This window comes from Dasypus novemcinctus, chromosome 1 (genome assembly GCF_030445035.2).
Source record: "Dasypus novemcinctus isolate mDasNov1 chromosome 1, mDasNov1.1.hap2, whole genome shotgun sequence".
Taxonomy (NCBI): domain Eukaryota; kingdom Metazoa; phylum Chordata; class Mammalia; order Cingulata; family Dasypodidae; genus Dasypus; species Dasypus novemcinctus.
In genome coordinates, this window is record NC_080673.1 from 209,380,560 (window position 1) to 209,524,738 (window position 144,179).

Genomic DNA, 144,179 nt, shown 5'->3' on the forward strand with positions numbered 1-144,179 from the left:
CTTTTTTCATGTGGGGCGGCTCTCCTTGCAGGGTGCACTCCTTGCATGTGGGCACTCCTATGCGGGGGACCCCCCTGTGTGGCACGGCACTCCTTGCACATGGCAGCACTACGCATGAGCCAGCTCACCACATGGGTCAGGAGGCCCTGGGGATTGAACCCTGGACCCTCCATACAGTAGACAGACGCTCTATCGTTTGAGCCACATCTGCTTCCCTATTTGATTCTTATCATACTAATTTTCTTGAAGACTGTGTACCATTAATACAACCACCCTAGCTTTCTTATGCTTCTATTTGCATATACTTTTCCATCCTTAAAATTTAATTTCCACCTATTTGCGTCTTTGTATTAAGTGTATCTATTATAAAAAAGAAAAAACAAACAAAAAGTATATCCATTGTAGACAACATATAGTTGGTTCTTTCTTTTTTATACAGTCTAATAATCTTTACCTTTTGATTGGAGTATTTAATCTATTTTATTTTTTATTTTTTTATTTAACACTTTCTTTAAGTTAATAGATCAAAAGGACTGTTACTTTAAAAAACATATGAGGTTCCCACATAACCCATTCCCTACACCCCCACCCCCATTATTTTTGTAAATTGTATTTTTTTTGAAGATATATACATCTCAGAAAATGTTACATTAAAAACATAAGAGGTTCCCATATATCCCCACCTCCCCACCCCACTCTTCCCACACCAACAACCTCCCCCATCATTGTGGCACATTCATCGCACTCAGTGAACACATTTTGGAGCACTGCTGCACCACATGGATAATAGTTTACCCTGTAGTTCACACTCTCCCCCAGCACATTCAATGGGTTATGGCAGGGTATATAAAATCCAGCATCTGACCCTGCAATATCATTTAGGACAACTCCAAGTCCCCAAAATGCCCCCATATCACATCTTTTCGTCCCTCTCCCTGCCCTCAGCAACTACTGTGGCCACTTTCTTCACCTCAATGCTACAATTTCTTCTATTACTAGTCACAATATTTTTATAGTAGAATATCAATAAGTCAACCTTAATCAATATTTTATTCATCCATTCTCTGGAGTCTGGGATGGTGATGTCCACTCCATCTCTAGATCAAGAGGGGGCTTAGATTCCACACGTGTAGCAGTGTGATATAATTGATGAATTCCAAAAGAAAATATTGGATTATGCTTGTAATCTGATCTGTTTCTGGGCATGATTGAGTTATGATTAGGGCTTTGATTGGGCCATGTCATTAGGGGACTCACAGATAAAAGGCATGGCAAAGGACAGGGTTAGAGATTTTGATGCAAGGATTCTGATGTTGGAGTTCTGATGTTGGAGTCTGTTGCTGAAGACTTAAGCTGGAACCTCGGGTAGTAAGCACACAGAGGAAAGAGAAGCCAGCCCCAGGAAGAAAGGAAACTTGAACCCAGAGAAAAGCAAGCCCCAGGAACATAGGAACTCAGGAAGCCTGAACCCTCGCAGATGGTCAGCAGCCATCTTGCTCAAACACAAGAAAATAGACTTTGGTAAGGAAGTAACTTATGCTTTATGGCCTGGTATCTGTAAGCTCCTACCCCAAATAAAAACCAACCAATTTCTGGTATTTTGCATCAGCACTCCTTTGACTGACTAATACTGCATGGATGATGGATGCAATTCTGCTTGCAGTTGTAGGCACTCTTGGTTCCCTGGTGTGGTGGTTGACCATTCTCACCTCCCTGTTAGCTGACCTGGGTAAGCCCAACAAACCAGAGTGTAGGAAGGTTAGGGTTAGGGTTAGGGTTTAGAATCATTTCTACCCACATTTTTATAGTCAACTGATTTTCAATAAAGCTGAGATAATTCAGTTATAAAGTAAGGACTTTCCACAAATGGTGCTAGAACAATTGGACATCCATATGGAAAAGTTAAAAGTGTGACCATTATCTCATACCACACACAAACACTAATTTGAAATGGATCATAGATATATGTATAAAAGAGCAAAAACTACAAAACTTCTGGAAGACATAAGAGAAAATATTTGTGACCTTGGTTTAGGCAAGTATTTCCTAGATGGAATACAAAAACTTAAAAGAAAAAAGTAATAAATTGGACTTCATCAAAATAAACATTTTTTTTTTTTCCTTTTTAAAAGATACTGTTAAGGTAAGCCACAGACTGGGAGAAAATATTTGCAAAACAATTATCTGATAAAGAGCTTATTATATCCAGAATATATAAAGAACACTCAGGGATCAATCACAGGAAGACAAATAATCCAATTGTCTTTTTTAAATGGCAAAAAAACTGAGCAGGATTTCACAAAAGAAAATATATGAAAGGAAAATAACTTTATGAGAAGTGGTTCAATGTCATTAATCATCAGGCTAATGGAAATCAAAACCATAATGAGCTACAATCCCAGCATAGCATGGCTGACGCTGTCAAGGAGGAGGCGACGCCTAGGGCTGTGAGGACAGGGAGCTACTGGGGCTTTCACACCTTGCTGGAGGGAAGGCAAAACGGTGCTACCCTGGGAAAGGGGGTGGCAGTTTCTTATACAGTTAAACATACTGATATAACCCAGCAATACCATGCAAATTATATCTCATAATGGCATAAAAACTGAAGAAATACATTGCTTGTGCCCCAATGGTTTCACTCTCAAGCATATACCCAATAAAATGAACACCCAAGTGTGTCAGGCACACACACAAGAAGGCTCATAACTGCTTTTATGCACCTAAACCCCAAACTGGAAACAGCTAAATGTTCATCAGTAAAATGGATAGACACATTGTAGCAATGAAAGTGAATGAGTACAGATACCTACACAACATTGGTAAATTTCACAAAGTTGAATAAAAGAAGCCAGACATAGAAGAATCAGACTCTGATTCCTTTTATGTATGTTCTTTAACAGGCAAAACCGGGAGACAGATGTGGCTCAACCAATTGGGCTCTGGTCTACCATATAGGAGGTCCAAGGTTCAATGCCCAGGGCCTCCTGGTGAAGGTGAGCTGGCCCATGTGGAGTGCTGGCCCATGTGGGAATGTGGCCCCATGCAGGAGAGCCACCCTGCATGGGAATGTCACCTTGTGTGGGAAAAGCCGCCCCACTCAGTTGTGCTGGCCGATGCGGAGAGCTGGCACAGCAAGATGACTCAACAAGAGACACAGAGGAGAGAAAATAAAAAGACATAGGAGAACAGGGAATTGAGGTGGCGCAAGAGAGTATTAATCGCCTCTCTCCCTCTCCAGAAGGTCCCAGGATTGGTTCCCAGAGCCGCCTAATGAGAATACAAACAGACACAGAAGAACACAGAGCGAAGGGACAAAGAGAGCAGACAACAGGGAGACTTGTGTGTGTGTGTGGGGGGGCGATTAAACCTTAGAAAAAAACAGGCAAAAGCAAACTTTGGTGTCTGAGGATGCACATCGGCAGGATCAAAGTATAAATACATGCAGGAAAGTGACTTCAAATAAATCCAGCAGGATGGTTTTCTCTGACGGGGGTGGGAGGGGCACTGCGTTTTTTGATGTGCATTTATAAACATTGAGCTGTTACATGCATATTTTATGAACTTGTTTGTATACCTGTTATATTGCACAATAAAAATCTTCTTAAAATAGTAATTTAGCTATTTTGGTATGTCTCTGAGAACTTACTAGTTGTGGTTTCATGAGAATAATTTCTTTAGATCAATCCCCAGGTCTGCACACCCCATAAGTGAAGGAATATTGATCATTCTTGGACAGAAGGGGTAAGACTAAATAATAAAAGATTATTTAGCCCATTGAAAAGAGAAAGGATAAACATTCTGAGAAGTAAAGTGTTAAGTGAATTTGGAAAAAAGTTACTTAAATCAGCAAAAATGTTTTAAAAAATCAACAAAATTAACTGAAGTCAATATGCTAAGAGACTGAGTTTTGAATGTTAACAGGTAAATATCAAAATAAGATTTAAAGGTGCTAGAGAAAGCTTTCTTTAATTAACACACAATTACTGTTGTAATCTGTATTAGTCGGCCTAAGAGGTGCTAATGCAAAGTACCAGAAATCTGTTGGTTTTATAAAATGTATTTATTTTGGGTAAAAAGCTTAGAGTTACAAGGCCTTAAAGAGTCCAGCTCAAGGTTGCTTCCTCACCAAAGTCAGTTGCCACGTGTTGAAGCCCGATGGCTGCTCTCCCTGGCGTCTCCTTCTGGGGCTCCCTCTCTCCAGGCACAGGGCCCGGGCCATTCAGGGCTTTCTATATCAGTCTCAGCTGCAAACTGTCAGGCAAAAAAAGGCTCATCTCTCCTGGGGCTTTAGCTGTTTGAGCTTCTCCTTTCTGATACATGGCAAAACCCTCTCCTCTTCATGTCTTCTTGAGGGAGTGTCTCTTTATATTAGCCCACCAAGGGGGCGGGGACCGAACCTGAGTCATGCCTTCCTGACACTGTTGAATCAAAAGCCCTAAGTTGATTTTTTCAAGTAAATTTAAGTCCTTTGAATTTAATACAATCAAAGGGCATCACACCAGAGGAACAGATTACTTTACAAACATAATTCTCTTTTTTGGGATTCATAAATAATCTCAAACTGCCACATTCCACCCTCTGAATCCCAAAAGACATTACAATATTTTAAGAAAACACATTAAATCGTTCCAGTAGCAATACTAAGTGCAAAATTGCCTCATGAGCAGTTATAGGAAAAGTTTGTTTTGGGGCAAATTCCCCTCTGGCAGTAGACCTGTGAAACTTACAAACAAGTTATCTGCTTGCAATATACAGGACAGAAAGAGGACGAACATTTGCATTACCATAAGGAGAATTTTGGAAGGAAACCTGGGGGGCATCCTCCATTAGACTGTAAAGTCTGGGGTCTTTCTCAAGATGACGGTTTCCTCTCCCTGGGCCCCGTGGGGACCGCCCCTCCCACAGGCCTGCCCAAAGGCCATTTTCATGGTCCACCCTCAACAAGCCTCTGGTGGCAACCAGATCTCACCCTCCAAGAACGTGGGGTGATGGCCACACTTTACCCAATCTCTGGGTACAGTCTCAGTCTCCTCAGAACAGTGAGGAGGCGGCCTGGCCTTCCCTAACCTACGGGGCCTGGCCCACCCCTCGCAGGGCAATGGGGTGTCGACCTCCCGCTCCCCAACCCTTGGGGAACATCCTCTCTGTATCCTGGAGCGGGTGGACACAATCGGCTCCACATTCTCTTCCCCGGCCTTAGGCGGACACATGTGCCCCACACGGAGGAGGTTGGAGGGTTAGAGCAAGCCCTCGGCATGGAGTGAGTTTCATGGTTTTTTAAATAACTTTCCTTTACAGCCTGCAGAGAAGTAACTTTCATCACTGTTACAGAGATTATGCGGTGCTTCTTTCCAGAATGGGTGCCCCCTTAATCCCTGAGAACCCCCAATCACCAGACTGGGCTGCAGCAGTTCCTGGGGGACCCACTGTGGCCTGCTAGGGAAGCCATGGACAAATGTGACAGGGCGGCTGGGAGGGACCAGGCGTCACCGGGCGCTCCCAAGGGTAAACCGAGAGGCGATCTAGGCGGCTCCCAGAACGTGTCCATTTAGCCAGTTCACACTGTTTTAGGAGTCAGAAAGCAACTCAAAAGCAGAGGCTGTTGCCCCCAGGTAGGACCAGTTAAGGGGTCCTCGTGAGCTCCCTGTTTCAGTTTCCTCTTTGCTAAAGCAAGCGACATGCAGTGGGTTGGCTTAAACAATAGAAATTTACGGGCTCATGGTTTGGAGGCCAGGGGAAATTCCTCTCAGGCCTCACAAAGCCATGCTTCCTTCCTAAAGCCCGGCGCCCTGGGCTGGCTGCCCGCCATCCCTGGGCCGGGCTCCTCCGCCACGGGGCAGGGCACATGGTGGCTTCTGCGGGCATCTCCCGTCTCTCCGGGGTCCTCTGATGCTCAGCTTCTAGCTGCTCCCCTGGCTTCTCTGTATGGGAGCTGGAGGATTAAGCCCCATCCTGATTCAGCTGGGCCCCACCGGAACTGAGGCAGCCTCATCAGCAGGTCCCACGCACAGTGGGTCGACACCCACAGGAACGGGTAAGTTCAAGATCCTGTTTTTCTAGGGCACATAGCTCCAAACCTGGGCAGGCTGAGGCCTGATGGGGAGAGAGGAGTGGCCAGTCCACACAGACGCTGCCTGCACCGAGCTCCCAGTCTGGAGGGGGTTGACGAGGTTTGTCAGGGGCTGGGGTGAGTGCGGGGCAGGCTTAACAGATTACTCCACGAGGGCAGCAGTTTCCAAGGATTGAATAAGAAAGCCCAGACCAAGCACTCAGAACAGCAGCCTGAAGACAGGCACTAGCAGAAGCCAGGTGAGGAGGTGGAGAGATGTGCAGAGGCCCTGCGGCAGGGGTGGGCACTGGGAGCTGAAGGAACCGGGAGGTGGTCAGTGGGGTGGACATGGCCTCTGAAGGGCGAGGAACTGTGCAGCCCGGGCTGGAGGAGGGATTCCCACACCATGGAGCTCGCCCCTGTGTTACCAGATTTTGTCTAGGTTCTTGGCTGTGCTACAGAAATGAATTTCAAGAGCACATCAGGTGAGTTAGGCCAGTAATTTATTCAGGTAGGGAGGGAAGAGAATTGGGAGACAATAACAGAGCAGGGGTCCCAGGTAGAGAGGAAGGAGCTGAAAAGAGATAAAGGGGGCTGATTTACAAGCGACAATTCCCCATTACAGATGATAAATCCCCAGGTTTACTTGCGTGGCCACGTGGCAGAGGGAAAATGGCGAAGGAGGTGCGCAGAGGGCAGGAACGGCTCCAGAGGCAGGAGAGCAGGACCACAGTGTGCTCAGGCCTTGCGTCTGCTTTATGAACTGTTAATTATTCCACCCCTTTGCTCAGGGCAGAGGAGGGGTTCCAGCCATTTGCTGTTTTGATTGATCACCCCACCCATCAGTCCCCCAGTGAGACCCAATGATAAAGTCCTTGGTGATTATCTGGGGTTCTCCTTGCTCCCAGAAGTCTTCATTCTGGATGGCACAATCCTGGGGGCGGGGGTCTTCCAGCAGCCATCTTGGGGGTTGCTGAAGTCCACGTGGACTCTGCCAGGTCCCAGGTCCGTCTATTAATTCCGTATCTTGCTAGCCGCTTCACTTGGCTGCACCTGGCAGACTTGGACCACAGCCCCCGCCAGTTCCTTCTCTGGACTGCTGACCACCCCCTCCTGCCCTCCCACTCACAGCCTCAGGGAAAGGATGGTGAGCCAAGGTCAGCTCGCCCCCGCCCCCCCCCCCAAGACTTCGCCTCCAGTTTCCTTCCAGCAGCTTTTTCTGAGCCCCAGCATCACACCTCCCCAACAGAGCCGCCCTTCCCAGCGCAGCACCGGCAGCCCCTGGCCTCCCTCCTGTTCCCCCAAATCGATCTGGCGGCAGCGTCACCGCATTGGGAAGGGGAGGCCACTCAATCCTTCTCTGCCGAGGTTGCTGAAAACCCCGTTTCCCTGGAAACCGAAATAATCATTGGAAGCCAGGTTGTGGCAACTCAGCTCGCGCCCGCGAGCGTGGGTGTCACGACTATTATACAAGCTGGTTTACACACGTCCTTTAAAAATTTATACATCACAAATGTGAAGGAAGTCTCGCTATTTCTACTTTTCTGGCACGGCATCGTGCACGAGGAGGCTGCGATGTTCTAAAAGCTGCATTCCCTGCTAAAAATACAGCGAAGCTGCCGGTTCTCCTCGTAGCTATCGCCTTTGAAGTAAATCCCACGCAAATGTCCAGAGCGCGAACGAAGAGCCGTCACATTCATTCCCTCTGGGCAGATGGTTTTGGTGAGACGTGGGCGACCGGCCCCTGCAACCGGCTGCCTCGCGCATGCGGGCGCGGCTTCTCTAGACCCGGGCGAGCGGGCCTCCTGGCTTGAGCCCGTGCGCGCCAGCCCCCGGCACCACCCGTGCCCTTCAGAGGCGTGCGCGTGAGGCTAAGGAACTGCCACGGTGGGGGAAGGAATGGAGGTGGGCTCTCCAAGCACCCCTGCCCCTTCTCACTTCCCCCTCCCCCAGAGAGCCTTCCACTGCTGCAGCCACCGCCTGCCTCTGCTGGATCCAGCGCAGAGTTACTTAAGCCGCAATTAGCCGGCAGGGTGAGTCACCAGCTCTCTGGGCCTCGCTGCCGCAGCAGAAAGGGCTGGGGAAGAGGCCGCGGCGCCCGGCCCAGCCTCTGAGGCCCTCGGGGCTCGTCGTGCCCCTCCAGTGCGGAGCAGGGAGGGCCCCAGAGGCCTCGGGGGAGCGACCCACCCCACACGCCTCCCTCTCGCCCACCTTGAGCTCTGCCCAGAGCGAGGGGGCCCCCGCCCCCATTCCACTCAGGCCGTGACCTGCCTTCCGATGATCCACTTCTGGGCGCACCCCAATGATACCTATCTCGGGTCCCTTAAGGCTTCGCCTCCAATTTGTCCCAACAGCTTTTTCTGAGAGGCAGCATCAAATCCACCCCCACCCCCCCAAAACGAACACCCTTCCCAGGCTGGGCCGGAGGGTCCGGGCACCCAGCCTCCCCACCCCCATGCGCCGCCCCTCCCCCCGCACCCTTCACGAGCTCCCGCCCTCCCGGGCACCTGGGCTCCCTCCCCCACACCCCTCCCCTCCCTCACATCCGGACCCCTCCCCCACCTTTCCCCAGCTCCCCGGTTTCCCCTTCCCCTCCCCAGGCCAACTCCTTCTGGAGACCTGGCCGCCTGCAGGCCGGGTGGGCGTGGAGCGCGGTCGCGGCCCCGTCGCCCAGGAAGCGGAGGGAAGGGGCGCCGAAAGTGGAAACTGCGGGGGGCTGGAGCCCGGAAAGTCCCCCTGGGATGGGGGTTAATCCCAAAGAGGCCAGCAGCGGGTGACGGCGACGGGCGGGGGAGGAAGGCAGAGGGACCTGGCGAGGGGGCACCGCTCCTTGGGGAGGCGCCGGAGGGGCGTCCACGGGGCGGTGGGGGGCGGAGGAGGGCGGCGTCAGGGCGAGGCGCGCGAGGCCGCGGGCTGCGGGGGGAGCAGAGCGCCCTGGGAGGGGCGCCGCCGGCTGGGGAGGGGGCGCGCGCGCCCTGCAGTCCTCGCCGCCGCATCGGTTCCCGGCGCGGGGCCGCGGCGGCGGCGGGAGGCGGAGGATGCGGGCTCCGGCGGCGGCGCGGGCCCGGGAGGACGCGGGAGGATGAGGAGGAGGCCGGCGGTCCGGCCGCACGGCGCCGGGAGGAGGCGCAGGCGGCGGGGGCGGCGGCGGGCGGCGGCGGCGGGCGCGCGGGGTGCGGGCCGGCTCGGGCGCGGAGGATGAAGTGGAGCATCCGCGGAGCCTGCGCCGCGCTCTCCTCCTGCCTGCTGCTCGCCTGCGCGCTCAGCGCCGCCGCCGTCGGCCTCAAGTGCTTCTCGCTGGGCTCGGAGCTGCGCGGGGAGCCGTTCCGGCTGGGGGCGGCCGCCGGCGCCTTCTACTCGGGGCTTCTGCTGGCCGCGGGCCTCTCGCTGCTCGGCGCCGCCCTGCTCTGCTGCGGGCCCCGGGACGCGCCCCTCGCAGGGCCGGGCCCGGGGCTCGGGGTCCCCGCGGCCGCGACTGGGGCTCCGGAGGCCGCGCCGGGCGAGCCCGGGGCCGGAGCCGGGCCCCCGGGGCCGGGCACCAGCCAGAACCTGCTGCTGCTGGGCGTGCTCGTCTTCATGCTCGGCGTGCTCAGCGCCTTCGCGGGCGCCGTGATCGACGGCGACACCGTGTCCCTGGTGGAGCGCAAGTACTCCCACTACTGCCTGCCCGCGCGCGCGCCGGCCGCCGCCCCCGGCCCGGCCCCGGGCCGCAGCGCGCTGGACAGCGCCACGGCCGCCAAGTGCCGCCAGCTCAAGGACTACCAGCGCGGCCTGGTCCTCTCCACCGTCTTCAACTCGCTGGAGTGCCTCCTGGGCCTGCTCAGCCTCCTGCTGGTCAAGAACTACAAGTCGTCGCAGGCCCGGCGCGGCCGGCGCGGCCGGCGGAGGGGAGGCCGGTCCCTGGCGCGGCCCCGCGGAGGCCCGGGGCTCCGCGCGCAGCCGCCCGCCTCGCGGGGGAGACGAGGCCGGCGGGCCCGGCGGGGGCGGCGGCTGCAGCCGCGACCGAGCGAGGCCTCCATCCTCTCCCCGGAGGAATCCGACTTGGCGTCCCCTGGGGACTGCGCGGGCTTCGCGGTGCGCCACGCCGTGTCCTACATCAACGTGGGCGTCTTCCACGCGCTCGACGAGGCGGGCGTGGAGGTGTGCTGCGGGGGGCACCCCTCCGTGGAGCTGCCGGGATACGCACCCTCGGACCCCGACCTCAACGCCTCCTACCCTTACTGCTGCCGGCCGCCCTGCGAGGGGGCGCGCGCCCGGGAGCCGAGCCGGGCCTGCTGAGCGCCCCCGCCCACCACGGACGAACCCCGCCCGCCTCGCCTCCCCGACCCGGGGCAGCCCGAGGAGGGCGGGAGGCTGGGGTGGGGCCACGGCGCGGTCTCGTCGCGGCCCCGCATCTTCAGCGGCGGCCTGGCCGGCGGGCCAGGGTCTCCGGGCCCGGGGCACAGGGCCCGGTCCCCTGTGGTGGTTTCTGTCCGGGGATTTTCTCCTCTTGTCTGTATCTGTTCGCATCCGGATTCCTTTTTAAAGTTTACAATAAATGTTTTGGGGTTGGCTCGCCCCCGCCACACCTACCTTTGGCAAGTCCGTTCCCCGGGCGAGGCGCGGGCTGCGCGGGCCCCGCGTGGAGCCTGAGTCTGCGGCGCTGGCAGGACCAAGGTGAGGGGGGCAGAGCGAGGAGCAGCCGTGAGGGCCGTTTCCGGGGAGACTTCCCGGTGCTCTCCCGGCCAAGAGCCTTCCAATGAGAGGAGGAAGCGGCCTCGTTCGGAGCGCAAGGAGTGAGAAACACCCGACAGCCACACTGTCCACTGATGTGCCTGCTTTTGTTGACACTTTCTTACTGTAAAGCTTTCCATGAACAGTGAAAATGTTTGGTAAATTTATTGCAATTTAAAATTGGTGAGTTCCTTTATTAAATTACTTGATATGTTATTGAAGAACATTCATCACGTTGGAGCTGGAGGAGGACCACGCAGCAGTCAGCGTGGGCAGCAGTGCACGGTGGGCAGGTGCTGGTTTTGAACAGTTGTATTCTGCTGGCTGACTGACTAAATCTGTCCTCTTTCTGAAGCAAACTTTTCTCTGTGTGTTCAGACAGGTCGGGTACAACTTCTTTTCCCTCCCTCTCTCCCTCTCTTTCTCCTTTTTTTTTTTTTTTTTTTTACTGTCTACTGAGATTTTATTGCAAAGCCAGGCTTATTTTTGGTTGATACATATGAGCAATTCCATCCTATTTTGGAAAACTGCAGTCATAGTTTTTCTGGCAAAAATCATTTTCCTGTTGGTTAGCTCCTTAATCTGATTTTTTAAAAATATAGCATTTCACTTAAAATATAACCTTTACATAGCCTTACTTGATGTGAAGGTCATATCTCTAAATGAAAAGGATAGACACGTGTGTGTATTTATACACTATGAAACGAGCCCCACAGGATGGTGCTGTGTGTTCACATCTTACCTGTGGGGCTGGCCGGGGCTCGGGCAGGCACAGTTTTGGGGAACACAGACCTGGCTACCATGTGCCTGGAATTGTGCTGTGCCTCTGCCCTGCCCCCAAATGGGGTACACCTCCTGCAGGAGGAGGTGTGGACATGCCCAGTGTGCATGGGAGGGGGCACCAGATGAGAACAACTAAGGATTCAATGTGTAATGTCTTCAGAGTGTATAGTCCAGGTGAAAAACTAGCTAAATTTGAGGATGAGGTGCAGCTCCCAGGGGCAGACTCCAGGGCAAGGCCCTTTCCTCAGCCCCCAGGATCCCTGTCCAGAGCCCGTGGCCCTGGTGGCTGAGGTCCCACTGCCCCGAGCTGGGGCCTGGGCAGGCTGCCCGCTGCCTGGGGAGCTGGGCCAGAGGCCGCAGAGAGGGAGACCTGTGGCCGCTGAGCCTGACCTGCAGAGGTGGCTGCACCTGCTCTGCTTCAAGAAGCAACCACCAACGGCCTCTCCTTGCTGATGCAGCCTGAGGAAAAAGAACCTTTCGAGGCCAGTTGACCAGGCACCTCATCTTCAGGCTCCTTCAGATTGTACCTTTGCTCACCCATTGTGCTGAAGAGAGAAGCGGGATTCAGCAGGCCCTGCCTCTTGCCCCCAGGACAACTAGCCCACTTAGGATCACTTAAGCAGTAGATGTGATATGTTGTTTCCCCTATCTACATAAATTGAATCAAATTGGCATTGCTGAGTGTGTCCCGCTTCCTGGAGTGTAGCTGCAAGGCCCACCTTCCCAGAGGACCAGGCCCAGGCCCATCTGTGGCAGGGTGGTGGGATGCTTGGCCGGCTGCCTGCAGGGCTGCCGAGCAGGGAGGCGCTGCCCACCGGTGGTGCAGACACCTGTAGCAAGGATGAAAGAAGCCAAACCTCCCAATATTCTTTTGTTTGCTGAGGTATTTAGTCTCACACAATTTGTACAGCTTCAAATGTTAGATGCCTTAAGTCTTTAAAATCTGCGATCAAAACCAGTGCCCTCTCAAAAATGTTCAGACTTTCCTTGGGGTAAAACCGACAGCAGAATATAGTGCAGGAGGGTGGGGCAGCTGTGAGCATCTGTCCTGGCCTGGGCTAGCCTTGACCCAGGGGAACTGGGAATCTGGGGGCACACATGAAAGCTGCCTCTTCTATGCGGCCACCTAGAAATTTTTTTAAAAAGACGCAAGCGTTCCTATTTCCATGAATACCATTAGTTCCCCTTTTATAGAGGTTGATACAATGATGTAGGAAACCAAGGTTTTATTTTTTAAAGGTTACTAGAGAAAACAGAATTGCAAGTATCCCTAAGCTCAAATTGTTCCAAAGATCAGTACTCAGGGAAATGAGTGGGGAATCATGTTGCTACCTTCCTTCAATTAGTGTTCCAGCTCTAAATTTCTTGAAGGTCTTTAAACTCATGGCAGCCTTTTTATTCTACTTTTTTGAAATTTCTAGTTGTTTAGAATTGGTTACTAGGCTACTTGGAAAATAATGCCAGTTCTTGTACCTTTCTTAAAATGGGCCTTATTCTCTCCTACAAAAAGTTTATGATGATGGTGAGATACCAAAATTAAACTAAACACATTTTAGCACTGTATGTGGCTTACTGCTTAGTCTGTAAGTTATTCTTTTAAACATAAAAGAATGTAATTTGGTCATCAGAGGGTCACTGCTGGAGTAGCTAGTTGTTCATTTAAGGGGACAGCTTCTAAAGACCACCACGCTGTGCACAGAAACAGCAGTGCGCCGGCCAACGAGGGGCCCAGCCTCGGGGCAGCTGGGTTCCACATCCTTCCTGAGTCAGAGAGGGTGGTCTGCCCTTGGCAACGTGAATCTGAACTGTGTAACTGAGATGTTTTACTGAAAATTCAATCATTTAATTTTAGACATCAGTTAGATGGTTGATTATCATGAAGATCAAATTGCTGGTGGCTGAGGTTTACAGCCCTGGCTGGTGTCCTGATGCAGTGCAGACATGCACACGCACTTGCACATGTGTGCCCACGCCCATGTGTGTGCACACTTACTTGCATGCATATGCACATACACCCGTGCACATGCGCTCAGCCTCTCATGCTGTCTGAGGCTCTGGGGAAGGCTGTGCTGGGCCGAGTGGCCTGGCCCTGGCCCGAGCCCTGGGCATCACCCTCAGCGGGCCAGGCTGGACTTGATGCTTTGCCCGGCTGTTCCCCTGCCCGGCCCCCCCCCCCCCCCCCCGCTGCGTTCCACTGGGGTAGGGGGCCGAGCCCTGGGGCTGCTTGGTCTTTGCTGAGCAGGAGGAGGTTTGCTCACTGAGATGAGAAAATTAGTGATAGAGATCCTTAGAAAAATGAATTATGACAAAAATAGGTACACATTGTTTCCATATCCATGTACCTATTTTTTATGAGAAAAAGGCAGCAGCTTAATGCCAGTTAATTTCCAAATGATCCAACATCTTTGCTTAATTTGTTGCCTGTAGTACTGTAACTTAACAGAAAAAAACACCAAAAAAATTGAGAAAGAAAATGATTTAATTTAGGAAAATAAGATGCAAATATCATGATCTCCCCAAGCTTAAATTGTCCTAAGAACTTTCGGGGTGGGGTGGGGGAGGGGGACGCAGGAGGAAAGCCTCGTGGTTTCTGTCACAAAGTGGTGTTTATAACACCATTTAAATTGTCTAGAAAGAGTTCTTAAAATCTCCATGCTCAGAGGGAAACCTGCTGGTTCACGCACTTTCATGCTGAGAAGGCCTGGTTTATGTGTTGCCTTTGAATCTGCCTTTGAATTTTGTAGAATGTAATAAAAACCTTGCCACTGTAGGATCAATAAAACCTATTTTAAAGCACAACACAGCCACACCCATCCTTCACTCCTGTCGGCCTGCTGCCTCTGGTGGACTGCCCCGTGGAAAGTGGCCAGTTCGACCAGACGCACAGAGGTGAGGAATGGCTGAGCAGACAAACGGACTCTGCCCACAGGTTTCTCTCCGAGCAGGCACCTGCAGAGGTGCCTTCCCCTCGCCTCTTCTTCCTTCCCCTCCTCCAGGGCCCAATTCCTCCCCTTGCCTGTGTCCTGCCTAAACCAGGGCTCTTAACAAGGGGTCTGTGAGCTTGAACTGAAAAAACAAACAAGCATTATTCTTGGGGACGCGCTGGTGCAGGTATGATCTATTTATTAAATAATACACAGTACAGTGTGGGCTTAGGAAGGGGTCTGTGGTTTCCACCTGACTGGCAGAGGGGTCCGTGGAACAGAAAAGGTGAAAATCCTGCTCCAGATGTCAGTCTGGCCCTTCTCTCTTTATTTTTTTATTCATTACCACCCCCCCCTTGTCTGCTCTCTTTGCCCATTTGCTGTGTGTTCTTCTGTGTCCTCTTGTATTCTTGTCAGCTGGCCCTTCTCTTAATCTCCACTCTTGCTGGACCTTTTCCTGAAATGTGTCAGATCACATAATCCCACTGCACGAGCTTCCGGGAGCCGACCTTCTGAAGGCGATTCCGGGGCGCGGGCACCTAGCGGACGACTGGGGGCCGGGCAGTGCCCTCCCTGGGTGGCTCGGGGGCATGGGCACTGAAGGGACTGTTGGTCTGCAGGGGAGGAGGAAGGGCGAGGTGAGGCAAGCGGCGGCAGGGCTGGGCACCCTCCGAGGCCCAGGCCAGGAAGCCGAGCCCGAGGGACCCGCCCAGAGCCGGCCTCTCGGTGTTCAGCCCCGGCCCACCCGCCCCTCGGCCTGCGCCCGCGGCTCTCCACGTGCTCCTGCGCTGCTGTAAACTGCGAGACCAGACACCCCTGCCCTTCTCCAAGGGCCACGGGACTGAGGGAACGCTGCTCCCCCAGCGGAGACTCCCTCCGTGGGTGGCCTGTGGCCTCGCCCTGCCAGGAGGTGGACAGAAGGGGGCTGCCGCCGGCCGGGCCCCACAGGCCTCTCGGCCCAGAGCATCCCTACCTGCGGCCTGACCTTCCGGAAGGGGCCAGAGGGGCTGCCCGACAGGGGTCCTCTCTGAGGGCCCAGGAGACCCTCCCTGGCTCATTCTCTCAGCAGGCACCGCTGCCGGGACTGCGGGTGGACAGACCACGAGGTCCACACAGCCCAGTCTGGGGGAGCCACTCAGATCCCGGCTCTGCTATACACCTGCTAAATGCTGTGACTGACTCACCTGACGGCGCCTCAGATGGGAGGGGGGAGGGGGCCAGGAGGGGGAGGGGCCGGGAGGGGAGGGGCCAGGAGGGGGTCAGTGGGGCGGGGAGGGTCCAGGAAGGGGAGGGACCAGGGAGGGGTCGGGGTCGGGGCTGGGGGGACAGGCCAGGGTGGGGGAGGGCGGCGGCCGGGAGTTGCGCCGGAAGCAGTGGTGGGCGCAGCCGTTTAGGAGGCAGAATCGCCGGGCTGGATGGGGGCCCGTGGAGGGGGCCGAGCTACCTCCCTGGTGCCTCCCCTCCCGAGGGACGCAGGGGAGCCGCTGAGTGCTTGGCGCCGGGAACGCACCCGCCAGCCGAGCGTTTAACTTGAACCCTGGAACTGGGCCCGATGCGGGAGACTTTCTGAAAACAAGTTACCTGGCCTGTTTTCAAGTATTTTCAGATGGCCACAAATAACTGGGTTCTGTTCATGAATCGGGCAGTCGGCTCCCGCGGTCCTCTCCCGGAGCCTCCTCGCCGCGGGCACCACCTCCCGGGGCCGGCCGGGGCCCCAGAGCAGGCCTGTCCTGCAAGGAGCTTCTCCACCTGCTCAGGGCCGCGGCCTCGGCCGACCTACCCCACACCCAGAGCCTGTCCTGCTGTCCTACACGCACTGATCACCGAGGCTGTCCGTCCAGCAGTCTGCTCCTCAGTGCCATGCACTTCTTCACTCTCCTCCAACATATGCTGACGAGGTCAGGCACGACGTGGGGACACGCGGTTGCACGACCCGCGCCTCCTCCAGGGCCCAGCACGCACCCTCAGGCACCACCCAAATGGGGGGAGATCACTGGCCCTTCTCAAACTGGAGTTTGGGAGAAGTCTTCAGACCTCCAGAACTAACAGATTATTCTATTCTGCTCTTTAATATGGGCAAAAACTCCACTTGTGCTTACAGTTCTTGTAGAACTATGAAACCCAAACAAAACGTAAAGGCCAGAAAACTAGAAAAGCAGTACGTTAATGCAGTAGGAGAGACGCAGCTGTTTTTCTGAAGCAGGATCACTGCTGCTGCAGCGCGAGGGAGGCCTGCGCACCAGGCTTGGTGGCTCCTTGGACTTTCCCTGTTGCAGAGACAACTCGGTTCTCCGCTCTTCTCTGCGGGAGGCTGTAAAAGCGGTGACAGTCGGCCTTGCCTTGCCAGCTGCTAAGTAATTGCATGCAGTGGCTGTGAGGATGACCTGCATTTGCAGAAGTACTGAAGAACAGCCTCACAGAAGGGCACTCAGTCAGGACCAGCGGCTTACGACTTGTTTAGATTCTGTCTCGGATGTTTTCCGTCAGTAGAGACGCTGCCGTCGGGACTGTGAACAAACGCCGTGTGGGGGCTGGGGCAGGTCAAGGAGGCCCGAGGGTCAGCTGCGCTGACAGGGTCTGCACGTGCCGCCGGCCGTGAGTGCGCCTCGGCCCCTGGTGCCCGCCCTCTGCACTGCCCCTCCGCCCCCTTCAGCTGTGCTCGCTCAAGGGCGACTTGAGCCCCGTGGCTCTCTGCCCATTCGCTCACCGCCTTGGGTAGGTATTAAGTGCCTGCTGCATGCCTGGTGTTGGGCACAGCTCCTGCCTGTGGAGAGAGCTTGTGTGTCTGGGTGCTCGTCCATGATGCAGTGTCTCTCAGCCTCAGCAAGGACACCTGGAGCCAGGCCCCTTTCAATGAATGGAGATGCCAGAAATGCCTTGGCAGTGTTGAGAAAGGAATCAAAAGGCAAATGAGGTGGAGTATTAAAATGGATAGCTGTTTTCCATTTGGGGATTCTCATGCTGGTAGACTATGCTAGCAGGTGACTGTCCTTGCCTGTCATGAGGAGGCTGGGGTGTTGCTTCATAACAGGGGTAGGGATGAGTCTGTCTGGGACCTCAGGAGTCTACTGGGTTGTCTCCAAGCTTTCGGGTCTGGTTGAAAATCACAGCAACCATGGCCTGAAAAGAGTTGAAAGCCAGCATTGCAGGCCCTACAGGGATGAGGGCCTGGGCTGCCCATCAGGCAAGCCCCTTAGACCAGCAGAAGTGCTAGTTGAGATGGGAAAATCCAGAATTGGTGGCAGAGGAGGGAAATAATGAATCTCAATCAAGACCTTGGGACCAACTGCAGTCTCTAATCCTCTTCTTGTAAGTATTTTTCCTGGAACATTTAGACAGCCACCATCTGGAAAAAATCAGTGGAGTGAACTTAAAGTGAGGTATGAGTAGAAGTGAGCAGTGCAAGTGGTGTGAACCTTTGACGATTCTGCCTGTACTCTACTGGTATATCATTTCTGAGCTGAGGACTCTGGGTGTGCTTTCACTTCCCTTGGCCATTATCTGCACCTCTATTGGACAGCTGTCCTCAGGCTACTGGAACCCACGTTGCCTTTGGCAAGCCCAGAGGGTTGGAAGTGCTTAGTAATTTATGTCCATCTGGGGGCAGTGGTTGATGAATGTGGGGTTGATACCCCAGCCCCCATGCCCCCTCTTTGAAATAACTCTAAAGTGAAACACACAGTCTCAAGAGCTCCTTGTGCGATTAAGCCCAAGTTGTCCTCCATTGGGCTTTATTTGATATCACACCTTCACTTGGCTTTCTTCATTTCCTGGGTTCAAGTCCCTACTTCCCTACCAGTTTCTCCCATGAACACTTCCTAAAAACTCACTTTTACATAAATGTTCATCTCAGGATCTGCTTCTAGGGAGTTCAAACTGAGACACTCCACAGTCCTTTACATATGAGGCTGTATATATTTAATATGTCTGAAATATCATGGTGAAAATGTGGGGAAAATGCATGCCTCTCATGTAGTGGTAGAAGGACACACACGGCCTTGTGTTTGTGGTAATCACTTGTTAATTCTGTCATTTTATAAGAGGAATCTGATTGAAGGAAGGCAGCCAGAAGAGAAAGAAGAAAAGTATGAAAGAATAAATACTGGAAAGAGTTCTGGCTTCGGCTAAAGATCAGACTTCACTAATAACAATTATGAAATCTGAACAGAAACTTCTATTTGAGGCACTGTAGAATGACTAAAGCAGATAGAAATTGGAGTAAAATCTACTATTGAGGAATAAACTGAACAGATGAGATTTGTAAATTTCAAGTCTTTTGCTTGAAGGTACTTCTTGAGATGTCAGAGGATAGAGTCTAGGGCTGGCAGAACAACCAGAAAGTTAGTGGGAAATCCCTGGAATGAAGGGAGATACAAATGTGATGAGCCTGAAAATATACATTTAAAATCTGACCAAATCCTTGGCTAAACTATACGTGTTCAGGGGATATGTCAAGGTGTCCAGCAAAAGTGCAGTAGCTGGAAGCTGAAAGAACTCAGCAGAGGTTTCAGCAGAGGAGACAGAGTTTGAAGTTAGACTGTAGCCTATTAACTGCCTTGTAGAACAAAAATTGTGCTTCAGAGGTACTTAGGATCTGGAGTCACTATAACATACCATTCATACCCACTTAAAAATAACTAGGGAAATGTGACCCATACAGAGAAAAAAGCCAATAGTCAAAAGAAATTGACCCTGAGATGACCAAATTATTGCAATAAACAGATCAGTAATTTAAATCAGTATTTATAAATATGTTTAGGAACTTAGACATACACATAATGAATAAAGAGATAGTGTATCTCAACAGAACAGGAACTACAAAAAAAAAAAAAAAAAAAGAGAAATGCTGAAAGGAAAATTCACTGGAAGGGCTTTTCAGCATATTGGAGAAGGCAGGAAATAATCTGTGAACTTGAAAATACATCAATGGAAAATTTATAATCTGAAGGATAGGAAAAAAAGATTGAAGAAAAGTAAATGGAGGCTCAGATATCTGTGGGTCAATATCAAGTAGTCTAACAAATATGTAATTGGATTCCAGGAGGACAGTAGAGAGAAAATAGGACAAAAAAACAAACACACACAAAAAAACCCAAAACTGAATACTTGCCCCAAACTTCTCAAATGTGGAAATAAATCAACTTATAGATTCAAGAAAAAATATATATGTGTGATTTCCTGGTTAATTTATTTGAAAAATATAACCTTTAGAGCAAAATTTATAATACTCTATGGGAGGGTATGTATGTAAGTAAAATACACATGAAACAAAGAAAACTCCAGGCCCAGATGGTTTCACAGGTAAGTTCTGGCAAATAAGGAAAAAACAGTATCAAATTTATATAAACCCTTTCAGAAAATAAGAAAGGCGATATTTCTTAATCAATTTTTTGAGCCCAGAATAACCCTCACGCCAAACCTTTTAGGAATATAGATATGAAAATTCGTAACAATATTTGTGAATCAAATCCACCAATATATAAAAAAGATAATAGATCACAATCAAATGAGAGTCAAAGTCATTTAAAACTCAAAAATATCAATGTAATCCACCATATGAACAGAGTAAAGGAGAAAAACCATATGCTCAACTTAATACATGGTGAAACACATTTGACAAAATCTGATACCTGTTCATGATAGAAAGCAAAATAAACCACACAAAAACTAAACTCTCAGCAAACTAGGAATAGAAGAGAACTTCTTCATTCTGATAAAGAACATTTATGGGAAGAGCTAGCATCATACTTAATGATGAAATACTGAACACGTTCACTCCAGGATTGGGAACATGGGCAAAAATGTTCATTCTCACTACTTCTATTTAACATTGAACTAGATGTTTTAGCTTTTTCAATAAGGCAAGAGAAAGAAACAGAAGGCATACAGATTGGAAAGGAAGAAACTAAACTCCCTATTCACAGATGACATGATTATTTATATAGGAAATCCTAAAAAGTCATTAAAACATTTAACAAAATAAATGAGTTTAGCAGGGCCCCAAAATACAAGGTCAACATACAAACAAACCTTATTTTATTTTGATATTCCTTAATTAACAAAAAACTGGAAAATAACATTAAAAAGACAACTGTGTATATAATAGCATTAAAAAATACCAGCAAAATACAGGAATAAATTTAATAAAGAACTTGTAAATATCTGCATTGAAAACTATAAGACATTGTTGAAATTTAAAAATGCCTACATAACTGGAGAAATGTACCATGTTCATGACTGAAAGACTTCATGTTGTTACGATTCAGTTCTCTCCAAAGTAATCTATAGATTTAATGCAATCCCAGTCTTAATACCTGCCCATTTGTAAAAACAGAAATTTATACAGGTTCTAAATTTATAAGAAAATTCTAAGGACTTAGAACAGCCAAACAATCTTGAAAAAAAAATTGAAGAACTTGCTCCATCTGACTTCAATACTTACAATAAAGCTACAGTAATCAAGACTCTATGGTGTTGCAAAATAGACAAGTGGATCTATGGAACAAAGAGTACAGAAATCAAACCCCACACTCATACCATCAACTGATTCTTGACAAAGAAACCAAAATTATTCAAATGGAGGAAAAGAAAGTCTTTTCAATAAATAATGCTAAAATAGATAAGTATATAGAAAAAAGAAAGAAAAAAGAACCTTTATTATTAATCATAGCATCTACTACTATTTGAGATGGTTCATAAGCCTAATGTAAAAGCTAAAAATATAAAGATTTTAGAAGTAAAATAGAGGAATATCTGTAACCTGAACAAAGAAGAAATAATTGATAAGAATTCACCTAAATAAAAAAACTTTTGTTCATTAGAAGAGTCACCATCAAGAAATTGAATAAACAAGCCATAAACTGGGAGAAAATATCTAATAAACACATCTAATAAAGAATTTGTATCCAGAATATACAAAGAACTCATAACTCAGTAACAAAAAAATAATTCAATTTAAGAAATGGTCAAAAGACTTGAACAGGTAATTCACAGAAAAAGATTTACAAATGATCAATAAATACATACACACAAATTCTAAACATCATTAGTCATCAGGGAATGCATACTAAAACCACAATGATATACTACTACATATCCTTCCTAATGGCTAACTTTAGAGACTGGCCAGTGATTTCTTTCTCCCACAATCCCTCACACTCTTCCTTTCTGACCTGATCTGGGCAGAATGGCTCCCACAAAGAAGGGTGGCGAGAAGGGCCGTTCTGCCATCAACTAAGTGGCGGCCAAGGAGCACCCCATCAACATTCACAGGCACATCCATGGAATGCACTTCAAGAAACATATCCCTCAAGCCTTCAAAGAGATCCAGAAATTTGCCATGAAAGAAATGAGAACAAGAGATGTGCGCATTGACAGGTGGCACAACAAGGCTGTCTGGGCCAGAGGGATAGGGAATGTTCCACACCGTATCAGTGCACAGTGGTTGTCCAGAAAACTAACAAGAATGAAGATTCTTCAAATAAGCTCCATATAAGTGGTTACCTATGTACATATCATCACTTTCAAAAACCTACGATCAATGTGGCTGGAAAGTAACAATTATCAAATAAAATTATAAAACAACTGCAAAAAAGAAAAGAGTGACAACACTAAATGTTGGCTATGATGTGCAGCAACTGGAACACTCATACACTGGTAGTGCACATATAAAATGGTATAACTATTTTGGGAAATTATTTTGACAGTTTCTTAAAATTTAAACATACATTTACTCTATGACCCAGCAATTCCAGACCTAGGTACTTCTCTAAGAGATATGAAAGCATATATCCACAAAAAGACTTGTACAAGAACATTCACAGCCACTTTATTCCTACTTATCAAAAACTGGAAAAAATCCAAATGCCCATAGCAGAAGAATGCATAGACAAAATGTAAAATGGCCATACAATGAAACCCTACTCAGCTATAGAATGCAACAGAGTTTGATACATGCAACTACGCGGATGAATCTCACAGATTCATCTGAGAAAAAGAAGCTAGGGGAAAAAACCCCACTATAAACTGTCTCTATTCAATTGAGGTTCTAGAACAGGCAAAACTAATCTAATTAAATAGTGATTGTCTCTGGGAAGGACGCTGATGGAACTTTCTGGAAAGGGAAGCATTCTATATCTCGACAGAAGTGCGGGTTGCATGATGTATCCATTTGTAAAAACTGTATAGCCATGATGTGTGAATTTTGATGTATGTGAAAATTACCTTGAAAAGTTACAACTGTAAAATAAATAATAATTGAGTGGAAGGGACCAGAGGTGGAATGTATGGACAACTTAACAATGGCCAAATGTAGTTAATTGTTGATGCTGGGTGATGGGTTGATTACACTACTCTGTTACTTTTTACATGCTTAAAGTTTTCCAAAATAAAATTTATTTTTGAGAACAAAGACAGGTCTACCCTAAGAATGTCTCCTGGATAATGCTTTCCTTGTACAATGCCTGTATTTTTAATTCTGAAGCTTTACAGACTCTCTCAATATAGTATTTTCCAGACTTTCTTTATATAAGAAAAATTTTATTTTTATTTTTAAAACTCAGCAAATGCAAATCTTAACAAAACATGTGGGAAAAGTTCCTGTTGCACTCCGGATACAATTAGTAAGACATTTGAATCTCACGCTGACACCGTGGGGTGCTGGTGCCAAGGGCCTTGGGCACGGAGCAGGGGCCCTTCTACCACATTAACTATTTAATGATCAGGAAGGAAGGGGTGTTTGAAGCATTTTGCTTTCAACATGATAGTGTGCTACTTTGATATAGACATTTTCACTATTTTTAATTACATTTTAGGAGACTGGTATGGAGCTTGATTGTGCCTTGTAACGCATTAGTATATTTTTCCATTTAAAACAATGGTAAGTAGACCCCAGTTAGTGTTTTAGCAAAAAGCATCAACTTTTCAGAATGGATTGCTGATGTTAAGTAGGAGATGCCTTGTAACTAGAAAGAAATAATTTTAGAAATAAAAATTTACATATTTGTAAATTTAGAAACACTGTCTTAGAAAATCTTTGGGAAAAAGGGAAAACTGCTAACTACCATAGATGCCAATGAAAAAGGGAAAAATCCAGAAAGGCAGAGTCAGAAAAACAGAAGAAAGAAAGAAACAAGAGAAGGAGAGAAGGATGGGAGGGAGGGAAGGAAAAGAAAAGAAGGTGCCAGGCAAAGTGAGCTGTCTGCAAGGGGAGATGATTACCACAACCACATGCAATGTGAGAGCACAGAGAGGTAGGACCTCGGGGTCAAGGGACACGAGTTGCTCTTCAAGCACAACACCAGATTTAAGATTCAGGAATTCAACATCCAAAAATCCTCTGAAAAAATTACTGGACAATAAAATCCATCCTGCAAGTAGATGAAAGAAAATGTAGAATTCAGCAGCAAAAAGCTATGCCGAAGGTCTGGAGGTGAGATGGGCCTGCAGAATCATGAGAATCAACTGAGTACATTATAGAATAAAATATAAATGCCGTAAATGATAATTCTTTAAGATTTGTTAAGTGGGAGAGGAAGGAAGAACCTGACAATTTCTTCCTCCTTATAGTAGGGGGCCAATAGATAGGGATTAAAATAGGGAAGCAGTTAATTAAAAAAAAATCGTGACTCCAGTCTCCTAACATTCTTCATACTTCAATCTTATAGGAATATTTTAATATTTTTGTAATGCAAAAAAATTTAACCAAAGTTCAGCAATTTCTACAGTTTCACTTATATTTCTTTTTCTACTAAATTCAGAAAGTTAAACATTTTTTACTGAAAATAGCAATAGAGTATGACCTTACGTATGCATCCATCTATACCTCTTCTCATCCTTCCATCTACCACCCACCCCCGCCCCCCTTCCTGCCTTCCCTCCATCCATCTGTCCATCCACCTGTCCACACACAGGGACTTCTGCCTGTACGGCCTCCATCTTCCATCTGTCTATGCTTCCATTCATCCAGAGATGTCTTGGATTATGTTCACCAAATGTTAAAGATTGTTGTTTCTGAGTGGTGAGATTTTAAAAAGTTTTCTCCTTTACATTTGATTTTGCTTGAGGTATTTATAACTTTTTAAAATTACAAAATACACAGTCATTATTCCTTAAAAAGAGGGGGAGGGAAATCCTGGGGAGATGTAAGCGGGAATGGGAGTCTAGGTAAAGAAAACAGCACCTTGGAAGGTATGGCTGCGTCAGCCCACCTCAAACACCCAGGTAAGGGAAGGGGCAGCGCGGGAAGCTGCCCTGGTGGGCACTTGGTGTGTGGACAGCTGGCGCTGGAGCCGGGCCCCTCTGGGTTTATGTCTGTTACTAACACAGGCCATGGTGGGCTCAGGAGGGAGGAATGGGAGGCCATCGTCCTCACAGTTGGTCTGAGGTGCCCCGTCAGCAGTCCCCCGGGAACCACGGCGCTTTAGGGAAGGGTACCTTGGCACAAACTCCTCGAGCCAAACGGTCCCAGGCAGTGCGTGGACGTCACTCTTCACCGTCACGTGCCCACAGCAGAGAAGGCCCTTGCTGAGTCTGACAGTGACCGCTGAGCACAGGCCTTGACTACTCTGATGAAATGGGAAGCAGGCGAGAGCCACGCAGCAAGATGGGGGGATCTGGGAGCTGACCCAGCACCTCCCTTGGAAAAGTGACCAACAAACCGATTTTTTACATTTACGGGTTTGCAGACATCCTGAGAACGGACAAGGTGAGACTTGTCACTTCAAGGAAAACACTCGGTGTTTGCCGTCAATGGAAAATTTGAGTTTTTCATGTATGCGTTAAAGGGTTTTGGAAAATGTGTATCTGCCACTGTGAGCTTCCCAGTTCCTAAAGATTCTTCTCTGAGACTGATGATTATATCAACAAAATTTAAAAAGTGACTATTTGGTACTGAATGATGAACATTCAACATTTGGGAGAGTCCCATAAAACCCAGTGGATGTCCCAGTCCCACTCCTGGTAAAGACCTGTGCCCAGTGCAGGGCAGACCTGTGGATTTTAAGGAACAGATCACAGAAATTCAACAATGTGATTTCAGATTCCACACTGCAACCAAGCTTTTTTAAAATTTTTATTTTGAAATGTTTAAGGCTCAGAGATCCTCGTGTCCCTCACCCAGCTGTGCCCATGACAGCATGGCACAAGAGCACGACGTGCCAAAGCCAGGAAACCACATCCGTCCACTCTGCTGATGCAACGCAGACCATGCTTAGTCCCACCTGCGTCCTCTCCTTCCTGCACGCCGGCCAGAAACAAGTGCCACAACAGACGGAGTGCAGCTGCAGGTGCAGCCGCGGCAGCGGGCAGGGGCACCCCGCTGCCCTCAACTGAGCCAGATGTTAAAGAGACTTGAAAACGTGAAACAGCTGCTCTTCCCAAAAAATCCATTTGCTCTGGAAGTTATTTTTCTTAAGCATATGCCATGTTAATACACAATAGGTTTATTATTTTTAAACGAATAGCTTTCAAACGTCTTAATTTCCAACACCATCGGCATTTGGTAGATAGAACTGAATAAACAAGTGCTCTTCAGTGTCCGTGGTGTTTAGAGTGAAGGCCCACACGCTGAGCACCCCTCCCTCACAGAGCAGCCCCTCTTCCAAAACTCAGATACCCAGACAAAGGCTTTACTCATGGATGTAAACACACTTGGACTTGGGTTTTATCACAGCTTATCAGAGGAAATTAAAAGTTCAGAACTTTCTGGAGTGCCTGTCAAGGGGAAATACTCACAATATAAAACTCAAACAATTATTTTAAAGTAACCTTTTTTAGAAGGAGAAAATATAAATCACTTGGTATTTAACTTAAATTCAACTGCAGTAGTCCAAGAAATTGAAGCTATTCATCAACTTTGTAGAATTCACATCTTTGTTATAATGATCTTGCATTTAAACAGATTTTTTGTTTCTCAGATCCATGAAGTAAACAGCAGATTTTAAAAATACAGTATTTTTCCAGTGTCTTTAATAGCTTAGTCTAAGATTTTGTCAGCTTGGTTTGATCCATGACTATGAAAAATATACAAACAGCAGCTGTAATGAAAAGACGCATTCCCTCATAGAGAAGTTTTGGAGAAAATACACTCCATATAAATAAATGATAACGCAGGGATGTCACCAAAATGATATATGCACAAACTGGAATAGAACCTATCAGTGCGTAGCAGAAGCAAGCATGGCTCAGGGCTGAACTGCTGTTAATAAAACAAAAAGAAAATCTGCGTTAGTGGTGGTCCACAGCAGGTAAGTCAAGATTATATATGCAATCACATTTTTATTTTGAAGACAATGGGCAATTTCTGCTCATGGCCTGGAAGGAGGCTTCTTCCACTCACTCACCCAGACACGATAATTACTCTGTTCACTAAGTGCCAGACTTTCCTCCAGATCCTTCAGAAAAAGAAGAAAAAGAAGGGAAAACCCAGGGGGCTACAGTCTAGTGAAGGTGACAGAAACTAACAGGAAGGATAAATGCATGAAGACAGCACGATGGGGAGGATCCTGCCCCACAGCACACCCCTGAGCTCCCCTGCAGCGACCCGGGGCTGTCGCCTCTGCAGCGCCTCCCACAGACTCCTGGACCCTAAGTCCAGAAGGGGCCGGGAGGAACATCTCTGACTCACTCCTGGTTATGGGGGAGGCTGCCCACAGCCACACGGAGATACCCCGAGAGGGTCCCTGCCGAGGCCAGGGAGATCCCTGAAAACACACCTCCAAGTGCTGCAGTTATTTATTTACAAAACCAGTAGGTCACACGTTATAAGATGTAAACAACAAATAGAAAATCATGGGGCACAAACATAAGCAATCAGGCCTACGCAGCTTGCAGACAGCTACAGCTGTGCGAGAAATGAAGTCCAAATGGTCCGGTGCTTGGGCTTACCTGCTTTGAGTCATACGCTGGAGCACCAGAAGTGGGAGAAAGTCTGTTTCATAGGGACTAAAGGGGACACTTGAATTCCTATACATAGGGGAATTCCTAAAGTAACGAGCAAGCACAAGGCCAGGATAAGAAGCAGGCTCAGAAGAGACGGAGGGGACCCTGCACTTCCATTTGCCTCAGGCTGATCTTTTTGAGAGGAGGGCAAAACTCTGAAGGAGAGCACCAGCCAATGCAAAGCCAATTTGCAGAGACTATGAAACGTGTTTTTTTGTGTTGGGTTGTTTTTGTTAGCTGCTGGAACACAAAGAAATCTGTCATATCACTAGCTGGATACAAACCTAAGGAACAGCCATGTCAGGAACTAGATCCCAAAGATAGTACTTCAAAATATTAAAATGTATAATGATTACAAGATGTACAAAAGATTATAAGACAAACAAAAAAATAATAAGTGATGGCCCATGCAAAGTAACAGGACAAAAATCCAAAAACCAGCAATGCTGACTACAAGACATTGGACACAAAGGAGAAAGACTTAAAAAAAATGATCTCTGTGGTCAAGCACCCGCTTTCCATGTACTAGGTCCTGGCTTCAACCCCCAGTACCTCCTAGAAAAAAAAAATCCTCAATATGCTCAAGGAGATAAAGGAAAACATGGAGAACTAAAGGATCTCAGGAAAACAATGAAGAACAATATGAAAATCTCAAAAAAGAAATAGACATTTAAAAAATAAACCAAATAGAAATACTCAAGTTGATGACTCCAACTTCACCAGAGAGTTTCAACAGCAGATTGGAGCTGGCAGAAGAAAGAAATCAGTGAACTTTAAGACAAGACAACTGAAATGATTCAGACTGAGGAGCAGAAAGAAAAAAGACCCCAAAAGCGAGCAGAGTCTGAGACCTTGGTGTCAGATACCATCAAGCACACCAATATACACATTATGGGGATCCCAGAAGGAGAAGAAAGACAAAAGAGGGTAGAAGGAATATTCAAAGAAATAATGGCAGAAAACTTCCCAAATAGAAAGACAAATACGCACATTCAGAATCCCAACAAACCCCAGTATAAACTCAAAGAGAACCATGCAGAACATGCAGAACAAAGAGAACATTGCTAGTAGACTGTCAAATGCCAAGGACAAGAGGAGGGTTCTGAAAGCTGCAAGAGAAAAACAAATTATGTACAAGGGGAGACCATATAAGATTAAGTGCTGATTTCTCATCAGAAACCAAGGAAGAAGGCAGTGGAATGAAATATTTAAAGTGCTGAAAGAAAACCATTGCCAGTTAAGAATTTATATGTGGCCAGACTGTATTTCAACAATGAGGGAGTGATTGAAACATTCACAGATGAAGAAGAGCTGAGGGAGTTTGTGGCCACGAGTCCTGCTCTACAAGTGATGCTGAAGGGAGTTCTACCAAACAAAAGGAAGACCACTAGACAGTGGAGCAGAGCAGCATAAAGAAATAAAGACCTTCTGTAACTATCAAAACTATTTTATTTTTTGGTATGTAACTCCACTTTTTACTTCTAAACGGTTCTAAAATCCAAATACATAAAAAATAATGATAAATCTATGATTCTAGACATGCACTATATAAAGATATAATTTGTATCAAGTACAACACAAAGGTGGAAGGATGGGGATGTATAGAAACATGTATATGTATACTATTGAAGTTAAGTTGGTATCAAATCAAATATGACTGTTACAGATATAGAATGTTATCTTTTGTTCCCTAGTTAAGAATAACAAAAAAAAAAAAATAGGAAAAGTATATACAGAAAGAAATGAGAAGGGGCTCAAAATGGTACAATTATAAAAAACAAATACGGAAGCAAGCATTAGTGGAAGAAATGAGGGACAAAAAGAAGGTATAAGAATTAAAATACCAAAATGGCAGAAGAAAGGCCTACATTATTGTAGTTACTTGAAATGTAAATGGATTAAACTCTTCAGCCAAATGGCAAAGACTGGCAGAATAAATAAAAACCATGATCCAACTATATACTGTTTACAAGAGACACACCTTAAATTCAAAGACACAAGTAGGCTGAAAAGGAAAGGAAGGAAAAAATGAACCATGTAAATTATAACCAAAAGAGAATACAAATTTCAAAAAGAGAAATACAAATTTCAGACAAAATAGGTTTTAAGTAAAAACATGTTATGAGGGACAAAACGTCACTATATTATATACAGATAACGGGATGAAGTCAACAAGAAGACATAACAATTATAAATATATATGCACCTAGTGGAGAGCCACACAATACATGAAACAAATACAGATTTGAAGGGAGAATTAGATGGCTCTACATTAATAGAAGGAGACTTTAACACTCCACCTTCAATAACGATCAATAATCTAGGCAGAAGAGCAATAAGGAAATAGAAGATTTGAATGACAGTATAAATCAACTAGACCTAATAGACATATATAGAACATTTTACCCAACAGAGCAGAAATAACATTCTTCTCTAGTGCCCATGGGTCATTCTCCAGGAAAGACCATGTGTTAGGACAAAACAAGTTTAAATAAAATTTAAAATACTGAAATCATACAGTATAGCTTCTCCAGCCACAAGGAATGAAGTTAGAAATCAAAAATAGAAGGAGAAACTGGAAAACTCACAAATATGTGGAAACTAAACAGAGCACTCAAACAACTAAAGGGTCAAAGAAGAAATCACAATGGAAATTTGGAAATATCTTGAGGTAAATGAAAACACAACATAGTAAAACTTATGAGATGCAGCAAAGGTAGTACTGAGAGGGAGATTTATAGCTCTAAATGCTTATATTAAAAAAAAAAAGAAAGATCAAATCAGAGACCCAACCTCACAACTAAAGGAACTAGGGGGAAAAAAAAAAAAAAAAAAGAGCAAACTAAATCCAAAGGGAGCAGAAGGAAGGAAATAACAAAGTTTAGAGCAGAGAAAAATGAAATAGAGGGAAAAAATCCACTAAACCAAAGAGGATCAACCAACCCAAAAGTTGATTCTTTGAAAAAGATCAATAAAATTGACAAATCTTTAGCTCGACTAATTTAGAAAAGAGAGAATGCAAACAACTAAAGTCAGAAATTAAAAGGGGGACATTATTACTGACCCCACAGAAATAAAAAGAAATATAAGACAAACTCTGAACAACTGTATGCAAGACAAATCAGACAGCCTTGATGAAATGGGCAAATTCCTAGAAACACTGACTCAGGAAGAAACAGAACATCACATCAAATAAATAACAAGTAGAGAGACTGAATCAGTGAAAACACGATAAAAGGTATATATGAATAACCCTCTGCTAATATCATACTCAATGGTAAAAGATGGTAAGCTTTCCCCCTAAGATCAGGAACAAGATAAGATACCCACTGCCACCACTAATATTCAAACATTGTACTGGTAGTTCTAGCCAGAGCAATAAGTCAAGGAAAAGAAATAAAAGGCATCCAAAATGGAAAGGAAGAAGTAAAACTTTCACTATTTGCAGATGACATGATCCTATATAAAGAAAATCATGAACAATCAGCAACAAAGCTAGTAGAGCTAATAAATGAATTTAGCCAAGTGGCAGGGTACAAGATCAACAAGCAAAAATCAGTAGTATTTCTAAACTACTAGTAATGACTTGAGGAGGATATAATGAAAAAATTCCATTTACAATAGCAACTAAAGAATAAATATCTAATGTTAAATTTAACCAAGGATGTAACAGACTGATATATGGAAAATTACAAAACTTTGCTAAAAGAAATCAAAGATCTAAATAAATGGAAGGACATTCCATGCTCATTGATTGGTAGACTAAATACTGCTAAGATGTCAATTTTACCCAAAGGATTTAGAGATTCAACACAATTCCAATCAAAATTCCAAAAGCGTTCTTTGCATAAATGGAAATGCAAATCATCAGATTTATTTGGAAGGATAAGGGCCCCAAATAGCCAAAATCATCTTGATAAAGAAGAACAAAGTTGGAGGACTCACAATTCCTAACTTTGAAACTTATCACAGGGTACCGGATAAGGCTCAACCACTTGGGCTCCCTTCTACCATACAGGAGGTCTATGGTTCAATGCCCAGGGCCTCCTGGTGAGGGCAAGCTGGCCCACGTGGAGTGCTGGCCCATGCGGGAACGTGGCCCTGCGCAGGAGAGCTGCCCTGCTTGGGAATGCCGCCCCACACGGGAAAACTGCCCCACATGAGTGTTGGCTGATGCAGAGTGCTGGTGCAGTGAGATGATACAACAAGAGACACAGAGGAGAGAAAGTAAGAAGATGTAGCAGAACAGGGGAGCTGAGGTGGCACAAGAGAGTAATCCCCTCTCCCCCACTCTGGAAGGTCCCAGGATCAGTTCCTGGAGCTGCCTAATGAGAATACAAGCAGACAAAGAAGAACACACAGTGAATGGACAAAGAGAGCAGACAACTGGGTGAGTGGGGGGGGGGGGGAGAAGAAATAAAAATAAAAAAAATAAAACTTATTACAAAACAACAGTGGTCCAAACAGCATGGAATTGGCATGTGAACAGAAATATAGAACAAAGAAATCCAACTGAGATCTCAGAAACAGACCCCCCCCCCACATCTATGGCCAATTGGTTTTGGTATGGCTGCCAAGACCACTCAATTGGGACAGAAAATTCTCTTCAACAAATGGTGCTGGGAGAATTGGATATTCGTATATGAAAGAATGAAGGAGGGACCCCTCTCTTACACCATATATAAAAATTGACTCAAATGGATTAAAGGCCTCAATAGAAGAGCCAGGACTACAAAATCCCTAGAAAAAAACATGGGGAAGCATCTTCAGGGACTTATGCTAGGCAATGGTTTGTTAGATTCTATACCAAAGCACAAGCAACAAGCAGAAAAAGAAAAAAACAGACAAATGGTACCTCATCAAAAAGACAAAACAAAACAAAACAAAGCAACTTTTGTGCATCAAAGGACTTTATTTTAAACATGAAAAGACAACCTACTCAGTGGGAGAAAATATTTGGAAACCACTTATCTGATAAAGGTTTAATATCCAGAATATATTTTAAAAAACCTACAACTCAACAATATAAAGACAATACAACTTAAAAAAGGACGAAAGACATTTCTCCAAATAGGATACACGAATGGCCAAAAAACATATGAAAAAATGTCCAACACCATTAGCTATTAGGGAAATGCAAATCAAACCACAAGACACCATTTCATACCCATGAGAATGACTATTAAAAAACTAAACCAACGTGTTGGTGAGGATGTGTAAAACGGTGCATCTGCTGTGGAAAACAGTTTGGTGGTTCCTCAGAGAGTTAAACAGAATTACCACATGACTTGGCAATCCATTTACAGGGACTCAGACTGATATTTGTACCTTATTGTTAACACCAACATTATTCATCATAATGAAAAGGTGGAAGCAACCTATGTGTCTATCTATAGGTGAAGAGTAAACAAAATGTGGTATATCATACAATGGAATATTATTTAGTCAGAAAAGGGAAGTAACTATGGTACATGCTACAATATGGACGAACCATGTTCAGTGATGGTACAAAAGGACAAATATTTTATGGTTTCTTCTATGAAATATTTAGAAAAAGCAAATTCACAGAGACAGAAAGCAGAACAAAGGTTACCTGGGGTGGGAGAGAGGAGGTGTCATTGCTAAATGACTACGAATTTTAGTTTGGGATGATGAAAATACTCAAGAAACAATGGTGAAAGTTACAAAATATTGCCAATATACTTAATATCAGAGAACTGTCCACTTGAAATGGTTAAAATGATACTTATTTTATGTGTATTTTACCACAATTACCAAAAAAAAAAGGAGAAGAAATACTTTTAAAAATCAAGAGAAATGTTCCTTAGTTACAGAAATCTTCACCGACACTCCCTGATATGACACCTTTGGTTCATGCATATCTTTATTTTCTCTTTTCTTCCCCAAAAGCTACATGCCTGGCTGTGAAATAGCTCATTATAAGGTCAAAACCCAGGCTGGCCGAAGGCCCCTGGAAAACCCACGGGGGAAGTGTCCACTGCTCAGTGTGTGGCCCTTGCCTGCCGGCTCACCTGGAGGACAGAGCTGGCTCCACACCAGGCTCCCCACAGCACAGCTCTGCAGCAGCCCCTGCTGGCCAGGTCTGCTTGGGCCTGTCACACTCCAACTCCAAACCAAACAACCCTTATTCCAGAAAGATGTCAGAGCTGAGTGCTGCCAGCCTGGAGCTAGACGCTGAGTAAAGACGTCTGGAAGGGTACAACGGAGGATCCTTGCTGCTGGTGCTGAGTGACCGTCACTGCCCTTGGCCCTGCTGAGGCTTCTACCCACAGCCAGTCTGGGCAGGTGGGTGGCAATGGAAACGGGGAGCGCTGGGTGTGGGGTGGCCACAAGGAGCCTGGGGCCTCCCTGCGCCCTCAGGAAGCTCGCGGTCGGTGGTAACAGGCTGTCACGCGAGGAAAGTGTGGAAGGAGAGGAGCTCCAAGGCAGAGAGGTGGCCCCTGGGGAGGGGCGTGCCTGGGGCCAGGAACCCCCCAGCATCAGAGCCCAGTGTGCTCCCCGTAGAGGCCCCACAGCAAAGCCCAGTGCCGGGGCCTGTGGGGTTTTCCAGCCTGTTGGACATCCGAGCGAGGGCGTCCCACAGGGAGCCCGAGCCACGCTGAGTGTGCCCAGCAGTCAGCAGCTGACTGAGGCGGGGAGCAGAGTGCAGCAAAGGAGGGGAGGGGGACAGGAAGAGGGGGGCTGGGCTCCAGGCCGGCTTCGGGAAAGGTGAGGGCAGCAGTGAGACACCAGACTTCCACGTGCCTGCCCCCGTTTCTCTGACTCAAAGTTGCCTCTGTGGACGGTACAGCCGCTCCTCCAGAGGTGGGCCGGGCTCCACCCGGCTTCCCAGGGTCCTCCCACTTCCTAGGGCTTCTGAGGGCCAGAGCCCCAAAGGCAAACAACCATTTCCTCACCTGCCTGGCCACAAATAGCAGAAAAATCTCAGCTGGCAAGAGAAAGAACCTCCCTTCCTTTGCCTCAGAAGTTGTGCTGCCAGGACACAAGAGCAGGCCTGGCCCTGCGGGCACCCAGCACTGCCCTCTGCGCTGCAGACTGCTCCTTCTTACTCAATGGAAGGAGACCCTCTGCACCCCTGGAATTCAGACAAATTGCATCTGGAAAAGGAGATGTTGGTTACCTGCTTGTTTCTGAACTGAGGTAATTCACCAAGTGACCAGCCCAGAGGATGGGGCCCGCGTACGCTGCAAACGCCGTCAGGAGAATGGCCGGGACTTCCACGTAGCTGTCCAGGCCGATGAAACCGGCCGAGATGTCCACGGTGGCGATGTTGTTCGAGTTACCCTGCAACACAGGAAGTTCCGTCTAACTCCTCACGCAGCCCAAGGTCAGGGCACATGGTGCGCGCCGGGCTCTGCCCCATTCACCTAGAGCTCCCTGGGCTGACCGGGACCTCTACCCGCTGGCCTCGCTCCCAGGTCAGGGGCAGGAGAGACTACAACAGGGAGCACGCCCATCCCTTATGTGCTCCTCAGTGAGCCTGGGCGCGATGCCAGGGCAGAGGCGGCCGTCCTGCTCCTGAACGGGCCTCCTTGCGCCCGCCCACCGCCTCGCTGGCAAGGTTAGTAAGCAGAACTAGTGCAAGTGCCCAGCTCCTCCCAGCCCTAACTGCCTTCCTCAAGGCAAGCACACCGGCGGCCCGGCCGTCAAGCTGCGGCTGCGCTCGGCCCTGGGGGCAGCTGCCCAGCCCAGCGGGGTTGGGGACGCTGGGCAGGTGGCGCAGGAGCTGGAGACCAGGCCGGGTCTGCATGAGCCTGGCAGGCGCCTGGCTCTCAGCAGTGAGCAGAGGACCGATGGCTCGCTGGCGAGCGCGGCAGCCTGTTGATTCCGCTCCTCACGTTCAGCGTTCCGGCATCGTCCAGGCCCGCTGAGGCCCCGCTCCAGAACCCAGGTCCCATAGGCACCTCGAGCTCAGAGCGACCCAGCCTGAGAACCAGGCCTCAGCCCCGAGTCCTCCTTGGGTCGGGGCGTCATCCACAGAGCCCGTGAGCGGCCCCTCAGGCCGCATGTCCAGGCGGTCACTGAGCCACACGCACCTGCCTCCTAAGCATTTCAGGGAAGTAACCTGATCCCTGTCTCAGTCATCCCCTCTCCAGCAGCCTCCAAGGCATGCCCTCCGCCTTCAGCCAGCGCGGCTGCGGAGACAAGGGAATCGCTGAGATGGGGGGGGTGGGGTGCCAGCTCCAAATGCTACCACGCCCCTGGGGCGCCACTGTGGCCTTGCCGACACGGGCCACCCCGGCTATCACCACAGCTGCCGAGTCATGCCAGTGCCACACTCTGAGGCTTTGCTTGCACTGATTTAATCCTCTCCACAGTCCTCATTCTACAGATGGGGAAACTGAGGTAGAGAGCGCCAGAGAGCTGCTTGTAGCCACTGGACAGCGGGGCCCAGAGGGTCAGCTGGGGTGCGAGCCCGGACCCCCATATCCCAGCCCCCAGCTCGGCCCTGCCCTGGTGAGGGCTGCTGGGCGGAGGGGGACGTGCAGACTGAGAATGAGGGCAGGGGAGACAGGCAGGGGCAGCTGGGTGAGGGATGGACGGTGGCCCTGCCCTGCTTGTCCTGCTAGCATTTGCTTTCGCCGTCTACCTGCTGTAGGATCTCCCCCCTGGACGGTACCTGCTGTGGGCACGAGGGCTGCTTACTCTTGGGCTTGCTGTCCTCAACCAGGCACTCTGGCCATGCTGGGCCCCATCCCTGGATTTCACCCCCATGGGGCCCTGGAGCAGGAGCTGGCTGGAGAGAGGGCGGCCCGCAGGGTGGCTGCAGCTCAGTCTGACTCTCCCAGCACTGAAGCCCAAGCCCTGGCCAGGCTGCCCACAAGCCACAGCTCCGTGTCTCGGTCTAATTCCTCTTTTCTACCTGCCTGGGGATCCCTGGCAGGCGGACGTCTTGGTGACAGGGCCACACCCGGCTGTTGCCCCTGTGCTGTGAACATGGGTGTGCATGCCCGGGAAGGGCACGGTGGCTCCTGCCCATCTCCTTTCTGGCAGGACCTGCTGTGCACTCATGAGGGAGACACAGCACTTTTCTCTGGCCTCAGCCTTCCCATGGCAGTCAGCCAGTGCTACTTGGGAGTGCATAGACAGTGTTCTCGGCAGACTTTCTGAGCAGGTAGGTGGTGGCTGGTGGGGACAGGCTGCACAATGGCTTCCAGATAAAGAGAACAGAAACTGAGGCTGGCACAAACCACCTGGAGACTTCTGAAATGAGTATATCTATACCCAATAAATAAGTAAGCAGTGAAGGGTTCAATATCCCAGTCTCCACACAGTTCTTCTGACAGCTCCCCATCTGAACAAGCACAGCTGGCACAGGCAGGGGCCAGGCCTGAGCCTCTTACTCTTTCGTGTACTCGCTGCCCTGAGCACGGGCCTGGCACTTCCCGGGGACTTTGTGGCTCCTGTGTTACCCTCTGCATTTCCCCATATCTGCAAAGCTTCCAACCTTCTCAATAATTTCTACTGACAGGTGTGTGCCATGACATTTAAAAAGGGAAGCTGAGCCCATGGGGACCATGGGGACCCCAGGTCAGCTGGCTGCTCTCTGCGCCTGGATGTTCCAAGAGCAGGAGCTGGAGGCAGGGGCTGGGAGCAAGCCCTGGGGCTCCTGGCTAGACCCCACCATGGCCAGTGCAGGATGTCGACTGGCATGCAGTTCGCTCCCTCAGCCATTTGCTGTGGGCTCACTGAGCACCTCTGGGCACTGCTCATGATCCTGCAGAAAAGGGGACATACAGCATTAGGTTGGTGCAAAAGTAATTGCAGTTTTGTGATGTTGAAATGTGCCGTTTGATACTGACATACATCTTAAATAAATGTGGTTATGTTATACATCATTTTAATGTGCATTTCTCACTTTAAGTCTTTTTTACTAATGACTCATTACTTGTTGTTTATTTTATATTTATTTTAGACTACGGATATGATGTTAGACAAAAAGCAAATTCTAGTCATTTTCTTAATTTGAGTTCGTTCAAAATGGGTTGTAAAGCAATGGAGACAACTTGCAACATCCACAATGGATTTAGTCAGGAACTGCTAATGAACGTACAGTGCAGTGATGGTTCAAGAAGTTTTGCAAAGGAGACGAGAGCCTTGAAGATGAGAAGCATAGTGGCTGGCCATCAGAAGTTGACAATGACCAATTGAGAGCAATCATCGAAACTGATCCTCTTAAACTACACAAGAAATTGACAAAGAACTCAACGTCAACCATTCTACGGTTGTGTGGCACTTGAAGCAAACTGGAAAAGCTTGATAAGTGTGTGCCTCATGAACGGACTGAAAATAGAAAAAAAAGTCATTTTGAAGTGTCGTCTTCTCTTATTCTATGCAACAACTAACCACTTCTCCATTGCATTGTGACATGCGACGAAAAGTGGATTTTACATGACAACCGGCGCAACCAGCTTAGTGGTTGAACTGAGAAGCAGCTCCAAAGTGCTTGCCAAAGTCAAACTTGCACCCAAAGAACGTTCTGGTCACTGTTTGGTGGTCTGCGCTGGTCTGATCCACTACAGCTTTCTGAATCCCAGCGAAACCATTACGTCTGAGAGAAGTATGCTCAGCAAATCGATGAGAGGCACTGAAAACTGCAACGCCTGCAGCCAGCATTGGTCAACAGAAAGGGCCCAGTTCTTCTCAACGACAACACCCAACTGCACGTCGCACGACTAATGCTTCAAAGGTTGAACGAATTAGGCTATGAAGTTTTGCATCATCCTCCATATTCACCTGACCTCTCGCCAACCGACTACCATTTCTTCAAGCATCTCGACAACTTTTTGCAGGGAAAACGCTTCCACAACCAGCAGGATGCAGAAAAGCTTTCCAAGTTTGTTGGATCCCGAAGCATGGATTTTACGCTACAGGAATAAACAAACTTATTTCTCGTTGATGACAATGTGTTGATTGTAATGGTTCCTATTTTGATTAATAAAGATGTGTTTGAACCTAGTTTTAATGATTTAAGATTCACAGTCTGAAACCGCAATTCCTTTTGCACCACCCTAATACACTGCCCTTTTCTGATTCAGACTAAGAGGAGGTGTGGTCCTCTCAAGGCCCACAGAGTTGCCAGGGACAAGCTCTATGTGCCAGACCCTCACGAGAGCAAGTCCCTGCTGGACACACCCCATTTTATATGTCCAATTGTCTGGGCACCAGTGCCAGGGCCCTCCAATACCTGCTGGTTCTGTGGGGGATGCCCCCAAATTGCCAACCACACACGCCTTTGCTTCCCCCTACAAACAGGATGCACAAGAAGGCAGAAAGTGAGGGGGCAGTCCAGGGTGGGGAGACCCATGTGCTGGAGTGAAAGGGGAAGAAAGATGAAGGACCAGAGGGACCCGCGAGGAGCCAGGGAGGGCTGCCCATACCACACCCAGATTGTGCGGACTTTGGCAGACCCTCCCCTTTTTATGGTTGCCTTTATCTAAGTTGGCCTCAGGGTCAAAGGAATAGACAGAAAAGCTGTGCAGCTGTGGGTGGGTGAGGCCAGGAAGGCCTCAGAGAGAGAGGATGCAGAACAGGAGAGAAGCAGGAAGAGGCCAATGGCCCAGTGGCCCACTGCTCTGCCAGGACACGAACCAGGGAAGTCTTGCCAGGACCAGAGGAGAGGAAGAGGGGGAGCCAGCACCACAAAAAGGAACAGGTGCTTTCACTCTGAAGGCGAGGAAACAACCCACCAGCTTTAGGCGGCTTGTCCAATGCCACTCAACGTCACCCAACCAGCGAGTGTCAGAGCTGGGTGGAGAACCACCCTCACAGACGTGCCTTACGCTGAGCCCAAAGCAGCCTGCAGTGACCACAGCCAAGGAGGGACCATCGGATGCAGGTGGAGGTGCTGGGAGGCTGGGCTGGAACCTGGTGTCTCCCTGTCCAGGTGGGCAGGGTCTCTGGGCTGGAGAGGGTCACCAGTTCCACCGGCTCTATCTCAGAGGTGGCTTGCACTTGCTCTGACAGGTCTTTAAACACTGGAGAGAACGCTTACAATACAATTGGGGGAAGAGGCGGGGACACCTGACAGTACAGTGCTGGGCACCCCTGATGCCTGGGGCAAAGGGCCACCATTCAGTGAAGGAAGATATGATGTGCTTCCTTAACAGCTTTCAATAAATTCACACCTAACCCAGGGAGAGCAATCAGCATGCTGGCTCAAGCCCTCAGGCATCCAAACTTACAATGTCTGTTTAAAGTAACTAATCATATTTTATTTTGTAAAACACATGCATTTTAAGCATAATTCACCATACCCTATTGATTGACAGTTCTTTCACAGAACAAGCACTGTCATTTTCCAACACAAGGTAAAAGTTTTCTCAAAGAAACACTAAAAATAAGCAACATATAAAGATAACAGTCTTCTTTCTACCCAAGACGGTAATGAAAACCTACCTGAAAATAGAAGAATGCTTGACCGAACCAATAATGCATTATAGTTATCTCAGCTGCATCGTGTTTCAGGGGCTTCCAGATGAACTTAGTCATTAGCGTCTGGATCAAGAGACTAAACACTAGCACGGGGAGGTTATGTGGTCTAAACAGCAACGCTGCCAGAAGAACCAATGCACTATATATCTCCCACAGACCTACAGGCTTGGTTTTGAAGTCTGTCGCAATGACTTGAGATTTAAGTAAGTCTTTGGTGCCCGTGAACAGAATGCCAAGGACAAAGACATAAACAAAACGAGCTTCAATAATACCCCTAAAAAAAAGCAAAACAAGTGACATTGTTAGCACCAGCTAGAAAAATTTACACACATATCTTCCATGAACAACGTGTCTAATTCAGAAACACGTAAAGGTGCCAGAATGGCTAGCTAAACCAGCCCAGGGCCTCCACTGGTAGGTGTCTGTCTGCCTCATCAGCTGTGGGCAACCCTGCCTCTCGGGGTACACTTTCCAAGAGCCGACTTGAGAAATCCTGCTCGTAACAGCAGGTACTTGTATATTTACCCATATGTACATGCACAACGAGCTCTGCTACCTACTAGCTCTGCAGCTTGGGGCAAGTTAATTAAAACTTCTGAAGCTCAGCTTCCTTACTTGGAAAATGAAGAGAAACAGTACCTATACCCTACCAAGTTATCCTGGGAACTAAAGAGAGAATGCACACAGAGTGTCTGGCATACAATAAATATGAGTTAAACATCTTAGTGCTCCTTTTGCAGTCATCTATTCAGTGTACAACAATTTATGTACTATACTGAAGACTTGTACCTTATGAAATATCTATTCTTTTAACATAATATTTTAAATAACTTTTTAAACTCTAGAGAGATTGGTTGTTTAAAGTAATACTAAGTAAATAATTTTTTAAAAGAAATAATCACCATAATGAATCTGTTTTGAAAAACTGTATTTTCCTATACTACATTTTCTTAGGTTTATGCATTTCTTTAATTCCTTTTTTTTTCAGTATGATCAGTTTAACTGCAAAAGTTTTCTTCGAGTACATTGTACCATTGCCTTTGGGTACAGGAGATGCGAACCCAATGCCGTGGAGGAGCCAGTAGGAGTGAAACCATCCACTACTGCCATGAGACAAAAGTGTGCCCTGAACTGAGAGCAAATGACCAGCCTGCACAGGGGTTCAGAGGAAGAGACACCAGCAAAGGCTGGAGAAAGCTGGAGATGTTCAGAGGAGAAAAGGAGCTGAGCTGTGTTGAGACAGGGATGTGCTGAGGCTGGGGGATGCGAGCAGGAAGGCCCCACTCGGCAAACCCAGGTACCCAAGATCATTCCACTGTGGCCAAGCGGGGGCTTCTGAGGGCAGAAGAAAGCCAGGAGTGAAAACAAAAAGAGTTTTAGACTGCCATCTGGAAACAGCCTGGAGGAACTGAAAGGAGAAAGCTAACACGGTAACCTAGTGCCAACCGGGCAGTAAGGTAGCGATGGGGGAGTGGGTGGGTTTAAAAGAAGATCATGAACTAAGCAGCGCCAACTGAAAGGCCACACTGGCTACTTACTGGACCCCAACAAGGTGGGGGCTCCTGTAGCATGCAAGGCGGGTGGGGAGGGCCAAAGTTTAGTGGAAGACCCCGATGTCCACATTAAGCCTTGACATCTGCCCAGTCTCAGACTCCAAAGCCAACAGTGTCCAAGGCAGCACTTCCCCCTGGCCTTCCTGCTCCACCTCAGGGGCGGCCTGGCCAGGCCCCAGCATCACGGTGGCCCTCCTCCCCGAAGCCCAGAGCCAGCATCTCCCGCTAAGCTCCCCATGTCTAGACGTGCCCTCTGCACCCACTGCCCCTCACAGGACTGCAGCCTCAGCTTGGGGGCTGTTTAGAAAAGACATGTGCTGTGTTTCATAGAAACAAGACCTGTTAAGATGAGACACCTGTAAGACACAAACAAGAGTAGGATGATCACAACCCACCTGATTCCATGTCCTAAATGTCATCAAACCAATATTTTATGTATTTTAGTCTTTCATGTAGATATGAAAAACATATACACTTACCAGCTTGGGAAGATGCTAAATTTTACATTGATTCTTCTACACATCTTTACGGCTTATGAAAACGTACTATTTAATGGCCTTAAGGGGCCACTGTGTAGCTTAAACACAATTCAGATAATACTTCTGTGACTGTTCGACAAATTACCTCATTTTGTTACTTTTTGCGTCTGTGAACAGACGCCTCAGTAATCACTCTTTACCTCCATGTCAGGTTACATGTAAATCTCTGATTACATTCTTGAGATAAATTCTGTTAAGAGGACGGGTGACTGGCTTTCAGTTTATTCCCCTTGCAAGGGTAGGGAGCCATCCTACTGCATCACCACGCACAAACGAGGGGCTGCTCTGAAAGACCAGGAGTGGCGTGGATGCTCTGGGGGGCCTCCTGCCAGCTTCCCACCCCCGGGGCTCTGAACTGAGCCCTTGGGTCTCAGGTCTCAGGTTGCTCCTGAGCCCTTACAGAAGTTAACTGTAAATTATTGGGAAAATTAAGTTTTTTAGCATACTTCATTTCTCAACCACAAGGAAAATTTTAGTTATTACTATTATCCGCATGACTCTAGTTACGTCTTAAGTAAAACTTAATTCTGGCAATTAAATGTTGCAGTTAATTTAAAAACCAATCCAGAGCTGCTTTGTCTGTCCTATGACATACTCTGGAGTTTTACCTGTTTTCAATTTTCAAAATAAATTTCAATGACCTTGCTTCCCAGTTATTTATCTCTCTCCTGAAAAAAAAAAGGAAAGAGTGCTAACAAAAATGGCTTAACCAAAGTTTTCTTTAGTTTGGCTGTAGTAATCGCTGATGAAATCACAATTCACAAAAACCAAACTCCAATGCTCTAAAGATTGGCATGGCAGTTTTCAATAGTAAAAACATCAAAACAGATCTAAAAGTGATAGAACCACATGCCTGCGAGTGCACTTACTTGGAGATGGCTTTGTTGTCTTGTTGCCATGGGAGTAGCACGTTTCCAATGGCAGCCCGGTAGCAGTAGACGCCCACCAGTCCAAGGGCCATGGCAACTTTCATTATGGGAGAGCATCCCCTCTGAACCAAAATAAAAATCACGATGAGGGAAAATGCAGCCAGGACAGAGAGTTCTGCTTTATGATCAGAGCTGAAATTAAATGGAAAATGCTCCAAATTACTACAAACATAACTAGTGATGTTATAAATCTCCATTAAGAGGGTAAGAACTATATTAAAGACAGCTGATTTTCATGAAAAGAAAAAAAAAAAGGAAGGAAAATTACTGATTATTTAAATTCAAGCAAAGTTTCTTAAAATGAAACAAATAAAAAACAGCATTTTCAATTCACAGAGTTTTCCCACCACTGGCTCTGGACTGGCTGGGGGGCCACTGTCCACTGTCTGACCTCTAGCACCCATTTCCCAGGGCCAAACAACAGAGACACAAGGTTCTGGGTAAAAGCACTGATATTCCACGTACCCCAGTTTAACCGCCATCCGTCCTCCCCCAACTCACAGCAGAGATATCACATGCCCTCCACTCACTCATTCGGGGAGGTGAACTCAGTCAACCCCCACCTCACAGAGTGCCTGCTCTCACCCCTCCCCGGATGAGGAGATGGCCCAAGACCACCAGCTAATTCAGGGCAGAGCCAGGACCTGCCCCGCAGCATCCTCCTTGCCCACCCACCATGCTGCTGCAGCACTGAGGTGCGAACTTGGGGAAGGCAGGGTTCCCTTCTGTAGTTGAATGGTTGAATAAACATTTTCCCAAGGTATATATAATAAATGGAAAACTACTTTGAAAATAAACAAATGAGTGTGACATTAGCCAAATGACAGTAGGAGCTCTAAACTCCTGTCCCTCCAAGAAACATCTGAAAAACAAGCAAACTGTCAGGACCAAGTTTGTCAGAACCCTGGAAAATAGTCAAAGGGTGACAGCACCCAAGTGAACACTGGGCCAAGAAAAAGGCAACTTTAAAATGGAGGGAAGCTCAGTGTATTTACTCTCTCCAGCTCAGAGATGTTCCTGAAGACAACTAGCTGCATTCCCAGAGAGGAACCCATTCTCAGGCTCTCCTTATTTAAGAACGGCTTTGTTTTCTGTTCTAACCTGCTTGGGGGCTAAATGAAGGGTTGACACAAGGGTCAACACACAACACACAAGCGCTGTGTGTTTCACCTACCTTGGCAGGCGCTGTTTGAAAACACGTATAAGGCAAATGAAAACCCCACAGCTGTGACGAGCAAACGATTGTGCTGGAGAGATACAGCAGACTGCCTAAAGTCTTTGGGAAATGAGGACATTCAAAAGTGCCCAAGTATACTGAGAATTTAGAGAACCAAGTGCATATTCAGGGCAGTACGCATGCTTTGAAAAGACATGAGGAGACCCTAACCTTTCACTGCTGGCTGAGCTCCCGGCTTGTGCTAAAGTAGTGCCCAGCATGGAGCAATCCACAAAGACTGGGGAAGGTGGTTTTTGTTTCTCTTTAACACTCTTGGCATTCAAGGGAATTTCTGTCAAAATAATGCTGAACAAAACTAAATCTTTGACAGTCAAACCCTAAGGAAGGCGGACAATGTAATTTTCAATTTTCTTTTTATCATATTATAATGTTCAGTTTTCAACAACAAACCATAAAGCATAAAAAGGAACAGGAAAGTATGGCCCATTCAAAGGGTTAAAAAAAAAGAACTGACAGAAACTATCCCTGAGGAATCCCAGATATTAAACTGACCAGAAAAAGACTTTAAGTCAATTGTCTGAAATATGCTCAGAGAGCTGAAGGAAACTATGGTCAAAAAACTAAAGGAAATCAGAAAAATGCTACATGAACAAAATGAAAATTCAATAATGAGAGAGAAATCATAAAAAGAAATCAAATAGAAATTTTGTAGCTGAAAAGTAAAATAAAAACTGAAATGAAAAATTCACTATATGGGTTCAAGGGCAGATCTGAACAGGAATAAGAAAGAATCAACAAAGCTGAAAATAGGACAATTGATATTATTCAGTTTGAGCAGAAAGAAAAATAATTAAGTAAAATGAACAGAGTCTGAGGCACACCACCAAGTAGACCAACACAGCATTGTGGGAGTTCCAAATAATAAGAGAGTGAAAAACGTGCAGAAAAAATATTGGAAGACATAATGCTAAAATCTTCCCAAAACTGAACGGAAGACATGAATCTATATGTTCAAGAATCTCCCATGTCAGATGGCCCTTCTTTGGAGCTGGTGTTTCTGCGTGATGGAACTGGACTCAGATGGGATCTCTTTTCACAAGACTTTCATGCTACTTTATTGCAATTGTAGTTGGTGTTGGGGTTTAAGATATATTTAGGGGATTTGAGTCTCTGGACTGACAATATGATAGCCAGGCCCTGAGCGTCAACAGACTCCAGCTCCTACAATCTGATTTATTGGACTCACCCCACTCAGCTAAGATGGAGTTGAAGAAGGACAACCACCACACCATGGAGCCTACAGTGCCTACAACTGAAAGCAGGAGGATTGCATCCAGTATCCATGTGGAATCTGAGCCTCCTCTTGACATAGAGGTGCAACGGACACAACCAATCCAAGGTCCACAGAGAAAAGGTGGCATTGGTGTGGGAAAAGAGGCCATGGTGGCTGATGGGTATGGGGAATGGGAGGAAGAGATGAGATGTGGAGGTGTTTTTGGGACTTGGAGTTGCCCTGGATGGTGCTTCAGGGGCAATCACCGGATATTGTAAACCCTCCCAGGGCCGACTGGATGGAACGTGGGAGAGTATGGGCTATCATGTGGACCATTGACCATGAGGTGCAGAGATGCCCAGAGATATACTTACCAAATGCAATGGATGTGTCATGATGATGGGAGTGAGTGTTGCTGCGGGGGGAGTGGTGGGGTGGGGGTGGTGGGGTTGAATGGGACCTCATATTTTTTGAATGTAATATTTTTACAAAATGAATAAAAAAAAAAAAAGAATCTCAACAAACTCCAAGCAGCATAAACTCAAAGAGATCAACACCAAGACAAATTGCTGAAAGACAAAGACAAAGAAAACTCTTAAAGCAGCACCATGATGAGACAAGTGATTCATCATGTTCAAGGGATCTTCAATAAGATTTCTGGTCAGAAACTGTGAAGTCCAGAAGTTAGTAAGATAACATATTGAGAGTGCTAAGAGGAAAAAACCGTCAAATCAAGAATCCTATATCTCCTAAAACTGTCCTTGAAGAGTGAAGAAGAAATTGAGACATTCCCAGATAAACAAAAGCTAAGGGAGTTTGTTACTAATAAACCCACCCTACAGGAAATGCTAAATGGAGTCCTTCAGACTGAAATGAAAGGACACCAGAGAGTAAGTTGAAGCCCTGAGAAAGAATAAAGAACATTAGTAAAGGTAACTACCTGGGTAAATATAAAAGCCAGTATTATTATAATTTTGGTCTCTACCTTCTTTTTCCCCCTATAGGATGTAAAAATAAATGCATAAATCAATAATTATAAGACTATGTCAACAGGCATATACTATTTTCATATATGTTAATATATAAAATATAAATATATGTTGTATAGGAGAAGTGTAGGAACAGAGTGATTGTATACATTGAAATTAAGTTGGTATTATTCAAACTAGGTTTAGTTTGAGAGGTTAATTGAATCAAAGTGGTAATCTAAAAAAACCCCAACTAAATACAAAAACAGGCAAAAATGGAAAAATTAAGGAACAAATAACATACAGAAAACAACTAAATAGCATAAGTAAGTCCTTTCTTATCAATAATTACTTGAAATGTAAATGGGTTAAACTCTCCAATTAAAAGGCAGATTGGCAAAACTGATAAAAACATGATTTGTCTATATGTTTGTCTCCGAGAGACTCACTTTAAATACAAAGACACAAAAAGGTTGAAATTAAAAGACGGAAAAAGATATTCCATGCAAATACTGAAACAAAAGAGGGCTGAGGTTGTTATATTATTGTTAAACAAAATAGACATTAAAGATAAAAAAAACTTAGAAAAGACAACTAAAGACATTATATGCTGATAAAAGATTCAAACCATCAAGAAGTATATCAATTATAAACATATACAAACCTAAAAACAAAGTTCCAAAATATATGAAGCAAGAACTGAGGAGGTGGGGCAAGATGGCGTCTGAGTAAGTACACCATCGTCATCTCTCTTACAAAGGACCAGATGTGTGGTGAAGGAGTCCTGCAGGAGCAGGCTGTTTCGGGAACCTGCAGGGCGGGAGGTGTCTGGACATCAATCTAGCGAGACTGCAGCAGAATTTGTTCAAAGTAGAACTGTGGGTTTCTAACATGGAACTCGGAAGCTGTGGGAAGGTAAATCCCTTCCCCCTAGGGCTAAGAGCCGCAGCGTTCACTGAGAACTGCTGGTAGTGGGGTGGAGTTTCCAAGCCCCGTGTTCTCAAAACGCATGAACCGCAAGCCTGTGTCCCCTGAACCCACGTTTCACAGACCTACACACCCTGAGTCCACATTCTCCTGGGCCTGTTTCCCAAGCCGAGCACTCCCAGAAATCTGGCATTGCCCTACTCTCCGGGCTGCAGACTAACTCTGGGAGTGGGAGAGTTTAGGTGGGTGGTGCAGGGGCGCCCAGAGAGTGCAGGTTCAATTTTCTGGTCCCCCCCTTTTACTGAGTTTGGAGGAGCATCTCAGCTGACTTGGGGAGAGCTTAGGAAGAGAGGAGAGGTGAATCTGCTGAGACCCTGATTGACCTAAATGACCTGGGATAGGAAAAATGGTCTGGGAGAAGGAGGAATCAGAAAATTAACTAGCCCCCTTGTACACACCGAAGGGAGAGGGACAGTAGGACATGCTTTACAGGCTTCCAATAGCATATTTAGGGTTCCTGGCAAGGGGTAGGTGCTCTCTCAAGAAATTAAGAGACATTATTTTTTCAGGTGAGTTGGTTCACCAGGAACCATTTGAATTTCCTACAGGAGAAGTGAGGAAGGGAGAAAGGGGTCAGACTCCTAAGCAGTTCACTCAATTGCAAAGAGGATTCTTTGCCTGAGGCCTTGTCTGGTCTTTTTTGTTGGTTTGTTTTGTTTTTTCTTCCTCTTTATCCCCCCCATCATCCTTTTTTTTTTCTTTTTTCTCCCTTCTCTTTTTCTTCTTCTTCTTTTCAATATTAGTGCTACAGGCAACATTTCTTATTTGCTGTACTTCCTCATCCTCAATTTTCTCTTTTCTGTGTATACTGATTTTGGTTACCAATGCTATCCCCTTTCCTTTACCTTGTTCTCTCCTCCATCATTTATTATTTCTCCTCCATTCCTACTCTCTGTTTAGCCCCCAATATTTCTCACTTTTTATCTCTAACACCTCTAATCTGTTTTCTATCATTTATTCACTCTTTATATTATTGTCTTTTCTTTTTCCCTCTCTCCTGACCACACTAACCTTTTAATTCATAGTATATTCCTCCCCATATACAGTTTACTATCTCATTATAGGTACTCCACTTTTTTATGGTTATAACTATACACAGCTTAGATGAGTTCAATATCCATTCTCCTAGATCTCACATGGTTCTGCTAACATTCACTATCAATACAACTATTTATTTTTCTTTTCTTACCCCTTTTGCTTTCTCTGGACCTAATATTTTTTTTCAAGGGAACTTAGTCAACAATAAGGAGATAGAATAAGAAGAAAAAAGTAACAAAGAGATGACTTAACATGTACACAAAAACAACAACTAATTAAACCCCAAGGCTAGAATAAGAAGATAATCAACAGAATAAACCCAACAAGATAAAATGATGACTAGACTACAACAAAAAACTACAGACCATACCAATAGTCAGGAAACCATGGCCCAATCCAGTGAACAAACTAAAAACCAGGAAAAGAAGTGGAACATTAAACAAGTAATTAAAGATCTCAAAACATGTATCATGGACTGCGGTCACCCCTCGGGCTGAAGTGTGGTTTGCTGGTCTGGCAGGGGAGCGGCCGTGGTAGGCCTAATTCCAAGCCACTGCCCCCATAATAGGGTGGCTGGCCGGACTCACCGCCACCCCTGAAGGGAGCTCGGCATGGGCGCAGAGTGCCCTCGGGTCTCCCCTTCTCGGCAGCCATGCTTCCACGGCCGCCCCTCCTCCCGGATAGCGCCACACGATGCCTTATGAGGCAACACCCTTCTTCTTCTTTCTCCCTGCGCAGGCACAGGGCGGAAAATTCCAGTCTGCCTTCCCCCCCCCCGCCCCCCCCCCCGACAGCAGCAACAGCCAGGCGCAAGGCGGGAAACTCAAGTCTTCCCTCTACCCCAGCAACAGCAGCCACCAATCCCTAAACCCTGCCATTTCCCCCAGCAACAGCAACAGCCAATCCCTAACCACCACCCCTCCCCCTTCCAGTACCTCCCACCGACCTTTCTCCCCAGTAACTGCTTGCGGCAGCCAATCAGAACACGGCATAACTTTGACCAATCAGCCTTCCCCAGCCCCTATAAAACTGTAGCCACTTCCTCAATAAAGTTGGACCTGCATGTTTACCTCATCTCCGCGGTAGTTCTTCTGCCGTGCGCCCTCCAGTCCTGAGAGCCCCCGACAAGGGCCTGGCCTCCCTTGTCCCCAGTTCGTCGCCTGCTTCTCCGGGCGACCCCTTCGTCGCCGGCTTTGCCGGGCGACCCCGTCAGCAGAACCGCGCAACCCCTGTGAGACTGACCCCTCGTTTGCTGCCGGACCGACCCCTCGTCTGCTGCTGGACCGACCCCTCATCCAAAGCTGGACCGACCCCTCGTCCGCAGCCAGACCCCACCGCCACCGACCGAGCAAGCCGCCGCAGCTGGCGCCCAACGTGGGGCTCGAACCCACGACCCTGAGATTAAGAGTCTCATGCTCTACCAACTGAGCTAGCCGGGCGCCCGAACAGGGACTTGAACCCTGGACCCTCAGACTAAAAACCAGGAAAAGAAGTGGAACATTAAACAAGTAATTAAAGATCTCAAAACATGTATCATGGACCAATTCAATGAAGTGAAGGAAGAGATTAAGCATGTTAAGAAAACACTTGGAGAGCATACAGAAGAAATTGTGATCATGCACAAAAAGATCATGGATAGAATGTGGATCAATGGCACAATCCAAGAAATCAAAAATACATTCTCAGAAAATAACAGCAGATTTGAAGAGGCAGAGGAAAGAATTGGTGATGTGGAAGACAGTACATCTGAAATCAAACAGATAGTAGAATTAATCGATAAAAAGATAGAAAAAATCTAGCAGGGACTTAGGAACCTGAATGGCAATGCAAAACGCAGAAACATACATATTATAGGCATACCGGAAGGAGAAGAGAAGGGAAAGGGGACAGAAGGGGTATTGGAGGAAATAATGGCTGAAAACTTCCCAAACCTATTGAGGGAGATGCACATACATGTCCAGGCAGCAAAAAACACCCCAAATTGCATAAATCCCAACAGGTCTACCCCAAGACATATACTTGTCGAATTATCCAATGCACAAGAAAAAGAAAATACTAAAAGCAGCAAGAGAAAAGAGAACCATCACATACAAGGGAGGCTCTATAAGATTAAGTGCTGATCTCTCATCTGAAACCATGGACGCAAAAAGGCAGTGGTACGACATAGTCAAGGTACTAAAAGAAAAGAATTTCCAACCAAGAATACTCTATCCAGCAAAGCTAGCATTCAAAAATGATGGAGAGTTCAAAATATTCACAGATAAACAGAAACTAAGAGAGTGTGCCAACAAGAAACCTGCCCTTCAGGAAATAATAAAGGGAGTTCTGCAGGAGGAAAGAAAAAAATAGGAGAGAGTTGGAGGAGAGTATAAGAACAACTAAAACTACAAAAAATAGAAAAAAAAAATCAAACAGCATAAGACAAACACAAATCCAAAGAAAATATGGCTAATATAAGTAATTTCTTGAAAGTAATAACACTAAATGTCAATGGATTAAGCTCACCTGTTAAGAGACACAGATTGGAAGACTGGATAAGGAACTATGACCCATCTATATGTTGTCTACAAGAAACTCATCTTAGACTCAGGGATTCAAGGAGATTGAAAGTGAATGGCTGGAAAACAATCTTACAGGCAAACAAAAAACCAAAAAAGGGCAGGAGTGCTGACCACAGTTAAATCTTAGTAAGTGTAAAAGATGAAAATCATATAAAGTATCTTTTTTGGTCACAATGGAAAGAAAGCAGAAATCAGTAACAGAGGGAAAATTGGAAAATTTACAAATATGTGGAAATTAAACAATTCATCCTTAGACAACCAATGGGTCAAAGAAGAAATCAAAGGGGAAATTATAAAGTATCTTGAGATGAATGAAAACAAACATATCCTACCAAAACTTTAGGATGCAGTGAAAGCAGTGTTCAGAGGGAAATTTATAGCTGCATATACAACATTAAACAAGGAGGAAAATCTCAAATTGGTCACCTAACTGTACATCTTAAGGTGCTAGAAAAATAAGCAAACTCAAAACTAGCAGAAGGAAGGAAATAATAAGGATTACAGTAGAAATAAATGAAATAGAGAAACAGAAAAACAACAGAGAAAAATCAATAAAACCAAAAGTTGGTTCTTTGAAAAGATGAATAAACTCATAAACTTTTAGCTAGAATGACTAAGGAAAAAAAAAAAAGAGAAAATACTCAATTTCCTAAAATCAGAAATGAAAGAGGAAACATTACAAATTATACAAAAAAAAAAGATAAGAGAATATTAGCAACAACCACACACTAACAAATTTGATAAAACCTGGATGAAACAGGTAAATTCCTAGAGGCATGAAAACTGCAAAAAATGATTCAAGGAAAAACAAGAGAATCTGAATAGACTTACGTAACAGTTGGGCATTGTTTTGAATTCCAAAAACAGTTACTGGATTGTTTGTAAACTGGTCTGTTGGAGGTATAATTTTTCATTGATTGAATTATGATTAGGACTTTGATTGGGTCACATCAGAAGAGTGGGTGGGGACTCACAGAGAAAACACATGGTAAAGAACAGAGTTGGGAGTTTTGAGCTGGAGCCCAGGAAGTGAACACAGAGGAATAGAGACAGCTCCCTAGACATGCAGAAGCCCCAGGGAGAGAGACAGAGCCATTTGCCTGATAGTCTACAGCTGGCCTTGTGGAGAGAGCACAGCAGCTGAGCCTGGAGAGAAACCAGCCCTGTGAAGATAGGAACCCAGGAAGAGAGGAACCCAGAAAGCCTGAACTCTTGGCAGATGTTGGCAGCCATTTTGCCCCAACATGTGACAATAGACATTGGTGAGGGAAGTAACTTATGCATTATGGCCTGGTACCTGTAAGCTTCTACCCCAAATAAACAGGCTGTATAGAAGCCAACAGAATTCTGGTATTTTGCATCAGCATTCCTTGGCTGACTAATACAACCTATAATAAGGATATAAAATCAGTAGTAAAAAACCTTCCAATAAAGATTACATCACTGGTGAATTCTATCAGTGATTTAAGGAATAACTAACACCAACCCTTCTCAAATGCTTCCAAAAATTTGAAGAGGCAGGAACATATTCTAACTCGTTCTATAAGGCCAGCATTACCCTGATACCAAAGTCTGACTAAGATACTACAAGAAAACCACAAACCAATATCCTTATGAATATAGATGCAAATATTTTCAACAAAATACTAGTCAAGAGATTTCAGCAGCACATTAAGGATTATAAACCACAATCAAATGGAATTTATCCTAGGAATGCAAGGGTGGTTCAACTTATGAAAATCAATATAATACACTACATTAATAGGACAAATGAAAAGAACCACACAATCATCTCAATTATTAATACAGAAAAAGCATTTGACAAAACCCAGCACCATTTCTTATAAGGACACTTGCTTTTGCCACTTCTATTCAAGGTTGTACTGGAATTTCTGGTCAGAGCAAATTTGCAAGAAAAAGAAAAAGAAATAAAAGGCATCCAAATTGGAAAACAAGACATAAAACTATCTCTATTTGCAGATGACATGATGTTATATGTAGAGAACCCTGAAGAAGGCAAAATAATTGCTGGAGCTAATAACTGAATTCAGCAAAGTGAGAGGACATAAAATCATCATGCCAAAACCAGTTTTATTTCTATACACTACCAATAAACAATCTGAAAAGGAAATGAAGAAAACAATGCCATTTACAACAGTGTCAAAAAGAATAAAATATTGAGGAATAAATTTAACCTAGGAAGTGCATGACTTACACACTGAAAACTACAAAGCATTGCTGAAAGAAATTAAAGATGACCTAAATAGATGGAAAGATGTCTCATGTTCCTGCACAAGACATACTACCAAAGCGATATGCAGATTCAACGCAATTCTAAATCCCAAAGGCATTTTTCACACAAATGGAAAAAACCCATCCTAAAGTTCATATAGAATTTCAAAGGACCCAGAATACTAAAACAATCTTACCAGCTAAAGAAGAACAAAGCTGCAGGACTCATATTTCCCCACTTCAAAACTTACTATAAAGCTATAGTAATCAAAACTGTGGTACTGGCATAGGACAGACATACAGATGAAAATAATAGATAGAAGAGTGCAGAAATAAACCTTTGCATATATGATCAGTTAGTTTTTGATGAAGGTGCCAAGACCATTCAATGGGGAAAGAATAGTCTCTTCAACACATGATGATGGGATAGCTGCACGCCTGCCTGTAAAACAATGACCTTCACTACACCACACTCAGAATGGATTAAAGACCTACATTTAAGAACTAAAACTATTAATAAAAAACTCTTAGGAAACACAGTATAAATCTTCATGATCTTGGATTTGGCAATGGTTTCTTAAATATATCAAAAGTACAGACAATGAAAGAAAAATAGATAAACTGGACTTTTAAACATTTGTGCTTCCAAGGTCATAAGAAAGTAAAAATGGCCAATAAGCACATGAAAAGATGCTTAACATCATTAGCAACCAGAGAAATGCAAATCAAAACTGCAATTGACACCATCTCCCACCCACTAGGATGGCTAGGGTTAAAAAAAGTGGAAAATAAGTGTTAATGAGGATGTGGAGGAACTGGAACCGGCGTAAATTGCTGGTGGGAATGTAAAATGGTGCAGCTGCTGTGGAAAAGAGTTTGGTGATTCCTCAAAAAAAGTTAAACACTGAATTACCATATGACCCAGCAATTCCTAGATATATAATACAAAAGAACTGAAAACAGGGATCCAAACGAATACAAGTATGACGATATTCATAGCTGCAAATACTTACAAGAGCCAAAAGGTGGAAACAACCCAAGCGTCCATCAGATGAATGGGAAGAACATCCAGCAATGAAAATAACTGAAGTTCTGATCCACGCTACAACATGGATTAGAAATTTGAAGTGTGCACAGTGAAAGATGATAGACCCAAAAGGACAAGTCCTGTTTGATCCCACTTACGTGAAAATCTAGAATAGGAAACTTCAGACAGAATGTAGATTAGATGTTAGCAAGAATAGAGGGAAGGGAGTTGGTGAGTGAGTGCTTAATGTGTAAAGTTTCCAAGTGGCTGAGCACCTGCCTCCCGTGTATGATTCTGGTACCTAACAAAAACAAACTAACAGAAAAACCAGCTCCTACTGGGGAACAGATGTAGCTGTGGTTGAATGCCTACTTCCCAAGTACAAGGTCTGGGGTCCAATCCCCTAGTACCTCCTAAAAAAAAGGCATTGCAGCAGTTTGATACTGTTTATGAATTCCAAAAATCTATACTGGATTATGTTTTTAAACTGTTTTTTTCCGCTGGGCATATTAGATTATACTGGATTCAGATATTTCATTTTTAGTTGATTAAAAAAAAGGTACAGAGTTTCTATTTGGGTTGATGAAAGATTCTGGAACAGTGGTGATGGTTGCACAACACTGTGAATGTAATTAACACGGCTGAATTGTCTAACTTAAAAACTGTAAGTGGCTATCCAGCTATACTTTTAATTACAATTTTAAATATTGCACATCTAATACACTATTCTATGTTGCTATAGTTCACTATCAAAAGAGAAAAGAACTACAGATGCTGGACATTATATATCCTGCTATAACCCACTGAATGGACTGTGGGAGAGTGTAAATTACAATGTAAACTATAATCCATGCGGTGCAGCACTGCTCCAAAATGTATTCACCAAATGCAATGAATGTGCCACAATGATGAAAGGTTGTTGATGTGGGAGGAGTGGGGAATAGGGGAACCTCCCATATTTTTTAATGTAACATTTTGTGTGATCTATGTATCTTTAAAAATAAAGACCAAGAAAAAAAAAGTAAAAAAATTTAAACAGAAAAAAAAGAACTAGAGAATGTGAGTTGAGAAAATGCAGAAGTTTGAGTTTAGACATCTTTTTTGAAAGAGGAGAGAGACAAGTGTCACTGGATGGAAGTGGGGTCTGCAGAGCAGTTTTACAGACATAGGATGCTCATGCTGCTCCGCAGTGATGGAGACCTGCTGCAGCAGGACTGCAGGGAGGGTTGCAGCCCGCCCCCGGGAGCAGGCGAGGCAGGGCCAGGGCGGGGACCTGGCACACATCTTGGTGCACCAGCCTCTTTTCTGTCAATTGCCCAAAACCCTGAAAATGAGGCCATTACTGTCTTATTTTCACAGGACCCGTGTACTGCTCTGGTGTCCTCCCTCACTCAGGACGCAAGCCTGCCTTGTACCGCTGTGTGCTCTGGGGCAGATATCTAAATCCTCCCTCTGCTTCCTCGTCTCCAAAAGGCACTGATCTGTATCCTGTCTTGAGCGTTGCTGTGAACACAAGATGAGCCGACAACATACTCGGAATTACTACGGTAACCTGTTTTGCAAACAGAGCTAATATGTGACAGGCAACCTCATGTAGCAAGTTTTTTCCACTTTTGAATTCTTTCCTTAGGACAAATTCCCCACAAGAATTATTTCGTCAGAGAAATAATGAATTGTATATGTAGCTTTGATGTATATTTCCAAGTTATCTTCCCAAAGGACAGCCAGCCCACAACCCAGTTGCCCTCACATGTGCACTGAGACAAGCTTTTCATTTACTTTGTGTTTCTACCTTAAGAAATGTAAAATATACCTCGGTATTAAGAAGTGGCTGTGGCTCAATCAGTTGGGCTCCCGTCTACCATATGGGAGGCCCTGGGTTTGTGTCCCAGGGCCTCCTTGTGAAGGCAGGTTCACCTGCATGCTGTGGAGAGCCACCCAGCCCACAAGCGCTGCAGAGAGCTGACTCAGCAAGGTGACACAACAAAAAGGGAAGACAAGTTAAAAAAAAACACAGAAGAGCACGCAGCGAATGGACACAGAGAGCAGCGAATAAGCAAACTGCCAGGGTGGGTGGGGGGAATAAATAAAAATAAATACAGACACACAGAGAGCAGACAGCAAGCAAGCCGTGGGGGGGGCAATAAAAAAATATATACCTTGTTATTGATTTAATTTGAAGTTCCCCAATGACTAGTAAGAGTAAATATTTCCCCTGCCCTTTCCAAATTAACACCCTGTAACGTCCTGTGATTGGCACGTTGGGAATTTTTAACAGAAATCCACTGCAATCAAATGTCCACCTGCAGGGAAGCGGACTTGGCCCAGTGGTTAGGGCGTCCGTGTACTACGTGGGAGGTCCGCAGTTCAAACGCTGGGCCTCCTTGACCCGTGTGGAGCTGGCCCATGCGCAGTGCTGATGCACACAAGGGGTGCTGTGCCACACAGGGGTGTCCCCACATAGGGGAGCCCCACGTGCAAGGAATGCGCCCCACAAGGAGAGCCGCCCAGCGCGAAAGAAAGTGCAGCCTGCCCAGGAATGGCGCTGCACACACGGACAGCTGACGCAAGATGATGCAACAAAAAGAAACACAGATTCTCGTGCTGCTGACAACAACAGAAGTTGATAAAGAAGACAACGCAGCAAAATAAACACAGAACAGACAACCGGGGTGGAGGGGGGGAAGGGGAGAGAATAAATAAATACTAAAAAAAAAAAAAAGTCCACCCGTGTTTGTTACTCTGTATATATTTCTTCCTTTTACTTCAGTTTTCTAAGTTTCTGTTGTCAGTTAATTAAAATTGATAATGTAGTCAAGTCTTGATCTTTCCATTCTAGTCTTCTATTACTTCAACCCTTGAGCTATCCATCCTGTGCTACACTCTGTAGCTAGATTTTCTGGCTCTTTGTATGTCCAGGAGATGGTTTAAGACTTGGCCTACCACACCCCCCTGGCTCCAACCAAGGCACCTCTCCCTTTCAGGGATGGGAAGAGAGAAAAGGAGAGGACAGGGAGGAGAAAAGAGGAAGCCTCCCAGGTGGCAACTGGGATCACTCGACTCGGTGGCTCTTTCACCCTCTGTCCTAGAACCCCCTCTACCTGCAGGGAGTGAGACGCCCCTGCCCGACCCCAGGGAGATGTGCAGGCACGCCCTCTGTGCAGGTCTGGGAGAAGGCAGGCAGAGCGGACAAGGGGGTGGGAGCGCAGGGGCTCGAGGAAGCCCAGAGCGCGGCCACCTGTGGTCCAGAACAAGCAACTCAACCATCACCTAAAAATGCACAGGTTGGGAACACTTATGGTGACTGGGCATAGTAGGCTAGCTTCAAAGGAAATTCACTTTTCAACAACAATTTGTGGGTTATGGTATATTTTTACATTTTTAAAAAAATCTCAAACGTTATTTCTATTCTTAAGTAGATTGAAATCTAGTAAAAGAAGGTTGTGCGAGCGAACCCTCAGCCCTGGAAGTTCTAATTTGAGGTCAGCGGGCCTGCGCTCTCACCTGGTGAGCCAGTGCCCGAGGTCAGGTCGATGGGCCCACTGCACCCCTGTCTGGTTCAGTGACCGCAGCAGCCGACAGCAGGTGAGCACCACCCACGGGCTTGCTAACGCCATCCACTTCTCACAGCCTCTCGGCATTTCCAAGGCAGAGGGGGCCTCGTGCATCCTGCCACACTCTAACCTGGAAGGCCCGTGGTCCCTGAAGGGCAGCACCGATGCGGCACCGTCAAGTCCTGGTTCGGCAGGAGGCGCCTGCTGAAAGCCAGAGTCGCTGCCTAGGAAGTAGTTTCTGTAGACCTCTTGACAGAGAGCCAGACACAGGGTATTGATGAGGAAATACCAGGTTTGGTGCTCCTCCTCTATAAAGCTGCTGGCACCCAAGCTCAGGACGTGGCCCACAGTTCCTGACAAAATAAGAAGGTCTAATTCTGACCACCTTGAACTGGAGTGAGCTGAAGTCTGCAAAGAGAAAAACACATTTTGTAAGTGCTAATCTGAAAATTACATACACCTTGCTGCATGTGCTTCAAGGACTTGCTTGCCAAAAATCATTGTCTGTAACCGACACCTGCTGCCCCACTGCCCAGCACCCATGGCTCTACCTCTGGAGACAGCATCACACTCCTGCCCTGGTGGGACTTCCCCTTCCTCTCTGGAGGTCAGACAAAGGGTGGTCAGCCACCTTGGCTGTCCATCTTCAGCAGAGTGACAGCAACTGTGAATGGCAGGAACCAAGTCACCCCGGCAGGGGTGCTGCTGCCAGGAGGCACTGCCGGCTGTGCTGAACCACTTCTGCTCTGAGTCTGGGCCTCGGGGCCAGTTTCTGTTGCTTGTGACCAAAGAATCCTAACAGATACATTCTCTCAAACCCGACAACCATCTAATTTCTCCATGTAGTTCCCAGAAAGTTCCAGGAAAGTGGTTAATCCTATTGAAACGACAAAGTTGGCATCATGGTACCAACCCTTGAATACTCTTATGTGAAACATTTTGGAGTTAAAGGACTCAGTATTGTCATTTTCTTTTCCAGTAAATATTTATTGTATGCAGCTAGCTATATAGATATTGTGAGCCCAGCTAGGCCCTGAAGAGCCAAACGTGAATTTAGACAGAAACCCTGCTCTGGGGAAGCCCAGTCTTATGGGGAGATGCATATATGCTAGACAAGACAGCACAGTGGGTATGGCATCCCAGACACAGGGGAAAGCATGTCTGCCTTCTCCATGTGGTGGGAAGGTGGGGTGCTGAGCACGTCTTGGAGTTGCTGCACTGGGCACCAGAACCCAGACTCCAGGCCCACTGGGCCCACTCTCCAGCCATCTACCTCTTCCATACTGCCTTGCCACCACCACACAGCTAACAAAATACAGCTCTCAGAGGCTAAGGACAAGGTAAAAGTTGCATTCTAGGAATTTAATGGAAAGCTTCATCCTTGAAGAGTTACACTCTAACAAGGTAGAACAAATCCCCAGGGAGAGGCGTGTGGTGGTGGCAGGGGCAGGCTTCTTTGTGGCCTTCCTGGCGAGTTCAGTGAGCTGGCTCTCTCCTCTTTGAAATGCACTTCCCTTGGCTTGCAGCTGCAACTCTTCTTTTGTGAAAAGGCCTGAATCATACACTTCCCCAGACAGTAGCTGCCAATTCCTACAGCCCACAGCTCTTCACAGGCACCTTTACTGAATCCACAAGAACCCTGTTTCCAACTAAAACATATGTAAGCCAGGACAATGGCTGCTCTGTTGTAAGTGATGCTCAGAACGCACAGTAACTGTGGACTAGACACCAGCATCCAGCGCATCCTGGCCTGGGGTTTCTGAGGCATTCAACCCACTGACAGACCAAAGCTTGGCTGAATCAACGAAGAGCAGCCTGCTCAGAAAGACAAAATCACATTCTCAGGAACTGGCCTTACCTTACTCGGAAGCTTCACAGTGACAGACATCTTTGTAAGAGCAGAAACAACTGCACACAGCAGCAGCGAGATCAGCATCATCACCCCGCCTGCCATCAGCCAAGGCATGCTGCAGAAGTAGCACGAACTCTCGGCCGAGGTGCACACAACAACGTGGACGGCAGAAAGAGCCAGGAACATCAAGTAAAACAGCAGAGAAAATAACGGAGACAGCAGGGGCACCTCCAACTCGGCCTTGCTGCACAGCGCCCCGGGGATGCTGAGCAGAAGCAGGGCAAGAACCTGGAACAGGGAAACCACATGTCCAGAGTGCCGGCTTGGAGGAGGTGCTTAACACTGAACAAACGAGAAGACTCATGTTTCCCCACTTTCAGTACTGCCATGGTATGTATTTTAAACGATGATATTTTGGCTGAGTTACCAAACCAATTTAAAGCTCAGCTGTGCCTCTGACCTGAGAACCCTACCTCCAAAACCATGACCATCCCCACTGCCATTGAGTAGGCGTCGAACTGGGCGATTTGTCTGCTCAGCGAGAGATGCAGGTTCCCCAGAGCGCCCAAGTACTGCCTGAGGACCTTGGCACCCAGGTTGGAAAGCACTTCTGAATAACTTTCTTCCAAGTAGAGTTTGATCCAATTCCCATGCAATCTTTCTGACATTTTAAACTGCTCAAATCCAGGATCTAACAAAAAGAGAAAAAAATTTTATATGTACCACAGATACACACATGTATAATTTCAACACTTAGTAATTCACAGCATACGACAAAGCCTTTGTTTTTAAGAACCGATGGCTAATGAAGATGAACTAACTGCTGCTGTGTAGGTGGGGAACAGAGAGATGAGCAATGTCTGTGATAAAATGGCAAAAGCTGAAAATGCTCATCCATCCATTTAGAGCTTTCCCATGCACCTGCCACCTGCCAGCACCACGTGGCACTAGCCCATGGCAGGACACAAACGTCTGCCCTTGTGGAGCTTCCATTCTACTGAGAAGTACAATAAGCAAGTCCAACAGGTAGAAGCTGGAGGGTCATGCTGTGAGGAAGACAGAGCAGGGCTGTGCTGGAACGTGGGAAGGGCAGGCTCCACATTAACGAGGGTGGTGGTGGTGGTGCTTTTCCAAAAAAGTACATCTGAGCAAAAGGCCTGAAGGTTTCATCTCTAATTTTACATAACTCTTCTCAAAGTTGTCAGTTGAAAAACAAAAATTAAAAAAAGAACACAGAACTTATCATACCACCTCCATATTACCCCAAGTCATATAATGTGCAAATGGCTCCTTTGCAAACACACTTGGCATGCCTCAGAGACCATCTGTAAACACAGGTTGGACAAATCACAAATTAAATTAACTTTGGCCACTGTTTACTCATTTGAAAACAAGTAGATGCTGTGCCAGACCCGGGGCCTGGCCTCAGGAAGCAAGTGTTTTTAGATAAATAGGCACTAGCAGAGGCACCGCCCACGGTGAGGTCTGAGAAAGGCTCTGCTTCACAGGCCACTTTCAGGACATGGGAATACTGGCTGGAGAGGCAATGTGTTCTCCTCAGCTGGCTAAGGCAGGAGAGGGTGTGGATCTCAACGAAGGCCGAGAATTCTGGGAGAAGAAACCAGGTCTCCTTTCTATTCCACGCAATGAGAGAGCACAAGCAGGAAGAAAATGGAGTTCCTTCTCTCCTACGCCAAAGAAACAACAGAATGAAGAGAAGTAATCCCTCTAAAAGAGAGGAGTGGGGAGGAAGGAAGCTGAAGGAGCAGGGGAGGAGGAAGAGGAGGAGAGGGAGGGAGGCAGATGACGGGAGCAGGGGGCAAGGAGGGGGAGGGGGGCATCTTTTTAAATGTCCTGCCTTCAGAGCCCAACTCCTCGCCACCAAGGTGCTTACATGGTGGATTTGTTACTCGGTAAGGATTTGTTGCAGCGTAGAAAGGTTTTAACGCATTTGGACGCTCACTCGTCTCGCTTCCTCCCTGCATGCCCCCTGCTCCCCCTGGCGCTGGCCCTCCCCTTCTCTCACCTGCCTGTTCTCCTTCTATGTCCCTCACCTGGCCTCACCTCCTTACTCCATCTGTTTCTGCTCTCTCTTCACAATTTTCTTCTTCTAATGTACAACCTAAAGAAGTCCTGAAATGCATTACACCAGCAGACGCCGTTTTACAAAGCCCTTGCCCTTGCAGCACTGCACATCTTCACACCGGGCCCCCTTCCCAGATGCTGGCTGGACCCTCTCCCCACCGGAGCCCTCCGCGGCAAGGCACGTGCCTCCAGCTCCTGCGTGTCACGATGGGCCAGCACTGGCCAGCTCACCCGTGCCCGCACCAAGCCAGCACTTGCTGCTCCCATCAAGGCCACCGCGGACGCCCTCCTTCCCTGGCGCCTGCACCAGACTCCTTCTGACAGGCCTGGCCCACGACGGTGGTGCCGGATGTGCCCTTCCTACTCGCTGCAGAGCCACTTGCAAGGGCTCTCAGGTCCACCCAAGGTCCGGCGGCCCAAGTCCCTAAGCGTGGCCCAAACAATTCCAGACCCACCATCGGTTCTGGGACCCAGGCGCTTACCAGGCCTGGCCTGCTCCAGGCACTTCACTCCTCTCGTCTGCCGTAAGGCAGGGACGATGACCAGGCCTGTGCCAGCACAGAGGCAACTGAGGAACAGAGAGGCCAAGGAACTTGCCCATGGTCCCCAGCTGGTGGGTGAAACACTGAGTTCAAACCCGGGTATCTGACTCCAGAGCACCCTCTGCCACGGCTCTCCACGCCTCAACCTCCCACAAATGACAGAGTGTGGGGAGGAGTCGGTCGGGGTGGGGGGATTTCTGCATGTACACTCAAACAAATTCCTGCTGAGCATGACTCTGCCAGGTGCCACGCTAGGTGCAAAGGGTACAACGGTGAGCACGCAGGGTAACTCCTGCTTGGGTGAACTGGTATCCAGCAGGGTTCACACAGATGCAGACACTACACACTGGGGTGAACGCCATGCAGAAAAGCAGAGGGCCCACGAGAAACTTGGGCAGGGGGTAGGGCTGTTTTGGACCTGGAATGGGGGAGGTAAGGAAGGCCCGACCTGTGAGCTGAAAAGGGAAGGCTGCCCAGGAATCAACAGGCAAAGGCCTGGGCAAGGGCATTCTGGCCTGCTTGCACGGGAAAAGGTCCTGAGGTGAGAAAAGTGCCGCGAGCCCAGGGAGGGCGGATGAGACGGGGAGCCCTGCGAGGTGCCCGGGCCTTGGTGCAGACTCTGGAAGGAGTCCCAGTGTCAGACATGTGCCACCTTTTGTTTCAAAAAGTGCAGTTACTGAGAGCACAGACAAGGTGTCCTGGGTGCCAGTGTCCCGGGGCCACCTAAGCTCCTCAACAGGCTCGTTTCCTCGCATCGACACAGTTCTGAATTTCTCCCTGCTATTTCTGAAATACGCAAACAACCCTGTGTTGCTTTTCTTGTTGTCTTTAGGACATGTGTTAACAAAAACAAGAAATATGCAAATACTACCAAGCTAATAAGTTATTTATGGGAAAAAACAAAACAAAAGTAGAAGTGACAGTCTTCCCTGGTATTAACTGAAATGCATTAGCCAGGCCTCCCCCGAGGCGTCCCGCGAAGCCGCCCCTCAGGACAAGGGCTTCAGTGGGTGCTCTCTGCCATGTATCAGCTGGGTACCCCAGATTCCAGACCCGGCAGGGTTTGTCTTCCACAAGAACATCAAGGAGAGCAAACACACAGGGGTTCACTCTGCTTGGCTGGACCCCACTTTAGCAGGAAAACCTGCCAGCACATGAGCTCCTCTAAAGCTGGATTCCCAAACAAACATCGGCTAACCACACTGTCCTCCCCCATCCTGGGTGTGGCACAGCAAGCGCTTCGGAAACACGCCCTGGGGACCTGCATGCTTCTCCCTCCCCAGATGTCCCCTCAGCACCTAGACACCCTCCAACAACGGCCAGGCTGAAAATAAAGACGTCCAGCCCCTCCTAGCCCACTGCTCCTCAGAGCTGTCCAGCTTGCTCTCTCCAGTTCCACTGCTCTCGTCAAACAATCCACAACAGAAACTGCTCCAACTATCACTTCCCAATTCCTCATCTGTTTTATTCAGTGCAACCATTCATGCCCTTCTTCTTGAAATTTACTCCCCCATGCCACAGGCACCATGCCTCGCAAACCTCCCCACCTCAGCAACCCCACTCTCGTGGCTGTTCAGGCTGTAAATCCTGGCACCGACCCCAGTGCCTCCTACATCCAGTGCATCCACGAACCCTGTTTGCGCCGTCTTCAGCACACATCCAGGTGCAGCCGTCTCTTGGATTCCACGCCACCACCTCACCCTTCATGCCAAGTCCGGCAGAAGCCTCCCAGCTCCTCCTTCAGCACAAGGCAGAAGCCTCAACACAGCAACGAGAGGCTCTGCCTGCGACCCTGCAGCTGCCCCATTTAACTCAGAATAAACTGAAAGCTCCTGCACTGGTCCTCAGATCTGCCCTCATCTCCTGCTCCAGCCACTCCAGGTCCCATCTCCTCCTTGCACGTACACGCGCATCCCACTCACTGGGGCACCTGTGCCTGCCGTCTTCTCTGCAACACTCCCTCCCAGATATCGGCTCAGCCTACAAGTCTCTGCTCAAAGGGCAGGCCCTCCCCAACGAACCCCACCCACTCCACTCCCCACTGTTCTCCAGTTTTGCTCTTTTCCTAGGGCTCTTATCACCACCTGAAAGACTTATTGCCCTTTTTTCTCTCGTCTCCCCTTTCTAGAATGTAAATTCCATTAGAGCAGAGCTCTTTGGACTGAACTGTTCTGACTCTTCATAGAAGCTTAGTAACTATTTGTTGAATGAATATCTTTATTAAAGAACTTGATTTGGATAACGGCATCTGTGGGTGTTGCTAATGGTGGGAGGGGTCTAAGAAAAACGGAACACTATCTGCATAACCAGAGTGATGACTGCAAAGAATTCCTATTATCAAATGCACACCACAAAAATACCACCAGGAAAACCCTACCTCAGTGGGAGCATAAAGTCCTAACAGAAGTTGAAAACTATTAATTGGCTTACCTTTCTCATACAGAGGCACATTCTCTTGCAACAACCTGCTAAGCTGCACAGTATTTAAATGTAAAAATCGTAATTGTTCTCTCATTGGCCTTCCTTCTACAATTGGGAATAAAAAACTCCCTATATTGTTCTTTGGAATTGGCAAACCAAGCCCTATTGCTAGTGTGGCTGCCAAATCAGTCTGTTGAACATGCTTTGGATGTCTGACGTCACCTAGAAAAAAGAAAACAGTTTCTTAAGTAACCACTTTCTAGAAAGTGACAAACTGCAGTCATTCTTGAATTTGGTCCACTCTAATTAGTGTAATCACCTATTTCTCCAGACCATTCAGTGTAGATTCAGAGAGAAGAAAAATTACTTATTTTTTTATTTCATTAAATTACTAACCACTCATCATTCTATGTCAAGCACAAGCACAACACCATAGAGAAGCTTATAATCTGTCAGAATGAACTCAATACAGAGCGAGTTATAGAGTGTAAGGGGCAGCAGGTGGCCAGGTGGCCAAGCAGATGCCGAGGGCGGGCAGTTCAAGTACCAGCACCCTCTCCGCATAGGGCTGAGGAAGGGCCTGCTCTGCACACACAGTCTGACACAGAACCTCACAGCGGCCGATTCCCAGCAGCTCCTGAGCAGAAGCAGCCACACTATTGGGGAGAAGGGGAGGAGGCTGGGCTCAGCTATCAACGCCGATAAGCAAAATAAAACCAAACAATGGGAAATGAACCTGCATAAGCGCCTGCAACAGGCTAACGATCGACACAGGACACCCAGGACAGGAGCACTTGGTGGGCAGCACAGACTGCTATAGATGCCAGGTTCCTTCAACAAGTAAATTGCTGGAAAATAAGAGGATGAAGGGGCAATCTGCAGAGTAAAAGAGGAAGTCAGGAAAGCAGACCAGGGAGCAGAAGCCAAGCAGAAAGAGAGTGGTGAGCCCTCACACTCAGGAAGAAACCAGAAGAGTGCCAAGTGCTGGAAGCGGAGCAGTTGGCCATGCCACGGGAAGCTGAAGGGCCGAGTGAGAGGACAGTCAGGCATCCCGCGGCTCAACAGCACCAAGGGAGGGGTGGGTGAGCCCACCTCGAGTAGTGAGTGAAGCACGGATATGGGGAGACCTGGGGCTGAGCAGACAGCGGGGACAGCAGTGAGGCAGGCTGGGGTCGAAGATGGGGCGTGTGCTGATGCTGGCATCTGTCTGGCTGCAGACTGGAAGGTCCTTATAAACCCTGCTCCCACTGGATCCTGGGGCTCGTTGAGGTGCTATTCAAAACAAAGCTTTAAACAATGGATACTTTTCACAAGTTTAGGATCACTTCATGCCTGTGGCCCAGATGTCTCTAAGCTACCTGGAATTTTTATCAACAGTTCCAGAAACCCAAGCCACAACATCCATACAACAAAATTCCTACAAAGAATACTTGCATGTTAAGAATCAGAACAAGGAGTATAAATTCCAAATCCTAACTGTCTCTTGCCCCATTTATTTATATTTGTACACTTATGAAGATATTTCAAATTTATGCAGCTTCCAAAAATGATTATTAAAAATTAAATTCAGACTATGGAAAACAGAAATGTTTCAAAATGTTAAGCATCCCCAGACTCTCACCTGTTTTCCTTTCAAATGCAGAACTGATTAAAACCAGAGGTGTGCTCACTTCTCCTACAGAAGAGGCCCCGTGACTCCCTGTCTCAGACATGCCGTGATCGCCACAGAGAACCAGGACGCTGGGCCACTGTGCCCCTCGCTCCTGGAGGCAAGAGAACACATGTTCTTGAAGAAAACGATTTTAGTTTTACTTCACAAACAGCAGGTCTTTCTAAATGAACTAGACTGTTCTTCCCAAGAGCGGTAAAGAGGGCAAAGGATTAGGGTCAGACAATGTCACAGTGAAAACAAAGCGCTATGACTTCAAAGGCAGAGGGCAGGGGGTGTGGCGGAGCCGAGGGCAGAGGTTCCAGGATGTCCAGCTGCAATACAGAAGCTATTTTGCAGGATTGTTCTGAGGACCAAACTGATAACACATGGAAAAAGCAAAGAGCAGTGCCAAGAAGGCCCAGGAGGCTGCGTACCCTAACCCCCAACCCCCTTGACCCACCCCTGACTCCACTCTGTTTGCTGGACTCTGCCTCGTGGCCCAGAGGCCCCCTGGACCTGCCAGGAAGGCTCTGCCTCCTCCTGCAGCTCAGGGCCACGAGCGCCCTCCCCCTCCACCACCAGCGCCCCTCGCCTCCACCCCTCCCCTTCTCCTGCTCTCCACCAGCGCCCCCCCTCCCCTCCCCCTCCTGCTGCTCTCCACAAGCGCCCCCTACGCAGACCAGGGGCACCATGCCCCCCCTTCCCCCTTCTCCCACTCCCTCCCCTACCCTCCCTCCTTCCCTCCCACACCCTCCTCCTTCCTCCCAGCCTCCCTCCGAGTCTTTGAACATCTCCCTCAGGGCAGGGGCTGCTCCCTCTGCCGGAAGGTTCACCTACAACACTGCAGAATGCAGGGTTCTTGGGAAAAGAGAACCAACAGGAGATACCTGTAATAGTACAAGATCTTATAAAATTGTCTCACTCAACCATGGGGATGCACAAGTCCAAATTCCGTAAGACAGGCTGCAAGCCTGGGGCTCCGATGAAGGTTCTTGATGAGCTCCCAGGAGACTCTGGCTGTCTGAAGTAGATGTGGGAATTCTCTGAGTGCTGAAATCAATTCCCCTTTTAAGGCCGTCAACTGATTGGATGAGAAGGCTCTTATTGTTGAAGACAATCTCCTCAGTTGATTGTAGATGTAATCAGCCACAGCTGCAATCAACTCACTGGTGATTTAAGTCCATGAAATGTCCTTGTATTACAATTAGCCCAGTGCTTGCTTCACCCAACAAATGGGCACCATTACCTGACCAAGTTGACACATTAATCTAGCCATCATAGTCCACCCCTGGTCAACCTGGCAACCATACACTTAACCTTAAACCATATGTAGTCTTAAAATAAAAACAAAACATTCTTTTTCGCTTAACAATACCAACTGTCCTGCATACAACCAGAAATGCACTAATTTCCTCCAGAATAGAGTGCAGGTCCCAAGGCAATATTCACTCTTAAATTTAACATCCTTAAATACATGACATGAAACTAATACACCTTATGTCATACGTTAAGGGAAAAGGATAGGGAAAAAAACAAAGTTATTAATTTTATGTACATATACAAACATACTCAAAAAAAACAAGGAAGAAATACTCATGACCATTACAGTCTTCATTTCTGTAATTGGTCACATGGTCAAGGTTTGTATGACCGTCTTCCACTACCCATTCCATGTTCCCTTTCCCCTCAGCAAGGGCCTCAGCTGGCCGTGGTTCTTTACCTGGTGAGGTGACCCAAAAATTCAATCTGGAAGATCTGAGCCATTGTTAGTCTTGCTTGGATTGGGATGTTACAGTTTTCCATTAACTTTAATCATAGGGCATGGTAGTACTAAGAGACGCACTAGGGAATTTCCTATATTCTAGGCAAATTCTTCCTTGCCTCTATTACGTAGATAAAATCTTATTTCCCCTTGATAGTCAGGATCAATCACCCCAGCTGGTACAGTAATTCCCTCTTTGTCTGTTGATTCAGGGGTAAGAGGAGCCCAAAGTGGCCAGGTGGCAGCCTTAACTTCCAGTTCAATGGAATCTTTGTGTTCCCTGATGGAAGCACTCCTCCTTTTGGAACTAAGACCTGTAGACCAGCAGAACCTACAGTTGCAGGGACCGAAAGCAAACATTTTCCGAGAGGATCACTAGGGATAAAAATGAGTTGTGCCACTCCCATTTTCACCGCTTGACTCCTAGATGCGTGAATCCTGGCTGTGGGAGAAACAGCACCACAGAGTGGACACTGATTTAGAGCATACACAGCCTCCAGGGGAACATTGCGACAGTTCTGCAAGGTATTCCCATCTTCTTGGCCCCTTAGCTGGATCTTCAGAAGGCCATCCACTGATCTATCAATCCAGCTACTTCAGGATGATGGTGAACATGGTAAGATCAGTGAATTCCATAAGCATGTGCCCATTCCCGCACATCATTTGCTGTGAAGTGGGTTCCTTGATCGGAAACAATGCTGTGTGGAATACTGTGGCAGTGGATAAGACATTCAGTTAAGTCCACAGATGGTAATTTTGGAAGAAGTACTGTGTGTAGGGAAGGCAAACCTGTATCCAGAGCATATGTCTATTCTAGTTAGAACAAATTGCTGCCCCTTCCATGATGGAAGTGGTCTAATATAATCAACCTGCCACCAGGAAGCAGGTTGAGCACCTCAGGGAATGGTGCCTTATCAGGTGCTGAGTGTGGGTCTCTGCTGGCAGACTGGTCACTCAGCAGTGGATGTAGCCAGGTTGGCCTTAGTGGGGGGAAGTCCATGTTGCTGAGCCCATGTATAACCTCCATCCTCACCTCCACGGCCACTTTGTTCATGAGCCCATTGGGCAATGACAGGAAAGGCTGGGAAAGAGGCTGGAGGCTAGCCACAGAGTGGGTCATGTTATCCACTTTACTATTAAAATCTTCCTCTGCTGAAATCACTCCCTAGTAAGCATTCATGTGGACAAAAATATTTCCATATTTTTTGCCCACCCAGAGAGGTCTATCTACATGGTTTGGTGGGTCAGACAATACCCAGCTCATGAAAGACAACTCAGGGCTCATGGTAACTTGGTGGCCCATGGTTAAACATTCAGTCTCCACTAAGACCCAGTAGCAGGCCAAAAGCTGTTTCTCAAAAGGACAGTAGTTATCTGCAGAGGATGGCAGGGCTTTGCTCCAAAACCCTAAGGGTTTGAGTTATTATTCTCCTACAAGGCCCTGCCAAAGGCTCCAGACACATCTCTGCTTGCCACTGAAACTTCCAGCACCATTGGATCTGCTGCATCCTAAGGCACAAGTGACACTGCAGCTTGCACAGCAGTCTGGACCTGTTGCAGAGCATCCTCCTGTTCCAGGCCCCACTCAAAACTAGCAGCTTTTCTGGTCACTGGATAAATGGGCCAGAGTAGCAAACCCAAATGAGTAATGTGATGTCTCCAAAACCCAAAGAGGCCAACTAAGCATTATACCTCTTTTTTGGTTGTAGGAGGGGCCAGATGCTGTACCTTATCCTCTTTAGAAGGGATATCTCAACATGCCCCACACCACTGGACACCTAGAAATTTCACAGAGGTGGAAGGTCCCTATATTTTTGTTGGATTTATCTCCCAATCTCTCTCATATAAATGCCTTACCAGTAAGTCTAGAGTCATTGCTACTTCTTGCTCACTAGGTCCAATCAACAAGATATTATCAATATAATGGACCAGTGTGATATCTTGTGGGATGGAGAGACAATCAAGGTCCCTGTGGACAATATTATGACATAGGGCTGGAGAGCTGACATAACTCTGAGGCAGGATAGAAAGATATGTTTCTGGCCTTGCCAGCTTAAAGCAAACTGTTTCTGGTGGTCCATATTAATGGCAATTGAGAAAAAAGCATTTGCCAGATCAACAGCTGCATACCAGGTACCAGGGGATGTGTAGATTTGCTTAAGCAATGATGTCACATCTGGGACAGCAGCTGCGATTGGAGTCATCACCTGGTTAAGTTGACGATAACATACTCTCACCTTCCAAGATCCATCTGTTTTCTGCACAAGCCAAAGAGAATTGAATAGGAATATGGTGGGAATCACCACCCCTGCATCCTTCAGACCTTGATGGTGGCACTGATCTGTGCAATCCCTCCAGGAACATGGTATTGCTTTTTTCCCTCCAGTCTAATCCATATTTTATTCCTCCATCCCGAGGACCCTGGGATGGTGATGTCCACTCCACCTCCAAATTGAGAGGGGGTTTACCGTCCCACATGGTTGATGGGTGGAATTCTCCTGCTTGCAGCTGGAGATTCTCTCAGTTCCCTGGTGTAATTGTTGACATTCCTCACCTACCTGTTAGCTGACCTGGGTAAGTCCAATGAACTGGAGTGTAGGTGTTGCAACTCTGCTGAGGCTCAGGGCCTAACTGGCACATGGACAGTCCAGAAATCCAAGTCCCTTTGGTGTATACCAACCCCAATGCCAACCACAGGTTCAGTAAAAGTGAGAGGAGATGCACACATAGAGAGGTCACATCTGAGTCCAACTTCATCATACTCAGAAGCACAAATTCCAAAGTAGGGCCCACTGACATGGCACTGAATTCCAGAGCCATCTGTCATGACCGTAGGACCTGGGTGTCTCTGTAGTCCTCAGAAGCATACCTGGGGTTGTATCTACTTTGGCTGTTTCTGAGATCCTGCTGAGATGTGCATAAGCATGACCCTCTGCTGACCTCCTGATTCATTTTGAAGTCTCTTAGCCATATAAACTCATTTGTCTTTACTATTTCCCCCTTTTATTCAAGGTCTTTTTCTAGCTGTATCACCTGCTGGTCCTTGGTAGTAATCCCTTGGTGCCTCAGGAGTCATGTCCCACGCTGGGGAGAAGGTAATGCATTTATATACTGAGTTTGGCTCAGAGAGTGGCCATATTTGAGCAATATGGAGGCTCTTAGGCGGTAATTCTTAGGCATTTTGCAGCTCTAGGCCTAGTTAAAATTTCAAGCACACAGGCTCATAAGCATAGTCATCAGTATCAAGGGCCCATCACTGGATCATCCTTCTTCACTGGTCTTTGTCCTTGTACTTGGGGGATTGTTGCTGCTCCGCTGGGGAGTGCAACAGTTTCCTGGAATGGGAATTCAGCACTCCCCTCAGCTGTCTTGTGAAACTCTTCCCGCTATGTCAATACCCAATGAACATATCTATATACCCTATTTTGCTAGGTAATGGCAGTTCTAAGGGCTTCCACTTGGCCTTTCCTAACATAACAGCCATCACTCCACAAGTTTGGGGTCCAATGTGAGGATTCTGCCAGTTGCTGAATACATTGATTACAATTATGCATTCTGGAACTGGAGAAATAATCACAGAATGGGTCAGGGGACCCACTGGACCCACTGTGAGATGGACCTGAGCTAAACTCCATCAATCATTTGACCTCCATAAGCCCCTACTCTGACTGGTGGACCACAGTGATGTTTTGGGTCTCCTGGAATTAATGCCACTTCTGAACCAGTGTCTAATAATCCCCGAAATGATCACTTCCTTTTCCCCTTGGTTTAAGGCTGTAGGTCTTTTTGGGGAAGGCTGGGTAGATGATAAAGAGTATAAATTTTTGGCAGTGTAACAGGATCCTTCTCCAAGGGAACCCAGCCTTCTCCTCATTCAAGGGCTCTGGGTCTGTAAGCTGCCTCAAGTCTGGGAACTGATTAAGAGGCCATGACTCTCTATTTCTGCAATTCAAGGTAGACTTTTGTTCACTTGACCTAGCACTCTTCTGCTTACACAGATCAAGTTGGAATTTAGTAGAATGCCCATCTATTTCACGTCGAGGTTCCCATGATCTATTAGCCAACACCATAGGTCTTTGTGACTCGATTCCTGCTCTGTTTTTCATGCCGCCACAACCACCTTGTCTTTGGCAATTAAGTGCTGCCCCTTGGCTTCTGCTAACCTGGGATCCAATCATCCCCATAGTGTTTATTTTTATTATTTTTTTCAAAGATTTATTTTATTTATTTCTCTCCCCTTCTCCCCGCCCCCCCGCCCTCCCCCCATTGTATTTTGCTGTGTGTTCTTCTTTTGTCTGCTTCTGTTGTTGTCAGCAGCACGGGAACCTTTGTCTCTTTTTGTTGTGTCATCTTGCTGCGTCAGCTCTCCGTGTGCGGTGCCACTCCTGGGCAGGCTGCACTTTCTTTTGCGCTGGGCGGCTCTCCTTATGGGGTGCACTCCTTGCGTGTGGAGCTCCCCTATGCAGGGGACACCCCTGTGTGGCACGGCACTCCTTGCGCACATCAGCACTGTGCATGGGCCAGCTCCACAGGGGTCAAGGAGGCCTGGGGTTTGAACTGTGGACCTCCCATGTGGTAGGTGGACGCCCTATCCACTGGGCCAAGTCCACTTCCCTCCATAGTGTTTAAGGATCCCAGTTCAGTGCCAGTAGTTCCCACAATAATATGTGACCTACAGAGAAGAGCAACCACAGAGCTCTTCAAGGAAGATGGAGTCAGGCTCACAAATTTATCCTCACAGTCCTGGTGAAAGGTGTGTTCTCTGGACATTCCTAGGATAAGTTGGCAGGTCTTAGACAGTAAATCCATTCTACCATTCCAACCTCTCTAAGTCTTTGGATCCCCTCATTTACAGTATACTAGGGCAATTCTGGCCTCTTGACCTCAGACATTCTAGGCCACCTTTTTGTCCATGCTTTAGTCAGGCACCCAAAGAAACTGTTATAGCCCCTTCTAATCCCTCGAGCTACAAAACTGAACCCAGAATCTCTGCTTAGTGGGCCCATATCAATAAATTCAGCCTGATCCAACTTTATATTCCTTCCACCATTATACCACACCCTTAACATCCATACCCACACATCTGATTTCTGTCTACATAAATTGGAAAATCCATGCAGTTCTTCCGGAGTAGAGCATATTTCCTCATGGGTCACACTTTGTACTTCACCTTTGGGAACTTATGACTTTTTTCTAGTTATAGGTCTGGAGAAGAAGAGGGGTGGTTTAGAAGTATCTTGCGAGTGAATTACCTCAGGGCATTTGTTTGCAGTTCCATCGGAAGAGACAAGATTAATCTTTTCAGGTAGGGGTTGGATGGCAGACTCCTCAGGGCAGGATGGAGGTTGGGTGATGTTTTCTCAGGGCAGGGAGGAGGCAGAGACTCCTTGGGGCAGAATGGGAGTTGGGTAGTTTTCTCCTCACAGGGCAGACCAATATAGATTTATGCAGCATCTTTTCATCAGAATTTAGTGTTTCAATATCCCCACGGAGATCATCATCAACCCATAAGTCTCTATCCCAGTCCTCAGGGTTCCCCTCCTTCCCAATCAATGCCCTCACTTAACAGCAGAAACCCTGCAAGGTTGAGATTTTACTGTCTGTTGTAACTCTCCTACTTGTACAATGAGACTCTGGGTCTGGTTTTCAGAGATCTCAAGTCTGCAGCTGCATGAAATAAGATTTTCTTTCAGAGCCACATAGAAACTTTCACATCATTGACGTAGCACTTAAGTTGCAAATTTGAAGCTTTTAGCTCACCCCTTTCTTTTGTAATTGTATCCAGCATATTTAGGAACAGCCAGCCAACATCATTGTACCTTTTGATTCTAAGAAATTCTGTTAAGGTGTTGAAAATACTCTTTCCCAGATCCTTGCCTCTTATAAGCATGGATGTAGTCATATCTGATGGTTATATTTTGCGTATCTCCATTGTCAACTCACACCATGGACTGTCAGTGGCACCTTAATTATTGGAACAGAATCACTAGTACCCCTGAATCTAATCAGAGTAGAGGGCCAATTGCAAAAATCTCAGAACCAATTCAGAAATCCCATTTTTAAGATTCTGTTTCTCAAGAACACTCATGGTCCAAGCTGTATTAGGCAGAACCGAAAAGAGTTATCTGTAAATAGTATAAGATTTTATAAAATTGTCTCACGTGACCATGGGGGTACACAAGTCCAAATTCTGTGAGGAAGACTGTAAGCCAGGAACTCCAAAGAAGGTCCTTGATTAGTTCTCCAGGAGATGCTGGCTTTCTGAAGTAGAGATGGAAATTCTCTCCCTGTATGCTGAAATCACTTCTTCTTTTAAGGTTTCAGCTGATTGGATGAGATGTCACTCATTGCTGACAGTCTCCTCAGATGATTGTAGATATAATCAGTCATCTACGCAACAACTCACTGATGATTAAAGTCCATGAAATGCTCTTGTATTATAATCAGCCCAGTGCTTGTCTGAACAAACTGGGTACCATGACCTGGCCAAGTTGATACATTAGTCTAACCAATCACAGACAATAATCGCTTTCTAGCATGCTTGTTGTTACACTCTTTCATCATGCTACTTCTTTGCCATATGCCTTTCCTGGCTAGAATGTAAGTTCCTGGAGAGCAGAGATATGACTCTTTCAATGATATGAGTCCAATGTCCAGAACAGTAACAGTGACAGTGACAAAGCAGGTATTCAATAAGCACTTACCAAGTAGGAGAATGAATGAGTGATTAAATGCATCCAGACAGGTAACTAGTAGCTGTCCTAAAGGACTGTGGAGAGTTTACCTGGCTCTCATAGCACATTACCTCTTATAATGACTCCTTACCTTTGATAATAGAGAAGTGTGAATCTTCATGAGGACGCCATCCATCTCGCTGAGCTTGCGTCCTATCAAGGGGCTGTCTGGTCCAAACACATGGCCGATATGGTCCAAGCCCAGGTAGTGGAGAATCAGCACATCCCAGTCTCCTCTCTCTAATACTTTATCCAAGTGTCTTGTTACATTATTATCGACCTTTCAAGGGGGAAAAGTCCATGTTAAGAACTCACCCCATTTCCTTGGATCTAACTCACCAAGGTCATTTTATAATCTAGGGAAACTGGACTCATGACAGTTGAAAAGACAAAAGGTAAGTCATAAAATTTTTTAAATAAATATTTGGATTAAATTTTTACTAATATAGTTTTATGAATCAAGGTTGCAGATAGAACATATTATTCTGATAATTTAAATGAGCAAAAGTTATTCTGGAAAAAAGAAAAAACTTTCTTGTGGGCTCACTACTGGGGCTTAAATAAAGCTTAGCAAATAAAGTTAAACAGGTCACAAATTGTTATTGTGGTAACTAAGAGCTAAATGCAGTTACTTCCAAGAAAAGGCAACAAGCAGGTGGCAGAACAGACATGCTCTGAGAGCTGACAGCACCCATGTGTCCTGCAAGAAGGCTGCTTGTGAAGGAGAAGACTGCATATATCTCTGTAATAGGTGCCTCATGGAGATTACAGTCCAGCACCTCTAACAGAGCTGTTAGCCTTGTCAGCCCTGCCCACTAAAAAAGAAAAGTATTTGAGTGGTTCCATACTATGCCATGGGAAAACTCAGTCATTACTGAAAAATAACTGTTGTGCTCACATAGGTAAGATTAAGGACAGCGTATCAATGAGGGCAGGAGTACAGATGTGCCCTGGCCCAGCAACCACAAGGGGGTGGGTGTGTGTGAAGACATCCCATCCCAGCGAAGCTCCTACCCATCACAAAAACCCACAGCACTGTGCCTTTTGACCAGCCTTCCTTCTGCCACCACTGCTGACCTTCTGACCTGTGGGCCTTGTTGGCCATTCCCCTCATGCTCCAATTGCTCACAAAGGAGACTTGCTCTGTACTCTGCCCACCTCACCATCCCCTCACTTGGCCCAAGAGCCTGGAGGGCCCTGGTGGGCCACATAGGCCTTGGGCTCCACTAAATGCAAATGGTGTCACCTCATTGTCCATCTGGTAAAGTCCATTCCCTAATCAGAACATGGCACCAAGAGCTCCTCTGCCATGAAGCCCTGTCTTCTAGTTTCAAATACCACACAAAGGAAGGGCTCAACAGAAATTTACTTATTCACGGTTTCAGAAGCTGGAAGGTTTGCTTCCCATGAGGTCCGTTATCTTCCAGCTGGCCAGCAACCTTTAGGGTTCCCTGGCCTTTCCATCACAGGGCAATGCACATGTGTCTTCTTTCTCTCCTGGGTTCCACTGACTTCAGCTTCTGGCTGCTCCCTGTGGCTTCTCTCCTTGTGGCCTTCTCTGAAAGGCCTCCAGTAGATTAAGACCCCTCTGGATTCAGTGGGTCACACCTCAATTAAAGTAACCTCATCAAAGGGTCCTATTTACAATTGGTTCACATCTACAGGTATGGATTAAAATTAAGAGCATGTTTTTCTGGGGTACATAACTCCAAGCCCCCACAGTCTACCCTCTGTACCCAAAAAAGACATGTTCCTCCTACATGCAATATATATTCATTCCATCCCAACATTCCCAAAGCCTTCAACTATTTTAGAACAATGCTAAATTCAAAGGCTCATCAAAATCAGTTATAGATGTGGTCCATCCTGGAGCAAAATTCCTCCCCAATGGAGCTGTGAAACTTAGAAAACAAATTATCTGCTTCCATGTATAATTGCGGGACAGGCATAGAAAACATTTCAGAAGGGAGAAATTAGAAGGAAAACCGGGGTCACAAGTCCCAAACAAGTTTAAAACCCAGCAGGGCAAATTTCATCAGATCAAGGTCTAAGTCATCTGTGGCTTGATTCTTTGTGCTCCATGCCTCATGGAGTGGCAGCCCCACCCCTTCCACAGGTTGGTGCAATGACGATGCTTTCCCCAAACACTGGGGTGTAGGCCCCACTCCCTCCAAACATTAGGGGGGCAGCACTTTTCTGAACAAATTCAGGAAGATGACCTGCCCCTCCAAGCACAGGGTCAGACCTGCCCCTCACACACATGGGGAAGCATGCTTTCTTGGCCAGAGGAGATCTCTTCAGTCCAGACTTTGGCTTCCATGTTTCTGCTCTTAAAGTCATTCTTCCTTCAATTCGTCTCTTCTGTCCCTTTCAAGTTGAGGCTGGCAGTGGTTCTGCTCATATAAATTTTGCAAAAACCTCATCAGCTTCACATGGGTTCAAGTGGATCCAAACCAACAGACAACAGAACTTTCCCCTGATCCTTCCTGGATACTGCATTTCCAATCCTGACCTCCACTGAAATGGCTTCTGGGTCCATGTACAGTTAAATCCACATATGGAACCCTCTTCTCTACGGACTAACTTTCTGGAAGCTCAGGGAGGTCCTGAAAGAGCCACTTTGGTCTGACTCTTACAGCACACCATCTGGAAAACTTTCAAAATCATCACCTGCTGTCACTTTTTGTTTAAAAGTCCAATCTTCAGTTTTTCTTTCCTCTCTCATTTCACTATAAACTGCAAGGAGAAACCAGGTTGTACCTTCCACATTTAGCTCAGAAATCTCCTCAGCTAAATATCCATATTCATCACTTATGACTTCTGCCTTCTATCCAACATTAGAATTCAATTTCACCAAGTTTTCTGTCACTTTAAAGGATGGCCTTTCTTCCAATTTCCAATGGCATACCCATCATTTCCTTCTAAGATTCAGAAGTACCTTTACCGCCCATATTTCTACCGACATTTTACTCATGGTGAACTATGTATTCTCTAATATGATACAGACTTTTTCTACAGCTCTCACTCATTTTTGAGCTCTCACAATTCTTCCAGCCTCTGCCCATGACTCAATTCCAAAGCTACTGCCACATTTTTAGGTGTATATAATAGCATACACCATTTTCCAGCACCTGAAAGTTTTTTTTCTTTTTAAGATTTTTTTTTCTCTCCCCTTTCCCCCCCTACTCCCCATTTGTCTGCTATCTGTGCCCATTCACTGTATGTTCTTTCTGTGACCACTTCTATCCTTATCAGTGGCACCAGGAACCTGTGTTTCTTTTTGTTGCGTTATCTTGTTGTGTCAGTTCTGTGTGTGTGTGGCACCATTCTTGGGCAGGCTGCACCTTCTTTCATGCTGGGCGGCTCTCCTTACAGGGTGCACTCCTTGCGCATGGAGCTCTCCTACGCGGGGGACACCCCTGTGTGGCACGGCACTCCTTGTGCGCATCAGCACTGAGCATGGGTCAGCTCCACAGGGGTCAAGGAGGCCCGGGGTTTGAACCACAGACCTCCCATGTGGTAGGCGGACGCCCTATCCATTGGGCCAAGTCCGCTTCCCTGAAAGTTTTAATTTCCATGTTCCTGAAGCAAATACTATACAATGGATTGACTTAACAATAGGGATTTATTGGCTCATGGTTTCAGAGACCAGAAGGTTTGCTCCTTCCAGGATCAGTATCTTCTGGCTGGCCTCACTCTTTGGGATTCTTTGGCTTTTCCATCACACAACAGTGCACACAGCAGCACCTTCTCCTTTCTCTTCTGGGTTCTGCTGAATTCTGGCTTCTGGTTGCTCCCTGTGGCTTCCCTTTCTATGGCCTTCCTTATAAGGCCTCCAAGAGTAGGATTGAGACCCTTCCTGATTCAGCTGGACCACGCCTTAACTGACATAACTCATTAAAAGGTCTTTTGACAATGGCTTCACCTCACAGGAATGGATTTGGGTTAAGAACATGATTTTCTGGGGTACAGAGCTCCAAGCCCCTACATGCCTCCTGATTCTTTGACCCTTCTCTAACTGAGGCCTTAGTTGTTCTGGGCTTTGGGATCCATACCTCCATTGTTTACGTGAATGAATAATTTTTCAAATCTTTCCATGTGCATTCCCAATATATAAATAAAAGGCACATACAAAATAATACTGGTTCTTATTACATAATAGAGCACCAGGTTTTATCTAGTATAACATGTATTTTATTTTAAAAACTTACCTCTGTATAATCTGACACAAAAAATGAGGTTGTTCCATCATATTCCACAAAATGCTTTGGAAATAATTTAACCCATGTTTCATCTCCATAAAAGATTATTCTTTTCCCAGCTGCTTTTGCCTGTCTTAGCACATTGTCTTCCAGGAGTTCAGGAGAATTGAGGTTCCTTACAACATCGACAAAGCCAGGGAGGCTCCCTGTCATCAAAGCCTGTAGGAAGAAACATTAAGACTTAGACCACCCAGCCTCTGTGGAAGACAGTTTGCAGCTCCTCAGGAAGTTGAATATAGAATGCTGTATGATCCAGCAATCTTGTTACTAGGAGTATATTCAGAAGAACTGAAAGCAAGGACATTTGCACACCAGTGTTCATAGCAGCATTATTCACAGCTGCTAAAATATGGAACTAGCCCAAATGTCCATCAACCGATGAAGGAAAAACAAAATATGATATATGCATATAATGGAATACTATTCAGCTGGAAGAAGAAATGAAATTGGGATGCATCTGACAACATGGATGAATCCTGAGGACATAATGTTGAGTGAAATAAGCCAGACACAAAGGGACAATATATTGTGTGGTATCACATATATGAACTAAATACGATGAGTAAACTCATGGAGTTAAACTCTAGGGTATAGGTTACTAGAAGATTGAATGAGGGTTGAGATGGGGAGCTGATGTTTAATGTTTATAGAATATTTAATAAGTTGATTATAAAGGTGAGGAAATGGGTAGAGTTGATGGTGACACATAGTATAACTAACACTGCTGATTTATTTATAAACGTGATTGTAGCTGAAAAGGGTAGTCTAGGAATGCAAGTGTAATTGAAAGAAAGCTATAGCATAACCTAGGGGCTAGATAATATAGTAAACTCAGTGGTGGGTAAGGAGTGTGGTCAACAGTACAAATACAAGGATGTTCTATGAATTAGAACAAATGTATGTCACTATTACAAGGTGTTAAGAATATGGAGATGCATGTGAAATATACAACTAATATAATTTATTGACTATAGTTAATGGTAATATTGTAATATTCTTGCATCAATGGCAAAGAAGGTACTATATCAACGCTAAGGGTCAACAATAGAGGGGTTTGAGAGGGAATGAGGTTTTCCCTTTTGGAGTAATGAAAGTGCTTTAGAAATTACCGCACAACTCTGTGATGAAACTGAGAGCCATTGAGTGTACACTTTGGATGGATCATACAAGGCATGGTACTGGATAAGACAGAGAACCCTGTGGTGGATGTTAGACTGTGGTTAATAGTATAAATACGAGAGCATTCATGAACTACCACAAATGTACAATACTAATATATGGTGTTAATAATAGAGTGGTTGAAGGAAAAAATACACCAAAATCTAAGGTATAGACTATAGTTAGCAGCAATATTTTGATGATGTTCTTTCATCAATTTTAACAAATATTCCACAAAAATACAAGGTGGTGGTGATGGGGTAAAGTATGGGAGTCCTCTATGTTATGCATGATTGTTTTACAAGTTTGTAACTTTAATTTAAAAAAATAATAAGAAAAATTAGACCACAGAATACAAAAGTGTAGCAAGAGAATGGGGGTTGAAGATCATTTTACAGATGAAATAGATTTAAAATAGATGAAATAGACTAAGGCATTTCCAATACTAGAGGCTGGACCAACGTTAGGACAGCAATCAAGAAAAGGGGGAGAAAAGCCAAATGCAGGTTCTGGGTGAAAAAGCACACTTAATAACAGAGGCTTGATCATTCTAAGTACAAATCTTTCAGCTAATAAGAGATAAAAGAGAATGCTACAGAGACAGCTCTACAAGAGCAGCAACCAGAGAAGAAACCATGGATTAGTCACAGAATTGAAGCAGAAAATGTGGTGAGCACTGAAAACATGAACCTGCATCTTCAAGCTCACTTAAGCTTCAGATCTGCTTCCTATGACAAGCATTATAATGACCTAGCTATTCTAATGTGCCGCCTGGAGGGAGAAAACAGACTCTACAGGAGAAAAACAATCTCTAAGCACAAATGATCAAAAGAGTACCCTGGCCAGGGTCATGGCTGGGGCCATGTCTTCACTACTCCGTGCTGTGCCCCAGCGAAGGGCAGGGCCCTACTTCCTCCCACCCTTCATGATGGAGAGTTAAGTCAATAATTTCATGTTAATAATTTCCAACTCAAGGCTGCAGTACTGGGCAATGGATGCCTGTGAGCTAGAGTTACAACGAGCTCCAACATAGCCTCCAAGGGCCTGTGCATTGAACACAGTGACTGAAGTGTGCCAAGAAAAACAAGTGCAAAGAGGAGCTGACTGGACTTCTGGAATTCCAGTGAGGAGTTTAGCTAAATTCCTCCCCAAAAGCAACAATAAAACTGGGCAAAATTGCCACAAAAAACTGTTTCAGTTTCAGAAATTGGAAATTAACTTTGGAAATTAACCACAGATAGATGGTAAAAAACTGAGAAACTACTGAGCTCAGTAAGAACAGCCAGTGTGTGTGTGTAGTGTTCTAACAAGGGGCAGAAGAGCCCAGAGACCTGGTAAAGCACAAGGTGTGGGAACAGGGAGGGAGCCGACACTGCAGGGATGCACGCCCAACCCTTTATGATGCACATGCCTAGGGATCAAGTGAAGGGTCAAGTGTCCACATCTTGGTAACTCTGGACCCAAAAAAGGGTCTTTTGGAGCCAAATCTGTTCATGAGTAGAGAACCTTCTTTTAGCATATAATTCCAAGAGGAGGACAAATCAACTGCGCAGGGTGGGCCTAATGGAGAAGTCAATTCACCCAGCAGCTGTCCAAACAAAGGGTTCTCTAGCCCTTCTTCAGCAACCCAGGTTCCTCTAAGTAGAAGCAGCAGTGAACAGGGGTCAGAAAACGGGCTCAGCCAGACACTCACCATCATCACGCCCACCTTGACTGTGAAAGATCATGCTGCACTTAGGTAAAGTGTATACAGAATACAATGCTTGTATAGTTTTCTGGTGTGCCTTTAAAAGCAGGGCCCTCAAATTCCCATCATGGACCTCAGGAATTAAACAAAGATTAGAGCTTACTGGGCTAATGCTTGTGTTAGAGGTGTAAATATTGCTCTGATATTGAATTCTCTTTTGCACTGCTCCTTTATGCTCAATTTGCTTTCTGAGCAGTGTGGGGACACTGACATTCCACCTAGCCAGGATGAGGGACCTCCTTAACACCTGTTAACATCATGGGCACCTGCTGACCTCAGAGAGGCCTTGCCTTAAGAGTTAGAACCATGCCCTGGAGTAAGGTCTACTCTAGATACCCGGCCAATGTCTAGAGCAAGCCCTGACAAGACTAGCAGGAGAGAAGGAGCTTGGAAGTTGAGGCCTGAAGGCTTGGCAAATACCACCTTGGTCTCATTACACACCTGCCTGGTACACTGTATTTTCCAAAAATGGCCACAGAGTACTTCTGGTCCACTGCTCTTCTTGAACAGGCCACCCACAACAAGAGGTCATGTCACTTCCCCTCCCTTTGAATCTGAGTGGGCCCCTACAAAACACATGGAGCGCAGCATGCTGCAAGGCTTTGGTGGCTTACTTGCAAGACGCAATGCTTTCTGCCTGGCAGGCTCCCTGAGGACGCTCACTGTAGGGACCCAGCCACCATGCTGTGAAGAAGCCCAAACCTACCCATTCAGAGACACCACATGGCGAGAAAACAAGAACCCTGGCCACCAGCCAGCACTGGCCACCAGCCATGAATGTGAACAAGCCATTGGCGGCTGCAGGCTTCAAATCTTCCTGCCCAGGTCCAAGATGTCAGGACAGATAAGCCATCCTGACCCACAGAATCAGAATGATTTACATGGCTTTATGCCTCGAAGTTTTGGGGGTAAGTTTTAAGGTAGCCAGAGTAACTGGAACATGCTGCATTAACAAAAACATAAACATGTGGCAGTAGTTTCAGATGGCTGGCAGCAATGGAAGCGCCTTGAAGAGACTGTTAACAGAAACCTGATAACCCTTGTGGAGGCGCTGGGTGACAGTTTAGAGGAGAACGAGGAAAATGTTCCTGGGATGAAGGGATCCCAGGGATGAGAAAGAACAGGAGGAATCCTTCCATGGTAATGAGGACATTCTGTATTGTTTTGTCTTTACTTGAAGGGGCACTGCATTAGCTATACGCATTGACATGACGTAAAACTAGACATTTAAAAATGTACACATTTAATTTTATGAAAGTTAGATCTCAGTAAAATTGAGTTTTTAAAATGTGAGTCCTGACCAAGATGAGACACTCCAGGGTTTTGTCCTTCCACAGAAACTTTAATCAGCAAGCAAAATTGATAAAACTGTCTTGCTCAGGGCTCTGGAAAACACTTAAAGGATTTCAGTGAAAGGACAACCACCAAATCTAGACAAGGCAGCTTAAAAATGGTAAAAAGGAGGATTGTGGGAAGATGGTGGAATAGGAAACTCCAGGAACCAGTCCCTCGACAAAAACAAGTATCAAACTGGCAGAACTGCCTGAATGAAATATTCTGGAATACTGGCATCTAGGAGAAAGGCTGATAAATTGCAGTGTGTACTCATCAGTTTCACCCTCCTTGCAGTGGCTCCCATCCCCCAGACCCATGGCAGCCCAGGCTCCTGGTGAAATTTGCTGATGCCAGGGTGGGTTAAGAAGGCCTAGGCCTTCAAACTTGGGGAGGGGGACTGATTGTTGATAAAAGCTTTTGATCAGCTACTTCAGATCCCTGAGAAGAGGCGGCTCTGAGGGCAGCCACTGTTCCAACTCCCCTCAGGTAAAAGCAGCAGAGGATTTTTAAAGAGACTACCTGTTTTGTTTCTCTTCTCATTTCCCATTTGGGAGCAGTTTGGAAAAATCACAAATTGATAGATCTGGTCCTCAACAACAACAAAACAAAAAACCCTAGCAATCCTAGAGGAGTAGGAAAGAGGATTTCCAGAATTATAAGAAAATAATATTCAGACTGTCCAGTTTTTACCAAAAAACAATCTTAAAACATGCAAAGAAACAGTAAAGCCTGTCTTATTCACAGGGGGAAAAAGAGTTTTCTAGAAACTATCCCTAAGTTCATACATTGGAACTATTAATCAAAGACTTTAAGTCAACTGTGATCTACATGTTCAATGAGCTAATGGAATCTATACACAAAGAACTAAAGAAATTAGGTACACAATGTCTAAACAAAATATATGAAAAACCTAACAGAAATTTTGGAGGTGCAAAAGCAGAGTAATTGAAATGAAAAACTCACTAGAGGAACTCCACAGCAGATATGAATGAGAAGAAAGAATCAGCAAACATGAAGGCGAGACAATTGAAATTATCCAGTGTGAGAAGCAGAAAGAAAAAACAATGAAGAAAAATAGAGCATAACAACATACACAATATTCGAGTCCTGGAAGAATAAAAGACAGACAAAGGTGCAGAAAAAGTATTTGAAGGCATAATGGCTGACAACTTAGCCAATCTGATAAAAGCCATGAATATCCACATCCAGGAAGCTCAATGAACTCCATGCAGGACAGACTGAAGAATGCTACACAAAGACGTATCATAGAGAACTTGTCAAAATGCAGAGACAAAGAGAGGATACTGAAAGCAGCAGGTGTGTTATAAAAAACCATGGAGGCCAGAAAGCAGTGGGAGAGAAACACTTAAAGTCCTTAAAGAAAAAACTGTCAACCAAAAATTCTATATCCAACAAAATTATCTTTCAAAATGAAGGAGAAATCAAGATATTTATATATAAACAAAAGCTGAAAGAATTCATTACCAGAATACCTAAACTATAAGAAATGCTAAAGGAAGTCCTGAAGTAAAAGGACACTAGATAGTAAATTGAAGCCATAAGAAGAAACAAAACATTAGGGACAGTATCTACATAGTAAATATAAAATCTTTTATTATTGTCCTTTTAGTTTGGAACAGTTCTTTCTCCCCTAGCTGACTTAAGCATGTGTGTAAAACATCATTTAAAATTGATAATGGGCAATGTATAAAGATGTGTTTGCAACAATAAAAAAGAGATACATAGGAGTAAAGAGTTTGTATACTACTCAAACTAGGTTGGTACTAGTTGGGATGGTTAGGCTAATGTGTCAACTTGGTTAGGTAATGGTGTCCAGTTGTTTGGTCAAGCAAGCACTGGGTTAATTGTAATACAAGGGCATTTCAAGGACTTTAATCATCAGTGAGTTGACTGCACAGATAATTGGTTACATCTATGATCAACTAAGGAGATTGCCATTAGCAATGACATCTCATCCAATCAGTTGAAGGCCTTAAAAGGGGAAGTAATTTCAACACTGAGAGAGAATTCCCACATCTACTTTAGAAAAACAGCACCTCCTGGGGAATTCATCAAGAATCTTCATCAGAGTCCCTGGTTTGCAGCCTTCCCTGTGCAATTTGGATTTGTGAATCCCCACGATCACATGAGACAATTTTTTAAAAATCTCATACCATTTATTTATTTCTTAAGAACCACTGGGAGTGGTGGTTCTTAGGAAACACGACCCTAAATATGGGATTTCTGAAGTGGTCTGGCATTTTTGCAATAGGCTCTCTACTCTGATTGGACTCAAGGGCACTAATAACTCCCTTTCCAATAATCAAGAGGCCACTGACAGTCCATGGTGTGAGCTAGCAATGGAGATATGTAAAATATCACCACTGGCTATGACTACTTCCATGCTTATAAGAGGCAAAGATCTGGGTGAGAGTGTTTTCAGCACCTTAACAGAGTTTTGTGGAGTTAAAAAGTACAATGATGTTAGCTGTCTGTTCCTGAATATGCTGGATACAATTACAAAAGAAAGGGATGAGCTAAAGGTTTCATATTTGCAATTTAACGGATGCACGAATGAAGTAAAAGTTTGTGTGCTCTGAAAGAAAATCTTGTTTCATGCAGCCACAGACTTGAGATCTCTGAATACCAGACTCAGAGTTTCATTGTACGAGTAGCAGAGTTACAATGGAAACTAAAACCTTGCAGGGTGTCTGATATTAAAAGTGAGGGTACTGCTTGGAAAGTAGTGGAACCCTGAGGGTTGGAATGGAGACAGATGGGTTGATGATGATATCAGTGGGGAAAATGAAATCCTAAATTCTGCTGAGACATTGCCAGATGAACCTGTAATGGTCTGCCCTGTGGACACCACTCAATGTCAAGCTTGTATCAGCCAGACTCCAGCCTGTCCCAGGGAATCCTGACCTCTGAGGTGGGTACCAGCCTAACTGAAGCCTGCACTGCCCAACCTACACCCTGCTCCTAGAAGTCTGCCATTCAACGCTCACCTGAAGAGATTAATCCTGCCTCATCAGACAAAAATGCAAAGGAATGCCCTAGGGTCTGCAGCTTTCAACATAATTCTAATCCTTCTGCTTATCCACCCCTACCACCCCTCTTCTTGAGACCTATAACCAGACTAAAATCAAGAAGTAGCAATGTCTCTAGATTTATTGGTAAGGCATTGCATTAGAGAGGATGGGAGATAAATCCAACAAAAATACAGGGGCCTCTCAGCAAAATTTCTAGGTATCCAGTAGTGTGGGGCATGTTGAGATATCCTTTCTAAAGTGAAGGATAAGCTATTGGATTTGGCTCCTCCTACAACCAAAAAATAAAAATAAAAAAAGAAATACAATGCTTAGTCTCTTTGGATTTTGAAGACAACACATTCCTCATTTGGGTGTGCTGCTCTAGCTCATTTACTGCGTGACCAGAAAAGCTGCTAATTTTGAGTGGGGACTGGAATAAGAGGAGGCTCTGTAACACGTTCAGGCTGCTGTGCAAGCTGCACTGTCACTAGGGCCTTATGATGTAGCAGATCCAATGGTCCTAAAAGTGTCTGTGGCAAATGATGCTGTTTGGAGCCTTTGGCAGGTCCCTACAGGAGAATTATAACTCAGACCCTTACGATTTTGGAGCAAAGCCCTGCCATCCTCTGCAGATAACCACTCTCCTTTTAAGAAACAGCTTTTGGCCTGCTACTGGGCCTTAGTAGAGAGTGAATGTTTACCCATTGGCCCCCAAGTTACCATGAGACCGGAGTTGCCTACCATGAGCTAGTTATTGTCTTACCATAAAGTTGGGTATGCACAGCAGCACTCCATCATAAAGTGGAAGTGATACATACAAGATAGGGCTTGAGTGGGTCTTGAAGGCACAAGTTACATAAGGACATGGTCCAAATGCTCATGGTCACCACTCCTGCCATGCTACCTTCTCTTTCCATGCCCACAGCTTTGGTCTCCTGGGGAGTTCTTAAAATCAGTTGAGACCAAGGAAGAGAAAACCTGGGCCTGGTTTACAGATGCTTCTGCATAATATGCAGGTACCTCCCACTCAAGTGTATACCTGCAGCACTGCAGCCCCTTTCTAGGAATGTCCCTGAAGGACAATGGTGAGGCAAATCCTCCCAGTGGGCAGAACTTTGAGCAGTGCACATGCCTGTTCAATTGCTTGTAAGGAAAAATGGCTGGAGGTACATTTGCACACTGATACATGGGCTGTTGCCAATGGTTTGGCTGGATGGTCAGGGACTTGGAAGGAACATGATTAGAACACTGGCAACAAAGAGGTGTGGGGAAGAGGTATGTGGATAGACCTTTCTAAGTGGGCAAAAACATGAAAATATTCATGTCTCAGATGAATGTTCACCAGAGAGTGACCAGCAGAGTAAGATTTTAATAATCAAGTGGATAACATGACCTATTCTGTGGCTAGCTCTCAGCCTCTTTCCCAGCCATTCCAATCATTGCCCAATGGGCTCAAGAACAAAGAGGCCATGGTGGTGGGGATGGAGGTTATGCATGGGATCAGCAATGTGGACTTTCCCTCACCAAGGCCAATCTGGCTAAAGCCTCGGCTGAGTGCCCAATCTGCCAGTAGCAGAGACCCACACTCAGCCCGATATGGCACCATTCTTTGAGGTGATCAGCCTGTTACTTGGTGGCAGGTTGACTACATTAGACTAACTTCCATCACAAAAGGGGAAGCAATTTGTTATAACTGGAAAAGATACATACTCCAGATATGGGTTTGCCTTCCCTGCATGCATTGCTTCTTCCACAAGGACCATCTGTGGAGTTACCAAATGTCTTCTTTACCATCATGGCATTCCACACAGCATTGCTTCTGATCAAGGAACCCATTTCACAACAAATGATGTGCGGGAATTGGCACATACCCATGGAATTCATTGGTCTTACCATATTCCCCATCATCCTGAACCAGATGGATTCACAGAATGGTGGAATGGCCTTTTGAAGTTTCAATTACAGCAGCAACTAGGTGGCAATGCCTTGCAGGGCTGGAGCAAAGTTTTCCAAAAGGCTGTGTGTGTTTTAAATTAGCATCCACTGTATGATACTGTTTCTCCCATAGCCAGGATTCGCAGGTCCAGGAATCAAGGGACTGGCACTTCTCACTATTACTGCTAGTGATCCAGTAGGAAAATTTTTGCTTCCTGTCCCTGCAATTTTGAGCTCTGCTGTCTACAGGTTTTAGTTTCAAGAGGAAGAGTGCTTTTACCAGGAAACACAATGATTCCATTGAACTTTAAGTTAAGACTACCACCTGGCCACTTTGGGTTCCCTGTGCCTGATTCAACAGGTAAAGGAGAGAATTACTATACTGACTGGGATGATTGATCCTGACTATCAAGGGGAAATCGGACTACACCTACATAATGGAATAAAGAAGAGTTTGCCTGGAATTCAGGAGATCCCCTAGGGTATCTCTTAGTACTATCATGCCCTGTGATGAAAGTCAATGGAAAACTGCAAAAGCCCAATCCAAGTAGGACTAACAATGGCCCAGAATCTTCCACAATTAAAATTTGCATTAACCCATCAGGCAAAGAACCATGGTCAGCTGAGTGCTTACTGGAAGGGCAGTGGAAGAAACTTTGACCATGTGACTAGTTACAGAAACAAGGACTATAACGGTCATTAAGATGTCTTCCTTGTTTTGCTATAAGTATGACTATATATACATATAATGAATATCTTTGTTTTCTTCCCTAACTTTTCCTCTTATTAGTTCCATGTCATAGTATTTAGGGATGTCAAGCTTTAAGAGGGAATATTATCCTAGGACTTGCACCCTATTCTGGAGTAAATTAGTGTTTCCAGTTGTACGCAGACCAGCTGAATATTGTTAGGTGGCAATATATACATTATATGTCTGTTAGTGTTTTTATTTAAACACTACATATGTTTTAATGTGATGTGTACAACTGCAAAGTTGACAAGGGGTGGAGTGTGATAGTTAAGCTCATGTACCAACTTGGCCAGGTAATAGTGTCCAGTTGTTTGATTAAGCACTGGGCAAACTCTAATAGAAGGACATTTCATGGACTTTAATCATCTTTGAGTTGACTGCATAGATGGCTGATTACATCTACAATCAATGAAAGAGAGTGCCATAAGCAGTGAGTGGTATCTTATTCAATCAGTTGAAGGCCTTAAAAGGGGAAGTGACTTCAGCATTCAGAAAGAATTCCCAGCTCTACTTTGGACAGGCAATGTCTCCAGGGAACTCATCAAGGACATTCATCAGAGCCCCTGGTTTACAGCCTGCCCTGTGAAATTTGGATTTGTGCATCCCCACAGTCATATGAGTTTCATATGAATTTTATAAACTCACAATATTTACAGATATTACCTGTTGGTTCTCTTTCCCTTGAAAACCTTGACTAGGTTGTTATTAATTTAAGATGTTCATTGTAAATACAAAAGTAACCACTAAGAAAATAACTAAAAGACAGTGGAAACAAAAGAAAAGGGGAATCAAAATGGTACACTACAGAAAAGCAAGGAAATACAGAAAATAAAAGGCAGTAATGGAGTAAATGAGGAACAGAAAGCACATAGAATAGAGAAAACAAAGGGTTAAATGGCAGAAGTAAATGATTCCTTCTCATTTATTACCTTTAATGTCAATGGATTAAATTCACTACTAAAAGGCAGGCATTGGCAGACCTATGAAAAACCATCTATATGCTGCCTATAAGAGTCTCAGTGTAGGTAAAAATACACAAAAAAGTTTGAAGGTCAAAGGATGGAAAGATATTTCATGCAAACTGTGGCCAAAAGAGAGCTGGACTGGCACTGTTACTGCCAGACAAAATAGACTTTAAGTCCACTAGGACTGATGGTGTGTTGTTTATAACAGCAAGGGTGCCACTCAGAAACAAGAGAACCTTGTGTTGTTTTCTGAAGATGGTAGGGAAAGCAGCACAAGTTCAGTGCTGACATTTTGGGTTGAGGGCCACTGAAACATCCTCATAGAGGTGTCAAGTAGTTGAATGGGCAGATTTTGAACTCAAAAACTGAACCAGAGATAGAAATTTGGGAGTTTTTAAACATAGATAGCAACTGTAGCTATGGGTGTTAGCATACTTGCCTAGAGAGTATAGAACAAGCTCCTTCACTTAAAGGCCATGAAGCAGAGGACTTGCTGGCAAAGCAGACTTAGAAGGGACAGGCAAAGTTAAGAGGAAAACTAGCAAAGTGTGGTTTCACAGAGGCCAAGAAAAGAGTGTGCTTCAAGGAGAAAGTGATCAACAGTGTAAATATCATAGAAGAACAATGAGAAAAGACAAGAACTGAAAATACTGAGTTAAGCAAAAGTAGGGTCATAAACAACCTCAATGAGTGCTGCTTTGGTGATTGGGACGCAGGGAAAGACCAGATGAGAAAAGATTGAGGGGGGAGAAAGGAAACGGAGATGAGCTATACAGAGCTCTTTTGAGAAAAAAGTCTAGGAAGGGGAAGAGATGGGGCAGTGGTTGGAAACAGAGGTATAGCCAAGGAAGGACTATTATTTAAGTTGGGAGAGGACTGGGCTTGGTGAGTAGCATCCAAGAAGACAGAGGCTGAAGATAGAGGAGAGCATGCTCACGGCAGCATGAGCCTCTTGAAGGATTATCAGGTAGAAAGGCTGGAAACAGGATTCAAGGATACGTACAATGAAGGCTGGCTGTAGGTTTGCTCCTAGGAAGCTGATGTGATGTGCCTTCTGTTTAAGATGGTCCCAATTTTGTGCTCTCATAAGCAACGCTAAAACGAATGCCCTTGTAGACACCTTTCTGACGTAAAATTGCTGGATCAAAGAGTTTGAACATGTTGAAATTTGATAGATACACTGACACAAGAGTACACAGAGTGTCACCTCTTCTTGAAAAAGGAGACATAACCAATCTTTACTTTTTAAAACGTGAAAGAAAAAAAACCTACCTTTCAGGTTGTTGCGACTTCTTATGTGATTACTGGGCAATTCCTATTTCTTTCTTTGTGGATATATTTATATCTTTTGTCCAGTTCACATTGGAGTGTCTGTCTTTGATTTGACCCTCTTTACACATTATAGACCTTAATATCATCTTTGTTATGTCCACTATATATATATTTTCCCACTCTATCGCTTATCAGTTGACTGCTTCTGCCATATGCTTTTCTGTTTTCATGTAATCAAATCTGCATATTCTTCCCTTCATGCATTTTATAAGGCATGTCTCTTCACACACTAGTTTGGGTTACCCCTGATATTTTTAAAAAGGGCAGGGACCACTTGGGATTCCCTCATCCCAGGATGCATACAGGCAGCTATCTGACTGCATCTGGGAGTCCAAGGAAACCTATGGACAACTCGAGTTGGATACCTCTTGGATGTTTTCCCATAGCTGCTGCAGCCTTGCAAAGTGTAGCCTTCCCAGAAGTGAGGAGGGTTCTGCAGGCACTGCTTAAGGAGCTGGACCTGTTGTCCTAGTTTGCAGTGTAGCTATACACCCAGTGTGGGTTATACAACAGAGGCTTTGGAACCCCTGATGCCGACTGTGATGTTAGCCCTTCAGGTCTCCGATTCCTCCTCTAAAAAGTGGAAGCCAGCAGGGCTGGCCTATGGGCTGCTGTGGGAGTACACTTGAGCATACCTGTGACTACAAATTCTCTGAAGACAGCAAAGGCACTAAAATCATTCACAGACAGCAATAAACAAAGGTCAGCTAATGTTATGTCTATAAATTCTGTGACAAAAGAGAAGGCATTAAAAAATTACATAATTTGAAAAAAAAGCTGCAGGATATTAACCTTTGAAAACACTCCTAGGAACTAGTATTAAGAGTTTAAGGGTGGGAAGTGGACTTGGCCCAGTGGTTAGGGCATTCGTCTACCACATGGGAGGTCCGCGGTTCAAACCCTGGGCCTCCTTGACCCATGTAGAGCTGGCCCATGCGCAGTGCTGATGCGCGCCAGGGGTGTCCCCGCGTAGGGGAGCCCCACATGCAAGGAGTGTGCCCTGTAAGGAGAGCTACCCAGTGCGAAAGAAAGTGCAGCCTGCCTAAGAATGGTGCCGCCCACACGGAGAGCTGAAACAAGATGCCACAGCAAAAAGAAACAGATTTCCGTGGCACTGACAACAACAGAAGCTGATAAAGAAGACAGAGAAAACAGACAACAGGGGCTGGGGGGGGGGGGGAAGGGGAGAGAAATAAATAAATAAATAAATCTTTAAAAAAAAAAAGAGTTTAAGGCTTATGTTTTACAATGATTAAGCTCTTTCTCTAACTATGGGCAGGGCAGTGGACACCTTCCCACCAAATTCCTGAGCCATGTGCTCCTAATTCCAGTCACAGTCTCTCTTATCCTAGCTCCTCCCTGATCAGAATGAGGAGCAGGAGTCTGCAAAGGGCTAAAACCAAAACAAAACACAGGCTTTGCAAGAGGTTCCCTGGAGAGAGCTAGAATGAAATGGGTGGGCAGGGGCTGGAGACTGGGTACCTTAAGAACTCCATCAACCAATATGTGGGTGCGAATACAAACTGGAACCCTGTACACACATCTGTACACTTGTTTACAAAATCCAACTAGATTCCTAATAATTAACATTTTTCTTACAGAACACAAGAGAAAGGGGCTCCCTTCCTCAATCGAGGCTTCCTGCTCAGGAGCCTGGATGCTTTTCTTCCAGCTTTTCACAGAACCAGCCCCAGCAAGGACAACTTCTCAGAGCCACTGTCCTGATCATCTTGATCAAAGCTTTCCTACCCCCTTCCCCAACTCTATCACAGGCTCCTTATTTTTCTCATAGCATTCATCACTCTCTGAAACTATCTTGATGATTGATTTATACGTTGACATGTTTTCTGTCTTGCCCATTAGAATGTAAACTCCATGAGACAGGAACACTGCTACTTTGTTCTTCACTGCATCCCTCTTGTTTAGAACTGTGTGGTACATAGTAGATACTCAAAAAACATGCTGAATAAAGCACACCATAACCAAATGTGGCAGAGCAGGGAACTCAAGAAAAATAATGTGGCATTGACCCCTTCCATCCAAGGCTGCTTTAGTCACTCAACAAACATTTACGAGGACCTACTAAATGCTTCCTCCAAGCCTTAATAAAGCAAGCAGTAGCTCTTTCTCACCAAATAGTAAGGTGTCACTTGATTAGTCTTAGGTATGACTTAGCCAGAGACTTTTATATCATACTAGCCTGTGATAAAACCACAAATAAAAGTTTGAACTTCCCTGCCCTCTTCACCCCTACTCCTTTACTTACCCTTCCAGACTCAGCTTAAATTAACTGCCTCAGGTAGGTTTTTCTGAGCCCCTATCTAAACTGAGCCTTCCCACCCATCACAGCCTGTTTTTTCCAGCATTGCACAACCACACCTTATAACTGCACATTTATTTGTATGCTTATTTAATGGCTATGTCTCTGCTAGAGATCAAAAGCTCCATAAAGGCAGAGATACCATTTTCTCCAAACTGTATATTCGTTACCATATCAGCACATTATAGATGCTTAATAAACTTCTTGAACCAATCAATAAAGCGCTACTTTTTTCTTTACCTGCAGTTCTTGGTAAAGTACTATGTATTTTAAAGCCATTCTCACTAGACTGAACACATGAAGGTTTATGTAGCAGAAGGAGCAATAATTGTCAGGGCCAGACAATACTGGTTTGATCATTATGTATACAATTTTGGATAAGTCATTTAATTTCTCTGAGTTTGTTTCTTCATCTATAAAGTCAGGAATTGTACTATATAACCTTAAAGATTCCTTCTACCTCTAAAACTTATAGGATCCCAACTGACCTACCGACAGTTAAAAAAGAAAGGAGATTTCCAAAGGGGAATGGAACCTCTTTGGTTAGGCTGGCCTGGATGATCCAACTCTGAATATTGTCTCCTTCATGCTTTCCATGAAGCCTGAGCTTATGCTACTTTGAGCGGCACAAATCATGAGTCTCAGCTCCACCTCTTTGCATGGTGACTGCGGCAGTCTACTGCACCAGCAATGTTGACTTCACCAAACTAATACCCAGTTAAAATTACATTTCAAGCAAGTCTACAGAGAGCCCCCTATAAAACTTCCAAAGTGCCAGTCAAGTTGTTTACCTTGATTCGAGGCATTGTAACTGTTGGTGGCTTTGCTTCAGCTACAAAACTGTGAGAAGCTCCTTTTTCCACGAGATAAGTCAAGTAGGGCATGAATTTCACACCCTTTGACCCAAACACAAAATCATCCCTCAAGGCATCTATTAGCACAATAACAACTTTACCGAAGAGAGGTGGTGGGAGCTTAGTCCAGTTGGAACTGCCTCCTAAAATGTTTTTGAAAGAAGGGGGAAATAAAGGAAAAAATGAATTAACAAAAAAACTTTTTTAGCAAGCAAGGACATTCATAATTTAGTTTGTGCCTACTTTTCCAGCATACATCCTGTCATTACTACATATCCGACCCAAGAGGAAAAGGTCTGTTCTTGCTAGGTGTTCCCAGGTTGGTGGGTGGGGTGGTAAATGCTAAGGAAGCCCCAGTAGTAGTGAACTGCCCTGCCCTTAGCAGTGATGAAGACTAGGGTAAAACAGAATCAAGCTCGGGTTAGGAGTAGTACTTAAATGCAATGCTGGGATAGATGTAGGGATGGAGATGAAATTAAAAGGTGTTACATATGCGGGGAGTCCCCCCACTGGGTGCTGGAATTGAACATTTAGGGAGCTGACTTAAAATAGTGCCGCAGGTAGGGGATAGGCTCATGTTTACAAACCCTGTTTTACATGTACAGTGATTGGCATTGAGCCGATCTAGTTTAGAAAGTGAGAACATTTACCTGAGATGTACTATTGGGCAGGTGAGGGCTAGGAAAAAACCTGAGGCAGGGAGGCCTTAACCACTGAAAGAAGAGAGTCCTGGAAGACAAGGCAAGGGAATTGGCAAGACTCTTTATCTGATGTGTCCTTTTGGGCAAAAAGGGTGTCTGGAGAAGGGAGTGACCCCAAGGCCTGCTCATGAAAGGGGTTCATTGGATGAGTAGAGCTGGGGAAAGGCGGGAGCCCTGGTGTGAAGAGCTTACTTTGTGGTGACCAAGGAGGAGGGTAGCAAAGTTGGAAGTGGGAGAAACTTGGGAAGGGCACAAAAAAAGAAGCTGAAACGGTAAGAAGGGGGTTCTGCAGGTGGGGGACCAGAATGCAAAAGAAGCCCTATGGGGAAAGGAACCTTGGAGAAGTGACCCATGTGTGTGACTGGGAGGCCGAGAATTAGGGTGGGCGGCGGAGGGTCTTCTGAAGACAGCAGGGCCCGGAAAGGGGGCTCACGGGATTGAGGAGGTCCAGGCATGGGTCCGTACCAGCCGAGGGTTCCGGTGCCGGCGGTTCCGCTCGGTGCTCCGTCCCGGAAGAGGAACGAATGGGAACCGGGAAGAAGCCCCGAAGGAAGACAGCGACCCCGAGCACCTCGATCGCTACGCAGCAGGCTGCGAAGGTCCCGGAACCCAGACGCATCTCTCCCGCCAGCCGGGCCGGACCCTGCTCCCCGGACCCCAGTCAAAGTCTCGCTCAGTGGCAGGGGCTTCCGGCTCCAGGGAGCAGCTTTGAGCATGCGCGAACAGGTCGGGTTGTAGCCCGTAGCCTAGGTGTCGTCACATCCACCAGCGCGCCGGAAATACGCCAGGGACGGACACTGGACTTCCGGGAGATCGGAGGCTGCCTTCCGGAGCATCCGGCCCCAGACCCCGCCCATCTGCAAGTCCCGGCCCACTTGCGTTAGTTTTTTTGCTATTTATGTTTCGCATAATATTATTATTGAATAACCCCTATATGCCATGCCCTATGCCGGGAGCGTTCACGCATATCACCTGATTTTTTTCAGGTGGAGAAATTGAAAATCTTGGAAACCTTGTTTCTTGGGATGGTGTGTGTAGGGGCGACGCTGCCTCTGACCTGGCTGTCGGGAAATGTGACTTCGCTTTGGGTCTGGGTTTCCTCTATTGGATGGGACTAATGGACGTGGTTGGTATCCACCCAGATTCCCTCTACAGGATGGTTCATCCACCCCCAGCTACTGGCGGTGTTGGCCACAGACAGCTCACAACTGCTGCCTTCTCCGGACAAGTGCCTTTGGCTGATGCTGGAGCCAAAGACTGACGGAGCTGGGACATAAGATCTTAATGGAGTTAGCTCTGTGGCGCTGTTCAAGACCCTGTAAGTTCAGGCAGACGCTAGTCTCCAGCCCAGTACCCTCCCCGGGAGCTCCCTCTCCTGCTCCTCCTGCTGGCCTCATACCCCCTTTCCCAAGAACCTTCCCTGCATAAGTCTCAGCTACTCAAATTCCCTTCTCAGGCTCTGCTACAAGGAAGCCAGGCCCAAGACAGCCTCCACGGTGTGTCTCTATGCTTTAAATGTGATGATTCCATCGCAAGCCTGTCACTCTAAGCTCTGAGGGCCAAAGTCTAGGATTCTACCATTTTCTCACCAATACTCTTCCACCCACGAGGGTTAACAATAACCACCACCACAAAAGCTGAGGTTTTTCTACTGTTCACATTCTGCCAGGCAGTATGTCAAGCCCTTTAAGTGAATTATTTTCTTTAATCAGCACAACAAACTTTAGAAATAGGTTGTCATTATTCTTTATTGCGGATGGAGAAACTGAGGTCAGAGAAGTAAAGTGACATCCAGAATGACCCAGGTAGCCAGCCTCAGAGCAATCAGGCTGATCCAGAGCCTGTGCTTTGCATCTCCACATTCTGCTGATACCTCATAAAAGAGAATCTTCTCCCTTTCAAGTTCCTGTATTAGTTTTCTAGAGCAAATTACCACAAACTTAGCAGCTTAAAACAATCCACATTGATTATTTCCAAGTTTCTATGAGTCAGGAGTCTGGGTATGACTTATCTAGGCCTCTGCATGGCTGAAATTAAGGTTTTGGTCAGGGCTGGGTTCTGATCCTGGTGGCTCACCTGGGAAAAGATCGACTTCCAACTTCACTCAGGTTGTTGGCAGAGCTCATGTCCTTGCAGTAATAGGACTGGATATGAAGCTTCTTGCTATCTATAAGCTAGAGGCTGCCCTCAGCTACTAGCCACATTGCCACTGTATCATAGTTCATAATGGCAGTAACATCTCATCACATTTGCCACGTTCTATTGGTTAAAAGCAAGTCATGGGTCCTCCCTACATTCAAAAGGAAGAGACTATACTAGGACATGAACACCAGAAAGTGGAGCTAATTGGAAGTCATCTTAGACCTCCTAAGTGTGCACATGCATGTGCACACACACAATGCACACTGCCTACGGTCCACCCTCCATTCCACTGATTTTCATCTCTCCCACATGCATAGCAAAGTCCCCCAAAGTCTCATCCTATTACAGTCAGTTCAAATTCCAAAATCTCATCATCTAAATCAGGTGTAGGAGCAGACAAGGCCATTAAGAATAGCTCTTGGGGTGTAATTCCTCTTTTCTTAGAAATGTTACTGAAGTACATTATTCATCTATGAACCTTAAACATAAGTATATAGTAAAAGTTGCGAATTTATAAAACAAACATGGACATCATCATACAGTGCTCCCATACATCACCCCACCACCAACACCTTGAATTGTTGTGGAACATTTGTTACAAACTATGAAAGAACATTGTCAAAATATTACACTAACTTTAGCCCATGTCTTACATTTGATGTATTTTCCCCCAATCCACCCAATTATTAACACTCTATATTATTAGTATTACATATTTGTTATAGTTAGTGAGAGAATGTTCTCATATTTTTCCTGTTAATGACACACCATTTTCTACCACTTGATTCATTGTATTATATAGCCCCATGCTTCATACAGTCCATTCAAAGTGTATACTCAGTGGCCCTCATTTTCATCACAGAGTTGTGCTGTCATCACCTCAGTCAACTTTAGAATGTTTTCATTACTTCAAAAGGAAAAATCCCATACCCTCTTAAACCCCCCATTGTTGTCCCTTAGAATTGATATATCTTCTTTGCCATTGCTGCAAAAATATTACAATATTACTATTAACTATCATCCATGAATTACATTAGTTGTAATTTCCCATATTCTTAACATTCTTATATTTATACTAGTAACCGCAATCTTCATCCACAATTGAAATCAGTATGTTATACATTCCCTAGATTATTCTCTAGCTTCCTTTCAATTGACATTTATGTCCATAGACTACCACTTTCAGCCACAATCATATATATAAATCTGCAGTACTAGTTATACTCATTATAATGTGTTAACATTGATTCTATTCATTTCCACATTTTTACAATAAACCTTATTAAAAATTCTATGTACATTAAGCATCAGGTTCCATTCTCAACCTGTTGTAGTAGTTGTGAGAGGTTCAATTACTTGTGTATAGAAAGGCCAGGACTCAGGAATGATTTTGAGAAGGAAAAAATGGTTTATTGATGGCTGGCCAGACTCAGGAGCTTTCTGTTGCAAACCTGAGCCCCGAACAAGAATTTTGAGTTCCTTTTATACAGAAGAAGGGCTAAATAATTCTTTGTTTCAGTGCTCAAAAGGTTTGAATTAGCATGTATATCTTCCACATCCTAGGTAAACTTTTAGCATGGACTTCATACATTCTAGATAAGCTTTTAGCACATTTGATTTGCATTTTCCCTGAATATTTGAAGTTTATAGAGTTTGCATTGCTAAACTGTTTCTCCCGGACTGGAGTCGTTGTCATGTTCCCCAAGGGCAGGACTGCAGCCTCTTACTGTCCCACACCCACAAGTTACAGACAGCTTAGATTATCTCTTTTTTTTTTTTAATTAAAATTATTTATTTATTTTTAAAAATTACATTAAAAAAATATGAGGTCCCAATCAACCCCACCGCCCCTACCCCCCACTCCCCCCACAGCAACACTCTCTCCCATCCTAGTGACCCATCCATTGCACCTGGTAAGTACATCTCTGAACATCCCTGCACCCCATAGTCAATGGTCCACATCATAGCCCACACTCTCCCACGTTCCATCCAGTGGGCCCTGGGGGGATCTACAATGTCCCATAATTGTCCGTGAAGCACCACCCAGGACAACTCCACGTCCCGAAAACGCCTCCACATCTCATCTCTTCCTCCCATTCCCCAAACCCAGCAGCCACCATGGCTACCCTTCCCACACCCATTCCACATTTTCTCTGTGGACATTGGATTGGTTGTGTCCATTGCACATCTATGTCAAGTGGGGGCTTAGATTCCACATGGATACTGGATGCACTCCTCCTGCTTTCAGTTGTAGACACTCTAGGCTCCATGGTGTGGGGTTGACCTTCTTCAACTCCATGTTAGCTGAGTGGGGTAAGTCCAATAAATCAAAGTGTAGGAGCTGAAGTCTGTTGAGGCTCTGGGCCTGGGTGTCTTATTATCAGTCCAGAGATTCAAATCCCCTAAATATATCTTAAACCCCAGCACCAACTACAATTCCAATAAAGTAGCATGTAAGTCTTGTGAGAAGAGATCCCCTCTGAGTCCAATTCCATCATGCAGAAACACCAGCTCCAAAGAAGGGCCATCTGCCATGGCAGTGAACCCCTTCTGCCATGACCATAGAACCTGTGGGTCTCTTTATCCCTCAAAAGAACCAATACCTGGGGTTGTATCTACTTTATCTGTCTCTTAGACTCTGCTCAGTTGTGCATAAGGGCATTCCTTCTGACAACCTCCAGACTCTTTTTTAGAGACTCATAGCCTTATAATCTCATTTCTCCTTTCCATTTCCCCCTTATATTAGGTCAAACAGCATTTTGAAGTCATGTTATTATATGTAGACAGGGATATTCTGCTGATCCACATTGAACCTTTAATTCAAGGTCATTTTCTAGTTGCTTCTTCAGCTGGTATGTGGTAATGATCCCTCAGTGCCAGGGAGGCTCATCCCCGGGTGTCATGTCCCACGCTGGGGGGAATGCACTGCATCTACACGCTGAGTTTGGCTTCGAGACTGGCCACATTTGAGTAACATAAGCCTGTCAGGAAGAAACTCCCAGGCACAATGCTGCACTAGGCCTTGTTCTTATTGCAGGCGTATAGGCTCACAAGCATAGTCATTAGTATCAGGAGCCCACTGTTGGACCCTTATTCCTTCCTGGTTCTTACTGTTGCACCTGGGGGACTGCCACTGCTCCCTAGGGACCACAACAGAGCCCCCCCGGCCAGTAACCCAGTACCCCCCCAGCTATTGTTTTTAATTGTTTCCACTATGAGTATATCCAAACATTACCATGCACCCTGGACATATGCCCTGTATAACTCCCTGTCAACCATATATAGCCCGTCAATAACATCCCACACCAGTATTCCTCCGCTGCCATTGTTGAACCACTCTGTGATCCAAAACTTCCCGTAAAGTGAATCCCAACATAATGTCAGCTTCACAAGAGTCTTAGATCACCAAAATTCATATATACAGTATACAGTACTTCCCCAGATCCACCATAAAACCTTTTCCCTTCCACGGCAATAATCTTTTAGCTTATTCCTATCATATTTCCTGAAACTGATGTACAGATTCCGAGACAATAGCTTTCAAACAAGGTGACATCTGTGTTTACTATGTGGCCCATACTTTAGATTGTACAGTTTTCTAAATTTTTTAGTTATCCTATGTTTTGCCTTATGGTTTACATTATTAGTCTGTCGTCCCCTATATGTTTTTGTGTAATATTACATGTTTTATATTCATCCTCATGTACTCTCACAGAACTCCTCTCTTGCCCCTATTTTTACCTTGGTTCCATCCATTCCACATCCATTTTCCCCTCCCCTTGGGGCCCACAATGCCAGCCAATCTCCATTTCCCAAGAAGCCATGTCCAGAGATACTTGCAGCAGTATTCAGGACCTGACTTTCTCAACTGCCCTCATGCCCTGGGAGCCATCCTTTCTCATGAGAGATACAGTTCTCTCTATTTGACGGCATTAGTCCTCCCCAGGATGTGGGTCCACCCCAACTCTCACTTCTTGGGTCTCTTCCCAATGGTACAACCCACCTTGGCAAAATGAGCCTTCAGCTATTCCCCTGAAGTCTGTCCCGCATCAGACCATACCCCCTGAGCATCCTAAACAGGTAACCCTCCTACGTATATTTTGATACGATTTTCTCGACATTTTGTTCTCAACGAACACCTGACACTCTCCCATATTCGTATGTTGTCCCTCCCTCCCCCCAATTTTTGGACAATATTACCCCTCTTCCCATCCCCAGCCCCCCTCAAGCCCACAAAGTGCGGTCGCCCCTTGGGCTGAAATATGGTTTGCTGACCTGACAGGGGGTGGCGGCCACGGTAGGCCTATTTCAAACCGCTGCACCTGTAATAGGGTGGTTGGTTGGGCCCACCACCACCCCTGAAGGAAGCTCAGCATGGGCACAGAGTGCCCTTGGGTCTCCCCTTCTCGGCAGCCATGCCTCTGTGGCTGCCCCTCCTCCCAGATAGCGCCACACGATGCCTTCTTTCTCCCTGCGCAGGCGCAGGGCAGAAAATTCCAGTCTGCCCTTTTCCCTCCCCCCGACAGCAGCAACAGCCAGGCGTGGGTGGAAAAATCCAGTCTGCCCTTTTCCCTCCCCCTGACAGCAGCAACAGCCAGGTGTGGGCGGGAAACTCAAGTCTGCCCTCTACCCCAGCAACAGCAGCCACCAATCACTAAACCCTGCCACTTCCCCCAGCAACAGCAACAGCCAATCCCTAATCACCACCCCTCCCCCGTCCAGTACCGCCCACTGACCTTTCTCCAGCAACCAATCAGAACAGGGCGTGGCTTCGACCAATCAGCCTTCCCCAGCCCCTATAAAACTGTTGCCTCTCCCACAATAAAGTGGACCTGCGTGTTTACCTCGTCTCCGCGGTAGTTCTTCTGCCGTGCGCCCTCCAGTCCTGAGAGCCCCCGACAAGGGCCTGGCCTCCCTTGTCCCCAGTTCGTCGCCTGCTTCTCCGGGCAACCCCTTCATCACCGGCTTCGCTGGGCGACCCCGTCAGCCGAACCGCGCAACCCCTGTGAGACCGACCCCTCGTCTGCTGCCGGACCGACCCCTCGTCCCAAGTGGGACCGACCCCTCATCCAGAGCTGGACCGACCCCTCATCCGCAGCCAGACCCCACCTCTACCGACCGAGCAAACCATCGCAACAAAGCCCCACCCAAAGGCAACCCCTTGTCCCCATTTTGTCCCTTCTTTGTGCTCATACTTACCGCCAGCTCATCACAGATTCCACCCCTGCAGACGTTAACTCGCATCCTTCCTCCACCCCCCCGATTTCCTGTAAGCCTCTTTTCCAGACTCTAGCTCTCTGAGGCAGTTTGCTTATTTCATATCATTGAGGTCATGTAGTATTTGTCCTTCAACGCCTGGGTTCCTTCACTCAACATAAGATTCTCAAGGTTCATCCATGTTATCACATGTGATTGTAGTATATCTGTTCTTACAGCCGAGTAGTATTCCATTGTGTGTATATACCACATTTTATTGATCCACTCGTCTGTTGATGGGCATTTGGGTTGATTCCAACTTTTGGCGATAGTGAACAATGCTGCTATGAACATTGGTGTGCATATATCGGTTTGTGTCCTTGTTTTCAGTTCTGCTGGGTATATACCCAGCAGTGAAATTGCTGGGTCATATGGCAAATCTATGGTTAGTTTTTTGAGAAACCACCAAACTGTCCTCCAGAATGGTTGGATCCTTCTGCATTCCCACCAGCAGTGGATGAGTGTTCCCCTTTCTTCACATCCTCTCCAGCATTTGTATTCTTCTGTTTTTTTCATAGCTGCCAATCTTATGGGAGTAAGATGGTATCTCATTGTAGTTTTGATTTGCATTTCCCTGATAGCTAGAGATTTGGAGCATTTTTTCATGTGCTTTTTAGCCATTTGTATTTCTTCTTTGGAGAAGTGTCTGTTTAAATCTTTTTCCCATTTTTTAAATGGGTTGTTTATCTTTTTGTTTTCAAGATATATGAGTTCTTTATATATGCAAGTTATAAGTCTCTTATCAGATATATGGTTGCCAAATATTTTCTCCCATTGTGTGGGTTCCCTTTTTACTTTCTTGACAAACTCCTTTGAGGTGCAGAAGGCTTTAATTTTGAGGAAGTCCCATTTATCTATTAGTTCTTTTGCTGCTCGTGCTTATGATGTGATATTCATGAAGACATTTCCTATTACAAGGTCCTGTAGATGTTTCCCTACACTGCTTTCCAAGATCTTTATGGTCTTGGCTCTTATATTTAGGTCTTTGATCCATCTTGAGTTGATCTTTGTATAAGGTGTGAGATGGTAATCCTTTCATTCTTCTACATATGGCTATCCAGTTCTCCAGGCACCATTTGTTGAATAGGCCATTCTCTCCCAGTTGAGAGGGTTTGGTGGCTTTATTGAATATTATATGACTATATATATGAGGATCTATATCAGAACTCTCAGTTCGATTCCATTGGTCAGTGTGTCTCGCCTTGTGCCAATACCATGCTGTTTTCACTACTGTAGCTTTGTAGTATGTTTTGAAGTCAGGTAGTGTGATTCCTCCAACTTTGTTTTTCTTTTTCAATATGTCTTTGGCTATTCGGGGCCTCTTTCCTTTCCAAATAAATTTCATAGCTAGTTTTTCCAGTTCCTTAAAGAAGGCTGTGTTGATTTTTATTGGGATTGCATTGAATTTGTAGATCAGTTTTGGAAGGATAGACATCTTAATAATATTTAGTCTTCCTATCCGTGAACAGGGAATATTCTTCCATTTATTTAGGTCTTCTTCGATTTCCTTGAACAGTGTTGTGTAGTTCTCTGTGTAAGTTTTTCACATTTTTAGTTAAATTTATTCCTAGGTATTTGATTTTTTTATTGACTATTGTAAATGGTATTCATTTCTTGATTTCCTCCTGAGCTTTCTCATTATTGGTGTACAGAAATGCTACTGATTTTTGTGCATTGGTCTTATAACCTGTGACTTTACTGAACTCATTTATGAGTTCTAGAAGCTTTCTTGTAGACTTCCCAGGGTTTTCTATTTATAGGATCATGTCATCTGCAAATAATGAAATTTTGACTTCTTCCTTTCCAATTTGGATGCTTTTTATGTCTGGTTCTTGCCTCAGTGCTTGAGCAAGTACTTCTAAGACAATGTTAAATAGAAGGGGTGATAGTGGGCATCTTTGTCTTGTTCCTGATCTTAGAGGGAAAGATTTTAGGATTTCACCATTGTAAATGATGTTGGCTGTGGGTTTTTAATATATACCCTTTATCACATTCAGAAAATTTCCTTGTATTCCGATCTTTTGCAATGTTTTTATCAAGAGAAGATGCTGTATTTTGTCAAATGCTTTTTCTGCATCTATAGATATGATCATGTGATTTTTCCCCCTTCAATCTGTTTATATGGTGTATTACATTGATTGATTTTCTTATGTTGAACCATCCTTGCATACCCAGAATGAATCCCACTTGGTCATGGTGTATAATTTGTTTAATGTGTTGTTGAATATGATTAGCAAGTATTTTGTTGAGGATTTTTGCGTCTAGGTCCATTAGAGAAATTGGTCAGTAATTTTCCTTTCTTGTGATGTCTTTGTTTGGTTTTGATACTAGGGTAATGTTGGCATCATAGAATGAGTTAGGCAATGTTCCTTCTGTTTTGATTTTTTGGAAGAGTTTCAGCAAGACAGGCATTAGTTCTTTCCGGAATGTTTTGTAGAATTCACCTGTGAAGCCATCTGGGTTTTTCTTAGTTGGGAGGTTTTTAATGACTGATTCTATCTATGTACTTGTGATTGGTTTGTTGAGATCATCAGTTTCTTCTTTTGTCAATATAGGATGTTTATGTGTTTCTAGGAATTTGTCCATTTCCTCTAAATTGTCCTTCTTGTTGGAATATAGTTTTTCAAAGTATCGTCTTATAATAGTCTTTATTTCTGTGGGGTTAGTGGTGATATCTCCTTTCTCATTTCTTATTTTGTGTATTTGTATCTTCTCTCTTTTTTTCTTTGTTAGTCTAGCTAAGGGTTTGTCAATTTTATTGATCCTCTCAAAGAACCAGCTCTTGGTTTTGTTTATCTTTTCAAGTGTTTTCTTATTTTCTATTTCATTTAGTTCTGCTCTTATCTTTGTTATTTCTTTCTTTCTTCTTTCTTTGGGGTTATTTTGTTGTTTTTTTAACCAATTCCTCCAAGTGTGCAGTTAGTTCTTCAATTTTAGCTCTTCTTTTTTGATGTATGAATTTAGGGCTATAAATTTCCCTCTCAGTACTGCTTTTGCTACATCCCATAAGTTTTGGTATGTTGTGTTATCATTTTCATTAATTTCAAGGTAGTTATTAATTTCTTTTGAGATTTCCTCCTTGACCCACTGTCAAGAGTGTGCTGTTTAATTTCCATATCTTGTTGCAAAATCTGGGCCTCTGGCCCTTGCAGATTTCCAGCTTCACTCCACTGTGGTCAGATAAATTGTTTTGTGTTGGAGATTTGGACCCAAATGGTATCAGGAATGAAAGAAAGAGAAAAGGGAGAGTGAAAGAAAGAGAAAGAAAGAAAAAGAAAGAATGAGAGAGCTGGCATCAGGGGGTCTGCAAGTAGAGACTCATCAGACAACTTTTTTGTTCACTAGGGGCTCTATATATACCCCAGTCCATGTGGGTAGAAGCAGCAACACGCATTTAACCATCAACATTACTCATAGTCTAAGGAATTCAAAAAATCTCATGTCAAGGTACAAAGTTTAAGTGTTCTATTTACTACACAAATGTTATCTGCTCATCTTTTCTTTCAACCTTTCACAGCTTCATCCCATTTGCCAGGAACTCTTAATTACCATATTCCTTAGGTTACAAGTGTAGCCATGGAAACAGCACATCTCTCCTTGTGAGACCACTGTGCCTCAGTTTCCAACAATTTTGTATGACTTCAATCTTTCTGAATTCATTGAGACTCTCTTTGTGGCCTAGCATATGGTCTATCCTGGAGAATGATCCATGTGCACTTGAGAAAAATGTATATCCTGCTGTATTCAGGTGTAATGTTCTGTATATGTCTATTAGGTCCAGCTCCTCTAATATACTGTTCAAAGTTTTTGTTTCTTTATTGATTGTCTTTTGAGATGTTCTGTCCAAAGTTGATAGTGGTGTATTAAAGCCCCCCATTATAATTGTAGAGGCATCTATTCCTTCACTTAGTTTTTCCAGTGTTTGCCTCACATATTTGGAGGTGTCCTTGTTAAGAGCATAAATGTTTATGAGTGTTCACTCTTCTTGAAAGATTATCCCTTTCACTAATATGTAGTGTCCATCTTTGTCTCTTACAATTGTTTTGCATTTAAAGTCTATTTTGTCTGATATTAATATAGCTACTCCTGCCCTTTTTTGGTTGTTTGCTTGTAAGATTGTTTTCCAGCCATTAACTTTCAACCTCCTTGAATCCCTGGGTCTAAGATGTGTTTCTTGTAGACAGCATACAGATGGCTCATATTTCCTTATCCAATCTCCCTGTCTGAATCTTTTGACAGGTGAGTTTAATCCATTGACGTTCAGTGTTACTTTAAAGGAATTATTTATGTTAGTCGTATTTTCTTTGGACTTGTGTTTGTCATATTTTGTTTGTTTTTTTCTTCTCTTTTTGTCTTTTTAGTTGCTCTTACACTCTCCTCCAACTCTGTCTCTCCTGTTTTTTAATTTCTTCCTGCAGAGGTCCCTTTAGTATTTCCTGAAGAGCAGGGTTCTTGTTGGCATACTCTCTTAGTTTCTGTTTATCTGTGAATATTTTGAACTCTCTATCATTTTTGAATGCTAGCTTTGCTGGATAGAGTATTCTTGTTTGGAAATTTTTTTCTTTTAGTACCTTGACTATGTCATACTACTGCCTTCTTGTCTCCATGGTTTCAGATGAGAAATCAGCACTTAATCTTATGGAGCCTCCCTTGTATGTGATGGCTCTCTTTTCTCTTGCTGCTTTTAGAATTTTCTCTTTGTCTTGAGCATTGGATAATTTGACAAGCATATGTCTTGGGGTAGGCCTGTTGGGATTTATGCTGTTTGGGGTGCATTGTGCTTCCTGGACATGTCCATCCATCTCTCTCAGTAGATTTGGGAAGTTTTCAGTCATTATTTCCTCCAACACCCCTTCTCTCCTCTTTCCCTTCTCTTCTCTTTCTGGGATGCCTATAATGCAGATATTTGTACATTTTGCATTGTCATCCAGGTCCCTAAGTCCCAGCTGGATTTTTTTCTATCTTTTTATTGATCAGTTCTACTATCTGTTCGATTTCAGATGTACTGTCTTCCACATCACTAATTCTCTGCTCTGCCTCTTCTAATCTGCTGTTATTTGCTGAGAGTGTATTTTTGATTTCTTGAATTGTGCTGTTCATCACCATCATATCCATTATCTTTTTGTGTATGATTGCAATTTCTTCTGTATTCTCTAAGTGTTTTCTTCATATTCTTAATCTCTTCCTTTACTTCATTAAATTGGTCACCAATATATGTTTTGAGAGCTTTAATTACTTGTTTGACGTTCTGCTCCTCTTCCTGGTTTTTAGTTTGTTTATTGGATTGGGCCATGTTTTCCTGATTATTGGTTTGGTTTGTAGTTTTTTGTTGCTCTCTGGTCATCATTTTATCTTGATGGGTTTAACCAATTCCTTAGCTTCTTTGTCTAGTCTTGGAGTTTAATTAGTTGTTGTTTTTGCATATGTGTTATGTCTTCTCTTTGTCACTTTTTTCTTCTTATTCTATTTTCTTGTTCTTGGCTAAGTTCACTTCGAAGGAAAATATTAGGGCCAGCGAAAGCCAAATGAGCAAGAAAAGAAATGTATAATAGTAGTATTGATAATAAATGTTAACAGAGGAACCATGTGAGATTTAGAGAATGGATATTAGACTCATGTAAGCTGTGTAGAGTTATAGCTGTGTAGAGTACCTATAATGAGACAGTCAACTGAATATGGGGAGGAATATAATATGAATTAAATGGCCAGTGTTTTCATGAGTGAGAAAAAGAGAAAAGAAAGGTAATAAAATAAAGAGTGAGTAAAAGAAAACAGAATAAAGGTATTAGAAATAAAAGGTCAGACAATTTGGGGGTCAAACAAAGGGAGGTGGAATGTAAGAGAAACAGTAGATGATGGAGTATAGAAAGATGTAGAAGAAAGGGGCTAATGTTGGTGGTCAAAATCAATGCACGCAGAAAAGAGGAAATAGAGGATGAGGAAACACAGCAAATGTGAAGTGCTCCCTGCAGTACCCTATTATATAAAAAACTAAAAACTAAAAAAGAACAGAAAGGTAGAAAAAGAGAAAAAAAGGGGGGGACAAAAAAAGAGGTGGAAAGCAAGCAAGAAAAAGAGAAAAAAACTAAGAAAAGAAAAAGGGCCTTGAGGAAATAAAGAAGGAGAAAAAACCAGGAAACAATGCAGCAATAACCACCACCACAATAAAAAACCAAAGTTTCAAGCTGGGAATCCTCTTTGCAGTTAAATAAAATGCTTAGGGATCTGACATTCCCCCTTTCTCCCTTTCTCACTTCCCTCTCTCCCAGGGCAGCAGGAAAGTTGCATGAGGGGTCCAGTAGGAGATTCAAATGGGTCCTTGGTGAACCAACTCAACACAGAAGACAATGACTATTTCCAGCAAGAGAGCACCAACACCTCACCAGAAACCCCAAGTATGCTATTGGGAGCTTGGATAGCATGTCCTACAGTCCCTCCCCCTTAGGTGTGCTAGGGAAAGGCTAACTGATTTTCTGACTCCACCTTCACCAGACCAAGTTTCCTATCCCAGGGCATTTAGGTAAATTGGGCTTTCTCAGCAGATTCATCTCTCCTTTCTTCCCATGCTCTCCCCAAACAGCGGATATGCTCCTCCAAGCTAAAAAAAAAAAAAAAAAGCAGAGGGCTAGGGTAATCATAGACCTTAGACGGACCTCAGGGCACTCTGGATTCAGGAATGGGAAGTCTGGGATATTGCGGACTCAATGTATTTTAGTCTGTGGAGCATGGGCTATGGGGGTTTAGGGGATAACGACCTGGAAACCACTCATCCAGTAAACACGGGATTTGGGAACACCACAGCACAACCAACAGGTTTCAGGGATCGCAGCAGCCGCCAGCCCTATGGGGGAAGGGTCCCGCCCACAACTTCTGACCTCTGTGTCAGAAACCCAAAATTCTACCTCTCACAAGAACCTCTTCTGTTACTGTCTCACGACGTCCAGACACCTTCTGCTCTGCAAGCCCCCAAAACAGCCTGCTCTGGCAGGACTCCAACCCTACTCAGCTGCTTCTTTGCAGGAGAGTTTATGAGGTGCACTCACTCAGATGCCATCTTGCCCCATCTCCAGTGGCAGGCTTTTTAGCATCTGAGTCCTCTCCTTACAAGCCCACTATCTGGGGAGTAACATAAATTAATGGCATCAGTTATGTATGAAGAGAATCTGAACTCCCCTACACCATTTGTGCCAGCAATAGAGAAAGTAGGATCAAAAACAGAAAGTGGGGAGCAATTGTGGCTCGAGCAGTTGAGTGCCTGCCTCCCACATGGGAGGCTCCAGGTTTGGTTCCTGATGCCTCCCAAGAAAAATAAACAAAGCAATGAGCTGACAATGAGCAAAAACAATGAGCAAACAACAAGCAGACAACTAGTAAACAAACAAATGAGCAGGCAGCAGAAGTGGCTCAAGTAGTTGAGTGCCCACCTCCCACATGGGAGGTCCTGAGTTTGGTTCCCAGTGCCTCCTAAAGAAAACAAAACAGACAATGAGCAAAAAGCAATGAGCAGACAAGCAAAAAATAAAAAAAATAAAAAATAGAAGGTGTAGTTTCTGCTCAGAGGATGCCTGGTCTAGTAATGGTTCCTTCAGAGGAAAATCCCCTTGATGTTGCACAGTTCACATAACTGTGGACACCATGTGGATGAAGGATTCATCAGAGCAGTCACTGGGCTGGGGCATGAGCCATCTGCTGATCTCCACATGCACTGACAGCTGGGCTGTACATCATGGTCTGACTCTGGATGGGACAGTGGCAGCAGGAGAGATGGACAATAGCTGGAAAGATATACAGGAGCCCTGTGGGAAGATATCTGGGCTCCGGCCCACACCTCACATGTGCCTCTGGGGAGTCTGGAAGCCAGTACCTCAGCTAAAATTTGACGTTGATGAAAACCATGGCCCAGCAGATTGGCTCCACCGTAAGTTGAGACTCAGGAGTCATAAGACTGCACGGGAATCACGTAAAAGTTTAAGTCTCCCTTTGAAACGTGGCGGTGTGCTTACGGCCTGTGAGTCCAGTCCAACCTGCACTTGACAGAGGTGCCCACCCCCCGTCCCCCACATTACGGGACAGATACTCCAAGGACACAGCCTGCAACGCTGGCACATGGGCCGTCTAGGACCACCTCTGTCAGGAAAGAAGTGCGTGCTGACCGGTGCTCTGCAGGAAAGCCTCAGCAGCAATGAGGACTCGAGACATGTTCCTGGGATCAGGGTGCCCACAGCACATGGACCACAACCAAGGCACACATTTTACCATCACCAAGTCCAGGACTGGGTGCAAGAAAGAGAGATTTCCCCACATTTTCATCTATCATACAACCTGACAGAAAAAAAGAATGTTTTTTTAAAAAAATTATTTGTTTACTTTATTTACCCCTACTCCCCCTGATGGTTCCCTCTTCTGTTTGCTCATTGTTTGCTCTCCTTCTCCAGGAGGCACCAGGAACCAAACCCTGCATCTCCCATGTGGTAGGTGGGTGTCCAACTGATTGAGCCACATCTGCTTCCAAGAATGGGGTTTTTAAAACAATAGCTACAACAGTTATCTTCAAACCACTCATTGCATGGTTTCCTTATTTACAGGAAGCAACTACGTTGATGAACAGTGCGCCAACGACTGGACAAACCTCAGCATGTGAGCATTTCAGGACCCTGATGTCCACTCCATCTGCAGCAGGAATGAAAGGAACCTCGGAACAAGGGATTCCTCCAATTATAACAGAGCAGGGACTTGACCGAGATGGCCATAGGCCATCCCCAAAGGCACCCACCAAATCTGGTGGGGCTTTTGCTAGGAAATGCCACCCACATGGAGAGATGTTCTTGTTCATATGTAGAGGGTCCCGTTGCTCTCTCTGTCCTCATGGAAGCCAGGTCCCATTGAGGTCTCTGTCCTCGTGGAAGCCAGGACAGAGGTCGCCCTCCTATTAAGACGTAATGCACAGGCTCCCTTATACAATGTCCTCCCTGACTCACAGAACCTTTGGAGCCCACATCCAGTGCACCTCCCAGGGAAAGAGCCATGGCTGGGACATGGGCCTGAATTGCATATTACTGAATGGTCATGACTCCTGGTTAGTTCCCACCAAACATCTTGTCTTCTGTCCCTACATTCATGCTTCGAACCCTTACAACAGAAGGAAATTAATTCCTGAAATGGGCAACCAAGGTGGCTGCAACTCATAACCAGACTGACTGCTGTGTGTGTGGACAGGTGCTGACCTCCCTGGAGGTGGGACATCTGGGACAGTGTTGCCTTTTAATTCAGCAGAGTGGGGCTTGGGGATCTGCCTCACTACTTTTCTTCTTGGCGTTAGCAGGCACAGGCATGTGTGTCTTATATGATTGTAGTGGATTTCTGCCTTCAGATGTGACTCTCAATGACCACTCAGGGATTTTCATAGAGAAAGAATGGTTTTTCTGAGGGGTGGAATGTGAGGCCACAAACCAGAGAAGCCATAAATTTCTAGATAAGACACCCCCCCACACACACCCTCCATGTGGGAACGTCTTAAAGTGTATGATCCTCAGCAGGATCGCATCTGTACTGGACCCTCTCCTGCTGCATGTCAGTAACTTCAAAGAGACCATTTACCATCTTGCACACCCTGGCCGGGCTGGCTCTATGCCTTCCCTGTCCTTACCCCGTATAACCTCCTGTACCTCTTGTTGGTGTGGAAAGTGCTCCATCCAGGATCAGCTCCCAGTCTGTAAGTTCCCTAATAAACTGCTTCTGTTTAGCTCTATGGAGTGGTCTGCTTCATTTTTCTGTCTCAAGTACCCTTCAAACTTTGGCAGAACCTCTTCTGTAGGTTCATGACCAGACACAACCTGTTGAAAATGTTTATTTTCCCCAGTAGCCATTTCTTCCTTCTTCTGACTAAATCATAGCACTGAGAATAAATACAAGTTGTTTTTGAGGCAATGGCCCCAGAGAAGTAGGCCCATCTCAGGAGATGAGTCCTACCTGGAGGGAACCAACCACGGGCCTCCCTTCTCCTTTTAGCACTGGTGAGTGGCAGTTGGTGGGAGAAAGTGAGCAGGGTCTGAGAGAGTTTTGCATCTTAACCTGAAGGAGGCAGAAGGCAGGAATGACATCATTCTTTGCTTTTGACCCATGGGTAAATACACGAAGTTAGGAGCTATGGCAGTCAAAGTGAGACCATGAGGAAAGGGGTCAAGATGCTTTGAGAAACTGATGTGAAGACCTGTCCTTGTTGAAAGGACAAATTAACCAGACTTGGGTGTCTCTTGCCTCTGGACCCCTTGTTGGTGATATCACAACCACCTGTGCTCAAGCCACTCTGGGCAGACATTCTGTTCCCTGAAGCTGAAGGCACCCTAGCTAATTAACATGTCTCAAGAATAATCAAAATAGCTTAACAAATATCTCTGTGTTCATTCAAACTCTAAACTTACAAAATTTTTATTTATCCTAGTGAGATAAAGGTCTTTTTAAATCAAATTCAAGTTTTATTCCCATTGTGTCTTCCAGTGTCCTCATATCTTGCTTATTCCTTAGTCAGTGCTAAAGGTGTGTGATGAGCAAAAGTGTGCAATGAGTGGCTTATACTCTGGGCCAGCAGGAGGGCACAGCCCTTCACCCAGACAATACCTGCACTAGTGGGAGGATCCTAAATGGCAGAGTAGGGAGTGGCAGGATGTACTCTTTCTCTAGAAACTGGGAAGAGGCAGCTACAAGGACATGGGATATGTGGGGTCAAATGATAAAGAGGACTGATAACACAAAACCAAACAAAAGTAAAAAAACCCTAGACTGGAAAGATAAATTGACCAACTGAATAAGCCCATTGAAATAAACAGATACCCAGATATCAGCAAAGAAAATACAAACCATATTAAGAAACAGGAAGTTATGGCCCAGTCTAATGAATAAACTAAATACAGGAGGAAAAGCACAATGTGGAACAACTTATCAAGGATGCCCAAACTAATATCCTTAATTAACTCAATGAAATGAAGGAAGAGATAAAGGATATCGAGAAGACACTGGAGGAACATACATAAAAAATTGAAAACATAATAAAAAAGAAACAGATCTTACAGTGATAAAAAACAAGGCAAAAAGTTAAAAATACACTGGAAGCACATAACAGCAAATTTGAACAAGCAGAGGAAAAAATTAACAATGTAAAAGGTAGGCTATCTGAAATAACACGGGCAGTAGAACAGACAGAAAAAATGGGAAAAAATCAGCAGGTACCCATGGAGTTGAATGACAACATGAAATGTACAAACATATGCATTATGGGCATCCCAGAGGGAGAAGAGAAGGAAAAGGGGGCAGTAGGAGTTATAACCAGATTTTGTCTAGGTTCTTGACTATGCTGCAGAAATGAATTTCAAGAGCATGTCAGGTGAGTTAGGCCAGTAATTTATTAAGGTAGGGAGGGAAGAGAAATGGGAGAAAATAACAGATCAGGGGTTCCAGGTAGAGAGGAAAGGGCTGAAAAGTGGTAAAGCAGGCTGAATTATGGACTACAATTTCTCATTACAGATTATAAATGCCCAGGTTTTACTTGTGTGTTGACCATGGCAGGGGAAAAACTGTGAGAGCAGGGCACATAAAACAGGAACAGGCAATGGGCCAGCACTGGGACAGGCACTGGGACAGGGCGAAGGCAAGAAGGCAAAAGGTCTTCATGTTTGTTTTTTAAACCATTAATTATTCTTCTCCTTTGCTAATGTCATGGGAGGAGTTCCAGCTGTTTGCTCTTTTGATTGATTACCCCACCCATCAATCCCCCAGGGGGACCCAATAATAAAGTCCTTGGGGGAGTATCCAGGGCTTCTCTTGCCTTCTAGAGGAAATCTCATTCTGAATGGCAGAATCGTGTGTGTGTGTGTGTGTGGGATCTTCTAGCAGCCATCTTGGGAATATTGATGTCCATGTGGGTTCTTAGCCAGGTTCCAAATCTATCTATTGATTCCCTATCTTACTAGTCAGCTTCAGGAGTGTTTGAGGAAATAATATGTGAAAACTTCCCCAACTTTTATGAGGGACTTAGATATATGTCCAGGAAGCACAGCATGCTCCAAACACAATAAATCTAGCAGACCTACCCTAAGACACATACTTATCAGATTATCAAAAGCTCAAGACAAAGAAAGAATCCTGAAAACAGCAAGAGAAAAGAGACCCATCACATAAAAGGAAAGCTTAAGTGCTGATCTCTCATCTGAAAACATGGAGGCAAGAAGTCAGCGGTATGACATAGTTACGGTACTGAAAGAAAAAAACTGCCAGCCAAGAATTCTGTATCCAGCAAATTTGTCATCCAAAAATGAGGGACAATTCAAAATAATCACAGATAAACAGAAATTGAAAGAGCTTGTCAACAAGAGTCCTGCTCATCAAGAAAAACTCTAGGGAGTTCTGTAGGTTGAAAGGAAAAAAACAGGAGCAAGGAAGTTGGAGGAGAAAATAGAAAGGAATATTGTTGGTAAGAGCAACTAAAAGGATAAAAAAAAGAAATAAATTAAAGTATGACACATATAAGCCTAAAGAAAAGGCTGAAGTATGTACTGAATTTGCAATCATGACAATGAATGTTAATGAATTACACTCCAATTGAAAGACATAGATTGGCAGAATGGATAAGGAAATATGAGCCATCAATATGCTGTCTACAAAAAACTCACCTTGTGACCCAGGGACACAAACAGGCTGCAAGTGAAAGGTTAGAAAATGATTTTTCACATAAATAATAACAACAACAAAAAAAAGAGCAGAAGTAGTTATACTAATATCAGACAAAATAGATTTTAAATGAAAACTGTTGTAAGAAACAAGGAAGGACACTATATATTAATAAAAGGGGTACTCAACCAAGAAGAAAGAACAATTCTAAATATTTATGCACCTAACCAGGGAGCTACAAAATACTTGAGGCAAATACTAGCAAAACTAAGGGAAGAAATAGATGCCTCTACAGTCATAGTGGGGGACTTCAATACACCATTTTCACCATTAGAAAGAACATCTAGACAGAAACTCAATAAAGAAACAAAGACCTTGAATAATATGTTAGAAGAACTAGACCTAATGGACTTATACAGAATATTGCACCCATAAGCAGCAGGTTGTACATTCTTCTTGAGGGCTCATGGATCATTCTCCAGGACAGATCACATGCTAAGTCATAGAATAAGTCTCAACAAATTTGGAAAGATTGAAATTATACAAAGCACAATTTATAATCACAATGGAATGAAGCTAGAAATCAATAAAGGATGGAGAACTGGATCAGGCACAAATATATGGAAGTTAAACAACACACTCTTAAACGATCAGGGAATCAAGGAGAAAATTGTCAAAGAAACTATACCAAAGAGAATGAAAATGAGAACACAACATATGAAAATTTATGGGTTACAGAAAAATCAGTGCTGAGAGGGAAATTTATAGCCCTACATGCCTACATTGAAAAAGAAGAAATGGCTAAAACCAAAGACCTAACTGACTATTTGGAGGAGTTAAAAAGAACAACAAACTAATTCCAAAGTGAGCAGAAGGAAAGAAATAACAAAGATTAGAGCAGAATTAAATGAAATTGAGAACTAAAAAAATGCTAGAAAGAATTAACAAAAGCTGGTTTTTTGAGAAGAACAATAAAATTGAAAAACCCTTAGCTAGACTAACAAAGAAAAAAGAGAGAAGATGCAAATAAATAAAATCATAAATAAGAGAGGGGATATCAACATTGATGCCACAGAAACAAAGAATATCATGAGAGAATACTTTGAAAAATTGTATGACAGCAAGATGGACAATTTAGATGAAGTGGACAAATTTCCAGAAAAACATGAACAACCTACTTTGACAAAAGAAGAAATAGAAGAACTCAACATACCCATTACAAGTAATGAGATTGAACTAGTCATCAAAAACCAGCCAAACAAGAAAACCCCAGGGCCAGATGTCCTCACGGGTGAATTCTACCAATCATTCCAGAAAGAAATAATATCAATCCTGCTCAAATTCTTCCAAAAAATTGAAGAGGAGAGAACACCACTGAACTCATTCTATGGTGCCAATATCGCCCTAATGCCAAAGCCTCATGAAGATGCTACAAGAAAACTACAGCCCAGTCTCTCTAATGACCTTAGATGCAAAATTCCTCAACAAAATAACTGCTAATTATATCCAACAACACATCAAACAAATTATACACCATGATCAATTGGGTTTCATCCCAGGTATGCAAGTATGGTTCAACATAAGAAATTCAATCAATGTAGTACATCACATTAACAGAAGAAAAAAAACAAATGATCATCTCTGTCAATGCAGTAAAGGCATTTGACAAAATACAGCATCCTTTTTTGATAAAAACACTTCAGAAAATAGGATTAGAAGGAAACTTCCTCAAAATGATAAAAGGCATATATGGAAAACCCACAGCTAACATCATACCTAATGGTGAAAGGCTAAAGGCTTCTCCTCTAAAATCTGGAACAAGACAAGGATGCCCTTGTCACCACTTTTTATTTTTATTTTTATTATCCCATTAGTAACATCTTTGATGAGTATGGTACATTTGTTACATTTGATGAACAAATACTGAAGCATTGCTACTAAGCATTTCCATCATGGTTTATGCTTTGCATTGTGCAATTTTATAGGTTTTGACAAAGTGTGTAATGGCCTGTATCTCACTGCAAAATCCTGCAGAATAATTCCAATGCTCTAAAAATGCCCTATGTTCCACCTATTCTTCCTTCCCCCTCCACTCGGAAATTACAGTAACCACTAAGTTTCAATTATTTAAAATAAAGTTCAGAGTTACATGCATTAATATTGAGGGCCTCATATATTGGTCTGTTTTCTTTTATTAGGCACTGCCTATGGAGAGATTATTGCCCCTCTATTTGAGAATGTAGCAGAACTCCCTGGGATAGGAGTTTATTATTTCTTGTTTACTGTGTGAATCTGTGTGAATCTTTACCCACTTAGGCACACCCTTTCCCATGTATCCCCCACCACTGACACCAAGAACCAATGACCCTCCCCTGCCATATTTGCCAAAAGAACATTCCCACCACTTCAGTTTCATTAGCTATTAGGGAAATGTCAACATCATTAGCTATTAGGGAAATGCTAATCAAGAGTACAATGAGGGGAACGGACTTGGCCCAGTGGTTAGGGCATCGATCTACCACATGGGAGGTCCGCAGTTCAAACCCTGGGCCTCCTTGACCAATGTGGAGCTGGCCCATGCGCAGTGCTGATGTGCACAAGGAGTGCCCTGCCACGCAGGGGTATCCCCCGCGTAGGGGAGCCCAACGCGCAAAGAGTGCGCCCCATAAAGAGAGTGGCCCAGTGCGAAATAAAGTGCAGCCTGCCCAGGAATGGCACCACCCACACTTCCCATGCCACTGACGACAACAGAAGCAGACAAAGAAATAAGACGCAGCAAATAGACACAGAGAACAGACAACCGAGGGAGGGAGGGGAATTAAATAAATAAATAAATCTTAAAAAAAAAAAGAGTACAATGAGATACCATCTTATACCTATTAGTGTACTATCAAAAAACAGAAAACTGAAACAAAATAGAATGATTTAAAAAATAGGAAAAAAATCAGAAAACTATGAGTATTGGAGAGGATGTGAAGGAAAGGTAACCATCATACCTGCTGGTGGGATTGTAGAATGGAGCAGCCTCTGTGGAGGTTGGTGTTGCAATTCCTAAGGAAGGTAACTGTACAATTGCCATAGGATCAGCATTCTCACTTCTGGCATATGCCCAGAAGAAGAAAAGTAGGGACAGGAACAGATTTATGCACACCAGTGTTCATAGCGGTATTATTCACTGTTGCCAAAACTTGGACTCAACCCAAGTGGCCATCAACATGTGAATGGATATGTGAAATGTGGTACTTCCATACAATGGTTTTACTCAACTTTAAGAGGGAATGAAATATTGACATGTGACAACATGGTCGAGTCCTGAAAACCTTATTTTTTTTTTAAACTTTATTTTGTACATTTAATAATTGAAAATATAAAGAATAATTAAAAATTTAAAAATACACTTGAATAAGAACATAAAAACTTGGTTGAGTCGTGTAAGCCTGTCACTAACCTCACTTATATGACCTAAGCATATGTTGTGGGCGATTAAGGCAACATGCATAGAATCTACCTTTCAGCAATGCCAGTAACATGGCCGCCCAAGCTGATACAACAATAGCTTAGGTCACCCTCCCCCCTTCTTTACAGAACCAGTTCCTGCCAAAAGTTCTTATCTCAAATCTGCCTCCTGCCCTAGCAACAACAGCAGCCAATCCCAGACCGCCACCTATCCTTACCCACCACCCCCCCTCCTCCCTAGAGTATATATGCTCAGTCCCCTCAATAAAGTTTTGCAGCTTGATCAGAATACTGTCTTGCTGTTGTTCCTTGTGTCTCTCTTGTCCCATACCATTCTTTCCCTCCTAGGGTCTGGAGCTCCCGTTGATCGTCCCGCTGGCTGGGACAAACTGGCGTCCAACATGGGGCATGAAACCTCTGAGGGATAGAACACCACACTAAAGAAGAGAGCGCTCTCACTCACCGCACCCGGGATCGCCACGAGGGACTCGCTCGTGAGACAGATCCGTTGAGAAATCACCCAGTGTCGGTGAAAAGAAGAAAGAAAGAAAAAAAGAAAAAAGAAAAAAGAAAAAAGGTAGGCTCCCCCTTCCCCCACCATGGGACAAGGAACTTCCCAACATAGTTTATATATGAAACAATTGAAAGAGGCACTCAAGGCATGAGGAACTAGAGTTAAGAAAAAGGATCTCACACGCTTTTTTGAATTTTTGTTAAAAACCTGCCCTTGGTTCCCTCTAGAAGGTACTATAGATCATAAGTGTTGGAAAAGGATCAGAGACTGCCTACAAGACTATTACAAAACTTTTGGGCCAGAAAAAGTCCCAGTTACTGCCTTTTCTTACTGGAGTCTTATTTTTGAAACCCTAAAAGTCCATTTTTCCGCTCCAGACATTCAAGAACTTTGCAAAAAGGGAGAGGAAGCTTTGAAGGAGCACTCTTGTCCCGCTTCAGCATGCAGCTCAGTAATAATTAATATGCCTGAAAGCCCTCTTAACAAAAACCCCAATGAAAGTAGGCCCAATACACCAACCAGTCAAGCCAGTCTATCGCCCGATCAAGCCGAAATCGAACCAGAGGCTAAACCCCCCCCTCTTTTTGAAAACCCAGAGATGAAACCAAAAGCTAAAATCCCTTCCATGTTCGAGACCAATTCCCTTCCCCCATTTCGGCCACCCCCCTATAATCTTAATTTTCCCAATCCGTATCCTCCTTTTTATCCAGCCACGTCTCTGCCTCAATTCCACGCTTTAGAAAAGATAACAAAAAATCTCTGGCTACACGCCGATAACTTTAAAGAAACCTTTAATCAAGAGCGGCAGCTGGCCGCTGATTTACTTGCCGAACTCCGGTCGGCAACTCAAACCATTGCTGCCCTAGCACTCCCAGAAAATGTCCACTCACCCCGCCCCCATTGTGCTCACCATACCTATGCTTTCCCAGTCACGTGTAGTCAGAGCAAAGACCTTGCCGCCAGCTCCCAAGATGGCGTTTCAAGTAGCAAAAGTGAGGAAGACCCCCCCAGCTCTGATGAGGGACAACAAGAGGAAGTTAGTACTACACGGAGAGAGAAAGAGGAAGTTAGTACTACAGCAACAGCTAAATATAAGAAACTTAGTTTAAAATATTTAGAAAAATTAAAAAAGGCAGTGAATGCTTATGGCGCCACCGCCCCCTTCACACTCGCATTATTAGAAAGCATCAGTGAGAAAGAACTTACTCCCAACAATTGGTTTCAATTAGCTAGAGCTGCCTTGTCCAGCGGCGATTTCCTGTTGTGGAAATCCGATTATGAAGAACACTGCAAAAAATATGCCACCCATAACGCCTGTAAAGCCGCCTCTAAAAAATGGACATTAAACAAATTTTTAGATCAAAGCCCCTACCATCAAAATAACAAACAAGCCCAGTTTCCCCCCGGCCTTATAGCACAAATACAAACAGCCGCGCTTAGAGCATGGAAAAAACTTCCACAAAAGGGTGCTGCCACTGCCTCTCTCGCTAAATTAAGGCAAGGACCCGATGAACCATATACCAATTTCCTCAGCCGCCTACAAAATATGGCTGAGCGTTTATTTGGGGCCAGCAAGAGTGATAGTGATTTCATTAAACATCTGGCTTTTGAAAATGCCAATGCTGCCTGCCAAGCCGCAATTCGCCCTTTTCGCAATACCGATCTTAATAACTACATAAAACTTTGTTCTGGCATCGGGCCCACTCAAACTCTGGGAATAGCCATTGGCGCTGCCCTCCAAAACTTTGCAGCACAAACTAAGCCTCCTACATGCTATAACTGTAAACAACCTGGCCATTTTTCAAAAAATTGCCCCGTACCAAGAGTTAATTCCTCCTCATTCATCTCTAAGAAACCCTCATTGCCACCCTCTATTTGCCCCCGTTGTAAAAAAGGGTTTCATTGGGCATCTGAGTGTCACTCCCGCATAGATATTAATGGCCAACCCCTTAGGCCTAAGCCCCAGGGAAACTTGCAATGGGGCCAGCCCCAGGCCCTGACCAGAACAAACCCAGGGCAGTGCGGTTTGTTTGACCTTCCCCAGTCGCAGTCCCTGCGCTCCCAACCATAAACCATGCTGCTGCATCTCAGACCTATGGAGAGCCACAGCAGGGAGTGCAGGAATGGACCTCTGTACCACCTCCGAGTCAATATTAACCCCAGAAACCAGCCCTCTCCTCATACCTACAGGGATCTATGGGCCTCTGCCCCCAAATACCTTTGGTCTCATTTTAGGAAGAGCTAGTGTCACCCTGCGCGGAATCCAAATTATCCCAGGTGTACTAGATAATGACTTTAAGGGTGAAATATAAATAATTGCAACCACCTCAAACAATATTATTCATATTCCTTCTGGCACTTGAATAGCACAACTTATAATATTCCCCATTCGACATGTCAACTCAAACTTCAAAAAGCTCCAGCGCCCCACAGAAGGCCCTGGATCTTCCGATGTTTTTTGGGCACAACCAATATCCCATAATCGGCCCACCTTAAAACTAAAACTTAATGGCAAGCTATTTGAGGGAATCTTAGACACAGGAGCCGATTCCACAGTTATATCCTCAAACCACTGGCCAAAATCCTGGCCCCTCACAGCCGCTGCCACCCACTTAAAAGGAATAGGTGAAGCCACAAATCCTATACAAAGTTCACAAACCCTAAAGTGGGAAGATGAGGAAGGAAACACTGGTACAGTTATACCGTATATTATCCCCCATCTCCCCATTAATCTCTGGGGCAGAGATATTCTAACTCAAATGAAAATTTTTATGTGCAGCCCCAGCGATGTAGTTACTGCTCAAATGCTCAAAATGAACTTTCTCCCTGGCAGCTTGGGCAAAACTAATCAAGGGATAAAGCAGCCCATCTCTATAACACCTAATACAACTAAAACAGGACTCCGGCTCTCTCAAAATTTAACTTGATGGCCATTGACATCCCTGTACCCCATGCTGAAAAAATCTCTTGGAAATCCATGGAGCCAGTATGGGTTGATCAATGGCCCCTAACTCAGGAAAAAACCCTAGCGGCTATAGAGTTAGTACAGGAACAACTTAACGCTGGACATATTGAACCCACTCAGTCCCCTTGGAACACTCCCATTTTTGTCATAAAAAAGAGAACAGGTAAATGGAGACTATTACAAGACTTACGAGCTGTAAACAAAGCAATGGTGCCCATGGGGGCACTGCAACCCGGTCTCCCTTCACCAGTTGCTATTCCTATTGACTTTCACAAAATAGTTATAGACTTAAAGGATTGTTTTATTTCCATACCGCTTCACCTGAAAGACAGGCAACATTTCACCTTTAGTGTTCCTCAAATTAACTTCCAAGGCCCTATGCCCCAATTTCAATGGAAAGTCTTACCACAAGGCATGGCCAATAGTCCCACTTTATGTCAAAAATTTGTTGCTGACACTATTAACCCCATCCGGCAACTATGGCCACAAATCTATATCCTTCATTATATGGATGATATCCTGTTAGCAGGTCAAAACTTGTCCAACCTACACCTTTGTTTTCAAGACCTTCTAAAAAACTTAACTGCAAGAGGTCTTCAAATAGCCCCTGATAAGGTGCAAACTTCAAACCCCTTTTCCTATTTGGGTTTCGAGCTTTGGCACCAACAAGTTTTAACACCCTGCGTTCAGCTGCGAACCTCCCATCTATTAACTCTAAATGATTTCCAAAAACTTCTAGGAGACATTCAATGGCTCCGCCCCTACCTAAAACTACCCACTGAAACCCTTCTGCCACTCTATAATATCTTAAAAGGTGACGCAAACCCCTCCTCTCCCTGAAGCATAACTCCAGAGGCAATGCAAGCGCTTATCTTAATAAATCAAGCTATCCAAAGTCAAACCTGTTATCAAATAAATTACCACCAACCCTTAATCTTTATAATTCTAGCTACAGTTCATACACCTACAGGAGTTTTCTGGCAATCAAACATAAAACAGCAAAATGGACAAGGTCACCCATTGCTCTGGGTGCACCTCTCCGCTACTCCATCAAAGGTGCTCTCATCATACATTTCTCTTATAGCTGCCCTCATAACATTTCTCTTATAGCTGCCCTCATAATAAAAGGCCAGCAAACTAGTCGCCAATTGTTTGGAAAAGACCCCAATTCCCTTATCGTTCCGTACACTCAGGATCAAATCCATTGGCTCTCCCAAACCAACGCCGAATGGGCTATCGCATGCTTTTCGTTTCCAGGCAATATTGATAACCACTACCCTGGTGATCCGCTAATTCAGTTCCCAAAATCCATCAATTCACCTTCCCTAAAGTCACTAAAACAAAACCCATAGACTCGGCCACCTTCGTCTTTACTGATGGATCAGCTAATGGGACTGCAGCTTACGTCATCCAGGGTCAAGCCTTTTCCATGCGTTCTCCCTATACTTCAGCCCAACTTGTCGAGCTCTACGCAGTCCTGCAAGTTTTTTCCCGCCTTCAAAACCAACCTTTTAATTTATACACTGATAGTGCATATATAGCCCAGTCTATACTGCTATTAGAAACCACTCCATTTATCAAGCCCTCCTCCACTGCAGTCCCCTTATTCTCACAGCTGCAAAAACTAATTCTCAAATGACAACACCCCTTCTTCGTAGGGCATCTCCGTGCCCACCAAAGTCTACCAGGCCCTCTTGCAGAAGACAATGCATTAGCAGACGCTGCCACTCAGCTAATATGTCCCAATCTTTGCAACTCTTTTACCTTAGCTTCCCAAGTGCATGCACAACATCACCTAAATGCAAACACTCTCTGACTAAAATTCAATATTACTAGAGAACAAGCAAGGGAAATTGTTAAAACCTGCAAAAATTGTGTAACCCAATTGCCAGTCCCTCACCTAGGAGTCAATCCAAGAGGACTTATCCCAAATGAAATCTGACAAATGGATATCACCCATTTTGCCAGTTTTGGGCAACTCAAATATATTCATGTTTGCGTTGACACATACAGTGGATTTATTTTAGCTAGCCTACAATCAGGAGAAGCTTCAAAACATGTTATCTCTCATTTACTACATTGTTTCACTATTCTAGGCCAGCCTAAGCTCATTAAAACAGACAATGGACCTGGATACACTGGAAAAAATTTTCAAACCTGTCAAAAATTACAAATCATACATAATACAGGAATACCATACAACCCTCAGGGCCAAGGAATAGTAGAACGAGCACATTGCACCCTAAAAAATGCCTTGTGCCATCTAGCTGATAGCACTCTCAATCTCACAAAACAACACCCCCGAGATCTTTTACATCATGCTCTCTTTGTCCTCAACTTCCTAACTCTGGATAAAGAAGGGCACTCTGCAGCCGATAGGCACTGGCATCCCAAAACACAAACGCAACAAGCCACCGTTATGTGGCACGACCCCTCAACATTGAAATGGAATGGGCCCGACCCCGTTATCATCTGGGGGCGAGGCTCTGCTTACATATATGACCAAGAAAAAGAAGGCCCTCGCTGGCTGCCAGAAAGATTAATAAGACATGTTAATCCTCCACTATCGGAAAAAAACCCTCCCCCCTATAACAACAACCTTTCCAGGGAACAAACCCCTCCCTGAGAAAAGAAATTTTTTTTTTCTCTTCCAGCACGTCGCCAACAAAAAACCGCCAACCTTGCTGTAACCTGCGCGGAGAAACCTCATTGGATTTCAAGTTCCACGCAGAGAATCCACATACAGCCTGCAACTTAAAGAAGCTCAGCGTACAGGTTTGCTCCATCACTAAAGCCACATGAATTATTGCCACAATAACTATTGACTCCTGCCAATTGGCTTTCTGGCATTGCTGTTCGCAGCCGGATTAGCAACCGTTGCCCCAAAAGATTGGAACCTACTAGAAAAAACCCTTCTTGCCGTAACGTATTTGTGCATTGTAGGGTGCTTCACCCTGCTAGCTTGCCTTCCTTAAACACCGACAGCCCTTGGTAACATGGCCTTATTAAGCCCACTGCCATTTAAGGCTGTCGCCCTACATTTTTTCCTGCAAAGTGTGCTCAATAACCTAAGCACCACTTCCCTCGAAACTAACCCCCATCAGCCTTGGAATTGGTCCCTAATACGATGGGAAGATTCAAAAATTGTAAATTCCACCATTACCGCGGGGGCACCTTCCTTTATCTTTAATGTCACTGCGCTGTTTCTCCCTGGCACTTTCCCCAATGCCAATAGCGGCTCCAGTAGTTCCCATAGAGGAGGCCGTGCTGGTGTACGCCAAAATCTTAACCTCAGCCAGGTCTACATGTGCCCAGCCTCAAATCCTGGAAAAACCTATTGCAACGCCCCCAATCAATACTATTGTGCATACTGGGGGTGTGAAACATTAGCCACTGATTGGAAACCTAGTACCACCGATCAATATCTTACCCTAACACGAGCTCCCCCTCACTGCAAACCTTCTTCCACTGATGGGCTCGGCCGCACTACCCCAGGCACCTGCATAGGATTAAATATCACTGTACAGCTCCCCAATAACCTCGCTTGGACAATCGGTCGAACCTGGGGTATCAGGATCTATGTATCAGGAACTAACCCAGGGAGTCTTATCATGATAAAAAAGGAAGCAGTACGGCAACCATCAATCGCCATTGGGCCAAGTGTAGTGCTCGCTCCCCCTCCTCGCCAAGCTTCACCCCCATCCCCTCAAATCGCAACTACCCCTCCTCACAAACCCACCAATCAAATCATTTCAACCCATTCTTCCTTTGCTACCAGCCTAACACTGTTGCCCTCAAAAACTTCCATGGAGCCTAAACCAACTTATAACCCATTCTGGTCAGTGCTCCAAGCTGCCTTTCTCTCCCTAAACTCCTCCCAGCCCAACTTTACCCATAGTTGTTGGTTATGTTTTTCTGCCAACCCCCCTTTTTATGACACTGTCGCCCTTAATACCTCATTTAATACTTCAAACGAGTATAATCCTCCCCAATGCTCTTGGAATACAACAAAAATCGGCCTCACCATGCAATCTGTTATTCACTCCGGACATTGCATTGGTACTATCCCCTCCTCCTTTAATAAGGTCTGTGCACAGTCATCCTCTCCACCAACAGGTAAATTCTACATTCCCCCAACAGGGGTAAAATGGCTATGCTCTTCCATAGGGCTTACTCCTTGCGTATCAGCAAAAGCCCTCAACGAGACTAAAGAAGTGTGCCTCTTAGTAGCTGTGCTGCCCCGCGTCGTCTTCCGTAGAGGAGAAGACCTTTATCAATACTGGGACGCACAAACTCCAACCATATCAAGGAACAAAAGAGAACTTGTTATGGCTGTCACTATTGCTTCTCTTTTAGGTATTGCTGGCCTAGGTACTGGAACCGCCACTGTCGTTCTCCAAAAGCAAGGTTTGTCCCACTTGAGAACTGCTATAGATGAAGATTTAGCACACATTGAAAACTCCATCACCCATCTCGAAAAATCCCTTACATCCTTATCAGAAGTTGTTCTCCAAAACAGGAGAGGCCTAGATCTACTTTTCCTTAAGCAAGGAGGGCTTTGTGCCGCAGTAGGTGAGGAATGTTGCTTTTACGCTGACCATTCTGGCTTAGTCAAAGATTCCATGTCCAAACTTAGGGAAGGAATTGCAAACCGCAAACATGAGCGAGAAGCCCAAGGAGGTGCCTCCTGGGGATTCAACGGAATCCTTCCTTACATTCTCCCCATATTAGGTCCCTTAATATCCTTTGCACCTTGGGCCATAAAAAGAATTATACAACTAGTAAAAGACCAAATTGATTCCGCTCTTAGCAGGCCTATTCAGGTGCACTATCACCGGCTTCACCTCGCTGATCAAGGTATATCTCTAAACTAACTGCTGCCCACCCTCACGGGTGAAGAGCCCTTGCCTACGGGAACAGCATATAATTCGAAACTATGCTTTGATTGGTACCGCTGGGTGCGAGGCAAAGCACTGCAAAGGAGGGTCAAAACAATTAAAGGTCATTTTCGAGCTCCTTGAGAAGCATGCCTCATTAGCATAGGGGTTCGCTCTGTGCAAATAAGGGTTCGCTCTGCGTGAATCCTATCCCAAATTCCCCTCCCCAGAAAAACAGAGCCACAAACAACATGGGGAATGAGGCCTCTACTTCCCGCAGCAGGTCAATGCCAAAAGAGTGCTCAATGAGCATTCTTCCTCCATCCCTTTGAAAAACAAAGGGAGGAGATGTTGTGGGCGATTAAGGCAGCATGCATAGAATCTACCTTTCAGCAATGCCAGTAACATGGCCGCCCGAGCTGATACAACAATAGCTTAGGTCACCCTCTCCCCTTCTTTACAGAACCAGTTCCCGCCAAAAGTTCTTACCTCAAGTCTGCCTCCTGCCCTAGCAACAGCAGCGGCCAATCCCAGACCGCCACCTATCCTTACCCACCCCCCCTCCTCCCTAGAGTATATATGCTCAGTCCCCTCAATAAAGTTTTGCAGCTTGATCAGAATACTGTCTTACTGTTGTTCCTTGTGTCTCTCTTGTCCCATACCATTCTTTCCCTCCTAGGATCTGGAGCTCCCGTTGATTGTCCCGCTGGCCAGGACAAGCATATAGAGCCGAGGTTATCAGGAGACAGAAGGGAGGGTCCTGGGTGAGTGGATTCTTACCCTGGGCATAGCCTGTGATGAAGTAGATGGGATGAAGGTGGAGCCCAGATGGGTGGGGTGGACAGGGCTGGAGTGTGAGGCCAATCAGGATGTGGGCGGGATGGAACTGTCTGTGCAACTGGGGGGAGGACTGGAGGAAGGAACAGGTGAACTCTGGGGATGTGTAAGTCTGTGCTCACCACTCTTATTTAACACTGTATTAGAAGTACTTGCTCAAGCATGTAGGCAAGAAAAAGAGGTAAAAGTCATCCAAATTGGAAAGGAAGAAGTAAAACATTCACTATTTGAGATGATGGGATCCTATATATAAAAAGACTTGAAAAATCTACAATAAAGCATCTAGAGCTGATAAACAAGTTCAGTAAAGTGATGAGATATAAGAGCAATAAGCAAAAATCATTAGCATTTCTGTACAGTAATAATTACCACTCTGAGGAGGAAATCCAGGAAAAAATTCTATTTACAATAGCAACTAAAAGATTCAAATATCTTGGAATAAACTTAACTAAGGATGTAAGTGACTTGTACACAGAAAACTACACAACATTGCTGAAGGAAATCAAAGGAGACCTAAATAAATCCATGTTCATGGATTGGAAGACTAAATATCATTAAGATGTCTACACTACCAAATTGATTTCCAGATTCAATGCAACCCCAGTAAAATTTCCAATAGCATTTTTAAAATGAACTGGAAAAGCCAATTGTCAAATTTATTTGGAAGGATAAGGGGTCCTGAATAGCCAAAAAATTTTGAAAAGGAAAAAAAAATTGGAGGAATCATGCTACCTGATTTTGAAGCATACTAAAAGACTGAATGGTATTAGTACAAGGTATTTTATATAGGATCTTACCCTATATAAAAATTAACTAAAAATGGATCAAAGACCTAAATATAGGAGTGAAAACCATAAAGTTCCTAGAAAGATAGTGTAGGAAAGCATCTGTGAGATCTGGTAATAGGAAATCTTTCATAAACTTTACACCTAAAGCACGAGCAATGAAAGAAAAAAATAGATAAATGGGACTTCCTCAAACTTAAATACTTCTGTGCATCAAAGGAGTTTGTCAAGATAGTGAAAAGGCAGCCCACTCAGTGAAATAAAATATTTGGGAACCACCTATCTGATAAGGGCCAAATATCTAGCATATATAAAGAAATCTTACATCTTGAAAAAACAAACAAACAACCCATTTAAAATGTGGGCAAGAGATTTGGAATAGACAGTTTTCCAAAGAGGAAATACAAATCTCTAAAAGTCACATGAAAAGATGCTCAGCATCACTAGATATTAGATAAATGCAAATCAAAACTACAATGAGATATCATCTTATACCTACTAGACTGGCTGCTGTTAAAAAAAAAAATTTACAAGTGTTGGAAAGGATGTGGAGAAGTAGGAACACTCATCCCCTGCTGGTGAGAATGTGGAATGGTTCAGTCACTGTGGAGGATGATTTAGCAATTCCTCAGGAAGCTAAGTAGATCCAGCAATCCCACTCCTAGGAATATGCCCAGAAGAATTGAAAGCAAGAATTCAAACAGACATATATAAACCAATGTTCATTGCAGCATTATTCACAACTGCCAAAAGTTGGAAGCAACCCAAGAGTCCTTCAGTGGATGAATCATATATATATGATTGGATATTACTCAGCTCTAGGAAGGAATGAAGTATTGGCACATGTGACAACATGGATGGATCTCAAAGACTTTGTGTAGAGTGATGTAAGACAGTCACTAAAGGACAAAAATTGCATGATCTCACTGATATGAACTAAAAATATCGAGCAGGCTCTCAAAGGTAGATTCTGGAAGATAGGTTACGAGGGGATAAAACGTGAGTAGAGAACAGTGAGCCAATGCTCAATCTGGGTGGAATCTATGACTAGATGGAGGGGGGAAGTTTGGCAATGGGTGGGGGTAATGGTGGTGCAGTGATAGAAATGGATTGACAATGCTGGAGGATGAGTGTGAGCAGAGTCCAAGGGGTGGGTTGTGTTATCCATGGAGCTAGGAGAGGGCTGAAGGAAGGAACAGGTGAACTCTTGGGCAGTAGAGGACGATGGTTGAGAATACAATGATGGGAGTGTTCTTTTGGCAACTATGGCAGGGGAGGGTCACTGGTGCAGGGTGGTGGTGTGGGGATGTGTGGGGAAGGATGCACCTGGGGCTTGCCTCTGTGGAATATGAATGTGTTTATTTGGTCATAGGGTGCTATCTCAGTGGGTGGAGGCCCATATAATAACCAACAAAATATGAAATTTCCAACCTGCTATGTTCTCTAATAGAGTGACAAGAATCTCTAGAATATATAGGTGATGCCTGATAAAAGAAAATAGACCAATATGCCAAGTCCTTGATATTAATGCTTGTATTTGTGAACTTTATTCTTGTAAAATTGAAACTTAGCCTAATAATATCTATTGCCTAAGAGTTACCCCTTGGAAATCTCCTTGTTACTCTCTCTAGACCAAACTCAGAAAATAAATTTGCTACCTTCCCCCTGGCATGGAATATGACTCCTGGGGATGAGCCTCCCTGGCATGATACCAAGTATTAAACTAGCAATGCATTTGGAAAAAGACCTTGACCAAATGGGGGGAAAATTAAATACGAGGGTTTTTATGGTTAAGAGATTTTGAAGTGAGTTGGGAGGTCATTCCAGAGGTTATGCTTCTTCACATCTCAGGAGGATTTCACTAATTGCCACAGTAAAGAAAGCGGGTGCTTTCTTTAATTGCCACGGTAAAGAAAACAGGTGTTCCTGAGGGCTCTAGAGACATCTGGACACTATAGAGAAGGCACATGACCCTGTGAAGTCAGCACCTGTTAGTGGGCCTCACCTTGGAATGTATGACAACCTTCTTCCCCACTGTATCAGAGTCAGACTCATTTACACATGGTTCTTCTGCCCCTTTTATTTGAACCTATAATTAGCACTATCCCCAATAAATGTATGTCCCAGAGACTTAAATCTTCAGTCTGTTCATGTGCCAATTGAGCCCACAATCTCAGCAGGGTTGCAGCCTCATTGGACTTGCTCAGGACAACTAACAGAAGGATGATGATGGACAATGCACATCCCCACAACGAGAGTATCTATAAGCAAACCAGACAGTTCCTTCCACTTTCCCTATAAGGTCTTAGCCCTTTTCAATCTGAAGCAAGGTGGGCATTACCATTCCCAAATCCTCAAGATTGAGTAATGAATGGGGGAATGCAACCATGGATTACAGTAGACTTATTATTATTGTAGTAATGGAAGAACTTGTAACATTGATATAAAGACAGTGGTTACCAGAGGTTCTGAGCGGAGGGGGAGGGAAGAATAGGTGGAACGTGGGGAAATTTTAGGACATTGGAATTGTTCCAAGGATTTTGCAATGACAGATACATTTTGTCAAAACCTATAAAATTGTACAGTGCAAAGTGTAAGTCATAATGTAAACTATAGACCATAGTTAGTAGCAATGCTTCAATATTTGTTCATCAATTGCAACAAATGTACCATACTCATGTGAGATGTTATTCATAGGGGGAAATGTGAGAGGGGGATGGATGTGGTATATGGGAATCCCCTGTATTTTGATGTAACTTCTCTGTAACCTAAAACTTCTTTAAAATTAAAGTTTAAATAAATGAATTAATATATCTGCACTAATGCCAGCCCCATTCCACCAATTGCCCCCCCTTATTAAAAGGACCTGAGAGGCTCGGGGTAGTTGTGTTGTCACTGCTATGAAAGCAAGCCAGGACAAATCCAGGCCAGGCCCAGGGCAGGGGTGGGGGTGGGTGTCGAGGACAGAAGGGCCTGAGTTGCTACATCTGCCCAGAGGGACCCTCCCTGCACCTTGGGGCCAGGCGCGAGCCCTGGGTTAAGCCAGGAGCACTGGTGGCTGGACAGCAGTTCTTCATCTACATGTACTCCCTCCCTCTCCCCACAGCAGGCATTCACCAGGTCGGCTGGCCTGTCCAATGGGACAATGTCCCTCTGGCACCCTGATGCAACCTCCTCACTAACTTTTGAGTAGAGGGTCTATGTAGGATTTCTGCGAAAGATCTGAAAGGGAGGTTCACTGTTACTCCTGCTTCCTGCTGCAGGTCTAGAGAGTGGGTGTGATGGCTGGAGCTCCCCAGGCTGCTGAGACCATGAGGTGACTCATGGAGGGTGGAGTTGGGGTCTCATGTTGGAGGGAGCACCAGGTTCTCTCACACGACTGTCTTTCTCCACGGTTGTTAGTGTTTTGGCTTCTTGGCTCCAGGCAGATGCTGGCTGCCTTGCTAATCCAGGCTTCTTCCCTGCACGGTGGCTCTCAGGAAAGAGGGCTGCCAAGTGGGTTTTTTATTTGCATTTTTTAAAAAAAATTGTCTTTTTTTAAAAAAGATACATAGATCACACAAAATGTTACATTAAAAATGTAACCTCAGCAGAGTTGCAACTCCTACTCTCCAGTTCTTTGGACGTACCCAGGTCAGCTAACAGGGAGGTGAGGATGGTCAACCACCACACTAGGGAACTGAGAGAGTCTACAAGTGCAAGCAGGAGAATCGCATCCATCAGCCATGTGGAATCTAAGCCTCCTCTCAATTTAAAGGTGGAGTGGACATCACCATCCCAGGGTCCTCAGGATGGAGGATTGAAATATGGATTTGAGTGGAATTACTGATATTCTACTATAGTGCTATTGTGACTAGCAACAAAAGAAATTGTATGATTAATGTGGAGAAAGTGGTCACAGTAGTTGGGGATAGGCAAGAAAAGATGTGCTGTGGGTAATTTTTGGGACTTGGAGTTGTCCTAGATGAAATTGCAGGGAGAGATGCTGGACATTATATATTTTGCCATAACCCACTGAATGCATTGGGGGAGAATGTAAACTACAATGTAAACTATAATCCATGTAGGCAGCAGTGCTCCAAAAAGTATTCAACAATTGCAATGAATGTGCCACAGTGATCGAGGAGGTTGTTGATGTGGGAAGTGTGTGTGGGGGTGGGGGTGGGGTATATGGGAACCTCATTTTTTTTTAAAGATTTATTTATTTATTTCTCCCCCCCCCACATTATCTACTCTCTCTGTCCATTTGTTGTGTATTCTTTGTCTGCCTGCATTTTTGTCAGTGGCACCGGCAATCTGTGTCTCTTTTTGTTGCGTGATCTTGCTGCATCGGCTCTCAGTGTTTGCAGTGCCACTCCTGGGCAGGCTGCACTTTTTTCGCGTGGGGCGGCTTTCCTTAAGGGGTGCACTCCTTGTGCGGGGGGCTCCCCTATGTGGGGTCACTCCAGCGTGGCATGGCACTCCTTGCACGCATCAGCACTGCTAATGGGCTGGCTCACCACACAGGCCAGGAGGCCCTGGGTTTAAACTCTGGACCTCCTATATGGCAGGCTGACACTCTATCAGTTGAGCCAAATCTGCATCCCCTCTTATACTTTTTAAGGTAACATTTTTTTGGGATCTATGTACCTCTAAAAAAAAAGACAATAAAAAATAAAATAAAAAACATAGGAGGTTCCCATATATACCACTTTCCACATGCCCCACTACTCCCAGTCCACAGTCATCACAGAGTCGAGCCAAATGAGAGCACGTCCAGGGTGTGCTTGTCAGCAGCCCGCTCCGTCCAGTGGACAGCTCCCCGTGTCAACACCAGCCGATCGCCAACTAGGAGTGGGGGTCCCCGTGGTGCCCGCCTGAGAGCTCAGCTCCCAAGCCCATGCTGTCCTGCAGTGCTCAGAGCTGCCCAGTTTCAGCACCACCCACCCAGGCAGTCAACGACGTCCTCTGGACGCTCCCACCCACTCCCACCTTTCTTCTTCCTTCTTGCCCTCCCCCAGGGACAGCTTCTGCCTCTTTCAGACACTGCCTGAGATTTTCTCCACTGAGAGTGACTCCTCCCAGGGCAGCGAGCTGATCTCCCAGGTGAAGAGCAGGCAGGGTGGCCAGGGCTCAGGAGGTGGGCTTGTGAGTGTTTCCCTGGGTGTTTCTTTGCAAACATTTTGTTTGGCCTCCTCTGGAGGAAGATGAAGAGGGCTCTGCCTGGTTCATGGGCAGGTGGGGGGCAGCTGCCAGGCCATAGGCCAGGGTTGGTGCTTGGACACGGTGGGGGAGAGGAGCTGGGATGTCCCAGGAGGAGATGATGAACCGGCAGGATGAGAAGTCTCCATCCACGTGGGGGTCTCAGACCTGCGCCTCGTTATGAATGGCTTGTGTCAGAGAGCTAGGAGAAGTACTTGGGAGATGGGAAACCATGGCAAGTCCTTTCTGACTGAAACTAGAAGCTTCCACCTAGAAGATGCAGCACAACTTCGATGTCCAGTACTGCAAGGTCCAGCTGTGCGGCTGGAGGACGGGGTGCCCCTGCAGGCAGAACATGCCGAGTGGACCCCCGGGAGGGGGCGCCTGTGTGCAGGCCTCGGGCGGCCTTTGGGTTTTCCATCCTGTGGGCTGGGGCAGGCAGGATCTGCTCAACTAGGCCTCCCGGGGCACCCCATCCTCCAGCTCCACGGCTGGGACTACACGAGGCCCCTCACACATCCACATGCAGAGGCCGGGAGAAGCAGACAGCTGTTGGCAGTGGCGGGCTGTGGGGCGATGTCAGCGCAGACGAGGCCTCTGGCTGGAGGGAACCACCCATCCTTGGCACCCTGAGCTCATCCTTCCCTGGGCCTCCGGTGGAATGGAAGCACAAGCATCCAGCGGCGCCGCCCTCACGGCCAGCTGGCAGGGTTGATGGGAGAAAAGGAGCATGGCTGAGCGTTCCCAGGACTCCGAGCGGGAGAGCGGGATGGCCAGAACGTCCGTGCTGCTGGCATGCACCCCCGAGGCCTCTGGACTCCTGAGAAGGGGTCAGGTCTGTGTGATCATGTCCCAGATGTCCGAACAGGCTCAGGGAGGCCAGGCAGTTTGCACCAGGCCGCCAGGGCACCTGTGGCACGTGGGGGCAGCAGATTTCCACCTGCCCACTTGGTCCAGGGGTCCAAGGCCCCAGGGACAATGGGGAGGGGCGGAGGGCCTCAGTGACCCCGAGCTGCTCAATCCTGATAGGAGGGGAACCCCGAGTTTGCCATCCTGGACGCGAACCCCAACAGAGCCCAGAAGCAGCTGCAGCAGCAGGAGGGGGTGGGTGTGGCTCCTGCCAGGGGGCCAGGGCGGGTGGCCTCCAAGTCAGGGTGGGGCCCTCCTAGCCATCCCTCCTGGTCCTCTGAGCCCGGGGAGCCTCCCTTGCATGTCTGTTCCCCTGGAAGCTTGAGGGCCGGGAGCCGAGGGAATCCTCAGGGACTAGTGGCAGCAAGTCAGAGCAAGAGCCTGGAAGAGCCGAGGCTGGTAGACTGGGTGGGGCGGGGTGTGGGCTTGGCATGGAAGAAACGTCGGTGCTGGGAGGTGACTACAGGGGAGTTTGGGGCCCTTGGAGGCCGGGTGGGGAACTTCAGGGTGACAGCTGGGTGCCCGAGCGTGTGCCAGGGTGATGCTGGGTAGTCCTAGGAGTCTGAGCCTGCAGGGTTTTCAGGGCAGGGTGTCGGGGGTCCCCGAGCACTTGCGCTCATCCCCACCCACTCCACACCACAGGGTGCCATCCAGGGCACTGTCCCATGGCTGGGGACATTCCTCACTCAGTTTTCAATGTTGGACTCTGCCATGCAGGAGTTTCTGGATGTGAGTGAGCCGGGGAGCTGGGGCCGCGTGGGAAAGGGTCCCTGAGGCTTGGGAGGAGAGGCCGGCCTGAGCCCCGAGCCCTGAGCCATGGGCACACTGCATCTCCTGAGAGCCTCCTGGGTGCCCTGGAGCTGGGTGCCATGGACTTGTGGCAGCGGAGTGAGCTCAGGCTGGTCCCGGGGTGTCTCTCCATTGTGGTCAGAGGCTGGGCTGGGCAGGTCCTGGGGCTCCCCTGGCGGGCCCCACTCCTGCACTCACAAGCCTGCCTGGGTCCATGCCCGGTCTGGGCTGTCCTGTGCCTGTGGAACCCGCAGTCGTGCCGTGCGACAAGGGCTCAGGGGCAAAGGGCATGGCAATGGCTGGGGGTCCCTTGGTGATGAATGTAACTGCTCTGCCTTCCAGAGGACCATGGTGAATTTTGAGAAAAGGAGGAAGGTGAGCAGCTGTAGCCAGCAGTGCGGGGTGGGGCTGGGGGTGGGGGCTGGAAGAGAGAGCCTCCTGGCTGGGCACCCCCGGGCTGCAGGCAGCTTCCTGGGAGACTGCTGGGGAGTTGGAGGAGAGAAGACAGGGCCGCCCCCTCCCTCGTCCCTCGGGAGGGTGGGGGTTCACCTGGTGGAAGGTCGCCTTCCTGGAGGAGGAGCTGTGTGAGCTCAGCCCTGAGGGCAGGTAGAGCCCGGAAGGCAGGGGAGGGCTGGGGAATGGCCAAACCAGCCCCCAGGCCCTGGCCCACCGGGCAAGCCCACCAGGGCCTCGGCAGTGCCTCCTCCTTCGTCTGACCCCAGGAATACCAGCTGGGGGCCGAGCTGCAGAAGCTGCAGGTGCGCTGCTGCTACGACCACCTTGTGCCCGACGGGTGCTTCGGGGCCTGGTTTGAGGCACGGAGCAGCTCGGCCAGAAGGACAGGTGAGGCCAGGGGGCCATCAGGCCCCAGTGGGGCGAGAGCGCCCTGGTGGCTCCTGGGCCCACGTAGGCCCTGCTGCCCGAGGAGGCCGGGGCACGCGGATGCCAACTGCTGTGTGGACCCTGGGAGGGAGCCCGAGCTGGGGCTCCTGGGAGCCTGACGTCCGCCCCTTGTCCTGTAGCCTCCTCCTGTCTCGTGAGTGGGAGCTGCCACCCAAGTCGGCCAGTGAGAGCTTCCAGGCCCAACACCCCCCGGAAGGCAGCGAGCCGTGGAGCGGAGAGTGAGTTCCCCTTGTGGGGCAGGAGAGGGTGGGCTGGCCGGGGCTCAGGGCAGCTCCAGGCTGAGTGTGGGCTGGGGGGGCCTGCCTGCCACTGAGTGCCGGGGTCCCAGCTCCACGCCCGACCAGCCCTGGGGCTGGGAGAGTCGCCCCCTCCCGGGCCTGTTTCCTCCTCTGGGCAGTGGGGTGGTGCGGCGTGAGCTCTGGGGCAGTCGGGGCCCCGCTGGCTCCTCTTGATGGACCTAGGACTTAGCCATGTGCAGATTTAGCAGGGCAGAGGTGGGCAGGCATGCCAGGGGAGGCCCCAAGGTAAGCCGAGCCTCCATCCAGCCGCCAGGGCCCCGACGCTGAGTCCAGCGGCAGCAGCAGCACCGCCCTCTCCAGTGTCCAGCTCCAGGGTGGCCCTGACCTCAGTGGTGGGGATGCCGCGGATTCTCCTCACCCGCATGTGGCTGGCTCCTCCGGCTCTGTGGTGGAAATCCACCCGGACCACGTCCCGGAGGCCCAGGACAGTCAGGAAGTGAAGGTGACTGCCCAGCCCTGCTCCCTGGGGCCCTCGCCCTCCCGCCGCCCCTCCTGTGCCTGCTGGGCCCTCCCCGTGTCCACCAGGGGTGGAGTCTCGTTGACTCGTCCAGACCTTCTAGAGCCTCCCGGAGCTTCTCGAGCAGCCCAGGCTGCCCCGAGGCTCCCGGCCTCTGCTGACCTCCTGTCCCCCACAGCCGGGTCCGTCGACCTGCGCATCGTCTAGGTTCGGCTCCACCGTCACATCAGCATCGGGAGGAACGTCCTCTTCCTCCTCCATCCAAGCCAGGGCCACCTGGACCAGCCGAAAGCGCCGTGACTCACGGCCGTGCTACAAACGGCACGTGGGCGACTGCTGCTTTGTCCATGTCGCTGTGGCCGAGGAGAGCAGCCACAAGGTCCAGAGCATCCTGGTGAGCTGGGCGAGCAGCCGACTCCTGACCACGGTGGCTCAGGTAGTAGGCACCTGAGCGGTGCCGTGGTCCCTGCCTGCCGCCCTGGAGCAGACTTGCCAGTGGCTGGGGAAGGACAGACGGCCACGTCCAGGGGCAGGAAGAGTGTGTGTGCGATGGCGGTCAGGGCTCAGGATGGTGGACACAGGCAGGCCCGAGGAGACGTGTGCTTGGTGGGCCGAGGAGCAGCCGGGAGGCCAGGGCTGAAGGAGCAGGGGTGAGGGGAAGGGCTGGGGTCAGAGAGGTGTTGGGAGCCAGGTCCCATCAGGCCCTGGAGCTGCTGGATAGAGTGTGACTTTCTCAGGAGCCCCTGAAGGGTCAGAGCAGAGCGGGACAGCAGAAGAGCTTTGGCCTCAGAGTGGACGGTGCGGCGCTGTGTGGAGACACCGGCCAGTGAGGGGCTGTTGCCGTGACCCAGAGTGGAGGACGGGGTCTGCCCCAGGTTGGTGGCCATGAAGGCGTGAGCAGGGCCCAGATCCCGGATGGACGTGCAGGTGGAGCCACCCTGCCCCACGGCCCAGAGGCTGCAGCGCTGTAGTGGTGCCCAGCCGAATGGGCTGTACTTGTGGTCAGGAGCTGGCATGCTTGTTCTAAGCTGTCACTGAGTGGCCCTTGGCCTGAGCCCTGCCTGCACCCAGGCCCTCGTGTTCAAGGCAGCTGCAGTCTAGACCTTGCTGAGCACAGCTGCCTCCTGGAGCCCAGGGCATCCTGCGGGGCCGTAGGGTGTCTTCCAGCCTCCTCTTGGACATCTGGACTTGGACTGGATGTGTGTGTTCTGCCTGGGGTTCAGTGCTACGCGGAGGCCTCCTGGAGGGGCAGGGGCAGGGCAGGGGCCCTCCCCGAGGGCGAGCCCTCTCCTGTGATGGGGAGGGAGGAGGGACAGAGAGAGGCCCCGAGGTCATTCCACAGTCCCCACCCTCTGCTGTGAGGCCACCCTTTGTCCCAGGGCTCTGGGAGCCCCTAGCAATTGTGCAGGCCGAGGAGCCAGGGGCCGGGGCTCAGCCTGCAGGGCAGGGGATTTGGACCCTCTCTTGGAAACACCCTCAAGACAGAGGTGCAAGTTCTTGTAGGAGATGGGGTGAGGAATGACTGGAAAAGAGCCCTCATTGCGTGGAGTGTCCCCGGGGGAGCAAGAGAAGACAGGGAGGCTCCTGTAGACCCAGCCCCAAGCAGAGGGGCCTCCTCGGGGTCTCTGGCAGCTGCACTGTGGGGAGCAGGCTCCAAGACCCATGCCCTGAGGCCTGTCGTTGACCCACCGCAGGTGACCGACCAAGACAGGGCTCCAGCCATGATCCGCAAGGCCCTGGAAGAGCTCGAGCTGGCTGGGGAGCAGCCCAAGGACTACCAGCTGGTGCAGATCCTCTCAGGAGATGGCAGTGAGTCGGGGGCGAGTGGAGAGGGCGGGGGTGCAGGGGTGGGCGGGAGCAGCACGGCCCTGGGCCGAAGGTGCGAGGCCCCACTCAGGAGGCCCTGTGCGGGACTGCCCTGGGCGGGCTCGGCAGGCTGGTCCCGGGGAGCGCTGGGCTCAGGGGCATGCACTGGGCTGGAGAAGGCCAGTTTCAGCGCCACGATCACCAGCAGGGAAGGCGGCAGGGATGCTTGGGGGAGGAGACGACCTCATGGCAGCTCCACTCTGAGGCTGGCAGGTGGGAGTCAGAGTCGCTTTTGGAACAAGGGTCCCCGTGTTCAGCTGTGCCTCTGCAGAGCCTTCCCTGGTCATTCAGGGTGTCGCTCAGGCGGCTCCTCTGTGGTCCTGGAGTTGGACTGGGGAAGTCGGGTGCCCGGCCAAGGCCAGCTCTCATGGGATCACAGAGGGTGGGGTTCGTCCATGCCCCGGAGCATGACTGACCACCCCTCTGCCCCACCCCACCAGTGCTGCAGATCCCGGATGGCGCCAACGTGTATTATGCCCGATTATCGGTTTCTTCTCCTGAGGAAGACCACGCCCCTGGATGCCGAGGTCAAGGAGAAAGCTCTCTCAGCCCTTCGGGGGAGTCGGCAGAAGGGACCCGGGTTCCGAAAGGGGAAATTGTAACTCACCCCAGCGGCCCCCCCAACCTCAGGGTCCCCTTCCCTTCCAGGTCTGCCTGGCCATGTCGTTCTGCTGACCCCAACAACCGTGGGCCAGGCCAGGCAGACCCTTCCCTCCCCAGTAGCCAGTCTGGGCCACCCCCAGACTCCACTCACACCCCTGGGCCTGTCCTGCCGCTCCAAACATGGCTAGTCAGAGGGAGGATCTGTGCGAGATTGCCAAAGAACTGAATTGAGCTACAGCCTGGGAGTTGAGTTTGGTTCTTGCATTTCCTGTGTTAATCGAAATGAGATACAGGCTCTCGCAGTGCTCAATCAAAGGAGAAATCCTGCAGAGTCATCCGTTGATTTTAGAAGGGAGAAGCGACAAGAGCCAGCTGCCCCTCCCTGGGTTCCTGAAGCCAACACGGGAATCCACACCAGAGAGCACATGTGCGTTTCGGTGTTCCACCCCGCGGGAGCCGAGAGCAGCCAGGAGGACCGTCGGGCTTAGACCATTCACAAAGACCATTTCCCGAGCCTGGGCAGGGCAGCGGCCGCCTTTCTACCACTTTGGAGGAAGAAGGGACCTTTCTTGCTTCTTGCCTGAGGCTTTGCTTGCGCACCAAACAGGAACTTGTCATTTTCAAGGGCAAACAATAGGGTGACAGCAGCAGTAGGTACGGCAAGAAGGAGAACATAGCTGAGAATGTGGAATGGAAAGGGCCAGAGGAGCAAATGAGGAGGCCTCTTGGCACCAGTGCAAGGGCAGGCAGACCCGGCCTCCTCGGTGCCCCTCAGGCCTCACGGTCCACGCTTGATCTTGGAGTTCCTGCTTTGCGATCCTCATCCCTGGCACCAGAATTCCTTTTCCTTCGGTGGGGACGGGGTTTGAGCTGCAGCGTCCTGGGCTCCAGCTGGGTCTCCTTGGTGTCCACACCACCGCTCCATGTGAACAAGTGCTTCCCACTGCCATGCCACTCCCTGTGCAAGTCCTTCCCCCGGAAAATCCCCACAGGCCCCGCCTCTGTGCGGGCTCCCAGTGGGCTCTCCCACTGCGGCAGCATGCGGGAGCTCTTGATGCCAAGACAAGAGCACTCCTTCCTGGCGGCCAGATACCCCACGCACCCTTTTCTGTGGGTCGAGGGGCAGTCGGGCCGAGAGGTCTGAGGTCCATACTCCCCGCCGTGTGGCTACTGCCTGGCCTCAGGAGGAGTTTGGCTCTGAGCACTTCGAGCTCATGGGACCCTGGGAGGCCTGCATCCACAGGTCCACAACTCAGGCTTTGCTGATGTCACGGGGGTGTGGACAGTTCCTGTTGGGAGGAGGTGCAAGTCACAGCCTGCTGGGACCAACGAGCACGGTCTTGCCCTGATTCCCCACATGGCACATTCAATCGCTGAGTGGCTCCCTGTCGGGGGGTGGCAGGCCCTGTCCTGAGCTCCCCGTGAGCTCTAGCCTGGCTTCCGCATGACCGGGAGCTAAAGGTGGAAGCCCTGGCTCAGCACAGAGCCCAGGAGCCTGCACCAGCCTCCCGCCTGCCCCAGGTGAAGGCCGAGAGGCCCCTTCCATCTCGGTGATCAGGGAAGTCCAACACTCTCATCGTACACTTTCATGAGGAAATATTGGTCTCAAATGCATTTTCTCTGTAAATAACAAGAGTCTCTAGCTCCAGCGGGCGCCGTGAGCTGCTGGTGCTGGATGCTCACCTCTACAAGGGAAAGATTCACTGATTGCCAGAGGGTTGCTGTGATACCAGTCATTGTCCCCCAACACTCGTTCCGCCCTGGTAGTGGGACTCGGTTCCCTGGGCTCCCTCATGTCCTCTCCTACACCAGCTGGGGACAGGCTGGACATCCAGTTCAGGGGTCCTGTCTGCAAACACAGGGGCCGGGAGGCCAAAGAGGAAGAGGAGGGGGCCGCCTGGCCTTGTTGTGGGCCACACTCACCTGTCTGCCTCCAGGTGCCCTGCTCCTGGCTGTCCTCTGTGGGTGGCACCCGGGCACCTTGACCATGGGGAGGTGGCCAGATATCAGGTAAACCCCCCCCCGCCCTCTTCACCCCCAGCTTCTCCAGGCTCTCCACCCCACCAAGTCCATCAGCAGCATGGTCCCCCCACCCGGCAGTGTTCCAGGTGCCAGGTCCACGGGACCAGGGAGGCATGGGGAGGGCTGGTGGCACATGGTGTTGGCCAGTGCCTGCGAGCAGAGCCATGGATGCATCACCCACGTGTGCCCTGCAGCAACGAGCGGGCACCACTGCCCTGCGCGCAGAGTCCCCCTGGTTGACCTAGCCGGCCAGGGTCTGTGGGCACACGCGCTCCTCGATCCTGCAGTGGGATCAGAGCTCTGGAGCTGGCTGCTCACACCTGTGGGTCCCTGGGTGGAGCTTGGTCTTGCCAGAGACTCTCCCCATCCACTCTGACCCGAGCACTAGAACAGAAGTTGAACCAGGCAGCAAGGAGGGAACATTCAGCAGCGTGGCGCTGCCCTGCTGACGGGAGCTGCATCGGCCAGGGAGGCTGCCAGGCAGTGGCTGGTGCGATGTACCCCGGCCCCGGGGCGGCTGGGGGAGGACATCCCTGCCTGGAGCCCAGCAGCAGGCCAGCAGTCAGGAGCCGCCTGGAGAGCCGCGGGCAGGAGAGGAGTGGCCAAGCCTGAGGCTGAGGGCAGTTTCCCAGATGAGAGCCCTGTCCCGTCCTCTCCCAGGGTGTGGCCAGTAGGCGTGTCAGCCTTACGCCCCCACCCCATTCACGGGAGGCGAGCTGGTGCGTCCTCTTGGTGTGCACGCTCACACACTTTATGTCCAGCTCTTTGGTATAAAATTGGGAAACTGACACCGAGAGAGAGGGAGCAATTGGCCTGGGGCACAGGGCTGGGCAGAGTCCCGAGTGTCAGGCATGGTTGCGGCCTCCAAGCCAGGGCTCCACACACACCCCCTCTCCCCCACCCACAGGGTTTCCAACCCAGGCAGAAACCTCCAGGGCTTGTCTCAGGGCCAGGAGCCAAGGGCAGTCTCGGACCATTTCCCCGGTGGAGTGCAGTCTGGGAAGATTCCTGGGCCAGGGCTTCTCCTAGAAGCAGGCACTTCTTTTCCTCCCCTTCCTGCTCCAGGTCCCAAGGGACCTTCAGGAACTTCTCTATTTGAAAAGAGAAGGAAGAACTCCAGGGCTGCAGTTTCCTTGGGATCACTGCTTTGGGCCAATCGGTGCTCTCACCCACTTGGCAGGAGGTGAGTGCATCACGCTGCTCACAACCACGTCAGCATTACCAGTGAGGAGCACAGAATGAATGAGTGGACAGTCAAATGATGGTGCCACAAGATCCCTTGACCCCAAGGCAACAGGACACTCTCCCCTGCCTCCAAGTCCCCCACTGAGACCTCAAGATTCTTTTGGCAAAATGGACTGAAGAAGGACAATTCCGGCTGAGCACTGGTCTTTGCCAAAGCAAGCCCAAAGAGACATTATTCAAACAAAGGTCAGTCTTTGACCATCAATGGTCATGGACCAGGCCACTCAGGGTGTCCCTGCCCCATGTGTAAGGAGATGCAAACCAAGAGCAGCTCCTTTCCTAGCTGTAGTATCTGCAACTTGAGCTCTTCCTGTCTCAGCCAGAGAGCGATGGTGACAACTGGCTCTGCCTGCTGGACAGCGGCCTGGTTTGTGGATGCATCGAACCAGGGCATCCTTCCTTCAAGGAATGTCCCCTCCACCCAGGGCTTGGAGGATGGCATCAAGCATCACGTCACAGTCAGGGCCAGACCCAGTTGCTCCCAGCGTTGAGATCCCAGCTCTCAGAGAGGGCCCTGCCAGGGCTTTTCTGGCTACTGTGCTGACAGCAGGAGGCAGGGCTTGTCCTGAGCTCTTCATTCGACCTGGGCACAAGCTTCTGTTGGTTGGGGCAGGCTCAGCCTTCAGTCCACGGAGTCAAGCATCTCCACCTCCATCTCGATCTCATTCCTGTCCAATGGCTTGAGCACCTCTCCCTCCTCTTCATCACCCCCTCCTCATCCAGAGGCTGAAGTCTTAAGAGACCAAGGATCTTGGACATAGAGCCAGAAGCCTAAAACCAGAAAAAGCCAGAGATAGAGAGAGACAGGCAGACAGAGAGAGAGACAGAGAGAGAGATAGAGAGAGAAAGAGAGAGAGAGAGGGAGCCAATACCTTGATTTTGGACTCCTAGCCTCCAAACCCCTGAGCCAGTAAAGGTTTGTCATTTAAGTGAAGCAGCACGCTTGGGGCCTAATTCCAGCTGGGACACCTCAGCCCTGCCCCCAGAACATCAGGTCTGAAGTTTCTCTAAAGACAGGTGTCAGAAGAGGTCAACGATTCGAGGGCACTGGAGCTTTCCCATTTGGGAGGTGCCACCTTCAGGAACCACATGCCTAGATGCCTGCAGCCCCACTTGCTGTGGGCTCCTGCATCTTAACGTTCAGGACCAATCCTTAATGGTCAAGGTCTCCCTCCCTGACGTTTCACTCCCACATCACCCACAGTGTGGCCATTTGAAATTATTGGATGAATACTGAAGAAGAGAAAGATGATGTTTTAACAGTCTTCT

The 144,179-nt window shown here is 46.3% G+C and overlaps 2 protein-coding genes and 1 non-coding gene across 15 annotated transcripts; 1 reads left to right on the forward strand and 2 right to left on the reverse strand.

Moving 5' to 3' along the window:
* Window positions 1-9,010: 9,010 nt before the first annotated feature.
* On the forward strand, window positions 9,011-10,942 carry TMEM271 (transmembrane protein 271). The gene has a single exon (XM_058301992.1). The coding sequence runs from the start codon at window positions 9,248-9,250 to the stop codon at window positions 10,325-10,327; it is 1,080 nt and encodes a 359-aa protein (XP_058157975.1). The 5' UTR covers window positions 9,011-9,247; the 3' UTR covers window positions 10,328-10,942.
* A 6,738-nt stretch (window positions 10,943-17,680) lies between these two features.
* Window positions 17,681-95,933, reverse strand: PIGG (phosphatidylinositol glycan anchor biosynthesis class G (EMM blood group)). 13 transcript variants are annotated; one of them, XM_071217787.1, is made up of 13 exons: window positions 95,575-95,878; window positions 94,378-94,583; window positions 78,961-79,170; window positions 74,841-75,029; window positions 66,224-66,365; window positions 64,612-64,824; window positions 60,028-60,245; window positions 59,561-59,842; window positions 57,653-58,110; window positions 42,826-43,017; window positions 39,829-40,138; window positions 34,550-34,713; window positions 17,681-17,815 (listed from the first exon to the last, which is right to left on the reverse strand). In XM_071217787.1, exons 1-13 carry the CDS (start codon window positions 95,855-95,857, stop codon window positions 17,734-17,736), a joined length of 2,949 nt encoding a protein of 982 aa, XP_071073888.1. In that variant the 5' UTR covers window positions 95,858-95,878; the 3' UTR covers window positions 17,681-17,733. The 13 variants fall into 13 exon arrangements, 9 of the variants coding, with proteins under 9 accessions (XP_071073888.1, XP_058157996.1, XP_058158002.1 ...); XM_058302013.1 differs by lacking the exon at window positions 17,681-17,815 and adding an exon at window positions 19,639-20,964; XM_058302019.2 differs by lacking the exon at window positions 17,681-17,815 and adding an exon at window positions 19,639-20,964 and having other exon boundaries at window positions 95,607-95,868.
* On the reverse strand, window positions 49,695-49,767 carry TRNAK-CUU (transfer RNA lysine (anticodon CUU)). The gene has a single exon. It is a non-coding gene; the product is annotated as a tRNA-Lys (tRNA).
* Window positions 95,934-144,179: the final 48,246 nt, after the last annotated feature.

Excerpts from the sequence above, each read along its gene's own strand:
- PIGG (XM_058301999.2), bottom strand. The coding sequence starts at position 95,857 with ATGCTCAAAGCTGCTCCCTGGAGCCGGAAGCCCCTGCCACTGAGCGAG. Across the intron at positions 43,018-57,652 it reads CTCGGGCACTGGCTCACCAG|CTCTGATCATAAAGCAGAAC; the intron begins GTGAGAGCGCAG and ends ATTTAATTTCAG. Across the intron at positions 26,666-34,549 it reads CTCAGTTCAGAAACAAGCAG|CAGTTCAGCCCTGAGCCATG; the intron begins GTAACCAACATC and ends TTTTATTAACAG.
- TMEM271 (XM_058301992.1), top strand. The coding sequence starts at position 9,248 with ATGAAGTGGAGCATCCGCGGAGCCTGCGCCGCGCTCTCCTCCTGCCTG.